Raw genomic sequence first — 144179 nt, 5'->3', positions numbered from 1 at the left:
GCACATGCTGTGGCAGAGCGCGGGAGCCTTCCCGCAGTTACCCTGCAACCGCAGCAAACAATTGCTATTTACCCTGGTAAAATTAATAGCAGAGCGAGGGGAAGCACGCCAGCCGCTTCGCAGCCCCTTGGTCAGGCCAGAACTCATTCTCCAGGTGCACATGGCGCTGTGGGTCCCCGGGGCACTGGGCCAGCTGCTCCCCAAGGGTTCCCCCCAAATATTTAATACGTGAAGCATGACTAGTCCCTGCCTAAGCGATGCTGCCTCGGCAAATGTCTGCCTGAAAGGACAGCCAGGTTTCCCTGTGAGGGCAAGGGTTCAGGTTGGACAGGGATGTTGTGGTTAACGTGCTCCCCAGGGAGGTGGCAGGGACCCCTGCTCAGACCAGCCGGACACAGACCCTCAGCTGGGGCTTGGATCGCAGCCGGGCAGGGTGGAAAGTAAAGGGTGAGAAATGCAGGGTACAGAGGCTGGGCAAGACTTGGTGCGTGTCAGGATCAGACCTTCCCCTGTGTGTTTTACCCAGAGATTCCAGCATCCATCCTGCAGCTCCTGCCATGCTGGTGGGGGCCGTGGTTTACACGGTGGCGGGATCCCCTGCCCTCACAGGCTGCTGGGAAGGCGGCGATGTGCAGTGGGGGAGAATGCCAAGGGCGAGTCACTCCCCAACACCAGGCCAAGCCTTGGGATTTCTGGGCTGTTTTCCATGCGTCTCCATACACTGGAGCCATTGGCTTGCAGCAGGACGGTGCGGGCTGCACCCCCAGTCCCGGCACCTGGCTGCAGCCTGGAGCGCTCGGCAGCCAAGAGCAATCCCCGTCCCTCACTGCGCGCCACCACTAAGCCCCAAAATATGCTGATAACAGCCACTTGTGCAAGACGCCGCTTGCATTAGCCTGCCCGGAGATTAGGTAACCTCATCCCGAGACCTTGGAGCAGGTGCTCTGGCAGAGCCGGCGGGCAGGACTCCCCGCTCCCCCCGGGCACGCCAGCCCCGGGCTGTGACTTGCAGCCCCTTCCCCTGCACACAGCGTGCCCTGAGGCGAGCGGTGGGGCTGAGCTCGCTCCCCGCGCTGCTGGGCCTCAGAAGCATTCTGTGGCAGGGAGTCCCCCCCATTACGCGTGTGACCGGCTCTAAATGGGACTCTCGAGTGTTACCAAGCATCTCCTTTTGTGCAGCGAGAGGTATGAAGTAAGTGCTGCTACCGGAGCCAGCTGAGAATGGTTTAAAGAAATGCTGTTAACTGGAAACTATCAATGGTCTGCAATCAATACAGTGGAAAAGGGCTGATTTTGATCAGCTTCTCTACTTGAAGATATGCCCCCACTGTTGTAGCTCTGTCAAAAAAAATCTCATTTTTTCCAAGCCCAAGTGATTTTATTTTTTTCCCTCCATGAAATATGAGCTAATTAAAAGCACTTAAAAACATTCTGTGTGTTCAAAGTGAAAAACGACATATTTCAGAAGTGTCTGCAGGAGGATGGAAGAACTGACTGAAGCTGATCTAATTCAAGACCTTCTGTTGGGAATGAGCCTTGAAATTTCTCTTTTTTTTTTTTTTTTTTTTTTTTTTTTCCCCCACCCCCCCTCCCCTCACCCTTTTGGAGGGGAGGTTTCCAAAACCTTGGCTGCTCTTCTGTGTTGTCAACTGACCCAGGCACCATGGTGGGTGTTTGCTGTCACTTTTTCTGCTCTGGAGGTGCTGGGTTGTGCAGAGGAGAGGCAGCCAGGGACCCTTGGGATGCAGTGGTGTGGGGACGTGGTACTTAGGGCCACCTCTGCAGCCCTGGGGTCGGGGCAGCGGCTGCCTGGGGGTGGTGGAGGAGTTGCGGGTGGGAGACGGGGGCATGTTGGGGTGCCGTGGGGCAGCTGGGATGTTCAGGGACTGCAGACCCCCTGGTGCCTGCTGGTGCAGGTGAGGCAGCCCAGGGCCAGGCCTGGCAGGGGACTTGCCTGGATCTGCTGTTGGGTACGTGCTGCTGACTCGTGTGTTGCCAGCAGAGATGCCCTGCTGGCGGGTGTTTTGAAGGCAAGTCTGGATAAAAGATGACTGTAAGCACAGCTCAGACTTGACGGTGTTTATTAACAGACTCGTTTTCATTGCAACATCTCGGGCCCTCTCTAGGCTGCTGCAGCACAGCAGAAAGCTCTGTACAACGGGTTCCAGAGAGACCAGCGGTCCCTGCCCTCCCTCCAGCGCTGGAACCGCGGAGCCACTCGGCAGCAGTTCTGTGGTGAGATGTGGCGTGCAGCACCCGGGGACAGGGCTGACCCAGCTGTTACTGGTGTCACCGATGCGCCACAGCGCGACCGGTGCTGCATGGTGAAGCTCCTTTCTGCAATTTCAGAGTTGCAGTGAGCTGAAGCAAAGCCCCCTGTAACCTGGTGCCTGTCCCCCCCTCCAGCCCCCTTCATGCGGTGACAGCCCATCGGGAAGCTGGGTGCTCCAGTGCTGGTCCCAGCCAGGCTGCGATGCCTGCGTGGGCTCCACTCCCCAGACCAGGTGGGTGACACCTGCTTCAATATACATTTCACCAGGTCAAAATAAAGCAAATTTGGGGCTTTTCAGGCCTTTCCTGCCCCCCTTTCCTGAATGTGTGTATCCGCCAGGTCAGAAGGAAGGCATGGGAACCCAGTGCTGTTCCGGGCTGTGCTGAAAGCACAGGTCAAAATGAGCTAATTCCTGTGGGGAAGGGATGGATCCGACCTATGAGGACCCTCCCATCATCGCTAGTCTAGATAAACATCCCAATAAACATGGACTGATGCAATTAGCACGTGCCGGGGGGGACACCAGCCTGTCTCCCTCCTGCCTGGAGGGGGGGGAGCGGCAGTGGCTGGGGAGGACGGTGGGGTGCGGGGAGGGCCAGGGGCCTTGGGGACCTCCAGATCACCCTCCCCGCTGGCCTGTTAATATCCAAAGTGGCTGTGATAAGAAGCAGTTGCTGGGGCCGCAGGTGGGAAGGTGTCAAGTCGTACGCACGGAGCTATAAACAGTGCGTGCCCATAAACCAGATCAAAGCAGAAAGAGTTTATTTTCAGAAGGTCTGCTTCCTCCGCGGAGCCCCGGAGACAAAGAGCTTTTGGGGGAAGGGGGGAAGGAGAGGGAGGAAAAAAGGGGGAGAGCTAGAGGAGGGGAAAGGATCACATCGGCTCTGCTTGTATCTGCTGGGTGGATGGCAAACTCCCCAGTGCCGTAAGCAGCTGCCCCATGGATGCTGAGCCGCTCTTGGCTGTGGTTGGATCCAGCAGGTCCAGTGTACGCAGGCAGCTGGTGCCGAGGGGGACAGTGGTGGCTCCCTGAGCCCTCCCGCAGCATCTCCGGTGCAGCTGTGCCCCAAGGGGGATGCAGGGATCTGAACCCCCCCCGGGCAGCGTGAGCTGGGCTCCTGCGGGCAGCCAGGGCAGGGCTGCTCCCTGCCTGCCCAGATGGAGCACCTGAGCACGAGCCTGTAAGTCACAAGCCCTTAAGCAAACTATTGTGAAACCCGTGTTGGTTTGCAGAGTCTGTCCCCACCCTCCAGCCCCCAAATCACAGGGCTCATCTACCGGAGTGCTGTGGGGGAGAAGTGGGTGCCCGTGGCTCCCACCTGCCTCTCGGCCGGGGAGCTCGTGGTTGCCACAGGCAGGAGGAGGAGGAAACCCAAGAGGGGGGAGGCAGCCGCGGCAGGTTTGTTGGCAACCAGAGCTCAAGAGGTCAGAGAGCAGATGTCGGGGTTGTAATGAGTGCGCGTTAGCTCAGGGACGCCTGTATCCTGTGCTGCCCAGGCTCCCCTTGCCCACTTATTTAGGTAGAAAATTCCCACTCCTTTCCCCCTGCCTGGCTGTGGAATGAGCCGGATGAAGCTGTTTGAGATCTCAACCTTGTTCGATTTTAATTCTCATCGAAGACAGCCCTGTGAATCTACCCACACACTGCTGGAAATGGGTGCCACAGCTGCAGGCTCCCACTGTAGCCTATTTTAGGGAAGAAGCAGAAGCATTGCTGCAGTGTGGTGTGTGTGTGGTTTTGTTTTTTTTTTTTTCCCCCCCCACCCCCTGCTCTCCCTCTCATTGATACTGGCAGGCTTGGAGGGTGAAATCCTGACCACTGTTTTCCAAGGGGAGAACAAGAGCTTCTGAATCAGCCCCGACCCCACCAGTGCATCCTTTCCAGTGACACCTTGGTGGCAGAGGGAACCAGACCCCGGTCCCCTCCCGGCAGGCAGGGGTACATCCGCAGGGGAACAGCCCACACCAGGAAATAGGTAACATCTGGCCCCAAATCACCAGCACCTGCTTCTGTAAGCACAGCCCACTGCCAACTGGCCCCAGTGTGCTGTCACCGTGTCCCCGGCTCATGCCAAGTGGTGGGCACCGGCTGCACCCCCGGGCCTGTGCCTGTGGTACTGCAGGGGGATGTGGCCCTCAGTGCTTTTTCTTAACCAGCCTTGCAAAGGGGAGGCACAGCTCTTTAGAAATATCATGCTGGGACCGTAACAGCTTTTGCTCTGTCCCAGCACCATGGTGTCTGATGTACTGGTCCCACAGCCTCTGGCTTTACTGGGGTGGGGTGTGCTGGCCCCTACCCTGCAGGGCTCCCATGGGCCTTGGGTTTGAGCCACGGCAATTAAATGCCTAGATTTTTGCAGGATCGCTTTTCCTGCAGCCCCCAGCAGCTTTCTGAGCCTGCCACATTTGGTGAAGTAAGAGTAACGGGCTCACTTTCCCGGGGAAGGCGGCAGCACCGGTCCCACACCACGCTGGCAGCACCTGCTGTTGCGCCGGCCGTTACCTTCCCATTCATAACCACCGCGAGGGAAACACATTGCGCGGCCTTCAAGGGAAATTTCACTCTGGTTTGCACAAATATTTATCCCACCTGTTTCCTGCCTGGGCCAGCTCCGGGCCTGGAGGACGCGGTGGGTCACAGGCAGCGGGGCAGAGGAAGCAGCGGGGGACCGGCTGCTTCTCACACAGAGAGCTTTGGTCTGCAGGGCTGCGTGGGTTGCAGTGGCCCCTCTTTCTCTCTGGTGCGATTTCACACGTGGCTGGCTATGGGTGTCATACCTGGTGTGGCATCCCCGTGTTTGTAAGGGAAGGGCAGGGTGTGGGCAAGGGCATGGGGGGCTGCGCCGCTCAGCTGGAGAAGTAAAAGCCACGTACAACTTGTCTTTAGTTTGCTTTCACCCACCCTGGCGCACCTCTGGAGGGGAGCGAACTGGTTAGAAAACCAGCACATGTTCCTGACAGGGTATTTCTCACGGCTGTCACCAGCCTGGTTTTAAATATCCCCATTCCTTCACCCCCTAAGGTGTCCTTCTCTGACCTGAAATGGCTCAGAGCTGGAATGGTCCTATGGCAGCTCAGGCTGGCTTCTGTTCCCCGTTGCACTCCCTGGCTATCCCCTGAACAGGGGTGGCATTGCCACCTGGAACTCCTGCAGCTGGTCACCACCAGCTCTTGCTTTTTGAGAGGGACAGGAGGAGAAGCCATTCCCTGGTGTGGAGCTGCTGGGGGTGGCGCGGGTGCCAGGAGACGGCCAGGGCGTGACCAGGCACGGCCACGGCGCCGCATCCACTGCCAGCCACGGGGACACCGCCCTGCTCAGGAAATCCCTGGCCCACGGGGTCGGGGCGCTGGGAAGGACAGCCATGCTATTCTTACTCTCGCCTCCCTCCCTCCCGGCTGGCTGCGGGAGACAGGATACGGGCTGGGTGGATCCGGATCAGCGCACCATGCTACCTGGGGCAGTGAAAGCGTGAAGAGCTTGGCTCCGGGCTGTCCGCCTGATCCCACCCCTAAAATGAGCCCTAACCATCCCACAGGCAGGTGTTCCCAGCGCAGGCACTTTTCAGCTCCCTCTGGGGGTCTGCTGCAGCCCCCCCAGCCTCCCCCACCATCGCTGCGGTTCTCCCCCATTCCCAGTCACCCTGTGATTCATGCACGCAGCTCGTCAGGGCCTCTCTGGAAAGCCCCTGCAGAGACACTGCTCAGGGACGCATCCGTGCGGGCGGTACAGTCACCGGCGGCACGGCGGGCCGGTCAGCACCTGTGCCGGGGGCTGCATTGTTCTGCCTTCCTGCGCCCACCCCATCGCGCCGCTTCCACCGGCCAGGAGAGAAGTGTCTGCAAAGCAGCCGTGCCAGCCGGAGGCGCCGCGCCGGGCACAGCGCTGGCAGGAAGGGTTTGACTCAGGCTGGAGTTAATGAAAACAAAACTCTGCAAATAAATAGCGTTCGCACCCTTTCCTCGCCGGAATGGGCTCCTGTTTCCTATGCAGGGTGTCTTCTCCGCCCTGTGCGCCAGTGCTCCTCATGGTGTTTCACCTGCGGGGACTGATCCTGCTGCCAGCGAACCTCCTCCCCTTCCTGTGCAGCAGTGCCCCACTAACCAAAACCCTTTCCAAGTTCATCCTTGGGTGAAGGCGAGTGGAGGCAGCAGTGGTGGAGTTCCTGCGCTCAGTTGCTGTGAGCAGCCCCCAGACCCACAGGTTTCATCACAAACCTGAACCTCTGCCTGGCTTGAACTTCTGGCAACCTCCAGCCACACTCAGCGGAAACCTGGATCCCATTAGGGACTCACCTGGGCTGAGTTTCAAGTGAGCACAGGCTGTCCCTGGAGCAAGCATTTTATTTTGTAGTTGGAGGGGAGCACACAGATTTTACAGCGTGGTTCCCATCCCTGCGCCACGCCATCCAGCACAGCTGGGGCTGAGCTTTGCTCCGCAGGGTTCGAGCTCAGGATCTCCCCCTGCCCGTCCTGGGCTCTGCCAGCTGAGCCGGGCTCTCCGTCCTCCTGGCAATCCTGTATTTCATTCCTACCGCTAACTCAGGAGCAGGCAGGGGCTGGGGGACGCAGGGCTGCCCAGGTGCCTGCAGCGGGGGCGGCAGCTCCGCACCCTGAGCAGGGCGCTGCTTTTCCCCAGAAATGCGTCGTGGTGTGGATGGAGAACAGAAACCAGGAGTTGATGTCAGCTTTTCCCATCCTTTTCCCCAATTTCCCACATAGTTTCCTTACCACTTGAAACAGGCTAAATGTTAGTTACCGGGACTGAGAAGCCAAAAAACCCTGCTGTGGGCTGTGAGAGCTGGCCTGACCCATGTGGTGGGTTGTTCTGCACAGAGACTTGCTCCAGATCCCTTTTCTTTTGCCCACGTGAGAAATCAAATGACTCAGTGTGTGGTTGCTGCAGCCGCTGCGGGTGAGCTGCTGTGCAGCGAAGTCATCCCTCCCCTCCCAGGCTCCTGCAAAGGATGGCCTTGGCCAGGGCATCTCCAAACCTCTTCCCTGGAGCTCCCGCAGCCCCCAGCCGTCGTGGGGAGCAGCAGCCCATGGACCAGCAGAGCCCCGGTGTTTCCTGCTGAGGCAGCACATTCCCAGAGGGAGGAAAGGTCGCAGCGCTGGGGCTGCCCCGGTTTCCTCTCCCCGCTTCCAGGGATGCTGTTGGCCGCCGCTGTTTCCTCCAGTTCCTGCCCAGCCTTTGCAAGGTGCAACCCAAAACTTGGCATCAACAGTGGTCCTGCTCAGCGGCTCCCCTCGCCGGAGAGCTTCCCACCCACCCGTACCGAAGTGGCATCTATTCATTTAGCTCATGGGTGTCTTGGTTTTGTTTTGCTTGGCAGAAACGTGGTGCTGTGTCGGGTGCAGCTGGAAAGGGTGAGTGCGGACATTCACTGGGCCGGAGGTGGATGGCTTCCCGGCTTTCCCGGTGACACACAGCCCAGTGGTGACAGAGGCGAGTCACTTCCCTTCTCCTCTGGGCTTCCCTTCTCCTCCAGGCTCCATCCTTAATGAAGCACCACAACTGTCTTCATTTGCCTTTGGCCCCCAGGGTGGGGGAAGCAGGGCTGGGGCTGGCCAGCAATGGGGACGGTGGAGGGGACGGTGGAGGGGATGGTGGAGGGGACGAGGTCTCCGTGTGGCACTGCAGGGATGCATTCTGATACCTGGGTTCCGATTTGTACAAAATTGAATTTTGTACCATCCAAATGACCGTGTCCATATATTATATTGCATTCACAATGTATTTAGCACACCGTTTAATAGAAAATTTGAAGCAAAACCAGCTAGCACAGTGCTCGATATAAAAATTGAAGCAAGATCAACCAAGACAATCATGTGGAAATGAAACTTCGAAACTTATTCAAAAAAATCAGGCACAGACATCATCATACCAAAAACCCCCAACAGCATGAGTCATTTCGCCTCCCTCCCAGGGAAAAAGCACCAAAATGCTCATGTCCTGGTGAAGTGTTTTGCTTCTGACTGCCCAGGCAGGTGGGTCCCAGCACCCCAGAAATGCCCCCCAAGACGGGGTGATGCTCATTTAGTACCAAGGGAGGATAAACGCCAGTCGGTCCCACTGCCGTGGCCAAGCTGCTTATTGTCCATGGCCAGTAATTGAATCAGCCACAGGTATCTTCTGCATTTTCAAGTATTTAACTTCCCTGATGCACAATTTACTTCCATAAGCTATTTGTTTAATAGGTTATAATTGTAATTTCATAAGAGGTTATAGTCTAGTAGGGGGCTCATAAACCCTTGGGGTAGCTGCGGTGCGCAGAGGGAGGTGGCGGCCGCAGGGGAGTGCGTGCGGGGTGCCGAGGGGCAGGGAAGGGTTTATCTGTGGTGCTACCTGCTGTTATCGTCCGTCCTTTCACGTGGGTTTATCAGCCAGCGGCCCTTCCTTTTACAAACTCGGGGAGGGGGGGTAATTTAATAATCTCGACAAGCGGAGGGGGCTGATGGCGGGAGGGATGGTGTGCTCCCATGGCACACGTCCCCCGGTGCAGACAAGCGATGGCAGCCAGAAGGCTCTGGGGTGCAGGCTGGACCCCTCCCGGGATGAACCCACGGCAGAGGGTCCCATCCCCTCCCCAGGGCAGGGGAAACTGAGGCACACATAGCCACACACCTCAGGCGAGCCGCGCCAGAAACTGGTCTGGGACCACTTGTCCCCCGCCTCTACCCAGGGCTTCAGCTCCAGCTTCCCGGGGGGAGAAAAGGACTTATCTGAACTTCTTCAACACTCAGAATATGTTTGCTTTGGCTCTGGGTTAATATGTATCGGTTTACTCATCTGATAGAGAGATCAATGAGCAGAGCTGGCCCCGGACAAAAGACATGACAGGTCTATTTTCTGGCCGTTTCAAAGCCTTGGGCCCCAGCAGCAGCGCGGGGCTCCCCTTTGTTATCAGCAGCTGATTAAAGCATCTGAAATTCAGGCTGAAAATTTTTGCATGCTTTTCCTCAAAAATCGTGCCTGCAAAGGGAGGGGGGAGGGCATGGGAGCTGTGCCTTCCTCAGCATCCCTGCCCAGGCGATGGGAGCAGGACAAACATTGCTGTGGGGCGGGTTGGAGGAGTGAAGGGAGCTGCCACCGTCACAGCCAGGTCCTGGCTGGACCTGGAGGGAGGGAGAAGTGCGGTGCCGGGAAGCCTTGCCCGAAGCATCCTGCCCAGCTGTGCCCAGCGGCGGTGCCAAGTTCAAGCTCCTGGCTGTCCCCGGCCAGGCTCTCTGCAGCCCAGCCAGCCCCTCCTGCTCCCGTCCCTGTCCCCGTCATCCTCCCCTGATAACGCCGGGAACAATAGCGGCGGCAGCAAACTCAGGGCCAGAGCTTAGTGCGGCCGCGCAGGTAAACCAGAGGAGGGACAAAGACAAACACAGCAAAAAGGGCTCCTCCAGGCCCAAGGCCAGGGCCCTTCCAGGGATTAAATCCGCTTGTGCCGAGGTGAAGCAAGCATTTACTGAATCTGTCACTATGAATCCCACCAGCCCCATTTGCAAGAAAGGTTTGGGTCCACCCTATGTGTGCTGCGGGGCTGTGGACGGGGCCCCTCCCTGCCCCCGCTCCCCGTCTGTTTTGGGGTGCCAGCAGTGCCAGCAGGACCCATGGAGGGGACGAGAGCCGGCTTTCCCCCTGTGCCAGCCCCAGTGCTTCACCTGCTCCCGTGGGAGCTGGAGGGAACCCAAGGTGTGGGACCCAGTATGGAAGGACCCGCCATCCCCACCAGCTGCTGGCCATGGCTGCACTCACCACCGCTGCCCACCCAGCCGCTCGCCTGCCAGTGGGGAGCGAGGAGGCAGTGGCAGCACCCACCGTGCCAGCCCAGCTCATGCGCCGAGGGGCCAAGCATCCCTTTTCCCCACACCCCGGCGAGCCAGGGCTGCACCAGGCAGCACCACCTCCACCCCACCTTCAGCCCCCACCAAGACGCAGTCTGACTTTTCGTTCTCCCCCTGCTTCCTCTTGGCAGATAGTTCGCTGACGTCTCTTAAACTAAAAGCAGGTTGATTTGAATTTTCCATGGATGGCTCGGAGTCACGGATAATTCATTATTCACACCTCCCTAATTAAACTGCTGCCCAGCAGGCAAGGCAAGGCTAAAACCAGCCAAATGTCCCCTGGCCAGTGTGGGTCAGCAAGGTCCAATGTGGCTTGAATTTTGGCCATGGTGTCACTTACCCTTTGCTACACGGAGGACACAGAGATGCTTTGATAAGCGATGTCCCGGAGGTGGGAGGTTTGAGAGCAGTGCAGAGGGGAGGGCAGCCCTTTGGGGAGGGTTTTTCCAAACATGGGGCCCCTCCAGAGCCTTTCTGCTCCCGGGGAAGGGCTGGAGGCGGCTCCGGTCCTGCAGCAGCGACTTGGAGCTGTGCAGTGCATTCGTCTCACTGTACGCCCACAGAAGGAGCTCACCGGAGCTCGCAGCCAGCTCGTCAGAGTTCGCACTCGCCGCCTTTGGCGCTGAGGCTCGCTTTCTAATTCCCGCTGAAATCAGACTTACCGATACTATTTCACTTTTTAATTCCAGCTAGCTATAAAAATAGAGGACCGCTGCAGACGGAGGGATTGATGCTTACTGCTGCCGGAGCCAGGGCAGGGAGGGACTGGTGGGCTGCCCCAGCCTGGGGGTGGGTGCCCATCACCCAGACCGGCATGCGGGCTCCGGGGCCTGTAGGATGATCCGGATCGGCACGTTTTGCTGCGGCAGCCCTCGCGGTCCCCAGAGCATCTCCCGGCGCCACCTGCCCGCGAGGGGCTGCGGGCCGGGCGGCAGCGGGGCGGGCAGGGCGCCGGGAGGAGGGTGCGCGTTCCCAGCCCCGCTGATGAGAACTCCAAATGCAGTCGGTGGGCTGCTCTCCGCAGGCAGCTCTCCGCCGCGAAGGCAGCCAGGGCCATTTTAATCATTTCCAGATTTGTGTGGGAGGTCAGGGCCCTGGGGTGCTGCTCCATGTCAGTTTTATAAACACGGCAGTTTTTCCAGATGGTCTCTGGCTCCAGCCTGGCTAGCAGGTTGATTGGGCCAGACCAAAATAACAACAGGTGGAGAACAGGCCATGACTGCCTGACGCTATCTCCTTTTTCCATCTATTCCCCAAATGATTTTTTTTTTTCTTTGCAGAAAACAATTAAGTTTTGCTGGAGCAGGGATAGGTGCAGACGCTGGGCTGTGAGCTGAGGCCCCACACCTTCACTACACGCATGACAGCAGCATCTGTCTCGGCGTGCCGAGCCAGGACAGGGCCGCAGCCAGGCTGGTCCCCCCCACTCACTGCCAGCAGGGCCACCGCCGGGGCTTCCAAGCGTTCGGCAGCTCCGTAGACGGAGGATTATTCTCCATCCTCCAGAGGGATGGCTGAGTCAGCAGATCAATTGCACACCAGCAGCCTCTTTTCATCCGGCCCCCTCTTTATTCTTCTGAATTTTACAGCAGAAGAAAAGTTTTACTTTTTTATCTTTTTCATTAACTCCCAAGGACATTTCATGCCAAACTGGCGGGGCAGCAGCCTGCCGCCTGCCCCCACATTTCCAGGGCCAAGAGGGAGCCCAGCATCCTAAGGGCTCCCTGGATGGTCGGGGTCCAGCAGGGGCTGCCAGGGTCCAGCTGGGGCTGCTGGATCTGGTGCTTTCCCAACACACTCCACCAGGACCGCTCAGCTCCGGGCCAGCTCCATCCCCTCCAGTCACGGAATGTGGCAGCGCTCCTGGAAGGATGCTCAGCGCCCCAGGGCTGAAAAGCCAAAGAGCCCAGATACCAGCTTTGCCTTCACACAAGGGCACATCCGCGGCTCCCATGCACCCTGTGCCTCCCGCGCCACAAGCCCCAAGGAGCGAGCGGAGCGCTGGCGGGAGCACGGCTCGGCAGCACTGGCATCGGATCGCCCCGGTCGTGGCTGCCCAACCACCGGCAGTGCTTGCTGCAGCCCAGGCAGAGCTCACGGCGCAGAGACGTCTCCAAGCTGAAATCCGGAGGGACGGAAAAACCACGGTTGTGTACTGGAGACGAGCTGAATCTCTCTCCACATAGACAGCCCTTTCATATTTCCCACTCGCCTTCGAGTTAACGTCTCTCCGCAGGCCAAATCTTCCCATACAGGAGATGAAGCTTTGGCCAGAGATTGTAAACTGATTGTGGGTGTAAATAAAATAAAATTGCATACGTAGCACTGCTGCAAGCCAAGCCCAGCACGTGTGCTGCCATGCATCTGCTCCCGCAGCTCAGCAAGCGCCTCGCTCTGCGCACCCCGGCGTCGGTGCGTGTGCTCGGGGACTGAGCCGAGGACAAACAGAACGAGGGGGAGAAAGAGGGAGGTTTCTGAGGCCCCCGCTCAGAGGGAGGTTTCCAAGGACCAAGGGGAGGTGGCCCAGGGTCCCCTCTGTCCCCACGGTGCAGCCCCCTCTCTCCACCTCCAGCATCCAAACTCCTCGGCAGCATCCCCTCCTTGCTCCGCAGCGGCAATCTGGCATTATGCATCTTTATTTCCTAAACTTGGGCCAAAGCTTAATTACCCAGCCCTGTCACTGTTCGCAGAGCAAACACTGACACCTTTCTTCAGCCTGCCCTGATTTCTTCCATAGGAAACGGCCCGCTCTTGCTCCCGCGCACTGGCGCTCAGAGAATTGCACGTCCCCCGCTGCTAATTACACAATCCTGAAGTAAATCTATATAAGTGACACTTTAGCATTCAAGTCCGATTTATTTTTTTGTCATTTAATGGAGAAGAGGCTTCCTCTCGCGACCAACAAAAAAGGCACGTCTGCCAGGGGGTGCGGCTGGTGCACGTGCTGGATTTTTGGCCAGTGTGGCCACCACAGAGGTGCTCGAGGTGGAGGGGGGCGGTCCTTGCACCAAAGCCAGCAGCCGGGTTCGTTAGCGCACATGGCAATGGATGTGCACCCAGAAGCGGTGGGGGCACCCAGAGGCTCCTAGCCCTCCCCCCCCAGCCCACCTCGTCCGCTCGGGTGAGAAAGCGGGGGGTTAGCAATGCCTAACCCTGCTTCCACTGTCTCCTAAAATGGAAGTGGCGAGCGCCGGGCGGCGGGTCTGGACAGCTTTACTCCGCAGGCAGGTAGGCAGCGAATCTGGAAACCCTCTGCCGAGTGGGAACGGGCGGCAACGGCGCAGGGGCCAGCCTCCCCCAGCCCTTTGTTTAGGAATCCCGTTTCTGCCATGTCTAAATATGCCCTAATCCTACAAACACTTCCCCTCCGAGAGAAGGAACAGGCCTTTCTCTGATTTTTCTCTGCAGCCCTTTGCACACACCTGAAACCTCGGGATAATAAGGAATGGCTTGGCTCTGGTACAGCTCCTTTTCCCCTCGAATCCTACCATCCCTTCCATAGCTTGAAAGTGTTGCTGGCCACGCTCACAGGTGGAGTAACTGGAGTTGTGGTGCAGCAGCCGAGGAAATCTGCTTCCAGCGCTTCATTCTGAAGCTGATCCAGTGCAAACGCATTCTGCCCGAGCCATATATGTTCAAAACGTCTTGACAGGTTAATTTTGTTCCGGCTGGCTTTTTGCCAGCTGACATCTCACCAATCTGTGCCACGCCAGCTACGGGCCAGACCGGCTCTCCCCTGGCCTCCACCGCCCGCAGAAAGCAACAATCCCCCCACACACACCCCCAGCAGCAGCAGGACCAGCCCGATACTCATCTCTGCAGCTCAAGAAAGGGTGAGCTGTAGCATATGCGTATGCCTGGGCCATACCTCTGCAGCGCACAAAGTGTTTGCCCCAGATTTCAGGACCCCATAACAATTTCTTCTCCTATTGGCACTGACAACTTTCTGGATCCTAACACCCAGAAAGTGCTCTAGCAAATGCTGTATTTTCAGGCATGTGGGAATTGTTCATATAAAATCATCGAGTTTCTTTGGAGGGTTTGGGAGTTCAATAAATCAAGTAACTAGGCAGGCTACAGCCAACACTGCAGGAGTTAAAATCGGAAGCGACACGCTGTAGATCTTTCTCCAGAGCAGTGCTGGGTGGAAACTGAATTACTTGGGAAAAAGAAATGGATGGGGAGGGGGGGCAAGTGCATTTTTAATAGGGCCATTGGACAGAAAATGGCCATGCCGAGCCAGGAGCATCTCGGGTGTCTTCATCTGCAGCAGTTCTGGTGCCTGGCAGCACTGCGCCCACAGTCTGGTCTGGGGACAGGGACCGGGGCCCACTGCGTGCCGCAGCACTGCTGTGTCCTGACCCAGAATCGGGCCCATGCGGTTCATTTTTATGCCTTCAGCAGCACTCACGCCTGTGCCCCGTGCTTTCAGGGACAGGTTACGCTCCAGAAGAGCAATTTCTTTAAGTTGGTAGTTTCTGGACAGTCTCTCACCCTGGCATCCACTTTTTATTATTGTCTACGGAGGCAGTACGTTTCTAAAATTAATGCAGGAAAACTGTGCGCATACATATACCGGGGGATGGAAATGGGCTTGGAGACCAGCAGACGCGTTTGGAAGTGCCAGGATGGAAAAATGTCTCCGGGCGCCACGTGACGGCCTTGCTGCGGGAGCGCTGGGGGAGCTCCTGCAGCCTTGGCTGAGTCCGAGGGCGGGTTATTTCAGCTGCTGATGGGACCGTGTTTATAGACACGCACACGCATTAGTGCACACGCGTGTGCAATGTGCACGTTACTGGCCCGAGGGCATTAACACACGCACGTGCCCACGCTTCCGCCTGCACCCCGGCACAAGGAGCGCTGCCTTCGCGTGCACACACGCGTGCGGGCGTAAGGATGCACATGTGTGCATCTCCCGCGCCCGCTCAGCGCCGAGGGGAGGAAACAAAGGCTGGGATCCCCGCCGATGAAAGGGGAGGCAGAGGAAGGGCAGGAGCAGCCCACACACCGAGCCGCCCGTGGGCTGCCCCACCGCCCCGCGTTCCCAGGCTGCTTCCAGAGGCGCGGGCGAGCGTCCCTTATTGCTTGCACCTGGCTGCTATTAAGTATTCAATCAAAAAGGGATCACAAGCCAGATATAACTAATTCGGAGGAACTTTTTTACACAACAAGCCCCTTTCAGTTTGCTTGTTTGGTTTTATATCTAAAGCTAACTCCGGCGGGTTTGAAAATGAGCAGGGCTCTTGGCTGCCACAGATAGCGGGGGGGGACACGCCACGTTTCCAGCAGACGGAGGTGGGAGTTCTCCTTTGGTGTTTTAAAAATAGCACTACAAAGAGAGGGGGGGGCTGGGATCCTGGCAGTGTTCAGAGGGGGGTGATGCATCAGGGCCGTGCCCCGGGCCGATGCTGGGGACAGGCCAGGCCCCGCAGAGCCGGAGGGTGTCCCCCAGAGCTGGTCTTCAGGTCCTCTGCACTCGTCTTCCACCGCAGTGAGGATCTGGGGCTGCCTGGGTCTCCCCAGGATGCTGAAGAAGAGATGTGCCATTGCACGGTCGTGTCCCCGGCAAGGCTCATCCGTGACCTGCTCTCAGACACTCCCCAAAATCGCATCCACATAGGGCAGACCATGATGTGGGTCTTAGCACCGGGCACTCGTGGTGGAAGCTCTCCCAGCCCTGGGAAAGCAGCTGACGTGCAGGTCCCACAGCGCATGGCTGGCTGGAGGTACGAGGCCATCGCAGACTGACAAACGTTCCCTGTGCTGAGCTGTGGCAAAGCAGGCGGAATCCTGGAAGACATGTGGGGACAAGCTCTGACCCCCCCAGCAGCCTGTGCCAGCCCTGGGTCCCCAGCAAACAGCAGGCAGGTAGCAGAACCGGCCCCATCCGATGGCTTTGACCATATTTCACCAAGAAGCTCAAAATGCCATCAATCATTTGTGACGCTTCCTTCCTCTATGGCTAAAGAGTCCTGTCATCTGTTTTTTTTATTAACTATGAAAAATCCACATTAAAAAGTTCCTTTTCTTCCACCTTCACAGAAGCCCAGCAGCAAACGCTGCCGGCTTCTCCACAGCCTCCTCTAAATCCCCGTCCTAAGGGCAGCTACTTTTGTGAAATGCAAAAAATGAAGGGAATGACAATAATAATCACACATGTCCTGTGGCTGCTGCCTGCGAAGCCTCCAGAGGTGCAAGTGCCTTAACCCTTGCATGCCCACATGGGGAGCGAGCACCGATGTCCCCACACCAGCCCACCTCCAGCTCCACTTGGCGCCAGGGACATGTCACGACCGGTCTGTCCTGGTCACCTACCCTGAGATCAGAGTGTGGTCAGGCCACTCTGGATGTGGCAGAGCCATTCCCTCAACTTCCTACCATCTACGTGCAGTAATTCACCTGTTTCCTCCTCGTTTCCCCCCTCCCAGAAGAGACCAGCACGAGAAACTCACCCAGTGTGTGGGTGTCCGGGGATTTATGCAAGACATGGGCAGAAACCAAAGGCTTCTCGCAGCTCGGAGGCTTCCCATCCCGCCAGCCCCCGGGAATCCTGTCCAATGCGCGCTTATAGGGACCATACGCAAGGCATTCCCGAAGGCGCCCCTCCACACATGGGCACACTCAGATGTCGGCTGGGACACGCTGGCTTTTAGGGGAAGGTTCCAAGGAGGTTTTAATTTAATGCTGGCGCTTACCCTGGGAAGAATTTCCCAAGTAGGTGGAAATTCATGATCAACATCAACATAGGGAGAAAGGAAGAGCAGGGAAGGCATCGCCCTTCCACACTAATATTCCTCCTTTTGGGGACGGTTTTGGGTATTTTTTCCGCAGACACTGATATTCCTCTTTCCTGGGAATTCTAGCTGGTTTTAAAACTTTGCCAGTGTTTGCATATTTACACCAGCTTTTGGGTTCCCGTGCTGCCTGCCTCCTGTTGGTAAGGGGTCCCGAAGGATCGCAGGGGCTTTTCAGGCTCGGGCTCAGCTCCGGGGCAGGAGGGGGCTCTCTGGCCAGCTGGTTTGTTTTCACTCGGGGTTGCGCTTGCTGCTTGTCTCGGTGGCTCCTGACAGCTCATCCTCCCACAGCCACCACTCCTCCGGGAGGGCACAGGCCGTGCCTTTGCTGGAGGCATCCCTGGGAAGCTTGGCATCACCATGGCCGGCAGCTGAGGGACCCCCCCAGCCCCACGGCACCCCTCGCTTGGCGGCCCCGCAGGGGAACGGGGCTTCCTGGCTCATCGGGATGATGCCGGCAGCATCCCTCTCGCTGGCCCCAGCCTCCAATGGAGGGAATTAAGGAGCGGATTTGGCTGGGAACAGCCCCCAGGTTGCTCTCACAGGGAAACGAGGAGAAGGCAGATGCAAAGCTTTGTCCCAGGAAGGACATTAAAGACCTTGCCCTGGAGAAGCACCACGGCGTTGGGTTATGGCCAACAGGCCTAAGCCGCCTCTTCCTCTCTCCTCACCCCTCTGTCTGTGATGTCAGGACTTTTTAAAAAGCACCTTTAGTTTTGCAATGCTTTAGCTCAGAGCCCCATTACTCAGGCTGAGCTGGCCCCGTTTCCTCACCGAGCGCTGCATCCCCGGCCTGATAAGATTAAACTCCCCAAAGAAAGGTTTTTGGGACCCTGACTCACTGGAGAAACTTTTTCTGCGGGGCATTTGTACAGCCTCTAAAACACTTAACTATTTGATGGGCTTATCACTGAAATTCAGATGTTCATCTGTGTTCGCTGGAGGACAGCCCCTTATCCAGGAGCAAGGTCACCCCAATCAGGTGTTAAGCGTGGAGACTCGCCCTATCTGCACGCCGCCAGCCTCCGTACATATTCACAGCCCTGTCCCCAAACCCCTCCTGCCCAGGCCTCCCGCGGGGACTCTCCCAGTACCACTGGTACTGGGGAGCCCGGTTCAGCTGGGGCTCTGGATGGAGGGTTAAACCCCCCCTGGCCAGAGCCCCGCGCCCGCTGCCAGCTCCCAACCCTCCCCCAGCAGTGCTGAGGGTGTCTGTGCCATGGGCTGCAGACGGAGCTGCTCCAGGCTGCGATTCCCTGTTTCCGGGCAGGATCTGGCCCCAGGTTATCACTCCTGCTGCTTCTGGCAGCCCACGTCTGGCTTTGCCGCTGGGCAATAAATCCGTAAAGAGAAGCAGCTATAAGGTCTCAATCCAACTGACCGTGGACCCCACCCCCATGAGAAAGCAGCTCCAGACCCCAAATATTTGCTCTGGTCGGCTCCCTTGAGAAGGCACCGGTGGTTTCCTTTTCCAGGTACTGTAAGCTCTCACCCCGAACGATGCCAGCCCTGGGAGCTGTGATTGCATCAGCAGGGCTGCAGACACAGCTGATACGGGGCAGGAGGGGGCAGAAATCCTCAGTCATGGGCAATAAACCCACGGCAGGTTTGGGAGCGGTTTCGGGGCGTGCTTGGCTCTCAGCGGTTCAATTCGCTGGGCGCTTGCTAAGACAGAAGGAGCTTCAGGGTTGCTTTCCACCAGCATCCCAAACCAACACCCCAGGGTCCCCCGGGGCTGGCCCAAAGCACCCCATCACTGCGGGGCTGCCTGGGCACCGGCAGTGGCCCCGCTGGGGTGATGAGTGCGCAAGGGCTCTGCGCACCCAGCTGCACCTCTGCTGCAGCGGGACCCAGCAGGTTAACAGGCGGCTCTGGAAGCCCCCAGCAACTGCAAATGATCAACCCCGGGGGGACTTTTTTTCCTCCCCTCGGCTCTGGAGTCAATTGTCAGCCCTGCTTTTAAAGACACCCTTGTCGGCAGCCCGGCTATGCTTTTCTGCTTCGGAGGAATTCCTCTAAAACAATAATAGTGACATTGTTCCTCACTTTGCTGGCGGTTTTATAGGGCTCACGTTGGAGAAAGGTGACCATGGCTGCCTTTTGGCCACATGTGTTTACACAAGGAAATGCATGTGGGTTTTGGGGTGGCGCCTGGAGTCAGCAGCCGTTCTCTGTACTCCTGACCCTTACAGAGCTGCTTTCTTGCTTCTGGGTACGTTTACTGCACTCCAGATGTGAGCTGGCTCCAGCAAGGCTGCGGAGCGCCAGGGATCTGGCATCCCCAGACTCATCAGTCCGTGGGGTAGAATGCCATGGTGGTTGTTTTAAAAGCTGTAATGCGTCTTGGTAACACATCATGATTTATTCAGCCCTTGTTTGACAGGGCGCCTTTATCAAAAGCCGATGCGAAGCCCGGCTGCACCGCGCACTCATGCTCGGCGTGGCTGGCTGGCGAGGGGCGGCTGGGAGCCGGCCCTTCCCCAGGGATGGGCTTTCTGGGAATCTTTTGGCGTGGGGCTCCCGGCCAGGTGGGTCCCCGCTGTGCCACCCACCCCAAGGGGCTGCATTTGGGGACACCCGTGCTGCGGGTGCACCTCCGCAGTGGGGCTGATGGAGCTGTGGTAGGGACGAGCCCTGAAGGGTGTTCTGAGAACAGCAATGCCCCTGTTGCCGGCACCAGGGAGCCAGGGGGCTGCAGGACGATGGGGTGGCCTGGGGGGTGACGATCCCACGTGCCACCGTTTCGCCTGGCAGAACCCGGGCTCGCGGCTGGCCTCACTCTCCAGCACACGAGAAAAATTGTTGAAAGGAGGGGAAAGAAGTGAAAATGGAGTTTGGGGAAAACCAGGGCCAACTGGGAACGGAGCGTGGGCAGCAGGGAAGCCCCGGGGGAAGCAGAGCCATGGCAGGACTGGGGACTCCCCCTGCCCTGCGGCTCCCATCACCCCACCAGCTGCCCTTTTGCTAAAACCCATGCTTTGTTTCATTTTTCTGCCCTTTAACCAAAGAAACCACAAAACAGGGTTACAGGGGAAAAAGGGCAGGGGGGAATGGGGAAGGGTTTACCACCTGAAAGCGGCTTGCTGCTGGCCCCGGCTGGCAGCAGAGAGGAGCCCAGGGCTGGGACAGGGCCAGGAGGGTGTCACGGCGGCTGGCAGGCACCCGGCAAGGTTTGGGGTGAGCAGGCAGGACGGGGTGTCCAGCCCCGGCACAGCATGGCTCCCCCAGCCCGCATCCCTGCCCCAGCCCCAGCATCCTCACCCCGTGCCTCCAAGGTGCCGTTCTCATGGGCACGGACGGACGCGGGACACTTTAGCTCCGGATTAGGAATGAGCCTTTGGTTTTGAGATATTTATTTGCTTTTTATCATAATGGAAAAAAAAAAAAAAAAAAAGAAACAGCAGATAGAAGAGGAAGGGAAAAAAACCCCAATCTGGGTCAGGATCTCACACTGGCTAGTTCACTTCACAGTTTAAGTAAATAGTTCTCATCCCAAAACCCTTCAGGGTCATATAAATGTGCCTCTTCGCATGGAAGAGAGTATTTTGATAGTAGCTGGGTGCCTGATGAATTTGCAACTTTCCCAAACTGTCGGTGTCTAGAATGTGACTCGGTTTTTCACAGTGAGATATAAAATCCTATCAATTAATCTAACTTTTATTGCACCTCTGGGGCATGAACGTGATGTTATTTAAACAAATGGTTCCCATTACCTTCAATTATTTTATAAATGCTTTTCAGTGATTTATAGGCTTCTATTAAATGGACAATATACTTCTGTGCTCCTCGAGGGGGTAAACAGTAATCTAAGGGCTAGGGCTTGCTGATCTTTTTTTTCTTTTTCTCCTTCCTTTTCCACATGCATAAGAGGTTGCCGTTTAATTAACGGGGAGGTGGGGAAGAGCCCGGCCAGACGCCCTGCTGACGGCTGCCTTCACCAAGGCCCGCTTCCCCCGCGGCGAGGCGGCAGCCCCCTGCACCGACACCCCATTTGCAGCACACCCCGAGGGTGCTGCCCCCCACCGTTACCCGGCCGGGCCCCCATCCGCCCTCCCTGGGCAGCCTCCTGCCTCCCAAAACCCCCCGCACTGTGACAGGCCTAAGCAGGGGGATGGTGATCCTTGATTTTTTTTTTTTTTTTCCCAGCGCCTTTGCCCACCAGCTGCGCTCGCATCGACTCCAGCAGCATGCGAAAGGGATGGAGCCGGCTCCAGCGGGGCTGGGCGTCTGCCTGGGGCTGTCGGGATTGTTCTGCAACGCACGATACAGCGATACAATGCACGATACAGCGATACAATGCACGATACAGCGATACAATGCACGATACAGTGATATGGCTCTGCCCCTCCTCGGCAAGGGACAGGGGGGATTAATATTTCATTCCTCTTATATATGCCTGAAGGAATTTCTCCTGCCTGGGGTATCTCCACAACCGATGGAGAAAGCGCCCGTCCAGCTGCTCCATGATGCTCCATGCTTCGGGGACACATGGCGCTGCCATCAGCAGCCACTACATCCCCGTTGCCCTCTGCAGCCATGGGGAGCAGCAGCTCTGAGCCCCAACAAGGCCAAATTCCCCCCCAGCTGGCGCAGGGAAGGGACAAAAGATCATTTTTTTTTTGCAAACTCAGGCCCTTCTCCCAGTGTTTTCATTCCGGGCTGGATTTCGGGGGAGGCCAGGGAGGGTCAGAGCAGCAGGACGAGCCAGCAACGGGAATGGCGCAGAAACCGCTTATCTCAGCGGGGGTCACGCCGGGACGTGGTTTCTGGAGCAGTGACCCCGGCTGCCACCCCGGCGCAGGACCCCATCCATCTCCCTGCCACCGCGCTCCCCTGCGAACCCTCAGCGCCGCACGCTGACAGACAGGACGGCAATTAAGTCCTCGCTGAACTAATTCACTTGAGCCTGTCTACATTTCAAACAGCTTTGGAGATAGGCTCTGTTTACAGAGCCTGCCGCCGTTTATTATTTTTCGGGGGGGTGTTGCATGGAGCGGGGAGGGGAGATGTCACTTGGGGAAGATAAATAGGGCAGAAGACCCTGTAAAGACAAAGGGCCGAGCGTGGCCCTGCTTGGCCTTGGGACAGGGCGGCTCTCTGCAGAGGGAGCAAGGGGAGGATTTCCCGGCTCCCGGCTCTAGCTGAGGACACACAAAGCTCAGTGCATGCACTGGGGGGCTGCTCCCAGCCGTGCCACCCGAGCCTGGGCCACCCCAGTGCTAGCGGAGGCAGGAACCGCTCCAGTGCAAGGGAGCTTGGACGGGCTCCACCTCTTCTCACGAGGACGATGATAATTTATAGGTGATCCCCTGGCACAGCAGGGCCCCGGCTCCACGCACATCCCTTTCCTCCTGACGCTCCGGCGGGGCCGTGGCATACCGGGCACGCAGGAGGGAGACACAGAAGTTGCGGGGTGCCCTGCGCTTTCCTCCCTGCCGGGATCCGGCGTCTCTTTGCCAGCCACGGCGCTGGGAACACCACTCACCATCACCACCCTCTCTCCCCTACGTCCTGTCAGGCGCAAGATGTGACCCCCCCCCTCCCCAAACTGGCCCGGAAAGCACGGCTGGATGCCAAGGCAGAAGATATCATGGTGTGACAACAGCTCCCCTCTACGCGCATCCCCGGGAGGGATGCCAGGGAGGCGGGAGGGCAGAAGCAGGGGAAACCCCTATGTGAGAGTCACCAGGTTCATGGAAAGGAGCCATTCCTGCAAAGGAAGGTTTGGGGAGCCCTGCAAGGGCACAGCCAAGGAGGTTTCACCCCCCCGGCATCTCTTTGCAGGGGAGTCACTGGGAGGAGGAGATCTGGGCAGGCCTCTGCCCCGTGGGTATGGGGATGCAGCAGCACCACGAGGGAGCAGGGAAGCCCAGCCTTGCCCCCGCACGGGCAGGGAAACCACGGCACGTGCCCTACAGACACAGGAGAGGGAGATGGGACAAGCTGCTGGGGCTGTGGCCATGTGTAAGGTGCCCATCCAACCCCCCCAGGTCTCCCGGCACGACCCTGAGTCCCAGGACCCGGGTACCACTCGTGCTCAGCCCCTCCGCTGCCCCAGGAGCCCCGCGCCCTCCGCCACCCCCTCACAGCCCTGCCAGGCTCCCACCGGCCGCGGGGGCCTGGCCCCCTCCCCAGGGGGTGCGTTACCATCCTCTGGTTCTCCAAAAATAAATCCTCATTTTCCCAAAAGGCAGATACTCGCCCCCGACCCAGGGTAGCATTTTTCCAGCAGCCGGCCCCAGATTTCTGCCTCCAACTACAGGCACGAGGAGCCTGCCTCCGCCGCCGCATTATTGTTCTTGGCAAACGACGACTCCCTCGAAGTTGTTAAACCATTGAAAAGAGCTAATAAGGTTTTGCTTAATTAAACAGCGCGAGGCCTCACAATGCCGATCGTCACTTTTTCCCTTCGCCTCGCGCCACTGCAACATCCCAGATGGGAATTACCCAGCTCCTGCTCGGGACCGGGCGTGCGCTGAGGAGGGCTGCAGAGGCAGGGATAAATAATAATAATAACAACAACAAAAAAAAATCTTTACCCACCCCCTTGTCTTTCCTTTGCTTAAATCGGGTCATGTCTGGAAGACAAAAACACTGCCTGGAAGTCAGGGTTTGGAGCGATACAAAGGGGAGTCTTGTCTAAAAAGCCTGGCCAGGAGTCAAAGCGCGAAGCGATGGCTGTCCGGGGCTGTTTGCACAGCAGCGGCTCCGAAATCGTATTTCACTGCAGCAGCAGAGAGTCTTCATCGGGTTTTTCCAGATTTCGTCTCGGGTCTATTTCTCGCTGCAAGGTTATTAAAAACACTTGAACCTGAAACAATCTCATTGTGTCCACACGTTTGCTATTTATTATTATAAACAAGGGTGTCGGGGCCATTAAAAATAAATCGAAACGGGTAAAAAATGAGCAAGAAATACAAGGAAACGGAATGATTGAAAACACCCATCCCAGCATCCAGGGCTGACAATTCCCGCTCGCAGGAATGCTTTCTGTGCTAGAGAGAGGGAAAATAACTCCTCATTTTTCTTTTCAACCAAACTGCATCCCTTCCCCAGCCGGGGATGCTGAGCTGCAGGGAATGGAAAGAAGAACGGATCCAGCCCCCAGCCCCAGATCCGACCGCTCCTGGACTCCGACCAGGATTAGTGCCGGCACACGATCGCTCCCACCAAGGGATGTGAGTGGGGCATCTCACAGGCACATCACCCGCTGCAAACCCACCAGCCACCGAGCAAAAACCAGCACATTTTGTGTGCCTACGGGGGTGTTAAAGAACCCCAAGGGCTCACGAGAGCCGGGTGAGCAGTTTCTGCAGCAAAGCTCCACAGCGGGGGCTTGGCCGAGCAAGACGTGGTGGGTGAAAGCTCCACCAGAAGCCGCTGTCACCCTGCAAAGGGTCCCTGGGGCAGGACCCCCGTGCCCCCACAGGAGCCGGTCCCGAGGTGCGGGTTTTGCTTCTCCTCCCGGCGGGAGGCAGGGCCGGGAGGCACAGACGGGGCAGCACAGGGTGCGGGATTGCAGAGGATGCGCGGGGAGTGATGGTAAAGAACAAGGGCCCCAAAAATCTGTGATTACGACTGAACCGTGGGAGCTGCAGACACGAATCTTGGTCCTGCCGGGGCAGCAGCAGGCACACACGGGGGTTAAATGGTTGGGAACCGGCTGCTTCATTACACCACTCTGTTCAGAGCATCTCAATTACTCAACATTCTTAAAAATCTTTAAAAAAAACAGAGAAGCTGCATTCTGCTCTTGTTCACACCAGGACACATCAAAAATATAGGTGTTATTGCACACAAATGCTAAAAAATGCTCGTGGAATTAAAAGTCAGAATTGCTCCCAAAAGCAAGACCTCTGGGCTCCTACACGGGAAGGCACAAAGTACAAGTTACAGGGAAGCATCTGGTCAGTTTGGGATCACCTGCACACAGGGACAGGCAAATTCTCACCTGCACCAGACGGGGTGGGCTGCCCGGAGCACCCCTTCTCTCCGGCACCCCGCACTGCCCCTCGCACCCACGTCCTCTTGGCGTCCCTGCAGCCAGGTTTCAGTCCGGTGCCTTCCGACGGTGGGACAGCCGAGACCCTCAGGCAAGAAACCACACAAACCGGGGCACGTTATAGAATCACAGAATGGTTCAGGTTGGAAGGGACCTTAAAGATCATCTAGTTCCAACCCATGGGCAGGGACACCTCCCACCAGACCAGGCTGCTCCAAGCCCCATCCAGCCTGGCCTTGAACACTTACAGGGATGGGGCAGCCACAGCTTCCCTGGGAAACCTGTTCCAGTGCCTCACCGCCCTCACAGGAAAGAATTTCATAGAATCACAGAATGCGTTGGGTTGGAAGGAACCTCTAAAGGCCATCTAGTCCAACCCCCCTGCAGTGAGCAGGGACATTTTCAACTAGATCAGGTTGCTCAGAGCCTCATCAAGCCTGGCCTTGAACGTCTCCAGGGATGGGGCCTCCACCCCCTCTCTGGGCAACCTGTTCCAGTGTCTCACCACCCTCATTGTAAAGAACTTCTTCCTAATGTCTAATCTAAACCTGCCCTGCTCTAGTTTAAAGCCATTGCCCCTCGTCCTATGGCTACATGCCCTTGCAAACAGCCCCTCCCCAGCTTTCCTGTAGGACCCCTTCAGGTACTGGAAGGGGCTATAATGTCTCCCCGGAGCCTTCTCAGCACTGCTGCTCCTACCAGCTGACCTGATAATCTCATTAAAAACATTGCTTGACGATTTCTCCCTTCCACAAACCCAAGACAACGCACACCCACTGCAACAGCCGTATGCATCCTCTATTAATGAACTCCTGCAGCCGCTCTCCTGTCCCCAGACCGACACCAGAATGGCACTACTCCATGCTGCGGAGCCCACGTCCAACACAGGCGTACTCAAGCGTTGGACTTTTACTGATGCCAACGAGAAACGATGCGGCCAGACGGCAGGTATGTCAGCGGGAACACAGTGCCTGGTGCGGGAGCTCTCTGCCCCGCTGAACATCACTGCTGGAAAGCAACTTGAGGATGTTTGTAGAAGCAGCGGGTCCATTTGTCTGGATCATGCATCCTCCAGGTGGCCTCCACGAAGAAAACAGGAATGGTCTTGTCAGGGAGTAACAAATCCACACTTTGACGTTAGCTGAATACTTGTTAATAAGAAAGACTGTGCTGAGAAACCATTCCCGCACTGCTGCTTCTCAGGGTGCAGGAGAAACCCATGCTTTCACCAAGGAATCTTCGCTTTGCCAACACTGATCTCATTATTACGCAGGTTTCACCCAAAACATAACTCTGCAGTCCCTCTTGTTTCCTCTCCCTTCTGACCGGCACACACAACTCTCACAGCTGCATCGCGTGAAGCCAGTGGAGACGTGTGGCACAGCAACCCTGCAAGCCGTGCTCCGAAGGGGATGGGGCGAGGCGTGCACCAGCAGGTGGGGGGACCACCGCCGGGACCCCCGGGAGCAGGGCCCAGCCGGCACCCGCGGCCCCGCCGGGGCACCGCAGCTCACACCGGCATCATGTCGTGAACATGGGAAGTGTAGAACAACCTCCTGGGGCACAAACGCCCCCCGTCCCCTCTGCTGTGTGTCCGCACGGTCCTCGTACCCCCGGCGCCAGGATGCTGCCCGGCTCGGGGCTGTAGTGTCTGGCGTGTAACACGGGGCACAGAGGGGGCTGGCTCGCCAGCAGGGCACCAACAACGCGGGCAGAAAGAGCAATCTCTGGTCTTAGATTCTCACTTACGAGCAGGGCGGCTGTGGATCGTACAATACAAACCACAGACGGGGCTTAGCAGAGTCACTCCAGCCCCGAACCTGAGGAACTGTGGGTTATAATAGCACATTTCTGCCTTACAAAATGTCATTGCTTGCAAACAGAGATAACTGATCTAAACCACAGCACGCGAACTGATCAGACACCACCTCCCTCTGAGAAGCTGGTTTAAAAGTCTTATTTCCCAAACTCTTTTACCGTTGTTGTCACAGGTAATTATGCACCCCAGGCAGGAACACCACGAGGCCATCAGACGGACGGGCTCAGCCTGCACAGCATGCACAGGCTGGAAAACACCCCAAAAACCTGGCAGGCAGAGGCAGGACCGTGCCTCCCGGAGCAGCCGATGGGAGCAACGCCTTCCCGAGGGGAACACAATTCCTTAGTTAAGAGCCCCTTTCCCCACTGCAGCAGCAGGGGGAGGATTTTGACAAGCGAGAAGCAAAGGCTGCTCTGGCCCACGTGGGTCTGGATGTTTTGGCTTTCAATAAATTAAATTATGGCTCCCAATTTCAGGAGCCCCTGTTCAGAGCCCAACCAATATAGCAAACATCTCCCATGGTGATATTTTTGGATTTTTCAACCACAGCTATAAATAAGCTCTGTGTTTTGGGGGGGTCCGTTATTTCAGCGAGCGTTTGGCCAGGCTGACTGTCCCCAGTGAGGATGCCAGGTGCTGGATGAAGGCACCTTACATGAACCTTTCCACCCTAAATGCCAGAATTATTTTTGTTAAATCCTCCCTTTCCGCCCATGCCCTTCACACCCCTGGCTTTCAAACCTTTCCTAAGAAAAAGCTCCTCCATAAGGTGAACGCCCCCACCGCATCTCGCCCTGAGCAGCTCCAATAATGAGCAATTGGGAGCAGGGTCTATGCGGGGAAGCAGAGCCCCCATAACAAGGACCAGCACATCGCAGCAGCAGCTCACACCGACAATAACCCCGGCAGATCCACGGTGTCTTCTCAGGTTGTGGCAGAGACACTCGGAGGGAAGGAGACGTGCTGCAGGTGCCGGCCCCGAGGGGCAAACCCATCCCCTGGGACGCGGCCCCGGCACACTCACACCTGTGGAACAGCATCTGCCTCTGCAAATAAATATCCCTCACCTCCAGCGGGACCTGGCTTTGGTGTAAAATGCTATTCAGTTTAGGGCTAGAGCAGGCCCGGTCTTGAAGAACTGGAGCATTAAAACCCAGTGAAAATGATGGAGAGCATCGGAAGGGTCTCGTTTCACGCCAGTGGGAGACCAGAGAGGGCCATTTCCCATCGCTCATGTTCGAACACCGAAGCTCACGGGTGACGCTAAGAATATTTCAGGAGAAGAACCATGCATTAAAAACTCATTCTGCTTTTTTTTTAAAACACATGTAATAATTAAAAACATGGCTCTACATGCTGGATTTAATAATATCCTCCCCTTCTGGCAGGCCTGCACAAGCCAAAACCAAGCTCAAAATGAGTGGGCAGTCACCCCTCAGAAGAAGGGACGCTGAAAGCGTTTCTGTTGTACTGGCGGGGCGAGGGGAGGGGAAGGGACACAGGACCCGGGACTGTGTTTTGCTGGGAAGCATGACGACATCCAGGGAAGGAAGGGAACACTCTCAGCCTTCTGGCCTGAATTATCTGCTAACACAAATAATCAAATTCCAGGGACCACACTGCTCTGGCGCCACTAAAACGGGGAGGGGGGGGGCCCAGCCCCAGCGCTGCGTGAGCAGGTGGCAGCCCGTGTCTGACCCGCGCAGGATACTCCAGCGCGATACACAAAATACTGACGCTCTCTAAGGAAGCCAGCATCGCTCACGGTATCGTGGGAAGTTTTTAATGGCTCGCTCAAGGCAAGGCCTCTAAAATGTTTATATTAATACTTACATGTTGGATAGCCGCTCATTTGGTCTCAGCTGGAAACCAGGCCAAACAGCTGAGAAACATCTGGCCGCTAACCTTGGACAACATCTAATCTGGTAGCCCAGGGATTTAAGAGGTCTCTTCGGAGGGACAGAAGTTTGGCAGATACCTTACCGAGATCTCTGTTCTGCGGCGGTCGTTTCCCAAGTCCCGCTCAGTTCTCCAGGATGACACATGCAGCCGGTGTACATCCCGATCCCGTTTACACAGCATCCCAGTCTCAATGATTACAAAAAGCTGTAATTACATATTACTCCTAATTTCCAGGGATACTGCTGAAGGTGTGTGACTGCCCCGAGGGCAGAGGAAGCCGTTTGCCAGCTCACGACCCCACACCTCCCTCCATCACCCTGCCCCAGTGCCGCCAGCCCTCCAGCCTCCCCTCCGCTCCATCCTCCATCTGCCCACACTGAGTCCCAACAAAAAAGCACAAACCTGCCCCAAAAAGCCTCCACCATGAGGCAAAGAAAAATCCTGTTCTCTGTAGATCTGGAGACCATTATCAGGCCAATTATGAACACATGGTTTTAAAGCAGCTCTATAAAAAGAGCGAGTAGAGGGGAAAACGGACTCATTATTTCTGATGAAGATGGCTCAAAAGTTTGCTTCCTTTTTCCTTCCAAAACTCCTGCTTTTCTTCCAAGAGAAACTTCAGCTTTGGCTATCCTGAAACATTCTTTGGTAAGTGGAGTGAAATAATACAACACAGAAGAATAAATGTTGAGCAACGGAGAAGGGAAAGGGACTTTTAGACAGACCATTTAACATTTATTCTCCCCTTCCATTGCCCATCAAGCTACCGCAGGGCTTTCTAGACACGTCAGGGCTAAGCTACCAACAACCTGGCTCGAGAGGCAGAAAATTAGGACAGGACCAACATTTCTGAAAACCCTTTGTAGGCTTTATTTGAAAGGAGATAAGGATGAAAAAGGTGACAAGATGCTTGACAGATATAAAATGATGAGAATCTAGCTTATCTCCTTATCCTCCACGTCGTCTTCTGCTCTTTGCTTTTTTGTTACAACAAATGTGGAAGATGTTGGGGGGGGACGACGCGAAATGTAAAGGCACAAGCACCAAGGACGTAGCACCAAGAGAGGAGGGCTAGGAAGAAGATGCTCAATAAAAGCTCAAAAAGTCTCTTTTCCTAGCAGAGGCTGAGCGCTCTGGCTCCGGTCCAACAAAGCACTTAAGCATGCGCCTAACTTAAATTTTACTTCACTGGGGCTCTTCACAGGCTTGAAAGTTAAGCACGTTCTCCAGCAATCTGCTACAGCAAGACCAGAGAAAAGAAGAAGCTATTAAGGGACCTGAATTCTAGTCAACAGCAAGGTTAGCATGCCTTTGGAAAGCACCCTAGCCAAAGATTAATGCAGTATGGCAATTTCCACTGACTTCAGAAAACTCTAAGCCATCAGAAAATGCTTCTTAAATATAAAATAATATGTAAAAAAAATTTAGATATTAAGACTATCACTATCAAATTCTCTTCACCTTCTTTCAGCTCAAGGTAAGCAGCGCTTGAAGCAGACACATTTACAGGTACGTGCAGAACTGGAACTCCCTTGTTTCAGCATAAGCTGGTGCCAGCTTGGAAAAAAATACTGAATTCACTACGCTGTTTCTTGCTGTAGGAAACACTGTCCTGTAGGTAAAGCACTGACCTCAAACGCCTAACGGCCCATTCCCACAAACAGCGAGGGAAGCCTCAAACTGCTCCTACAACCCTGGCAAGACACTACAAAGGCTGGTATTTGGCAAAGGAGTAGGAGCGTGTCCCACTGCGTATCTCTGCTGGGTTTTGTTTCCCTTGTTAAAACTGGCGTAACTTCACACTGCTCCTCTCCATCGCATCTGCCCGGCGCTGCCACAGGGCACTCGGCGCTGCTGCTCCAGCTCTGCTCCCCGTACGGCCCTCGGGTGAACCACAGACTGCTCTGGCCTCTCGCACAGCAGCCGATGACACTTTTTCACTTAGAAATTATTCCTCTAATGACAGTGGAAGAAACTTAAATTTTAAATCCACTGCCAGAAGTTGAAAGAGTATAGAAAAGGCATATTTAAGCATATACTCCCTACACACACACACAGAGCTTAATTACAACAAAGCAAGAAGCAAACAACAATTAGTCTTTATTAACTATTAAAATCTCGCTGCAGCGCTGGTTTTCTCCCTAGCAAGTTAATGCCTGTACGGTGAGAAAGTCATGATAAACAGGCTTTTAAAATTGAAATCGATTCAGGGCAAAGATGAAAAGTGGCTCCCACAAGAGGAATTAACATCCACACCGAGCAGCATCCGCACCTTCCTCAGGGCCGAGCGCTGGGAAGCTCGCTCACTCCCTCTACCGTCCTCCTGCCTCCAGAGGAGTGAAGAGCGGGCTCCGCATCCCCTGGCAGCTGAGGGGATTCTTGGAAATGCCCGGTCCATTTGGGACAGGATGGCTCGCAGACCCTCCGCAGGAAGAGGACAGGGCAGCCCCATGGCCACCTCCTGCTCACACCAGTCTCCTGCTCCAGCCACCCCCAGCAGCACCCGCTCCAAGGAACAGCATTTATTTTACGGCCAATACACTTCTTTTATTTATTATCCCTTTGTATCTTTCTCTTAAGAGACATCGGTTCAGGACGGTTAGTGGGGATCAACTAAAGACCTTGCCTTTCCACTGCTAGAGGTAGGATAAATACAGGCAAGGCACGGTTCTGTTTCCCCACCTCGTTTCTGAAACATAAAGGAGGAACCAGGCTGCGGGATGACTGGTCTCTTCCACTGCGTAGCTTGTCGGTCGCATGCACTGACAAAGCTACAACACGTAGATTCAACAGCAGCTGACTCTTAGGGCATTATTTTTCCGTACTGCTCCTGCTTGGTTGAGTGGAACAGCAGTGCACCGGAGCACTGACGTGTTCAAAGAGTGCAACTCCTAGGTGACAAAATTTACAGTGAACCCCTTTTTTTTTTATTTAAAGCACCACCCAGCCTTGTATGGCAAATGCTGTTAACACACGGCTCTTGCCAGCAGAGCTCCTGGCGCAGCACGGCCCAGGTCGGGGTGGAATGCTCTAACCTGTACAACTTGCAAAGCAAAACAGACAGTTTCAAGGTTTTAAAACCATTACTTGAAGTACGACAGCTGGGGGAGGCCCCAAACATGCACCAGCCGTATCCTCCCGAAGAGGGGAAGGGCACTCTTACAACAACTCTAAAAAACAGAGATAATCAAGCAGCCCGCTATAATTATCAAACGTTGTTCCGATTCCCATTTAACATCTTTAGATACCAAGTTATTTTAAATAAACACGCACACAATGCCGACAAAGTATTAGTCCCATTGTCTTCACAGATACCCTCTGATCAACCAAAGGATTGAGTAGTATTCCAGGAAGCCAGCAGCAAGTTTCACAAAGTTTCACCAAAGGTCATTCCCTTTTTCATTCCTAGCCCAGGAAGAACCTTGTTCCACCACCAGGCTGAAGTGAATGCACAACGAGCACCTTCTGAAGCAGAGACACTCTTACACTTGGAAACGGCCAAAATTTCACAGCCCCGTTTTTATCCAGATTTGAAGAGAAGGTCAGCTTTTTACACTTTGCTATTTGAGGGAAAACAGGTAAAATATCAGGTTGTGAAGTTCCCCTTGAACTTGCCAGACAGCGTAACATGCAACTGTACGGGGATTTGATTCCCTCAGGACTACAGCACATAAAGGTCACTGCAACGACAGAGCACCTTCAGACAGCACATGCATCTAGAAATTCCTTTCAGCTGTTCCTTCGCATCACGTAGCGTTACCGACTGCCAGATGTGAGTCTGAGGTTTAAAATAAAACTAAAGATTCTCCTTGGCACAGCAGCAGCAGCTGGATAAAGACAATTGCCTTTCACCACCAGTTTACATAATGTTAGCTAAATGTGATCTGTAGGAAGATACTTCCAACAGATCAAGAATTCCATAAGGGATCAAAATTCTAAACATAAATACAATTAAAGCCTTCTAATATTAATGCACACTTTTTATTATATTAAAATCAGGCAATGGTCTGATACAATAAAAAGGCTGCTTATGGAATACTGTTATGTTAAACTTTAATTACAGAGGATGTTAAATCCTTACAACTAATATTTTCCTCCAAAGAGTTAATGGAAACATCAATTGTTCATTGACTTGATAGCTGCTGCTTTAAAATGTGTTTATTTTTACTTTTTTCTCCTCCTCTTTTTTTTTTTTTTTTTTTTTTTTTTTTTTTTTTTTTTTTACACAAACACTGAATTTGTCATAAAACTTAGGACACACTAGGTTGGTTGTATGTAAGCTTGCATCCACATTTCAGCAGTTAGTGGTCCAAAACAGTAAACCAGAAAAGGCAGTGATTTGCCAGGATGCAAAGCCAATTAAGGTCCTTAATCTGCTGTATGCACCACTTCCCCAAAATCTTCACTGAAGAGATTTCTCTTTCAAGACTTACAGAATTCTAATAAAATCTACTACGCTGATTTGATTTGTCTGTAGTCGTCATGTCTTTAGAAGGGCCAAACAAAAGTGCAACATTTCATTCGTTAACATTCTTGGGTCAATCCACAGCACCAAAATACAACTATTAGAGCTGGAGTGTGTGTTCAGAATCTCTACATGCGGCGTTTCCCCATTAAAGTTTGGCAGCAGAAGATTTCGGCAATCCTGGTAAATTACTGCTCTTTTCACCACGTCAAAAGCCTATCTAATAACATCAGCCGTGGCCAGCTTGGCGGTGTGGCAGCAGTGCTGGAGGGACAGGGAAAATCCAAGTTTGCGAGCAGAATAGATACTCTTGTTTCCCAGGCTGGTGAAGACTAAATTTGTCGCAAAACCAAAATGATAAGCAGGAGGGAAAAGGTCAAGTTATTGCCCCAACACTCACCCCTGCTGGCCAGGGGTGAGAAGAGTCACAAAGAGGGGCAAAACGAAAGCAGCACCCCCACTAAAAAGAGGGGAAGAGGGAAGAGATTAAAAGAACCCCGAATCCCTCACCCAAAGCCCACGCCACTGGTGAGGGGGACCAGGAAGAGAAATACAATCTATGCCTTGGCCAAAGGGAAGAAGGAAAGCTTGCCCCAGATTATCAGGGCATTTAAAAACAAATAATAAAAAACCAAAAACGACCACAGTCACATTCAGCCTTTACTAGAGATAGCACAAAGGGAGGGATGACTGAGGTTAGCACGCATCCCCATTAGTAGTCCATAAAGCCCAGTGTAATACTGGAAGCAAAAACCTTTGTGTCTACTCTAATAAATAGCCCTGAGCTTCGACTCTATTGCAAAAGACAGAAAAAGAAAAAAAAAAAAATAACAACCCAGGCCAGACAAACAGCAAGGTGATTGTGGGATGTATGCTTTCACAGTTAAGTTAGATGTGCCACACTGGTCTTGACAGTAATAAATTTAAATAGACTTTTCCTGATACCAGAAGTTCAGCTATGTGGACAGTGGTTACACGACAGGATTATTTGTTATAGCACAACTTATATTTCAAATGAAAAAAAAATTAGTATCATTTACAGTATCTCAAGAAAAACTTCCTTTGAATGGGAACTTCCTTTCCAGTATTTTGAGGTCTACAAGATGCATCTAGAAAATTTACTACTGTGGAAAATGAAGACAGCTTAAATTGAATAAGGGGGGCATGTTTGTTTTGTTTGTTTTGTTTTGTTTTTTAATTAATTGCTGTAACATTGTCCTTCAGGTGGCTGAGGAAGTTTCATATTTTCTTTAGACATCATTAGACGCCGAAGCTCTTGCAGAACAACTTTGATACTATAAGAATTCTGCCATTTTGCTAGGACTGATATGGCTCTGGGGTCCACCTAAAATAGACAAAAAGACCATTCCTGTCAGAATTGGTACGTTCGATACACTTAACTCCCCCACACACCCTCCAACTAAAGATCCTATGAGGAATCCGAGTGGGAGAAACCAAAGAAAACAAAAGCAAGCAAGTGGTTTCCCAAAAGCATAATAAATCCCCATGTGATGCAACTACCTGTGAGTTGTGAAAGAGCAGGAAAAGTAAATTCCACATTTTGATTTCAGAACATGCTTGGCTCGTATACTTCCCTTTTACCCCCCTTTCCTTCTACTCAAAAAAACAGCACCAGCAAGAAATAAGTAGTTAAGCAAGTTGCAAGTATAAACAAAGCATTAATTCGAAGCTGCACATGAAAACCATGTTAAAATGAATAAAAACCAAAAACTTACCACTCCATTAGAACTATTTACTCCATTCATATTAATTTTTGTTACAAATCTTACAAATGGAGGTGCTTCTGGATACTTAGGCCCACATTCTATTTTAAGGCTGTATATTCTGTTTTCATAAATTGTCTGAGGGGAAAAGAAAGGGGGGAACAATTACATCAGGCAGTTCAATAAGCATTTGGTTAAAACAGTGGTTACTTTAGGGACACGCGAACTACTAAACATAAGGGCAGCCACTTATATACCATGCTGGCTACCTCTGTTTTGATATTCATTTTATAATACTCAGAGTATCAAACGTTACCTCTTCAGGGTAATAAATTCTACTGTTCTTTTAAGCATCACATTTTCATATAAGGAATGAAACTAGCATTGCTTCCCATTCACCAACTGAAATGATTTTTTTAAATCATCATACAGCTCAGATACCTACTTTTCAACCAATCTTCATACAGCAGCTTTGCTTTATCAGTTTACTAATCAGACACACTACCTTGAAATTGAAGCCACAGCTTTAGCTTAGGCAACTATCTGAAGTCAGCCTGTCCTAGAACTGCACTTGAAAAATATTCTTTGGTCATAAACCAACGTGCCAGTTCTCAGAAAGGGGAACGCTCCAAGATTCAACACATCGCAAAGTACATCCTGATCCCAAAAAGCATTATCACTTTGTCTCCACAGCAGTCACTCTGTTGTATGTAACAGCTAATAACGAGAAATCCTGGATCACGAATTTTTAACCTGCCACTCAATGGGTATAGAATAGAGACAAATATAACAAGGCTACATTGATTCTTCAATATTTAAAATTAATTTAAAGAAACAACAGTTAATGTTATTCTGCAACCTGAGAATAACTATTTTTGATGTGCTGGTCTGGTGCAGCCTGGCAGAGAGCTCTCGCTCAGCTGGGCAACGCAGGCAGCCAGCAGAACTATTCATCAGGGACAGGATCATCAGGGGGAAGTTCAGACAGACAAGCTCTCCAGATTTAGAGCTTCTGACACAATTTCCTGCACCTTCAACATTGCAATAAACATTATAGCGACCATGAGCAAAAATCCAGCGAACAGGTGAGGGCAGACGCCCAGAAGAAGCCAGCAGCTCCAGATGACCTGGAGCACCACGGCTCCACCAGAACAGTTGCCCAACATACAAAATCTTCTCAATCTAGAACCCCATGCAATCCTTTTCAAGGGCCTGTTATGCCCCTGAACATCTTAATATTTCTCTTAATGAGCGTTTTGATGCAAACCACTACCAAAAATATAAGAACAGACTTCCTGATTCAGGGGCTTCTCATCTGTGCAAATGAAATGGCTTTAAACCAGCTTGCAGCGGGACCAGCACCTGGCCAGCCCTGGTGGCCTCTGGGTCACTCCTCCAGCACCTCAGTCAGACAGCCTTTCAGATGGCCAGCCAGGGCGGTGACAAACTGAATGCTGTTGCAAAGTTTTTTGGGGAAAAAAAAAAGTCATCTGTCAGCTCTGCTCAGACTGCACAGGTCTCCTGACTGAGCCCCTGAGCATGCCCTGTGCACAGGGCAATTAACAGCTCACAGGGTCGTGCAGGTTTTTAGGGTCTTTGCAAACAACCGCACCACATTAAGACTAGTGAATGGAAAGCCTTAACCGTGCACATGTCTATAGCCAATATAATCTATGTGCAGATAAAGCTGAAGTTTTGACAGTGCCACTGTTTTTAAATAGCTTGTATAAACAAGCTGAATCACTGGCTGTGAAACCATCCGCAAAAGTCTGAGAAGAAGCACGCTTCCATGTATGGTAGCAGGGGCACTCGGAGCAGCAGCACGTATCTAACTCTGCACCACGGCTCATTTTTCGCTCTGGGATGCCCAAGAAAAGATTCTTCCACCTGCTACAAGCATGACTGCTTTCTACCCAGAAGAAAACAGGATTTTTTTTTTTTTTCCAGAGCCAGTATTCCCACATCCTTTTTAGGAAAAAAACCTGGTAATAATATAACTGAGTATGAACATTGCTAAAAGCAGGACAGCCACTCAGCAAACAAGAATGACTGAAAGTTCCCAGAATCTCTCTCAATACAGCCTGTTGCTTTCAAGCAATAAGCTCAAAAGAACTCGAGACACTTTTGGAAAAAATCTATATTCATAATTGTGTCAGAAAGACAAAAGAGGCACAGCTGAATCATCTTCAGTGATAGTCCTCTAGGCTTGATTAGCAGTACAACATGAACTACAAATTTCTATCACTGCTGACAAGTCAGCATATGCCTGTTTGCACATTTCAGTTTCTATTTAATTTTCTAAATCAGATTTCAAGGTTGCTTAGATTTTCCATAAAGTGTATGCACACAGTAAGCTTTCTTCACAGTCTTAATGCAAGCTCATTAACACTCTCCTAATGTGCTAAAATCAAATGCTGTTCTAGAAAATTATTTGGGCATATCATAAACAAATTAAATGATCACGAACGGGGAGATGTTAACAATGGCAGACAAAAAATAAACAACGCTTCTGGGTGAGATAAAAAATACTGCATGTGTAATGCCATTACAGATTCTTGTACAACCTCAACATGTGTCAGAAAAGGCAACAGATAAAAGGGAAACACACAGGGCAATGGCACGATTGATTAAAGGTCTGTAGAGGTTTCCATATAATAGATGAAGAGCACTGGAATTACAGAGAAGTGATACTGGGGCCAGCTACAGAAGATAACACCTACTAATGCAGGATGGGGAATCAGTTACTTGCACTTCATGGTAAGGATAATAAGGAAACAGAACAGGGATGCACAGTGAAACTAGAGACAAGTTTTGTTTTTGGAATTCATGCATACATACAATGCACAATCAAGTCCTCAAGTTCACTACCAGAGAGTAGAGACCCACAGTTTAGTAGGGTTTGGGGATGATGGGAGAAGAGAGAGAGAACACGACAATCCTACCACAAAGACTAGTAGCATTATAAGAAGCTACTTTGCGAGAGAACATTCAGAGAAGAAACTGAATTCATTAAAATTTGAGTTTCCTGAGTTAGCTGAAACTCTACAAAAGCAAGTCAGTACTGCTGCAATAAAAACAAACCCATAAACTCAACAAGAAACAGCAGAAAGACTAGCAGTACTGAACAAAACATCCACATTTTACCTACATTAGCTCCATATGTAATCTCACTAGCCGAAGGATTTTAAACCTTGCTGTATTCAAGAGTACAGGATACTAGAATCCTGGAATCTCAAAAGTTATGTCTTAATGAATCTGTAAATATAAAGCAGACATGTAACAGAACTAACCAGATAAAGGCACTAAAAATTCCAAATCATAATCAAAAAGACATATAGATACATGAAACCCATTATTATATGGAACTTGACCCTTCAACATAAATCACTGGCTAAAGTGTTTTTTCACTCACTTATATTTTGTTTTCTACTTCATTGGTTAGATTAAGAGAAGAAAAGTGTGTGTGTGTGGCGGGGGGGGTGGTGTTAGAAATTAAAAGTACGATTTTAAGTGGATACTTACTCTTGGAGGCCCAATAATCATTCCTGTCCATCTTGTAAGTGTCATATCTTCATCATCTTCAAGGCCCCAGCTAACTGTTCCATCACCTACTCCTTTCTGACCTTCTTCAAGTTCTTCCAACAGACGAAAATTACGAGGAACTTTTACTCCTGAAAATAATCAGAAAGATATTTTGAGTTGAGAAATCTAGTACAGAAATAAAGCTAGAGTAATTTCACTAATGCGTTTGGTCATTCTACAGAAAACATTTTGGGTAAAAACACCACTGTTTTTTGAATAGTATTTCAACACTATGAAGAGGATATCCCCGTATTTAGCTTGGATTTTTCAAGTACAACCAAGGTACCCACAATTAAACATGCTAGAGGACTGACAGGCCAGATATTAGGGCAGGCAGTAAAATGAAAGGAAATCTCTGTCCATTCAGAGATACACAGGGTACTACAGAGCTCTAATTAGCACTTGTCTATATGATCTATAGTATAAAAATTTAGACGATTCTGCAAAATGTCACCATGAGTGGCTTGACATCACTCAACTTACTCAGAGCTTTTAAAAATACCATTCAAAGCAAATAAAACCCTTTCATAACGTTAGTAGGTTAATCTGAAGTTAATTTAAGTGGGCTTTGTCAGCAGCAATAGCATCCTTTGTACTTATGACCTCTATCATCAAGAAATTTTCAGCACTTCTTAATTGCTGGCACATTTATCGTCAAAACACACAGCAAAACAAGGAAATTTTCTTATCTGCATTACATTAATGGAAAACAATGGCATAGAGAGCTTAGGTGACATAAACAAGGTCACACACTAAGTCCGTGGTGAAGGAGGATCTTGAACCCAGGCCACAGGGGACTTAATTACTCATTCTTCTCCTCAGCCACCACAGAACATAAATGCACTCTAGGCCACCACTTCTCCTTCAAGGTACCTATGTGAAGCACGTCTCTCCCTCCAGCTGCAACAAAATTACTGCCAGGATATATTTAACAAAGTTATTTTCACCTGACATACAAAAAGGTTGGATTTGGGGATTAGAGGTTTTTCCCCCCCCCCCAATAATATGAAGTTAACTATTCACCAGCATGTAATAACAGAAAACCATAATTAATCCCCTTCTTCACTGTCACTTATTTATTAAAGCAGAAAGAGAATGGGAAATCAGCCTTTCAGTGTATAAAGTGAACTCAGCAAACTTCTCGGTCAGAAGCCAACATTTCCGCATGCCCGGGGCACCACAAGCGCAGGACGTCCGGAAGGGACTGAGTGAGGGCTTGGAAATGTGGAAAATACTGAGGATCTAAAGCTTTGTGAAACATAGCAGTGCTTAAGATCTATTAACTCTGCTAACTTTAGAATCCCTTTTATATATATTAATCACCTAAAGAAACTAAACGTCAGTGATGATTTGGGTGCGGAATCAGAGTTACTCAAATTTCATTCACTACAAAGCAAGCATAAAAGAAACCAAAAAAAGCAAATTACTAAAGGAATTGGCTTGTTGGCCAGTTTGACACACATCTAATATAATCAGATTCAAGAATATTCTGGAGAAGCAGGATTCAGTAATGCAGCTGTAGCGACACTATGAAGAGAAACTCAGGAAGAGAAAAAGCAGCGTCAGAAGAGGCCAGAGCTGCACAGGCTACACCAGACCGCAGGGACAGGGGCTGCCGAGCACGACTCAACTGCAAACCGTGGCAAACCGACATCTCTACCTCCCGGCGAGACCGCGCTGTTACCATGGCTGCTGAGTAACACAAATCTTTGGCTGCAAAAGGAAATGAGTCAGTTGGGGCTGGTGAAGCCATTGCCATAAGATTAACCGAGCCCCAAACCCTCGGTGGTTAACAGGACCTCCCGGGAACCGCTGTCACTTCCCCTGCACGAAGAACTCCAGTGCTTCCCCTCCTGGTAAGTCTTAAAAGTAAGCGGTATGTATCCTGTGTACCTCAGGCAGATGAAGGTTCAAGTATGCAGTTCATACATGAATCATGACAGATTAGCCGCATCATTTTTTATTATATTCCCAATGCTCTCCATGCTGTTGTTAGGGGAGGCAGAGAGGAGAGCAGTCTAGCTCCAACACAGGGGATAAGAGAGTCGGGGAACAAGAGGAACGGAGGGAGTACAAGTTGAAGGACAAGGTGCCACCTTTACTTACACACACTCCCTATTTCACAATTTCTGCTGCAGCAGATGCACGGCATTGCTGGCGATGGGGAATGACTCACAGCTGTGCGATGCCTGAAGCTTGCTGCCTGGCTTCAGCCTTGCCTGCTGGCGCCTAGGAAAGACACGGCCAGGGAAGAAGGACAAACAATAGACAAACAAAAGGTCCTTCTGGAGGGTGAACTCCACCCTTGGGTCTGACACAGCAGCTCTTCCACAAAGCAGGTGACAGGTGACGCCACAAAGGAAACCATCCATGGCTATTGTTAGAAACCCAACCCGCGCCTCTCCCCGCTCACAGAAGTGATAAGGCGTAGCCAGCGGAAGACCTGCCTCGAATGCGTCCTGTTCCCAAAAAATACCCTCTCTTCTGGACCACAACATCACTATGCTTAACACGCATCATCTCAGTCTCTGCACTTGATAATACCACTTCACATTTATCAGTGGTGTGAAGATAAGCTACTGATACTTATTTACTTAGACCAAAACAAGTAACTTAGGAGAAATCAGCTTTATGGTAAGCAGACACAGGCCACACACCAAAGGAGGAAACCAAAAATATTGCCTGTCTACCCTTCCTCTGAGCATCATGCACCCTGTTCACCAAGTGAGGCAGAAATCCTGTGTGAAGAAAATTATGTGATCACGTAATTGAAAATTACATCATCACATATATATTCAACCAAGGCTGAAAGACAGCTTTAATTCTGACATTTGCTAACCAGAGCTAGGCTTTGCAACCTTACAGGAAGAGAGTATTTCCGAGCTCTCCCAAGATACAGCTGCTCTGATTCAGCATGAATCAGAGCCATAAAAGAGTCACACAGGATTTGAGAGTTCTCTGACAAGTCCAAGACCTACCGAGAGCCAGCTACTCATATCGTGCACTGGCTTCTATCACACAGAAAAAGTTAACATAAAAGATTGTTCATTCCACAGTATCTTCTCACTTATGAGCACTACAGGAGCATCAGTGGCAAAGGGAGATGGGAAAAGTAAACTACATGTAATCGAGGTTTTATGCACTTCACAGAAAATAAAACAATCATGGGAGATAGTTGGTCACTTCACAACACATCACTGTCCAACAGCATCGTTGCCTTCTAAAAATGTTTTATCCCTGTGCTGAAGCTCAGAGGTGTAACATGGAAGACCAGCACCCCAGTGTGGCTACACAATACAAGTTCAGAGTCACATCAAAGATGGTAATTCAGCTCCCTCCCTGACAGGTTCTCAGGAGATTCTGCAGGAAGAAAAACACATATATACATACAAAAGACTACAGCCATACGATCATAAATGCTTTAAATCTTTTCTAAACAACCTTCCCTTCAGCAAGGCAGAATAAAAGACCAGATTCACCCTTCTGGTCAGCCTGGAAAGATGCACGAAGCCATTAAGCCAACCCCATCTCCTCTTCATTCGCAATGGCCAGGAGCACTCATGGTCAGCTACCGCATGCTGCTGGGACTCAAACCTCAGAAACCACACAAGCTTTATCACTTGTGGCCATACACAAACAGATCATCATCATGTTTGCTGTCCACCAAGATTCCTAGAAAGTGATCTGTTCTAGGCATACATAGTATATGCCAAGTAACTTCCATGGCAGGTTCAGAGTTAGGAGACGTCCCGTGCCAGCTGACACAACCATGAGTCAACTGTACATTGTCCTCACACCCCCCAATAAATACCTTGCATAATCTTTTTAGTGTAGACTTTCAAGGCAGTAACCAAACAAACCTGTTTTTCTAAGTGTCCTTCACTTAACACAAGAAAACCTAAATAAAGTATGAGGCAATTAAAAAGTAATCAGGTTGTTGAAAGTACTTTCAGTTATGCATTTTTGTTTAGCCTTTGCTATGGCTCAGGAATACTCTCAAACAGCAGCTTCATTTGGTACAAAAATACAATAATATCTAGATAATTGCTTCACGCATAGCTTGCCTGGCCACATAGAAATACTCCCAGAAATCAAAGTGAAAAAAATATTTCAGAGCAGGAGGAGATATTTACTATTAATCACAACAGCAAACCTATGAAAGGTAAATTATAACTGTACTGATAAGGTAAGATCTCTGACAATGCAGGTTCGCACAGCTTTTCTAAAAAGTTCACCTTTTAGTAAACATGCATTTGTGAAGCCTCAATCCTGGACAGTAGTTCACCAGTTACAAGAAGTTCATGAAGTATTTTATGGCAACCTAGAGAACAAAACTAAACTACAGACTGAGTTTTCTAGAAAGTCAGGGCATGCACTTTACAGAGTTTAAAGTCGCAGTTAAGAAGCAGCCAGGTTTTGGGTGACATCCTCTTCAGCCTTCAAACAGAATCAGGCCCTTCTGTTTGCCTTGTCAAAAATTCCCCCTAATCCCAGCGCTGCCGGGTGGAGCGGCACTGATGAGCCTGTGCCACCCCCGCACCTCACAACCTGCCGCTTGCTAAGCAAGACTGACAGACAGCACGCTGAAAGGAGACAAAAGGAGTTTGACCGTGTCTGTCAGAATCCCACCAAGAAAAGTTCCACACTAAGAAAGAACAGAATTATTCCTGGAAGACAATTAAATGCCAACTTGGGCTTTTAAAGACCTTAAAGCACTCTCAGATTTACTTTGTATCACGGCACCACTGAAGATACACAGATACACAACTGAATGTATCTTAGATAGTTTCAAGAGTGATCTTACCAGTCTGAGATTTTTCTCATCTTCAAGTTACATTTATGTGAAGTACATAGTATGTTCATAACAAGTTAAAACCAAAACTTTCTGACAGACTATACTTTTTAATCTTTTAATTTTTCCCAGTTATATAGTGGATGCAATTCGAAATTCAGAAACCTTATCAAGCTGAACACACCAGTGAAACAAGGTGGACAATATGCCTTTGAGAGTAAATCCTCTTCTTGAACCTTTTTCAGTGTCGGTAGAACAAAATACACACCTCTCAGAAACTTCAATCTTTTTCTGAGAAGATTGAAGAGAAAATTTCTCTTTCCTTTCTGAAGTGAAATCAAACTACAAGCATTTCTCTTCAGGATTAAAGCCTAACTATACTGCGCAGGACACCTCAGCAAAGCACACAGAAAACACTTCACTCGTTCGGGGCTCTAAAAAGAGGAACTGCCTTTTTGCTGAAGGTTTCTTGACATCTTCACCGGTAACATGCGACTTATCAAACTGGTCTTTCAGGCCGATTTTAACTCTGCTTTCTGTACTAGTTCCTGATTTACAGAAACTCAAGTGAACTGAAATTCAATAGCTTTAAACACCTCTGTTGCTTACATACGTTAAAGCCCCTTCTGTTGCTTGTTTCTGCGTATTTGATGTTTAGCCTTAATTACATCCAATATACTTCTCATCTCTCTGCAGATCGCAACCATTGAAAATTTGATAGCTGACCTTTGCAGCACTGCAATTGTAAAATATAAATAAATCATTCTTCGTCACAATGGTATACAGAGTTCTGAAGTGATGGAATATTTAAAACTGAATAAAAGGCTTTCAGCAACTGTCACAAAAACTTTCAGGAGAGAGGAAATTAAGATTTCTTGCATCATCTTTATAGTGATGATTTCCACTCCGATAATGCAGGCAGGTACTGGGATATTTTGCAGATCCAAAATAACTTCCTGAGCACTTGAAACAATCTGAAGTGTTTTCTGTTGCGTGTAAAGCCACAGCACTGGCTCTGTCTTGCAATACTTTAAGCACGTTACTTGGAAAGAGATCACTTTAAAACATCTGTCTGAGGCAGACTGGCAGTACCATTGAGGTCTGCAGCCAAATAAAGCTTTCCAGCAGCAGAAGAGTTAAGATCAGATGCAGTCTGTGGCTTGTACAGCAGCTGAAAAGCAAAACATTATCAGCTCAGCTAGAAATTACTCTAGAAAATAAGTCACCCTGAACTAGCATCCTGGACAAAATCTTTACACTAAATCTCACCAGGGAAAAACCCACCATTTCCTCTTTGCATTGTGAAAAGAAACGGTTGTTCTGATCGAGAGCTGAGCGCTCTCCTCCAGCTGCCTCTCCTACCCACAAAGTATCACTAGGTTTTCTTAAATTCACACCGCCCACCAAAAGGTGAATGCACAAGCAGGTTCACCAATTTTAAGATAAGCTTTGAAGAGCAAGATGCCGCACAGACAGACTAAGGCAAAATTATCTGTTGGGTAGGGGACTCCAGTTTTACACCGGAGCTGTTGAGTGCAGGCGGGGAGCGGAGGAGGCAGGATGCGTGCTGCCCCGGTCTTGGCTTCTGGGCCAGGTCCAGGTCAGACTTGGGAGGAATGTGCAGAAACTAATCAGTAGGTGGAAACTGAGTAACTTCTTCTTGACTTGCAATAGTTAAAAAACACCCTTACAACCTGAAAATCACAGCCTTCATACAGCTTACAAAATTTGTGTTACATCTTCTATGAGCCTCACCTACTTACATATTTAATACTCTAATGAATCATTTTAAGTTCTCAGCCAGAATGGCATTTTTCAAATATATTATGTAATTTATATCATTATACATGAAGAGATTCAACTGAGAATCTTTTTGAAAGAGTTTTGAACTATTCACCTTTTTATTTAATCTACCGCATCCTTCCATTACAATACACAAAGAAGCTCTGCAATCAACTCTTTTAGCACCTGCTATTTCATGTGCTTTTATAGTCTACCTTATTTAAGAAGGCATAATTTATCTTCCCAGTTTCTCTCCAATTACTTTTTCCCTACCCATGAGTATTTTACTTACAGACTTAGTACTTGGTGGCTGGCAATATTTATTTTGAGATAACAGTGACTATTGTATGCAGTTGCACTCCAAAGGAGACATCACGGTCCATTTGCAGAGGCAGGGTATACCTTCTATATCCTTCAACACGCCATTTCCCCTGCCTTCAGTCTCATTTGCTTTTCCCAAGCATAACTTTGAGTTTAGAGTGATGTTATGGGTCCTCCAACAATTACAAATATATACTTTTAATACACTGTACTAAAACCGATCTGGGCTATTTTCTCTGCTAGCAATATTAAGTCACATATATCAGTACCATTGTGCCTGTTCGCCTAATGAATTGTCCTTCTGGAGTTCTTCACATTCCTCTGACTTTGAATAACTTAAATCTGGGCAGATCATTTTATTACTCAGTTCTTCCAGGCTGTTGGTAAATGCAGCATCTACCACAGCCCTACAACAGACGCCCTAGACGGACCTATGAGAGAAAAGTGGGTTAAATGAGATTGTTAAACTTTTCCCAGGAGGAGAGTGAGAAAAACAGAATTCCATAGGCCAACATGGTCAGGTTTTGACCTATTATAATACTGGAGTCTGCAGGACCGCTCCTGCGTGGCATTTCAGTCTGAATAATGGACAGACATACACTCACAGGTTGAGTGTTTGCAGTCTTCTATGAAGAGACATATTAGAATGATTAAAGTAAATCCTTTCTTTTTATTCATGTATTAATTGTGTGCATGGGAAACCAACGTTATCAGCAACACAGAATTCTCCTCTATGTAAGGGATACTGAAGGACCTCACATCATAACATTTTTTCCAGGTAAGGGTTTGGGTTTTTTTTCCCCCTGTTATTTATTTCTACCTGTTTAGTAGACACAAATCTAAGGCTTACCTGTCTAATTCCCAGGACCAGCCCTATGACTTTTTTAAGTTACAGGGACGTTTGCTACCATTTCTTACTCTGGATCAGTAGCTGCTTTTAAAGAAATACTCAGTATTTTTCATCCTCCACCTCTGTTTAAGCTCCTTTGCTGAACGACTATAAACTTAGGATATCAAATATATTCAAGTGTTTTATAAACGAATATGAATACATTAAGATTCCATGAACCAAGAATTAGCAAAACCTGTTTCACCTATGAGTAAAGACACTACTAAGCTACTTGCCCAAAGCCTCACAGCAAATCCATCGGCAGTGGAGAACGAGAAGGTGTCACTTCCAGGCTCTATTTGTATGTGCTAGGCAATGCCTTCAGTGCAGTGTCAAGAAGGAACAACACAAACTGCATTGCAGTGCCACCACCACTATCAGTAACTGGACAGTATCAGAAGAGGACAATCCTCATCCTGTACTAACACAACAAGAGAACGCAGAGCACTGCTGGTGGGGCAGCCTATGAATTACAGCTGGACAAAGCTCTAAGGCTCCCATCAACGTAAACTGTCAGTCTGTACCTGACGGCTCTCCCATACTGAATTTAGCGTTTACCGCAAAAGTTCAGTGTTACTGCAACACATTTATATGTCACACACTGGTTTTTATATTCCCCCCCAACTCTGAAGTAGTTAAACACACAGGATCTCACGAGCAGCTGAAGTGCAGCACTGAAGTGAAGTCAAAAGCCCACACTGTAGACACAAGAAACTGATGCCCCTATTCACATCTACCTGGCTGCATATCGCTTCACGCTTCCAGCACGGCAGACACAAAACAGCTTTCAGAAATCCATGAAATAATAGGAAGCAGTCCAAAGGACACAATGTGGCTAGCAGATGATGGTTAACGACAGCTTATCACAAAGACTGTTTGCTGTAAAAGGAAAGCTGTGCAGTAGGACTAGCTTTGGACTTCATCACCGTAGTCCAAGTCCCTTTCCACACATACCCCTCCGTGACCACCCAGACAATTAATTCATGAAGCCGCGCTGGCTTAAAAAGAAAAATATTTGCCTTGTTCTTCCAGCCAAATATGAAATGAAAAGTCAGCAGCTTGAAAGGATTATTAAGAAAGTATGGTAGCCAGAATAATGCGACATAAGAGGGGGGAAAAAGGCTCCACTACATTTTTTGTGTATTTTAATCAAGTGTTCCAACACCTCACAATCATGTACATTCAAACACGGATCTGTACAACATGATTCTCAGGACAGCATCCACTGCATTTTAAATGCAATTTTATAAACTGGATTATTATGAATTATCAGCATTGTGATGGCTATTCTTAAAAGCTGAAAGTGGTCATCAATAGAGACCTGTCTGTAAAAAAAGAATTACAAAATATTTTTGCTGCATTTTCAAGAGCAGTCTTCTGGTAATCTCATATTTAAACTTCAAAGGAAGCAACCTGAAAACAAGTATTACAGTCCCTATATGGAGTTATGAAAACAGGAAAATTAAACCGGCTAAACAGAAGTGAAACTAATTTATTTGAACTGTCGAAGTTCATTAGAGGATGTCAGCAGAAAAAAAAACACTCAAAATGTAGTTGCAGTATTTTTGTTTCATGTGTAATGACAAATGCAAGGATAGAATTTGTTTAACTACTCAAAGCAGGCGAGGAGCACATTTTAAAGGAAAGAAATACACCAACTTCTTGAAGCATACACATCCTGATAAGGAAGTTACATCCTTCTGATGTAACAGGAAGATGTGATTAGTGAAAAAAAATTTTTAAAGCATCTAATTTCACCCACGTAGCTGTAGCCATGGCTCGGTGACTACGAAGACCGGAGAACCGCGGGTCAGCCCTGACCACACGGAGCTTGCCAGAAGAGAAGCAGGTTAACAAAAACGCCCGCACGGCGGCTCTGGGGGTCTCGGGCGGCGGCCAGCGGCCGGGCGCTGCTCCCCCAGGCCCGCACCTCAGGCCCGCACCTCGCCGCAGGCTCGTACCGACGGCTGCGGGCCCGGCCGGCCCCGGCAGTGGGTCCTGGCCGCGACACCCCGGCCGGCCCAGTTGCGCCTGGACAGCGCCGCGTCCCAGTGCCGGCCCGCAGAGAGCGGCGGCGGCCTTCCCGCAGAGCCCGGCCGGGCCCGGCGCACCCCTCCCGGCCCCGCACCGCGCTCGCCCCACCGGGGCCGCTCCCACCGCCAGGCCCCGTCAGCCCCCGGGGGAGGCGCCGGCCGCGCCCGCCAGGGAACCTCGGCGAAGCGGCGAGGACCTGCTCCACCACCGCCCTCACAGCCCCGGCCGGCCGCAGAGCCCCCCTGCGGGCCGCGCCCCTCGGCCCGGCCCCGCCGCCGCCCCCTCCCCCGCCCGGCGCCTCCCGGCCTAGCGCCCGCCGCCGCCCCTCCAGCCCCGACACACCCAGCCGGGCCGCCCAGCAGCCCGCCGCGCCGCCGCCCGCGGGGGCCGTGGGTGCCCCGCGCCGAGGAGCGGCCCGGTCCGGCCCTCCCCGTCCCGGCACCCCGCCGGCCCACCGCCCGCTCACCCGCACCCGTGGTGGCCGCCATCTTGCGCCGCTGCCGCCGGAGCCCCACCCCTTCGCACCACGTCAACGCAACGCGGGAAGTGCGGCTGTGAGGGCGTGGCGCGGGCGGGCGCGCTAAAAGGGAGGCGGGAGGGAGAGCTCTGTGGTGCACGCAGCGTGGCCCCCGAGCTGCGTCGCGCGGGCGGGCTCGCCCCCCGGAGGTTAGGGGGCAGAGTCCCGGGGGGTTGGACGGGGGCTGCCAGAGAGGGGACGATCCGCTGCTCCGTGGGGCTGCCCCTGCTCCGCTCCGGCAGGCAGCCCCGGGGAAATCTACCCCAGCGAGCTCCCCGGGGAGCTCTGAAACACCAGCACGCTCTCAAGCATTTAACAGCCCATAAAACTCAAATGCAATTAATATTAATAATTGGCGAAGTACGTTCGCTATAGCCAGAAGACGAGCAGCATTAGCTCTCCTGCTGCTTTATGAATAGCCATAGTCACTTTGTAATAACCTGACACTGTTTATGCCTTTGCATCCCCTCAACCTCTTCTGCAATGCTCAGTGTGGGCAGCGCTGGGGCCGAGCTGGGCGATTTCCTGCCACCTCTTGCCTGTCCCCCTCCAAAACTGCCAGACGTACAGAAATCACCGCCCCAGCATTGCACGGCCCGCCATGGTGTGCAGGGACACGCAAACAGGCAGCATAAGGGACCTCAGGCTGGTGGGGTGACAGACCAGGACACAGAGGGGCTGAGGGGTTGGGGACACCCTCCCTTGGCAGCAGAGGGCTTGAAGCGCCTCCACATGGCACTTACTGTGTTTCAGGAGGTTGCTGCTGGCTGCTACGTGGCAATAAAATATATTTTCAGGCCTAAAGTAGCTGATATGAATCCAGAAGAGACACAGGAACACCGGGAAGATGGACAATGGCGTGTTTTAACCAACAGCACATCTTCCCTTGTCCCTCTCCAGTTAATACAGGAACAACAAAGGATAAAAAATAAGGAGGGATTGGACTGTCTTTGGATGGATTCTGCTTTGTCTTGCAACACAAATTCTAAAAAACCTGTGCCCCAAGCCATCATACGAAAATTTGCAGGAACGATTACACAGCAAAACGTTTTGGAGACCCATCGCGTTTTTACTCAGTTCAGCCAACTCATCTTTTAGCAGCAAACAGAGCCAAGGCACTGGGTCTATCAGCAATTCTTTGAGGCGACGTTAAAATAGCAACGTTTTTGTTACTGGCTGGATTTTGTTTAATTGCAAGAGCGCGTTTCGGCCACGACGGCTGGAGAGCCCGCGGAGCAGCTAGGTGGCACACGAGCTCCGCAAACCTGCACCCTGCGGGAGCGGCCCGGGATAACCATGGCATAACCAGGGCTGGCACCGAGCAGCCTCTCGCCCCGGCAGGGTAAGCGGTAGCTTTGGGGGGCGAGGTAGGCGATCAGCTAAAGCCCCCGCCAACCTTCCGCTTTTTAGCCCCGCTGCTAGTCACTGCAGACGGAGAGACAGGCGCCGCACCTGAGCCACAACCTCCTACCTTGGCCCTATCTCATGGAGGCAAGTCTGCTGGCGCTGGCCCTGCTGGCTTGCGCAAACAGCCGTGGGTCAAACCAGTCCTTGAGCTTTTTTTTTTTTCTTTTTTAAATAGCGTAGAACAGAAACGTGCCAGAAAGACACGCTTCTGTCGATGCACTCGTGGTCTGTAGGCTGGCTTGAAGAGAACTGCCTTTTCTCCTCACGTTTGGTCCAGCAAATGCCAGCTCTGAGCAGGGATCCTCCTCGTTTGTCCCCAGCGTTTCACAGAGGCAACAGAGAGGTCCAGGCTGCAGATGAGCGGAGAGAACACAGATAACTTGATCCAGCAGCAAAACAAAACAAAATTGGAGAAGCTGAGAGACACAGAAAGCTGAGCGGTTTGAAATGCGTCCATGGGAACTTCCAAGCAAACACCAAACCCAAGCCCATCAGGCTGTCCCAAAGACTGCCTCAAGAAAAGGCTGAGCGGGATTTTAAGGCGCTTTGCAGAAATTTTCCTCAGTTTACCACAGTGCAATGCTTCCCCTGGCAGACGAGTCCCCAGACAGCTCTGCTTGTAGGACCTCTGCAACGCACAGACACAGGTAAAGAAATAGATCTGCTCCTGCAAGGCCCCTGCGTGACCATGAGGAGCCGGCTCGTTAGAGGGCAAATACAGACTTGGCAGAAGTCTTGGCCTGAAAGACCTTCTCCTGAAGGTCCAGGGAGCAGGAGACTGACCACGTCTTTCTGTGGATAAGAGAGACTGAACTCAAATAGCTTTTAAAAGCATTTAGTTAAACTGAAATGCAGGCTATCTCTGTGGACTTTAAAAGGAGTGCCTTATTCTGCTTTAGCTCTAATCTGTTCCTAATCAACTTAAGACAAATTTATCTTAAGCCAGATTTACATCTGTTAAGAAGGATTCATGTAGCCTTTTGCTCCAGAATTGCCATATTGATTTTACAGAAGCATCCACTACTTTAAATTGGTGGAACAGTTTCCAGAAACCAACTGAAGACTGAAGTCCAAGCCCATTCATACAGGTATCCATTAACCCACCGCCAAGGAGTAGGAAGCTTTAAGATACTCCTCAACTCACAGTAGGGAGGGAAAAATGAAGGATTACAAAACCAAAACTTGCCCACAGGCTGCACCCCTCGACATTGCCTTATGAACAGTGACACGAATGCGGGACACCAGGAGATGCCGGTCACTTCGGACGCCTTGAGTGACTCTGAGCGAGAGCTGCCTCGGAAGTCGAGCACAGCATCAGCATGTAAAACAGCATCCAGAGATTAACTGCTGTCCCCATTTCACATAATTAAGCAAGATTACCAGACAGATAGCCCCAGCAGCCACCAGTACTAGTAGCTCAGATTTGTTTCCAGTAAGACTACAGATCAAGTGGCCGAGAGGTTTGGGCAACAGCACTTGCCTTTAATGGCACTCATGAAATACAAATTCTAATGATTTATGTGCTTCGAATCCATCTGTTATATACGCTGCACCACTGCTTTCACTTGGCATTTAAATTTGCAGGAGGAGATGAGCTCTCAAAGGACTCCGTGCTTAAGGCTGTTTTACACAGGAGTCCTGAGCATCCACCCAGTTCTGTACTGGACAGATGACCAAGGACGACAAATCTGTTGGACTATGGATTATAGGAGTCCCAAGGTAGAAGCAGGCATGAATCTGAGCTTTTGCCAAGATGGCAGAAATAACTACTACAGTTTGTCGCACTCACAGCAATAAACGCTGTTTCCTAAGTGTTCCTACACCTCTAAAACCACAGGACACTCACATTGGAAGGGGAGAAGAGGAAGGAGAAGCATTCTTTGCTCTGGATACAGGGTAGCTTGCATCCTCACCTCACCCGCATTCAGCATATATTCTGTTCAATACCTGTCACGCCAAAGAAATTTAAGGTAAGTTTCCACCACAAATAGCAACTATTAACAGATCTAACTGCAGTGATTCAGAGTAATGATTGCCACACTGACTTCCACTATAGCAGAAGTTACCTTTCTTCCCACCTAAATTTATATTCACATCCCCATTTTTTAACATAAAGCCAAACAGTCTGTGCCTGGAAATTAAAACAAGTAGAGATAAAACTACATCTAGGAAGAACACTGAGCCAACAGGTTTGGCGCAGAATAACACCTCTTAAACACACAGATCTGGGAGAAGTAGGCAATAATTAACAAAGAACTTGCCAGTTCGCAATGATCTTCCCTAACTAAGCCTGCGACCTCCTGCTGCTCCCCACAGTGCTCTGTGTTATTACACGTGGTGTGTTCTTACACACGGCCTGTTCTTACACGTGGCCTTCTTTGCCCAGGCTTTTGATGGCATGGGTGGGAGAAAGAGGGGAAAAACCTCTCTTTTCACCAGAGATAGTATGAAATCACACACCCATCTTCCACAATAACAGCATTAAAGGAGTATTCCTCCTCCTTCCTCCAATTGCAACTAAAGGCATTTTGAGGCTCCTACTAAAGTGGAAGCATTCTTTACCGTCAAAGCTACACAGAGACCTGATATTATCTGTGACAACTGGAACAGACCATAGTTTCATGTAATAGTATAAAGTTCTCCAAGGGTCTGAATCATTTAAACGCATTAAATATTTCGTAACCAAGGTACCACCTGCGATTTTAAGCTGCAGAACTCAGCTCAGACACATCTACATTCGGCAGTTTCCACTAGAAGAATTGCCAAGTCGCAACCCTTCCAGAAGCCATGGTCCATCATATCTGAAGAAGTTGAGATCAAGGTCAGTCTAAACCTCTGACTTAAAAACACCTTACCGTGGTCTTCAGAAAAAGACAGTTCGAATCCAACACAATGTACAACTAGGGAAGGGAAAACAGTTTTAGATTTGACCATCAGTACACTGGCACTTGGGAAAGAATTAAACAAGACCCAAATCATGTTAACTTGATAAAGGGCCTGTTGGATGTCCTTAGGGAAACTTCACTCCCCCAGTGCAGCAGCATTAAACCTCAGCATCCACAGCAGAACTGCTTGCACTTCCTGAAAGGTGCTGAGGTCTGGCGTGATATAGTGCCACGCTGATACTGGAACAATTGATCACTTCAACCTAAACAAGGCTCAACAGGCTGCAACGTGTTTCAGGTGTCGGGAACAGTGGGAAGCATTTTGCAGCCAGTGACCGAGTTCTTGGACCAAGTGCTGATAATGCACGAATGAAGAACAGCAACAAGACTTAACAAACATGATTAGTATTATCCAACTGCTTTGTTATAAATATATTATATACATTCAAACATCACATTAAAATATTATTCCATTACACCAGAAGAGATTAAGGCTTTATATTATTTACAGAAACAAGCAAGCACCTTAAAAAAAAAAACACAAAACCGAACGTAACACCAGTCATTGACATTTCCCTTCTAACATTACAAGTTTGATACCTTGAGCTCTTGAATACAGCTATTCGCAATGTGCCCAATGCTAGAACTATTTTAAACATTTATTGTCGGGGTAGGAAACACTTAATAGAAGACTCATCAGTGTGCACTCCGCATGAGCAAACGCAAGCATGTGTTGTACTGGGTGCCCTCCCTCTCCTCAGAGGCTTGTTAAGTTGAAGGCTTGTGCAGAAACGGTTTGCTCAATTCCATGTAGAGAGTAGAATAATTTTATTTTAATGGGAAACTGAAGACACTTGAGGATTCATGTCCCACTGCTGGAGTAGGATTCTCGAAGTCTGTTCCACATTACACCAATTAGATTTAACATGATAGAGAAGATAGAGCTGTAAGTTTATCAATCACTAAGTGCATTGAACAGTGATGATTTTATAGGCTTCCATTACTTTGACACTCTGTTTTCATGCCGTGCATTTGGGCTAAAACATGAACTGACAAACCGTTGTCACCATTCTCCCTATAGGTCTTAGGCAACAAGCTATTTTTGAAGTGTTAAATAATGTTGATACAACACGTGTTTACTATGCCACCATGTACCAATGGAGTGACTGTCCTGCCTTCTGGCTTGCCCGATAGCCTTCTGAGATACCGTGATGAAGTATTTTCTAAGATGTAAGCAGACGTAGATGTAAGCTAAACGAAAAGGTGCTCAGTAAGAGTAATCATCTTCATTTCAAGTATTGTTTTAAGAATTAGTTCTTTTCATTACAGTCTGTGTTAGCACTTTTTAGTTTGTGCTTTAGAGTCTGTTATTTCTTTGCAGGTCTTGAATTTGGCTGATGGCTTTTTTCTTTTTTTTTTTTTTTCTTTTTTTGTTTTTGTTTTTAAAAAACCAACATTGGCAACAAGTTAAGGATTGCAGAAGGCTGGCAAAAGTTATTTAATTTTCTGAGCCCATTTCATGTCATCTGCTCTTGGCTTCTCCCCAGTAACTGCTTGGATAATGTTCTCCAAACACCTCCAGAATCTTATCTTCTCTAGTGGATAGTTCAGCCAACCTAAGGGATTGCAAAGGAAAAAATGCATTAGTTTGTCATAGCATCCAAAGTTCAATGTCTTGCAATGTTTATTTAATAACATTCTTTAAATTATACACAAGGCAAATGTAAGGGGAGTTCAGAGGTGGAATACTCTATGGCCATCGCAAAGCTATCAGAAAAGGGAACACCAGGTTCAATGTCTTGTATTAGAAGCAAGACATTTGTATTAGTAGCGCCTTAGATTTAGTATTGGAATTTAAGCAAACAAACAAAAGTGCCAGCCCAACAATTTCAGCTATATTCCCCATCAACAAAGCCCGCTGGGCTTTTCCCTGTGTTTCTCATTAGGTAGTACAGCAGGAAAGTAAATACACACAACATGGCTCTGAAATCTCAGATACATTATTAATGACACAGTTTCTAGAGAAAAAGAAATTTAAAAAAAATAAAAATGAAGATTTCTGTTTGGGATCTAAACACCACTAACTAAGGCTCAGCAAACTACACAAAGTTTTTTCTTAAAGCCTCAAGTTTAGATAGTTCCAACATCAGTTTTCATTTTTAAGGTACTTAAATGTATTATGCTTTCCCTGGGCAAAATTAAAGTTTGCATAGCTGATTGCTAACGAAGCTTGCGATGGAGAAATCTCGTTGTAGTACCATGCTGCATTAACAGCGGCTGACGCTGGAGGCTTCCTGGCTGAAAAGGGCAGCTCGGTCAGCAGCACGCTCCCAAACGCGCAGCAGCAAGCGGAGCACCTCTGCTTCCAAGGAACCAGAAAGGCTGTAACAGGTTGATATGGGACGGGCTTTTACCATTTTATGTAAAAACGGCAACAAGTGCCATCACGTTCTAATGCAACAGGAGTTTAATGCATCTTTCCTAGCCTATGGGTTTAGGGTATTTTGAATGCTTTGTAGAGGTGTTGCACCGTACAGGCTGCTCGGCTGGAGCTCACACAAGCTTAATAGGCCTCACCCTGAATTCAGAAGGGCTTTATGTCTCGCTCTCAGGCTATTAATTAGTACATTAACTTGATTTTCTGTAACTGTATTTCGATGCCAAGCTAACTACATGTAACTGACAGGAGAGTGCACAGGGTTGTATTGCAATGTATTTTATAGTAACTTCAGGCTTCCGTTTTATCAAATATTGTAAAACTAGGAAAACCAAAAGAAATCAGCACCAGGAAATGTTATTTCCCTGTAGAAGTTTTCCTACAAGCAGGAAGAGATGGATGTACAGAGGGTTACACTTGCAGTACTGTTCTGAAGCACACCTGCTACGCTTTACTCCATGGACATTTCTGGAAAAGGGAACCAAGCGTAAGAGAACAAAAGCAAAGGAGAGGCAGGAATGAAGAAGTCGTTACCACAATGGAAACAGTGCGCTAGCAGCAGCAGTTCGTGTTAGAGGAAAGAGCTAAAATGCAGAATAGCTCCAAGTACCGTGCCTACAGCGGTGACACAGCCAGCAGGAGGAACACAACTGTTCTTGCCGGTGATGTCTTAGACTATGTGTATAGCTATTATGGGACAGAAATACTAAAAGGAAAAGAACGTTCGGGATATTCACTGCTGAAAAATACCACATTTCTAGAGAGCTAGATTGTTCCTAATCAGACATAACTACAGCTTTAACGATCTATCAAAACAGACACCGTTTCAGCCACCTTCTGTAGTGGGACATGACCTTTCCTAGCTCACCTGCGATCCTGCAGCTCCACTCAGCTCACTCTATGGTGATGCTCTTTAGGAAGTCAGCCCACGCAATTCTCATTAACACAGCCTTCGCCCCTCAAGGAATGGACAACTCCTTCCTGGTGCTTAAACTGTCAGTGTGAAAGCTTTAACACTGGGAATGCCAGAAAGCGCCATTATCTGACACCTTCCCTGGCAATGAGACAGTGGCAGACCTTTACGTATGCAGGTCAGCTCTGAAACCAAGTATACTCTCTGGACTTGGACTTGACTCTTAAGTCAAGTGACCAACAAGTGCATTACAATAACTAATCCTATTTTACTCAGTAAAGCCCCCTTGTAAATAGCGCATTGATTGCATATTTCTGTCCTCCTCCTCACTTCTAGCCTAGTAGAAAAAGAATTAGGGCTGCAGAAACACTTTGCTCCACTGGAAAATCCATGTATACAATCTACCATGCTGCGTTATGTCAGACCAGTGTGGCAGGAGGACTTACAGAAAGCATGGAGTGAACAGAAGCACATGCTCTTTTTTTTTTTTAAATGAGAAAAAAAAAAAGCAACTAGCTCAAGACTGCTAATAATGGCCAGGTTTAAACTTTCAGGATGTAGTAGGACTCAAAAAAGCTCTTAGAGTGGCAAGACTTTTGCTATCATCTGTCAAGTCAGGCTTCTTAATTGTACTGCGTTTTTACATGACATTCTGGTGTCATGAGAACTAGATCTGTTTCTTGGCAGAGATTTCAAAACCGACATAAACTGTTTGTCAAATCAATGACAGAATGAAGAACCAGAGTGGTTTATTTCCAGCTGATTAACTTGATATCTTATTCAGGATTGTGCAACACTGGTGATGGAGTAGACCCACCTGTACAGTGGGCATAACATTGAATATAGAAATAACGGGAACCTAAGGCCAGTTTTCTGCAAACCTGCCCACTCCTCTGCTCCAAATCTGAATGAGTGTATGCTGAAAATCCAGAAGCCTTGCTTTAGAAATGAGCATTCCAGGTAAGCTGCACTTGCAGACGATGTGCTCTTTTGAGGGAACAGCAGCTCTAAGACTTCAACGAACAAAATCCATTACTAGCATGAGATTACCAAGATACCATGCAACCAGATTTCAGTACCACCGAGTACCCTTGTCAGGCTGAAAGTTATCTTTTAGCCAATCACAAATCTTCCCCCCATGGTGTTTTTTTTTTTTTTTTTTTTTTTTTTTTTTTTTTTTTTTTTACACACAACAAAGTCAACTAAACTATAGTTTTGCAAGAGCTTGTGCAGCTAAGAGCACAGTAACTTCACCGTGTCATTTTCTAGGTATTTAACAGGCTGTCACTAAATTACATCTTGCCAGGTGAATTGCACCAGACTACTCCAGAGAGCTTGCGGTATGAACCAGATGGCAGTACCAGTTGTAATGCAGAAGTACGTCTCGTGTGGAGACACATGATGGATCCTGTGATGCTTCCGTGGCAGGATAACATGCCAGTCCTGTAGAAATATGACCCAGCGTGGAAGACCAAAGTACGTGTGAGACCACTTGTGAATCTGGTTCGTCATGGTTATGAAGATGATAAGGGCAAAGACATAACACTCCCAAGGACATGTTTCATATAATGCCTCTGCAAAACAAGATGCGTATCTTTAAATACCATTTATGAAAAGGTAAATTTCTACTAGGAAAATGATGTCTTGCCCAGACAGAGCTGCCTGGTGCTGCACGAACTAACAATGGCCTCAACGAAGCTGCTTTGGCAGAAGTGTCACAAGAGCCAGCGAGCCATAAGCAATTCCAGAATGTCACAAGACAGGCTGGTAAGTGCCAACGTCTGACAACTTGCCATAAACAGGAAGTTAAAGTCTGAGTTTACCATCCATAAAGTTAAATTAATCCTTTAATTCTTGCACTTCTAGTTTGCAAATAAAGCACGTTTACACAGAGATGAAGCATGTTTATACACTTCAGAACAATGAGTTTCCCTATATGCACACAGTTTGATCCCTCTTATAGAAAGAGTATTTACTGTAACGTCTAATGCTTCCTTGCAAGACTTCAGCCGCAGATTCTCTGTTGAGCTACGGAATACAGCGCTCTCACCTTCTAGTTGCCCAGCCTTCAAGGAAAAAAAGCTTCCCTCCCTCCTCCCAGGAGCATCATGCTTCCAACACCTATTACTGGTCATCTCGCATCCACTGATTTCTCCTAGCTTCACACAGACAAACGTTCTTCAAATACTAAAAAAAATGCTAAATCCACGTAAGTCAGAAGTAACAGCTTACCTGGGGAAAATGAAACAAATTTGTATGCCATGTTTGCCAACGGGACTAGCGTCATAAAGCAGTTGTCTCCATTGGTCTCTATAAAATCATGTCTGGTAATTGCTGTGGGGTCAATATGATGTTCTCTAAAAGGTCTGATGAAAGCCTGAAAAAAGAAATTGATAAACATGATGGCTCAATAATGACCTTGGAAAGAAAAAGATAAAAAACAAAAAAACTTCACATGCATTCAAATCCGATGACTAAGTTTAAGAGAGTTCCATAGTAGAAAGCATGTCAGCAGGATTCAAGCTTTTGTGATGAAAACACTTCAGATAATTTGATTTACATTTGCAAAGCAATTCAATTCCCAAACTCAAATTCAGTTCTTGATTACTTTTCAGTTTTATTCTTCTTAGTTTTCACTTAGGACCTTTAGTCTCTAGGTCTCAAAAACAAAGCATCAGCATCCTGATTTCACAGACAAAACAAGCCTGCAAAATTCACAAACAAACATAAGTCACATAAACAAAGAAAACACTAAAAAATGAAAATTCAGCCTAACACTTTTATGGGCTCTAGATGCCAGTGTTAACAGATTAAATGCAAATTAAATTACCTAGACAAACCCATGTAAGTCAGATAGACTATACAAAAGTCTCCTCTAGGAAAAGAAATTGCATCTGAATACACAATTCCGGAGGAGACAGAGGGACTGGAACAGTAAAACAAGAAAACTTATTTGTCTTTAACACATACATCATGTACAGCCTATGCAAAGGTGTTCTGGTCAGCCTGAACTCTTATTTATTTGGTGCATAATCTCCTGCAGTGCCCTTTTTTTTTTTTTTTTTTTGAACTATGGTCCACAGATAGAGGGATTCAAGGACTACTAAATCTATTGAAGGTAAACAAAAATAAGCCAAAACCCAACAGTCTTAATTCTGCTGTTCTAGTTCATGTATTTCTGGATAATTACAAGGAATATCCAATATACTTTTTTTTTTTTTTCAATAGAGATCCTTCTAATATTGCATTGTGAGGAGTAAGTAATGGTAACTATGAAGAAGTTTTTTTTAAAGATAAACAGATTATTGCTTATTATAGAAGTCAGTAAACCTTCCACTAACCATCTGGCTTTTGTAGCTGCAGATGTATAATAACATCTCAAATCTAAATCTTCAGTCATCACCACTCTAATACTGCTACATTTACAATTGGGGCCAGGAACACAGAGAACCGGGAAGATTTCCTACTGGAGCCTCTTCGTGTTTTACAAGACAGCATTTAGAGAGTTCAGCTGCAGGAACAATTCTGCACATCTCTGCGTTTATTGGCTTTTTGGAAGATCTACACAAGTCTAGCCAGGTTTCTATACTTGCAGTGTCCCAGGCCATTCCCAGAGCAACTTGGGACAGTCTGTGAACACTGGTATTGCAAAACTGTGTGCAAACCTTAGAAGAGTGATAAAATGGGACAGTGTCACCTTGCACATGTCACTTAGGCCAAGCATAAACATGGCACTTTTCCAGCAATATACCGTGCCATTTAGTGGAGGGGGGTTCTGGGGGTGGTTACACTGGCAAGACTGGAAGAAAGGTACAGCTTATACACACTGTCCAACACAGCTGGGAATACTGGAAGTGCTTCAGAAAGCATGCCATAACTTTTTCAAGCTTAAGGATAAGAATCTCAAACCTTTCCAACTATGGGTAGCTCCACAGATCCCCAGGTATCTGCTCCCCAGTGAAATAATCCTGATAGAAAGTCAGCCGTAATAACTCCTGCAACTTGAATGAGGAGACAGACAGTTAGATATACAGAAGCATTTTTACTGACATATTCACATTTCGTACTTGTTTTACAAGGTTACTCGTTTATCTTCCTCTAACTTAGATATTTACAACTACATGAGTCTACCCAATCTGAATAAATGTAAGGTCAGGCAACTAGGAGTAAGAGGTTAACAAGACACCGTTTGGATAGTTACCATCTTCATTAAATCTACAGTTTTTGTGTTTAATCCATTTTCTACAGAAGAGCTTGACAAATCTTCACTATTGCTGGTATGGAAAATACCAAGAAGTTAGAACTGAGTCACTCAGATGTGCCTACTGTCTTTTCCAGTAGTGTTTGAGCAATTACTTGGCTATGAAATAGCTGTTAAAGCCATCCCAACAATACCATCTGCAGACCCTTCCTCTTCTCCCTTGGTTACTTCGGTCTGTAAACAAGCGGCACTGAACTCCAGTAACTACAGATAAACACGAATTAACAAGCCACTCCTGGGTATGGAAATACTATTTACAAAAGAAGACTGGAACATCAAACAACTTTAAGGCTGTGGCACCTGCACCACTATAGGCAAGGCCCAGAAACCATGCTAATGATTCTCTGGAAGGGACACTGTATGCTTGTGACATCTGCATACTAAGTTAGATATACCATTTAACAGAGGTTGTTGCAACAAGCATAAAGATTTTTCTAGCTGCCAACCACAATAACCTCAAAGTTGCGGTCAAGTAAAGATGATTTTCAGTTATTGCACATAAAGTCCTATTTCATAGAATCATAGAATGGTTTGGGTTAGAAGGGACCTTAGAGATCATCTAGTTCCAAACCCCCTGCCATGGGCAGGGACACCTCCCACTAGACTTGTTCTGGATAATCTACCTACCCAAATTTCTGGGTAATCCTTACATTTAAAAGTAAGGACATAAGAGATGCGGTATGATCAAAACAGCTGTATATTTGCCAGTCATTCATAGATCTGTCAGCCGGTGTTTAACAGACACCTATCATTCTTCACCTGCAGAAGTTGTCCTACTCCCAGGTTCCCAATTCCCAATCCCGTCAGCAATGAGGTTTCCAACGCAGTTTGAGCTGCCCTCCTGCATGAGCTCTGCCAGGCTCTTTATGCTTTTGAGGAAGAAAATGCCAAGAAGATTGGAGAAGTTGTTCCCTTGTTTTTAAAAGGGAAGCTGGGAAATACAGCACAGCAATATGGATATAGCATCACAGCAAAGAGCGAGATACTGCCTTGGGACCTCTACACTTGAGGGATTCAGGACAGTTAGATCCTTTCTTTAAAGGGCAGAGACATCAAGAGGTACCAGTTCAAGCCTGCACATCTTGCTCTGAGCAGGTTTCAAGAGAGATTAACGAGGCCTGGATGGAGTCTAAATTTGCTACAGAACGAACCAGAATGAGAACTGGGATTCTCTTTCACCACAGTGCCATCCCTTCAGGTTCATATAAATATCAGAAAGATCTTTCTGTTTGGTGATTCTGCAATCGACCACCTGGTGAACGAGCACACAAGCACACTTGGTGATCCTCTGCAGAGCCAGCGCTGGAGCTCTGAGAGGGGAAGGCAGCACACACTTCTTACCTGCAGGTCTGGTTAAAAATTCAGCAGAAGCACGACCCAGATTTCAAAACAGCTACTGCATACTGGGAAATACCATATATACCTAGGAATTTACAGCGTCTGATCTCAGTGCGAATCCCTCAATCATATACAAAGTTCATGCTAATTAAAGCACTATACACTGATCTTGCAATCTATTGTTAATGAGTCACGGCAACAGAAATATAAAGATTATGTGTTCAAAACGTATGTTTCAAAGCAGCTCAATTAGCAATTCCGTACTGTCCTTTGGTGCTCAGAGTGTAAGGCACAGTCACTTACTGTCGGCACGTCTGGCATTCTCAGAGAAGGCTGCGAGTTCATGTAAACCAGAGAAGTACTCACAGAGCCAGGTCAGAGCGGCTGGAACGTGGTTCTTTAGTTTTCCGCACTGATATTTAGAAAAATGGGGTTGCTTACAGAAGTCACTCATTGTAACAGTCTTTGCACCAGAAATAGCAGGGAGTTGCAAAACCAGAGGTCGATGCAGGAAATTCATTTTTTGCCCTGCCTGCCTCACAAACTCTTCTTCAGGCGTCTGTGAAGCTAGGAGAATTCCTGGCTTTCTCCTCCGCATTTGTTTCTCGATGTGGCTGAAGACTTTCTTCAAGCACAACTTCTCATTTATAATATTGAGGCTTTTGTGATGGGCAGATACTGCTCTCGCTGCTAAGAAGTTAGGCAAGAGAATTCCAACCCACTTGTAATCCAAGCAAAAGTTAAAATTGTTGGTGTACTGGTTCATCTTGCTTTGACTCCAAGGCATCTTGTTACTCCTCCCTCTCTCACAGAAACTCAAAGTGATCTGAGATATGCCAGGAAGAAAAATAACAGATGTGCATCTTTCCCTGTAAATCACACAACACTCATTTACCCTGGTCTTGATCTGGACTGGGGCCAATTTTCCTACTCCAATAAGGACACTTAGGTCAGCTGCCTTGAGAGTCCAGGTTAATGAAGTTCTTGTAAGATTAGCAAGATTACTAAAGAGCAGATATTTTTTAGAACGTGAAGGAGGACTGGGTTGTTCTGTTACTGTTGATCAAATGCTTTTTGTCTTCAGGGCACAGCAGTTACCTACAGTGCATGCAGCACAGCATATTTCAGGTATACCCCTCCTCGTGGTTATCTTTTGCTTAGCTGATCCCTCACCTCTGCAGTCCTTCCCCTCGCCTTTCATTTTCAAAAAGGGAGAAGAAATAAAAATAAGGATTAGTGTGGCACCTACTACCCCAAAAGGCTCTCTTTTTGTATTATAAATCAATCCCCGCTGCTGAATCCATTATCAAGTTGGCCCAAACTCTTAAATACAGCAGGAGACACTTCATCCTTTATGTATCACATTATTGTACTGAAGGCAGCTTATTTTATATAAGCAGTAAATTCTGTACACTTGTTTTTGTGTTAGACCGCACGTGTAAGCTACAGTGAGACAGGGTGGAGCACAATGGCTTTTAGCTCTGCACCTAGCAGCTGAAAGAGCAAACCAGCCTTGATTCAGGGGGAAGATATCCAAACAACACTTCACTTTGCAACAACTAAAATGCCGTTCTTGCTGAGGTAATCACCCTATTAACCCACATCGCCTCCAGCACACCGCATTATCAGAGCTTGAAAGAACAGCAGGAAGAACAACAAAAACAGAGGCAAAATACTGACAGTTCAATAGATATTTTGCCCATTACTTTGATGTCAGCTGGTGGAAAGCTAAGAGGAAAGAATGAAGGGTGCCTGAAGCAGCGCATTATACTAAAGCAATCTGAAAAAAGCTAACTACCAGAAACTGCATTTCAGCCGTATTACAGAAGCGCTTACTCACTCTTCAGCGGCTGTGTATGATGAGATGTAACAAGAGAACAAGAACTGTAGCAGGGGTACACACGACTAGCATCATAGCTCTTGGTTTGCATCCCGTCTCCAGACTCAGAAGGCTCATCAGACAGCAAGGAGTTGAACTCAGTACTCTCATACACCTAGCACTGTCTTTACTTAAAACAGGAAAACCAAGGCACAAGCGTTCAGCCTCTTCTCTAAGGCAGTATAAGACCTTGATGCTCTGTCACCAAGGTCAGGAGGGCAAGGTAAGATTGACAGCCCCAAACATGAATTAAGAGTTAATCATGAAGTCCGAAAAAGCAGGATACCCACAGTATAGATATATATGAACTGCAAACAGTGGATTCACACGCTCATTAAAGGAAGATCAGTAAAGCATTAGAGAAATCCTGCTCTGTACACATTTGTTTTACTGCAGCCTGCCGAATAGTGGGATGGAGGATCAGCCCATCTGTGGCTTATATCTGAGGAGCAGGTGAGCACTCAGAAAACACAGGAGGAGGGGAAGAAAGCACTGCAGTTAAAAAGCGAGCTGCAGAACTTGCTCAAAACACCAGGATTTCTTTGTTTTGGAAGCAGAGTGCTGAATCAGGAGAAAAGAAAAAGGCCTAGCATCCAGGGAGACCAAAGGTGTACAGATGAACTTCAACCAGTAGCAGCTGTTTCGAACTAAATGACTGACACACACATTTGCTCGACTGGCTGTTCTTTTCCAGCCGCCCCGCACTTGTGATCCTTTTCACAGGCACAGCAGCACCCTGGGACACCGCCAAGGGAGCGAGTGCCTCTCCTCTGAGTCAGGGACACGCCAGAGCGTGACTGCTGGCACTCCGACAGCCAAGTCACCTGCCGGGCAGTGGGTCACGGGGCTGGAAGAGCAACTGGCCCAAACATATAACCAACACAAGATGGCTTTGCTCCCTTCAGAAACCAGATAATACATAGGGGTTTGTACACAGAAAAGCCCCCACTTCTCCTCTTCATTGCTTAAGTACCAAATTAAGAGATTACAACTTGCATCCTTAATGAAGGGTTTCTCTTCTGAGCCCTTCACACACCACTTCCTGCAGCCTGGCTGCCGCCCGGCGCGAGCAGAAGGAAGCCAAATGAGAGCGGGACATTTGAGGTTCAAGGTGTTCCAGAGATAAAACTATTTTGCATGTTTGCAACACAAAGTTGTACTTCACTGCACTTTTACAGAGCCTGGCTTTGCATAGATAGAATTCTCAAGTTGTAACCCAGAAGCCTTACGTTAGGGTATAAAGTTTCACATTTACTGTAAAAACTTAGTTAAGAGTCTCTGGAGAGGAAAAAACCAGCATAAGATGTTATTAAATAACTTGACGCTATTGTGTAACATCATTGAGAAGTACAGTCATTTTTAATCAGTGATTATATGAACTAGTTGAATGTTACAGCGCTAAGGAGTTGTGGGAGTGGTTAACTCCACAAAAGAAAAAAATTTCTTTTCTAAAAATCCATATGCTAAAGTAACAGTTGTTTGTTACTCAGACACTTATAAAAATAAGATGTCTTAGTCATCTGCATTTCACATTTAGTGGCTTTCAGTACAGGTAAGGGTTTGATATCATGGCAAATTATAAGACTAAGAAAATAATCCCTGAAGATTTCAACAAGTACAAAGTGTAGCAGTTTAAAAGCAAAAAAGAAGAGTATCATTTTGGGCTATTTAAATCTGAGAAACATTCAGTCAGAACTGGACCTAACAGCGCAAGTAAGCAGAGGACACAGCTGAACTACGAAATAAAAGAAGGGCCTGGATAATATATGTATTTTTATTATATATAGTAGTTCTATTACATTATAACTGGGTTTTCACATAAACCACGTCTATAACACATACACTCCAGAGATGGGAAGAGTCTGTCCTAAGTCACACAAGCTTATATTGCAAGACTGGCACGCCACTCACATAGCAGACATCTCTTGTCCTTCCCATACGCTCCAGTCACTCCCTGCTACGGGAAACCCATATAATCCTCTGTCTCCCAGCAATGCCGCCTGAGGACGGGGCACACCTCGAACTGCCACGGACCTGAACACCAGCCCCAGGGCAGAAACCACAGGGCAGCTGGCGACACTGCCAGAAGCCACCAGGAAAAGGAGATGCCCAAGGAATCAGGATACCTTCTCCACTGGAGTTGAACAGCAGCAGATCTTGAAGCAAATATTCATCTATCAAAAGCATGACTTGGCTAAGAATCACTACCCAATAAATTTAATGATAGCAGCCAACAAATTTTATTTTCATGTCTTTAATCCTAGTCTATTAGCACACAGCAAGCTATTTATTCCTACTATTTCACCAGCTGACGGAGTGCTTGCAAAGCACCCGCCGCTTTTAAATGACAAAATCCTGACTGCTTTACTTAGGCCTCAGATTCTTAAACAAAATGTACTTCTTTTTCCCAAAAATGCAGTTACTAGGAAAAGCAATTAAGCCATCCCAGAAGAAAGTGATTAAAAGAACAGAGAACAATGGATACTAAATGAAAACCAAGAACAAGTTTCCCCTCACTAAATAAAAAAAATAAAATCCAATAATTTCATTTGTATGACTAATCAAACTAATTCTCCAGTTTCACCCACTTACAACACTCCCAGGAATCAAGCAGGGTGAGCTCAGCTCTCGGGAATGCCGGGCAGCTTTGTGCGTGCAGGTTGGCATCCGGAGGAGCCCCCATACCTGAACATCTGCCTGGTGCGGGACATAAGCAGCCGTAATGCTGGTTCTGTTCGAGGCCTACACTCTTTCACCGAAGCAGACCACTGTCACCATTCACTATAATCTACTCCTTCGTTAGGGCAACACTCCAGCGTGCGTTTCAGAGTGAATCGGGGCCACTAAGACCTATAGTTATGAAATCCTTGAGCCAAAGTCCCTTGCAACTTTAAGAAAGCCCCTGACAACTCGGCAAGCACACAGAGCTTTCTTTGTCCCGGATGGAGCAACAGCACGTCCGCTGTGCACACAAGTGGGAATGCAGAGAAGGGGCCGTGCCACCAGCCTCCCTCCACCAGCGGGGCGAGCAGTCTCAGGCAGGGAGGGAGGGTACAGCCGCCACCCGCCCTGCCTGAGATCAGCTGCCCGAGTTCATCCCCTATCCAAGATACACGAAGAAGAGATAATATCAACATAGAATCACAGAATGCTTTGGGTTGGAAGAGACCTTTAAGATCACTTAGTTCCAACCCCCCTGCCATGGGCAGGGACACCCCCCACCAGACCAGGCTGCTCAAAGCCTCATCCAGCCTGGCCTTGAACCCCTCCAGGGATGGGGCAGCCACAGCTTCTCTGGGTAACCTGTTCCAGCGCCTCACCACCCTCACAGTAAACAATTTCTTCCTGATATCCAATCTAAATCTACCCTCCTTCAGTTTGAGACTGTTACCCCTCACCTGCCTGAGCGCAAACCAGCAATTGCACTCCATAACTCCACTGTCAAGCCCAGCAGCCTCCAGGATCCTTTGGTGCTGGAATGGCCCGGAGCTCCTAGGGCAGAACACACACACCCCTACTACTGCGAACACACACACACCTGCTGCTACAAAATGGATCAACAGAAGATGTAATACAGACTGTCTTAGTGTAATGCAATTGTATTTGTGCCATACAAAGTGCAACAAAGTGTAGAATCAAAGTTTTGTCTATTTAATCACAACTTGTGGAGTCTCCGCTTTTCAGAGATGATACATTTCAGGATGGAAAACATAAAGTTACCTACGGCTATGAAGTAACTGATAGTTACTTGAGGTGGGGTGAGACAGCAGATGACAAAGATTTGGCTTATTTGGACCAACACTGAAGTAAAAGATAATTTTCCTTTGTTAACTGAGGTTTCCCTGGTGCAATTTCAGGGGCCTTTTATATCAAAATTTCAAGTGGAAACTCATTTTAACATACAAAGTAAACCGAAAGTGAAGTGACACCGTTACAGTTCTGTCTCTTGCTGTAAGGCAGCAGGACTTTGGAGCCGTGGATCCACGTGCACAGTGGTCCATTTCATAACGTGTTGGGGTCTCCAGAGTGCTTTTACTCCGGCGTGTGCCAAAGCTCTCACACACATTACACACCCCCCGCCCGGCTCTGCAATGCGGCTGACCCAGCGCAGCCCTGCAGAGCTGCTCGAGCTTCAAACAAAAAGGTTTTCTGGGCCTTGATCAGAACAAGTTTCTATTTTGAAAGCGGACAAAGCGATTTCTTTCGGCGCGCTCCCTCTGGCTCACCCACAACTTCTGCAATAATGAAACGCGTACCTCCAAGGGGTTTAAAACAAATTAGTTCCTCATCTCTCAAGACAGCAATGATTAATTGTATCTTGCCTTGTGTCACAAGACGTTTCTACAGACATGTGCGCTACAAGGGACAGTGCTTATGAACAGAGACAGGTTACAACACAAACTTAGCTACATTTTTAAAGACTGCAATAAACAGTATCTATTAAGAACAAGTGTGGCTGCAGATACAAGTCAAATGTCAGTAACAAGTCAACCAATTTGGCAAAAAGGTTTTAAAACCCTACAAAAAGCCATAAGGAGGGAGGGCAAAATGAAAGCCAGAATCTGTGGTGCCAAACTTTTTATCTAGATGCTATTAATATATGCTATATATACACAACTCACACATATTGAATAATAGGCTGGATACCACAAACTCACCTGAAGGTGCAAGAGCTTTCAAGCCTAACCTGACGTGTTCTGGTGAGGCTTTTCTGCTTATCACACAAGGAATACCTATGCCAGCCTAGTCCCCAGCGCTACTGAGCTGCTGTTTCAGCGGCAGAGGCAGCTCTGGTTCTGCAGCACTGCCAGGATGGTGTCCCACTGCAGCTGAAAAAAATGGGTTATTACACCTGCCTCACACCCAGCCGTCCTAACCAAGGCTGCCCCAGAGTTAACCGTGTGCATGTGAGCATGCAAATAAAATACCAAATTCAAATCTTGCACGTCAGCTCGCACGAAGAGGAAAATTTTCATAGCTCCTCAGCAGCTGAAGATACTCAGAATAGGGCATGACTGGATGTAACATAGAAACAACAACAAAATAAATCCACACTCTGCCCACTCTCTGTTTTCTTTTTTTTTTTTTTTTTGACAGTCAGGAAGGGAAGGGAATTGTCTCGTCTCTGCTAAACCAGCCTGGAAGACAGGAGATGCACATGCCCCTTCCTTTCCTGTAAGATCACCTTTAGTCAGCAGAACACAACCCGGTTCAAAAGCTATTCTAAAACAATGCCATGAAGCTCTTGGCTCACAGTTCTTCCCTCGCTCCGCAGCACGTACCCGTAGGTGATTCAGCACAGCGAACGACAGCACGCCACGTGAGCTCACGTCTCAGCAGACTGCCTGCTCACATCATACAAGGAAGTGAGTGCTTTCGGACTGCCAGTAAGGGGAGGATCAGATTTATTTTTTTTCCCCACAAGAGCTTCTAGATTAAGATATTTACAGTATTACCCACATTACAACTATGTGTGCCTTTAAAGGCATGAAAAAAGAAGATATAACACAGCCTTAATTATAGATATAGGACTTAGGCTAGGTGAAATGATGCAGAAAGTTCAATCTACTCCCTATTTCTTAAAAGAAAATACATATTTATGTAAGAGTACATGGGGGGGGCCAAAAATGTATCTTAATGAACAGGTCTGTGCCCTGGATCACTGATCATTTTCAGATTTCCAAAGACCTAATGTGAACTTGATCTACAGCTATGTCTTCATTAGCAGAATGTTTATTTTGTGATCTCAACTCAAAGGTCACTGTTCCAATCCAAGCTTCAAGAAAGCTCTCAAAAGGAACCCATCTAATGATGTCTGTGACTCAACATTCCCTATCTCACCCATTATATCGCATGCGATACTTTGGAATCAGGACGTTTATGGAGATGAGTTTCACAAAACTTAATAAAACCTGTGAATTATAGACATCATTCACACTTTACCTGGAGAAATAATGTATTGAAGGAAGGCAGCAAAACAAGATAGCATGCAGCACTTATTTTATTGCACTCATTTTTGTAACCACTATCAGTTATTTCCGCACTACTTTATTTACACAGAATCCAGATTCTGCTACTTTAATCATTCACTACTACTTAAATAATATTATCAGTGAATTGGCTGCTTTATCAGTTAAACTGGTAACCAGAATATCAGAGAACTCAAGCTTTTATCAATATTAACTTTGAGATGAAAGCCAGTTGCAAACAGATTGCACTGCAGGTTAACCATCATTACTGATTCTCTCGTCTACATCTGTCCTCATCATTACGGAGCAGTACTCAGGCCATGATGTTCTCCATCCCTCCCAATGCCTCCACCTCATCAACTTAGAGTGTAGGCAAGACTAAATTAGGCTGAGTGAGCTGGGCCTAATGTTTCATGGTGGGAGGACACTGCTTTCCCTTAGCCCCCACACAAAGGCAATAACCTTTAAACAGGCATCAGGAATTACCACTTCTCAGTTTTGGCAAAAATTCATAGCACCTATCACATATCACTGTTTGAATCTGCTGTTGTTTTGTTTTGCTTTGTTAAATCATTAGCGATATACAACAGTGATTGCGAACAAGTACCGTTCTCTTCTAAAACATACAACAACTCACACAGTTTATAGAAAAGTTACTTTTACTATAAAGCCTGGAAGCTGAACACCTGTAGGTATCTTATATGATGTCCTTATGAATGACACCATTTGTTCTCCTTTCAGTTAACAAGGCAATTCATATAAAAATACGTAGACATTTATACACACCCAACACAAGAAGTTAATAGTGCATTCAATATGCACTGCAAGTACAGCAGAAGACTGGTGAAATGCTTAGTTACTACTCTCTTCCCTCCCTCATCCCATATTAGAAGTTTACCAGAAAGTTACGAAAGGCATGCACTGCAGAGCTGACTCTTCCGATTTCTAAATTTAATTCTCCCTCCTTTTCCCACGTCCCCTCCCATACGTACATGACCATACAGCTACCACTAAGGTTTGCTGCCCAGATAATGCCGACAGACTGAGTCAGCCACAGATGCCCACCTGCTTCCGCTCAGCCTGCTCCACTGCCCTCTCTTCTGCTCGCTCCCAAGAGTTTCTGTGCAACAGAATTTCAACGCTGTTCTAATAACACAAAGCTCATGTAAACACTGATATTTTCCGCTCTGAGCATTAAGTAACTTGTTGTCGTATGATAAGTTGTACGCAGGTTTAGGCTTTGAATGATGTAATGCATGTTGTGGAGTCTTTTCACACCCAGCTTATGTTGAGACAAGTTTTTTCTTGAGTTAATTCCATGCAATTCCTGATTCTATCAGTAAAGCCGTACAGCATCAACCAGAATCCTTTACTAGTTCTTCCTTTCCTTCACTGAAAAAGTGAAATCACCAACTCACACTGCATCTAGACCAGCTAGCTCTGTACTGCCAACAACTAGCCAACCTAAGCACCTCTAGACATTTAAGGCAAAGATATGAGACAGCTTGTTTGCCTACGCTTCCAATCGAAGTAGTAAGAGAACAAGAGTCACATTTATTACCAGAAGAAAGCTGCAACTTTTCTTATATTGATGGAAATAAAGTCTGATTCAGGATAAAGCACAAACTTCACATCCCGACATGAAAGCACAATACTCCAAAATACTCATTTTCAGTTATCAGTCCTCAGAAATCAAGCTAGTTTGATGCCTGCAACATCTTTTATAAGATTTCTCTTGGGCTTCTGCTTTTTCAAAAGTTCTTGTAAATATTTTTGTCAATCAATGTATTTTGTTTCCAACTCAACAGTCTTGACAGCTGTTTGCCCTCTCAATAACTGTTACACTTGCAATGACTACATAAGAACACCAAACAAACAGCTACATTAAAAATTTCACCCTTGATATATTGAGAAGCCACTGAAATGAAAGACAGAAAGCAGTAGCAATTTTTGCAGATGTCTCTGTTTCAGAGGCACTACAATCGCACCTGCGCAAACGTCCTTCTCCCTTTCCAATAGTAAGTCAAGCCTAAAAGATTACACATTTATGCCCAGCATTACAACAGACAGTCTTGCCTTGTTCACGCCAGTGAACAGTTCCTACTTACATATCCCAAAAATAACAGAGGGGGTGTGTTCCAGTCGCAAGTAGAAGAGAAGATTGTAAAAATTGAAACAGATCAGAGAGAAGCATAAGATGACAGAGATCCATTCTTGTAGTCTCTTTCCTGTTGGAAAAAGAGGAAAAAAAAGCATGTTTTACTTTTATCTGAGAGGACATTTTGAAGTCTGAAATAATACAGACAGACTATTCTACTGCCTGGATGACTCACCGCATTTGTCTGACAGGGAACCGAAACAGAAACTTATTTTTCCATGGGAGGTGTGCATATTTTGTTAAATGACATTCCTCTTCCCCGAGCTACTACTAACCCCTTCCCTCTGCCCTTGCCCAAATAACAGGGACAAATCAGACATCATCTGCCATTGTCCTACTTTCCTTTTCCCTGCGGTTGCTGGCATAACGTTCCTCCGCATCACATCTTTTTTCAAATTTGCATTTCATTCAGCATTCAGTGTTGCTGCTATGGCTGAATCTGGGAACAAATTTCTGGCCTCAGATGCCCTGGAGTTAAATCACCTTATGATCTGTAATATTTAAAATCTCAGAGCTTGTACGTAAAGCTGTTGTACTAACAGGAAAAAGCATCATCCCGTATTTTGATGGTCCTAGAATTGCTTTCCTAACATTGCAAGTACACTTTTTAAGCCAGCTTATTTAACTCTTGCAGTCTTGTCTTTGCCTGTCTGCTCCCTGGCAGAAGGCTGTGACCTCTCAGCCGTTCTGAGATGGCAAGAGACAGAACAAGCGAAGAGAAAGAACTGCACCAATTCTCTCTTGTACCTTGCTGTACTACTTTGTACCTCTACAAAAACCTCATTTATTGCCTATAAAAAGAGAACAGACAGTGTATGGTAACACTTTGACTATTCAGATTAGCAGCAGAAAGTCTGCCACTAATCACTGCTAGATCCTCACACGGCACTGACGTTGCGGGAGAGGAAACGCTCAATGCAAGACCCATAAGGATTAAAGCATCAGAAACAGACTTATAATGCCTAAATCCATGAAGATCTGAGCTGCCACCTTGGCCCAGAAGTGCCCTGGCTGTAGTTAGCTCTCAACATGCTCAGGAGCAGCCAGGTCACTCTGCACCAATTTTAGGGGGCCAGTCAGCACGGCTGCCTCCTGCCTGTGGCTTCCCAGAGCAGGTAACACCACAGTCCATTCCGCACTCCCTCCCGCGGCCTCATAGACTTTGCACCACTCGAGTTTGAGGCAATTCAACATGCAGGGGAGCAATCAGTAACGACTACGTGTGAGGTGCACATCCTCTCACAGCAGCAGAGGCAACACTCCCATGTCTGGCACGTGTTCAGGAGAGGAGCTTCTTGCCTACTGATCCTCTGTGTTGACCTACTGTCTGGTCAAATTTCTCCTCCTAAATGCTGAATCAAGTCCTTCTTCTCAACTATACAACGAAAAAGAAACTAGAAACATCAAAGGAGGCTGAGTATTATCTCCAATGTGCCTACAATGCAATATCTTAAACTGTGAACAAAAACTTTTACAGTTCAGAGTTTTGTTCTAGAAAGGCCACGAGTATATAAATTAATAGAGAAGAAAATTGCAGAATTAAATTAAGACCCAAGAACAAGTATATTTCAAGACAGCATCAGGTCACAGTGTGGGAGATTCTATAAAGAGATCCCTGGAGTAATAAAAGGAAGAGTTAATTAACACTCACTTCCTGCATAAGAAAACCACACCCTGATTAGAGGAGCTAAGTGGGTAGATCCTCATGGAATAATTAGCTGACTGCAGGGAAACACTCGGCTCCTTGCTAGCAAGTCCCATGAGTTCAGTCCAGGCAAACACCACTGCACTCTGAACACAGGGATCCCGAGGTGACTGTCCGGAGACATCAGAGTCCAGAATGCGGCCCTAGCTCTGGACAGACGGGGAAGGTGAATCAGTCGAAGGAGCAGAGTCAGCACCGGTAACTTGTGTTTAAAGAGCACTCAAATTTAAAATTACGCCCCGCATGAAGGAATAAGGTGCCAGAGCCACACAGTATCTGCTTAAAGAAACCATGGAAATACTCCAGAGTCACATTCACTCTGCACAATTATATGTAATCCCTGTTCTTAAGAATTCAGTAGTTCAACATCACATTTCCACTGCAACACATATTCTGACGTTGTTTATATAAGTTATTTATGTAATGCCAGAAAAAAAAGGCACATCTAATACATTATCACAGCTCACTGCTGATAAATACCACTATACATATACTACTTTACAGTCTTTCCAGGAACTTCCATCTACAGCTAAAGATAAGGGTGGCACGTTGTCTGGGGGGAAATTGTTTTCCTATGAGCAAGAGCACAGTGCAGTAAAGTTAGTGATTGTTTTTCTGTGAAGCACAGGAATCGGTCACTGCCTGGATCAGAGATGCATATCTAGGCCAGCTGAAAGACATCACACACCAGTTTCTCTCAAGGCAAGGAAGAGGTGACCAGTACAAGCTGAAATGGGCAGACTTGCCCTGAACAGTCTAGAAGACAGACAAACTAACGAATGCCTGTCTTTTCTTATCATACTTGCCTCTGTGCAAGCAAGAACACCCGCTTTTCCAGTAATTACCTTGAATGTGCAAGCTAAGCTGTTCAGCTGACCTGCTGGAAATTGCAAGATGCTGAAAAGATGTCTTCCCTTTCCTAATCCTTCACCTGTGAACGAATTCCCTGGACATGGCAAGAACACCTAGCATTGCTCACACCGTGAGCTAAAAACAAATTACTTTTTATTATAAGGAGTTTGCAGTTATTTCCATAGCATAATTGAACAGCTGCAGTCACTTCATTGAGCTCTGACAAATAGCAAGCTTCAGGAAGACAAGACCAAAACAAAAATCCAAATATCCCTCCACTCTTTTCTGGGGTATCTCGGAATAGTTCACTGAATAAATATTCTGAAGCGAAAGCTGCTGCTGTTACCTTGCTTAGAACCAAATGTATACATCTGTTTTTGGATGGAAAGGTTAACTTTTTGTTTGATTGTTATTAAAGGGAAGAGGATTCTGGGCAGGTTCTAGTTTGAACACCTCCACCCCAGCAGCCAGAGCACAGGTCTGCAGTTGAGACACTAGCCCCATACTGGCACCTTTTCATAAGCTGACCATCTAACCTAACAGCGCTTTCATAACCTCTCAAAAGTTTGCCTTAAGAGTGGGGTGCTGTGCGTGTTCATCAAGTCCCAGTGTGTGAGAAGTGTCAAACGCAAGGCAGGACTGAACCCACCATCGCTGGGCGGCTGCACCAAGAGCGTCCCCCCCACCGCATGCAGCGAGGGGCAGCCACCGGCTCCACAAACCCTCTCCGGGACACCGGGGGCCACCAGAAGGGCCCTCGACGGTACCACAAACGCAGTGAGCCGCCCAATTGTGGTCTAGGCCCCTTTCTTAGGCCCGCTTTAGCTCGCCACGCTCGCCAGCGCTGCCCAGGCCGAGGTGAGGGCGGCAGCAGGCAGACGCGGGGCCGCCGGCATGTGGCATCCCCCCGCCAACGGACACGGGGCCGCCTCGCCCGGCGCCCAGCAGGGCCCGGCCCAGTCCCTTCCGCTTCCCCGGGGCTCTCTGAGGCCGCACTGCCTCAGGGCGGCCGGTGGCGAGGGGAGCCTGGCCCCGAGGGAAGCCGGGGCCCTTGGGGAATCACACCCACCCCCCCGCCCGGCCCAACGGGGCGCTGCCCGCCGCCGCCCTCACCTGGGGAATAGAGCTCGGCCAGCTCGCGGGCCCCGGCGTGCTGCGCTCCCCACCGCCGGCTGCCGCCCTCCGGTTCTTCCGCGGCCTCCGCCTGCGGCCCCGCCGCCTCCGCCCGCCGCGGGACGCTCTCGGCGCCGCCGCTGGCCATGGCCCGGCCCCGCGGCTCCTCCTCCTCCAGGCCGGCGGGCGGCGGCGAGCGGCGCCCAGGCCCCGCCGAGGAGCCCGGCGCCAGCGCTGCGGCCCGCGGCAGCATCGGGAAATGGGGCCGGGCCGCGAAGCTGCGGCGGCGGCGGCGGTGGGGGAGGGCGGGCGCGGCCGGCCACGCCCTCGGCCACGCCCCTCGCCTATCGCCGCCGCCGCCGCTCTGCCGCCGGGCCAATGGGCAGCGCTGCCCGGCGCAGCGCAGCCAATGGGGTGGCGGCAGCGTCGGAGGCGCAGATGGAGACGCCGCGGCGGGAGCGAGCGGCGGCGCTGGCGGGGCCCGGGGAGGGCGCGGCGCGCGCCGGTGCGGGACCGGGGCCGGGCGGGTCCCGTCAGTGCCGCCCCCGCCGGCCGTGCCTTGCGCGCCCCCTGGCGGCGCGGAGCCGGTGCCGCCGGCCGTCGTTAGGCGAACGGCGCTAATTGGGTGTCGCGAGGCTCCTGTGACACGCCAAGGCCGTAACGGTGCCGATAAAATGATTTTCGGTGCCTTTGTTGGGTAATTCAGCCCCTGTCCCTCAACAGGCGGGGTTGGAGCCACTCGCCGGCGTGCTCCGGGTCCCAAATAAATACAGTTCAGCACGGAAAAAAGATAGAAAAATTAAAACTCCACTCTAGCAATATTTAAGTACTACATCATGTCTATAAAAAAATAATTCCTGCAACAGATTTATTTGAATATCAAAGAAACTAGCTCTAAGATAAGAAGTGTTTCAACCAATTAAATAGATTCCACTTAACATCAAAATCTGACGCATTCGCAGAGGGTGGGACACCAAACCAGACGCCTGTTTAATCCGGAGGTTCGAGTATCACCCGCCCTGGGGAACGAAAGGCCTCCCTGTGCCTCCACGGCACGGACACAGCGACAGCAGCGCCCTGCGGCTGTGCCCACCCCGACAGCTGCCATCGCACCCACCCGGGGGGCAGACCCTCCCCCCCCGACACGGGGGCTGCCTTGCCCCGGGGGACCGGCAGGGAAATCCCATTTGTACCGAACCACCCAGGAATTTCCCCAAACTCGGCCAAGCCGGCAGTCAAGGGCTGCCCGAGGGCTGTCACTTCGCGGTGCCCTTGAAATCACCATGTTTCTGCAGGAGGCCAAAAGGCGAGCTGTGTGCCTCCTGGAGGCTGCCCTGCTTTCTGGGGGATCACAAATTGATTAATAATTAGCTGGAATCGTGTCTCAAATTAGCGGTTCTTAATGAAAAAATGGCTCAGGAATTCAATGAGTCCTGGGCTGAAGAGTTACATATATATCTCTATATATGTCAAAAATTCTGGAAACTATAAACAATAACGATTTGCTGCTGGTGCAGAAGGTGGTATTTATCTGAGGGGGCATTTTTCTGTTTTCTGTTAATTGGGTAATAAGCCACTCAAAAGGCATTACCTTGGGGTGCCTCAGTTTGTTGGACCGTGCTGTGTTTAGACTGAGTGATGGGAACGTTCTGGCATTGTGGGATGCCGATGTTTCCGTCAGACATCTGTGAGGTCAGGCTGCTTTGGTGCTCAGGGCTCTGCTAAGATCCCCTCGGGGTCACAGAGACCTCAATAATGTCAGCACAGAAATGGTGTCAACGCGAATGAATTCACGGCAGTTCAGTAGGACATGGCACCTTTCAATGCGTTTTGAGATACGTGACCAGATGTCCCCATTATGAATGTGTGAGTTAGAGGAAAGATATAAATTGTTTTAACTGAGGTACGGTTCTTGGGAATGTTTCCCAAGATACCTTCAACATCTGTTCATCATTGCGTTTTGTCAAAGCAAAGGGGCTGTCAGCATGAGACCAGCAGCAAATCGCTAACAAGGTTTGGCTTTGGATGGGTTATAAAATTCTCTTGGAAAACAGTTGGTATCAGCTGGAATAAAGCTACATCTTTCTGTAATAACGTCAGTGCAGCTGCCAAAAGACAAACCTTGCAAAAGGAAAAAGGTGCTTTGAAGGCCCTTCTAGTCTCACCTCAATGTGACAAGACAGAAGACCATCGAGGAGGGGGTTTGTCCTTTCCTAGAGATAAATCAACGCTTGGGACACATCTGAAGAACGTTCCTTTTTTTCTCTGTCATGATCTGGGGGAGGAGGGAGAAATGGTAAATTAGTTCATAGACTGGTGAAACTCCCAGAGTTTCGGGTACAGCCATGGTACCACCACATCCCAAGACAGGTGGAGCCATGAGGATTTAGCATGGCATGAGTGAGATGGCTTTTAGAAACACCACCTTAAAAGTGAAGGCAAGCTACTGGTGAGTGAATCAGGCAACCTAGTGGTGAGTGACCTGGTACGGGTAGGACAAGGCTGCTGACACTCTAACAATGATAATAAACAGAGTGATAATGCTGTCCACTAACTTTCCTGAAGTTCTCCATAGTTGTCTGACATTTCCTAGGGAATTATAGTCTCCTACTTTGATGAATTTTTTCCACATCATGTATTAATGCTTTTTTTCTAGCATATCCAAGCTTTTGAAGGCTCCATCAAGGGAATAGGAATCCTATCCTTCCCGGATAGGAAAGGGATACCCTGACAAGTGTCAGAAGTTCCCAGTAACAGATATTATGGGATATTAAGATATTAAGAGGGTAATTCTGCAGGAAAACCTTCTGCTCTTTGAAGAAGACGAGGGCCACACCGGGCTGTGACAGGTCCTATTCCATGGAGGGCCTTGGAAAGCGCGAAACCCCCAGCCAGCGCATTTGGGGGCAGCAGATCGCCACCCCCACGCCGTGTTTGTGACAGGTCCCCGCCGTCCTTGGCTACCCCGGCCGTGAGCCCCCCCCGCCGGTACCGGGCACCCCGTCCGTTCCCCCGGGCGCCGAGAGCTCCCGCCGCCGCGCGGCTCGGGCCCCCCCCCTCCGCCTTCCCCCCGAGGAAACGGACCTTGAGCGGGGCGGCCCGACGCGCCTCCGGGGGTGCCCGGTACCGGGGACGCACCGGCCCCGCTGGCGCCGCTAGGTGGCGCTCCAAGCCCGGTGACGGCGGCGCTGCCCCGGCGGGGCGGGGCGGGGCGGGGCCGGGGGTGCCGGGGCGGGCCGGGCTCCGCGGTCCCGCCGGGCGCTCCGTGCCAAACCTCCCCGGGCCCCCCGGCAGCGCCGAGCTTCGCCTGAGGCGGGGCCGGGGCGCGGGGCGGCGGCGCCCACCGGACAACCCGCCGCGCTTCCAGCTGCGCGGCCCGCTCGCCACCGGGCTGTCACAGCCACCTCCCGAACAACGAGGCGTTCCGCGTTCCTCACAACGCTCATCGCCTGCTCCTTTGTCCCCCCCGCCCCCCTCGGCCGCCGCGGCCCCGGCGGTGTGTGCAAGAGCGGCGGGGGAGGAGGGGGCCGGCCCTCCCTCCGGCGTTACACGGTGACAGCGGTTTCAGCTGGCGCAGCCCCGGCTGCTCTTCCACCCTGCGAACTCTCACCAGCCGGACTCCTCCATCCGCCTCCCCGCACCCCCCCCCGTACCTGAGAGCTGCCCACCGAGGCCGCCCGCCCCCGCAGAGCAGCCCGGGCTCACCGCTCCCCCTGCTGCCCTCCCTTGCGCAACTCCCGTCTCTTCCCGAGCCACGGGGCACGGCGGGAGCAGAAACCGGCTGCAGCTCCCTCGCTGGACTCCCTGGCATGGGAAACTGTCAGTGGGTGGGAGAGCTGGAATAGCCACTCCTACGGCTCCCATCCAAAGCCAGAAATGCAAAGATAGGGAGATGACAGGGACCACGAAGCGAGGTATGCGGAGGACGGTGCACTGTGGCTATCCCCACCTGGTACCCGGGCCACCCAGGCCAGCTGCCAGCTGACACGGACCAGCCCAGGGGCCGTTCTTGGGTGCCAGCACTCACCACCACCAAGTCCTAACTGATTCCCTGGCAGCCCCACTTTCTCCGTGGTGCTCGACACGAGATGATAGCAGATGAAATAAAAGTGTTTGTACCGTCTAGGACACAGACCTTTCATGCTTTTAATGAAGAAAAAGCTTTTAATTCTTCACTTAGGCCCACTCTTCCATCACTCTCCATGAGACTTCCCTCAGGGTATGTTGCTCCTGGCAATGGACGCCATGGGGCTCCAGCTACCTGGCCTGCAGCCTCTGGACCTGAGAACAGTTCTCCTCTTTTAGACATTTCTTAAATGAATCACCAAGTTCTGTTACTGGGAACTTCTGACACTTGGCAGGGTATCCGGGAAGGATAGGATTCCTGTTGCCTCTAAAGGCATCTTTCTAAAGCTTGGACATGCTAGAAAAAAAGCATTAATACGTGATCTGTAACAAAGTAGGAGACTATGATCACCTAGGAAATGTCAGACAACTATGGAGAACTTCTGGAAAGTTAGCGGACAGCAACTTCTCTGCCATTTTTTTTTTTTTTGGAATACAAGGAAACAGGCTATTCATATAACACAAAGTCAACTCTCACTGTCCCTGCTCAGAAAGGCAGCCCACTTTTGCCAAACAAATGGCTTCAGCATGGACTTTCTCTGCAACATAGGCTGTAGCTTCTGCTTTGTCACTGTTCCCTTCCACGGGCATTTGTGTGCACCCTGGCTCTCCCTCCTTTTCTTTCTTTCGTTGAGCCCCAGAGTGGGTGCTCTGACCTCCAATTTGCTCTGGAAAATTTTCAGTCTGGTAGGGGAAGGTATTTCGCTCATGTTGTCCCACCGGCTGGAGGTAGCGGTGCCAATCTCCAGGTGTCGTCTCTGCAGCACTCGGTAGGGCAAAGAGCAACATGTAGATAAAGCCGGGATTGAGCAACGCAGCACTGCAAAGGCCAAGCATGCTAGGTCAGAGGTGAGCAAGAAAAATCAGCAGAAGACCAACAAATACCCAAGCATCACCATGTCACATGGGAACAAGGGGTGAGGGAGCCCTTAGGGAGGGGGAGGACTCTGGTCTGTAACAAAAGAACCAAAGGAGGCCAGGAGACATGGCCTGCCACCGCCTGGGGAGCTCCCTGCCACCGGGGACTGCAAGGCAGGGCACCGCAGCTGCAGTTTCAGAAGAGAGGGAAGCATGTGGCAATCGGTTTTTATGTTAAAATGAGGCAAAGTCTCGAGCCTGGTCTATGAGCTGGGGGGAGATGGAAGGAGAGCCAACCTCTCTCCGAGTTGAGACATTGTCCCTGTCTGACATTTCATAAATCCTGGTTTTTTTCATAGCGGAGAAGGGTAAGTGGAAAGCAGTAGACTGAAATCTGGCCTCCGCCAGGTACAACAGATGAGCTGTTGTTGGCGTAAGGTGTGCGGCTATATAAAGAAGGACCTGGGGTTAGCAAGAAGAAAAAACAGAGCACACAATATGCTCAGAAATAAATTTCAATTTTACTTCTCCTTTTGCAGCCTTTATTGCAACATTGCTCCACTTAAGTCAGTCTTTCAGGCAAGGTCCCCTCCTACCCCCCAGAGACCTTCCCACACCACCCCTGTGCTCTCTCCCAGTCTGCCTGCTTGCATGGATACTGCTCTGCTCTGGAACCCCCCACATTCTCCTCTCGGCTCACCTCCAACATACCACCTACAGCATCTTCTTCATTGATGCAACTGGCAGCTTCTGGCATTAACTTTTTCTTCTTTGCCCCTCTATGTTGCTTTAGACTGCAGGTCGATGGGGGAGTAGCTGTGTTCACACAGGGTTTAGCGTGTTGCAGCTCTGATCTTACTGATCTGCCAAGAGCTACTGCAAGGCAAATAACACATGAGATAAGTCGTCAGCAAGAAACATCAGAAATTACAGACAGCCTTTTCCTAGAGTATGATCCTCAGTCCACAGACCTACTTAGAAACACTTCAGTGTTTGAGCGGTCGCCATTAAACTGACAGCATCTCCCCAAAGCTGGTGTGCTTCCAGGGACAGCTGCTGTAGACCTGGAGCGCATGAACTGAGAGCTTGCAAGAAACCATGGAAAAGAAGACAATCTCCAGGAAGAAAAAGACTCTGCAATGCTTTATTGTAGGTCTGAGCCTGGAGCTGGAAAGTTCTGGCTTCTACAGTACAAAAGGGAAACTGCAGAGCAGAATTTAATTCATGAGAGAAATTAGCAGTGAGGATGGGATTCTTCCCCCCGCCTTTTCACTGCTCTGGTATCTGTCTGTTACCCTCCCAGTACCTATACTGTTTCACATATGAATGTAGAGGAATCGGTACTCTGTTGCATCAGAATTTTTCTTTTTTTTTCTGCTCAAAACTGTTGATGTTCTTACTAAGTAATTTGTGAGTTATGCTGTCTCCTTCATCAGCTGACTAGTTCTGAAAAAAATCATGAAATCACTAGAAAGAAGACGCTTTTCACAGAAGTGCTGCCTTTCTGCTGAAAATTGCTGTTGGGAGACACGCTGCGGAAGAGCTGCTGCCCTCAGGTGTTTCACAGAGTGAGACCAACGCTCGGATCCCTTCACCAGGAATGTCTGCATCTCTTTTCCTGTCTACAGCATCTCTCTAAGGAGGTTTTCCAGGACGATTATTAGCAGCCTCTGCACATCTGTTCAGGCCAAGCCATGGCACTTGCAGGGACAGAGCTCGGTGTGCCCAGACCTCCACCCAGTCCTCTGTGGTGCGAGTCTCGCTCTGCACCTGTTCCCATTTCAAAAACCCCATTTCTGGGGTTATGCATTTGTTATGACAAGTGCCAAAACAATTTAAAAGAGACCAGAGTTAGCTCAAAACCTGCTTGCCAAATGCCGGGGTTTTGGATAAGTGGTTAGTCCCGCCAACAAGATTCCCATGAGAAGGTGAGAACGGACGTCGGCTCCTTGAGAGTGGATCTTGGGATTTGAGGTGAGCTGGAGGAAGTTTAAAGAGATCCAGGTACAGCAGGGAGGTGAGGGGGGAGAAGGGAAGGAGGGGACAAGCTGGGCACCCAACCTCAATTACCACCCTGGCTGACGTGTGATCTCGGTGACTATGGGATTACTCAGCACTGCCCTGGAAAGGAGGTGTGGGCCACACCGTCCCTGATATAATCTCTTTCACATGACAGTTGCACAGGCATTTTATTTTGTTAGGGAAGATCGGCCCAGGCAGAGTACAACTTTCTGCTGCAGAGCAGCAGAGAAGAGGTCAGAAATTTGAAGAGGGCAAATTTAGATCTCCAAAAATATCTTGAAAAATTGCCCAGAAAATTTACCAACCACTTTTAGCGTTTGGTTGTAGCCAACGGCCGTGGCAAGCTGGAGACCCGTCGGGGTAACGCCAAGAAAGACCAGCCATGCATTTTGGGCAGGAAACCTTCTGCTTGTGGGTCTCGGAGATGTTTTGGAGGTAGGAAGAACATGAGACCGATTTTCAAGGGTTCAGTTGCAAGGGCCAGTTAGGGCAGCCGCTGGATGTAACTGCCAGATGAGAATGCAGGATAAAGACGCAGAATGAGGGAGTAAACAGCCAGAAGAACAAGCCCTGGCTCACTGCAACTTGCCAGTATTTGCACCCAATACAGATGTTTGTATTTATGAAGGTATGGGCTCCAACTACAACCTCCAGCCCCAGCTCTCTGGCCAGGCCCAGCTCCAATTTAATCTCTGGTGCATTCACCAAAGATTAACTTGGTAGATAAAGATGGAACTAGAAATATTTGAAGCCTGAAAACCTGTTGGGGTACTTTTGTTATGGAAAGAAAAAATCCTTTTAAAACGTGAAAAGAAAAAGCAAACGAAAAAAAAAAAAGACAGAAAAAGTCCGATGATCCACTGACTGATTCTTGAATTCTTCCTCTTTTCAAAGTTCTGAGGTTTGAACATTATGAACAGTTGACTGTTTGAATCGTATAATGCAATACCTGTTCCTCTGGCTTAACGTTACAATATTTCCCACACCGCAGGATTGCTTCACATTATTCTAAGAGGCAGTGTCATTTTCCCTGCAGTGCTAGGTCTTCTTTACTGAGGTGAAGGACACTCCTACTTCCTTTAATTATATGTTTTGTTTTAAATTAATGTCCTTTATTCTGGAGATGAATCACCAGCTTGTAGACAGGTAAATGTGGGAGTAAGAGAGTGAAAATATAAGTTTGATTCCCAAGGTGGGTGTCTTTAATTAAAACGGACATCAAGATTCAGTCTTCCTTCCCAAACTTAGCCCACAATTCCAAAAACCATTTGGATTCCATGTTTCTATGCACGTATCTCACTTTCCTTCTGAATCTGAATGTTACCCCTTTGGTTTCAGCACACAGATTTCCTATCACTTGTGTACCCTGACAGTTGCACCATATCATGTAAAGTAAATACACCAAGACAAACTTTAAGGCCACCATCCCTGCGTGAAGAGATGGGGAGGGGAGATCTGGGTTTGCTCGACTCCCTGGCTGCTTGCAGCAGCGAGAAGGAAGGCCGGAGCAGCACCATGCCCTGCTCCAGCTCCGCTCGGCTCTCCACTCGCCGCTGCAAAGTCGTTCTGTGCACGTCCGTCCGGACAGTTCTGCCTGCCAGTGGGATTTACTTAGTCAAGCACTGGACGGAGAATAACGGGATCTGTCTTCTATTTGCAGTTTTTCCCCTGCTTTGGCAAAAGGACTTGGAAAAAATCCCTCCTGCCTTGATTTCCCCAAGGCTAAAACGGGGCCCAGGCGGGATCTGCGCCCACCCCCGCAGGGCACCGCCAGCCCCGAGGCCAAGCCCCGCTCTCGGGTGCGAACGACGGAGCCCACGCTGGCTCGGAGGGTCCCGGCACACGCGTGTCCCGCGTCCTCTCCGGAGCCGAGCGGTGCCCGCCGCCATCCCTGCCGGCCCCCGCCGCGGCCAGCCCCGATCCTCCCCGCACCTGCGGGGCCCCGCAGCCCGCTCCCCTCCCTCCTCCCCTCCCTCCCCAGCAAAGCCCGGGTTTTATTGCGGCCGGCTCGGCGGGGCACCGCACCGGCGCACCCGCCCCGGGTGCCTCCTCCGGGGCCGGGGCCAGCAGTTACCGAGCGTGCAGCGTGGCAGGCGGCCAGGCGGTGACGCGCCTGTTGCTATGGGATCCACCGCCCCTATAAATAACTGAGGAAAGGAACTTTCCTAAGTCAGAGACTTTAGGACACGGGACCCAGAACCAGATGGTCCGGAGGAGGAGAGGCGCCAGCTCCCGCCGCAGCAGCCGGAGCGGTGAAGCCCCGCCGCGCCGCAGGACCTGATCCAGCCCAGGTGGGCAGCGCAGCCCCGGGGGCCGTGCCCAGCGCCAGAGACTGAGGCAGGGTCTGGAGCCCCCCCGCCCCCCCAACCCCGACGGCGGCAGCTTGATCCTCTGCCGGGGGGGCCCCCCTGCGTCGTTTTCTCCTCCCCGCATCCCCCTTTGCTTTCATGCAACGCCTGGTGGCCTGGGACGCAGCATGCCTCCCCATCCAGCCGCCCGCCTTTAAATCCATGGAAGTGGCTAATTTCTATTACGAGGCGGACTGTCTGGCTGCTCTCAACAAGCTGCACCCGCGGGCGGCCGGGGGCCGCTCCATGACCGAGCTCACCGTAGGGGACCACGAGAGAGCCATCGACTTCAGCCCCTACCTGGACCCCTTAGCATCCCAGCAGCCGGCGCAGCCGCCTCCTCCCGCAGCAGCAGCAGGGGGCAACTTTGAGCCTCCCTGCAGCAGCGGCGGCGGCCAAGATTTCCTTTCCGATCTCTTCGCCGAGGACTATAAAGGCAGCGGCGGGAGCAAGAAGCCCGACTACACCTACATCAGCCTCGCCCGGCACAGCCACCCCTGCGCCAGCCAGAGCCACAAGCCGGGGGGGCTGCCGGGCTGCTTCCCGCCCCAGATCGTGGAAACCAAAGTGGAGCCGGTCTTCGAGACCCTGGACTCTTGCAAAGGGCCCCGTAAGGAAGAAGGGGGAGCCGGGCCGGGACCGGGGGGCATGTCCTCACCCTACGGCAGCACCGTGCGCTCCTACCTGGGTTACCAGTCGGTGCCGAGCGGCAGCAGCGGGAACCTGTCCACCTCGTCCTCCTCCAGCCCCCCCGGCACCCCCAACCCCTCCGAGTCCTCCAAGTCCGCCGCCGGCGGCGGGGGCTACTCCGCCCCCGCGGCGGGCAAGAACAAGCCCAAGAAGTGCGTGGACAAGCACAGCGACGAGTACAAGCTCCGCCGGGAGAGGAACAACATCGCGGTGCGCAAGAGCCGCGACAAAGCGAAAATGCGCAACCTGGAGACGCAGCACAAAGTCTTGGAACTGACGGCCGAGAACGAGCGGCTGCAGAAGAAGGTGGAGCAGCTCTCCCGGGAGCTGAGCACCCTCAGGAACTTGTTCAAACAGCTGCCCGAGCCCCTGCTCGCCTCCTCGCCTCGCTGCTGACCCCCGGCCGGGCGGCGGGGCTAGCGGAGCCCCCGGCTCCTTGCCCTGCTCTGCGCCCCCCCCCCGCCCCGACCCCGGCCCGGGCCGAGGCGAAGGGAGAGCCCGGGGGGCCGCGGGGGGAGAGTTGGTTGGTCGGGTTGGTTTTGTTTTGAAAAAAAATTTTTTTTTCTTTATTTACGTGTTGGCGGAAGGTCCCGCCGCGGCGCGGGGACCTCAGCGGGGGCCGGGGGCTGTCGGTGGCCGGCGCGGTGGGGCTCCGGCCCCGGGCGGGCTCCGCAGGCTGCTGGGCGCTGGGGTTATTTAAAAGAGCGAGAGGAGAGCAAGGGCAAAGTGATGCAATCCTTTAAGCATGGCTGGGAATGCTGTGTACATGATGCAATCTCGTGTAACTGTCAGTCATGAATTGAGTAATCTGTTAAAGATGTTCCTACAGTTTTTTTTATTATAAAGAATAATCTATTTCTATAAGAAAATACATATGTATATTTTGGGATCTATGCATTCTTGCTACATTTGAAGCATTAATGAACAATTTTAATAAACTTTATGACTAGGTTAAAAAAAAAGTAGCTTGTTTTATTTTGAAGGCACGTTTAAAGTTAGATTAAATGCAGGGTTGAAGTTCTAGCTGAATCTGGCTCAATGCTGTGATCAGGGATCAGGATTTTTGTTGGCTTTCTCTGTGACTCAGAGAAAGGGAAAAAAACCCACCCAAATCGAAAAACAAAAACCCCAAGAGAAACCCAGCAAAGAGCAGAGCTGGAAGCTTCAGCCAGTTCTTGTTGCCTCATTTTGTTTCCTCTAATCACTTGCTTTAGCCGCCGCTTGGGTGTTGTTTGGGGAGGAGGTGTTTGTGTTGGGTTTTTTTCCTGCAATTCTTGCTGTTCTGAGCGTGTACAGCGAGATGTGCTATCCAAACCATGACCAATCTTTGGCAAAGTAACACCAAGTCTGAAGCGGGAGGGAGGAAGAAAAAGTAAGGGAGGAAGCTTGAAACGAGGTTTTGGTTGTTTTGTCTGTTGTTGTTTTTTGGGGTTTTTTTTGTTTTTTCTTTACAGAGTTTCTATTTTCTAACTTATGATTCAGCATTTCTTATGTTTGTAGTTTACAGGAATAAACATGAGAAAGTAGCATTTCTGTTGGATGTCAGTAATTTCGGTCATTGCTCAGGAAGCTCTCATGAAACCCAGCCAGGTGAGAGGCGTATGAACAACTCACTCATCTTTTCTCTTGAGACATCTTCTAAAAACTGTAGATAGAGTTTCTCTGATGAGGGGTGTTTGTTTCTGTGTGCACGTGTGTTTGCTGGGGGCAAGCAACGGATAAGTGGAGGGGGGTGGCAGAGGAGGAAGTTTTTAGCAGGCCATAACTTTGTTTTAGGTAGAACTAAGGCTCTGCCTGCTGATGGAACAAACCAGCCTTGCCAGGGCCCCCAGGTTGTGTTACTGCCCCCGCTGTATGCTGCTGTGTCGAGGTCTATAAGAAGTTAACAGTCTCAAGCTGGTTACGTGGAGGGAGTTGGGCAAATGATCGGGTCTTACTCAGCATTTTCCATTTTCCTGTTAGGCCAAATTTAAGCGTTAAGTTTCCAGATCCAGATTCCCAGTGCCCCAGAAAAGAAACTCCTTAATCGTCTGTGCTCTGTTGGACAGCTGAACGCGGAAGGGGGTTTCTGTATAAAGACAGTGAACTTGAATTTACTGCTATACATTCCAATACAAATAGCAGTGGATTGCAGAAGGACAAATCTTCAATTTGTTGCTTCTTTCTGGTGTTTCTTTAAGCAAAGCATGTTTTCTCCTGAAAGAACTGTTCTGCTTTTTTTGACACTTGCGATGATGGCCTCCTGCGGGTGAATCTCCCAGAGCTCTTACTGAAATGTGTGACACATTCCCGGCTCCCCCAGTGCCTCCATGGCTCCTGCTCGGAGCTGTGCAGTGGTAAGCAGTGGAGTGTTAGTCCTGATGCAGATTTCCCTTGTTTGCTTTTTAATTTGTACAGTGCAGTTAAGTTGTTTTTCTGAGACCCTAAGAATAGATTTTCTAGGGTGAGCTAGCTCCTGCACCAGCATGACTCAAGTTCTTGCAGGCAAGATAGACGTTAGATCTTGTCTTGACTGTCCCTCGTGACGATGATTACTCCAGCCTCCTGTGGCTGTTTATTCTACTATTCTTCTAGTTACGAAACTTATCCACATCGTTAGATCCTATTTTCTTGTTGTGCTGTAGGCCATGTAATGTTACCCAAACCTACAAGCAGTCAGAACCGAGTGCTGCTGAGGGTGGAATTGCTGGAGGACTGAAGATGTTCTCGGATACATTTATTTATTTCTTTCTAAATGACAAAGCTTCCAACAAAAGTTCAGTTTGTGGGGGCTGGAGGCACGGTAGATTGAAAGATAAGATGTACTAAAGGTATTTATATTTGTTTAAATAATAGTCTGGTTTTGGAGATAGAGCTCTACCAGGTATGAATGAGCTAATCCCTGTTCTTAAACTTTGCCTGCCACAGTTCAGAAAAGCCAGGGCAGTGTTGCTGCCATGTAAAGAATGATGTTTAAATTACTGCTGTATTCCAATGTATCTCTTAATTAGGATTACAGAATTCTCGTTCAGGAGGAAACCTGTGCAGCAATGAGTTTTTGTCAGAAAGATGCAGTTACAGACAGGAAAACTGATGACATAAATGCACCAATTTCACACTAGTCTCAGAAGGAATCCGTGAAAGAGTCGGAAAGAGAATTCCCGAATCCTTCATTCTTAACCTTGTATTACCCACATAACTTACATTTTAGTTTTGTAGCACTATTAAATGCATAGAGGTCACGAAATACCCTGCTTTATAAACAAGCATATGAAAAAGCCCCTGTAATTAAAACATTTCCTAGAAAAAAATAGTCTGGAAAAAAATAGTTGGAAATCAATCTGAGAAAACTCCCAAGCACTAAAGTAGACAAAAGACTCCAAATACCTTTTCTAATCACAGGGGGAGAACTGGAAAATCCCTGTCCAAACAGTGGCTCAGCTCCAAATATTGATATAGTTTCCCATTACAAACAAGATTCTGTTGACTGAAAGCAGAACTTGGTCCATCTCGGTTGTCTTCTGACAGGGTCTCTGCAGCTTCTTTTCCTAAAGCGACTCAGTACAGCCCATGGTAAGACTTTGCAGTCTATATGCAGGCAAACCAGACAGGGAAATTAAGGCACAAATTCAAAACAGTAGTCTCTTGAATTTTATGGAAGTTTATAAACAGTATTTTGTTTGGGCTTTTTTTTTTCCCTTCAAATTATTTATTACCTTGACTGATTCATACAGGTCTTTCTCATTACCACTAAAATAACAGTTTTTTCCTACGTAGAAATAAGTAAGATCCAATCCCTAGCACTGGCATCCCCTTTCCAAAGCCTCTAGCACTGTTTTATCATTTGCTATTTGAATTCGGTTGTGCTCAGTTCTGCAAAAGCAATTGTATGTATTATTTTAAAACAAAATATTTAAAAATAGAATTATAATTTTGTTAGCAGTTCTTCTATCTATTAATAGTAATTGTTACTCTCTGCTTATCTGCCCAAAGTATGTATAGCCCCGTGCAGCTCTGACACTGTGGTGTTGCTTCCACACTTTTCCTGATGCCTTCCCTTACTGACTCTTGGAAGATGCAGGAAAATTTATCCTTGTTTCTCTACTAATTGTTTCTCCACTAATTGTTTCTCCCTATAAAATAAAATCACCCAAATTGCACACATGCGCCAAAGGGTTATTGGGAGGGAGACTTGATCACATTTGATAACAGTATGGTCTTTTCCTCATTGAAATTCTGCAATAGCTTTCAGATATCAAAATTACAACCTGAAAAAAGCTTTGCGCACAATGTTTATCTTTACAATTTCATTGCTAGAACAGCAGTCGTTGATGTGGATGTGTATAAAAATATGAAGTTACTCTCATACTAGCTAGTTTTCAAGCAATGTTTCATTTGCTGTGACCAGAATAAAAGTCAATGCAACTCAATATCTGCTTTAATAAAGAGAAAAAATTTATGAGGCCAAATTACACTTCTTCTTTTGTTATTTGTAGTGATAGAGCTTAAGATGCAATAAGCATTGCCTTGCATTTTCCTGTCATTCATACTGACAAAGTGAGTCTAAAGCACCCCCAAACTGGAACATCAGGGTGCTGCATGCAGTTTGCACTGGATACAGATGATTATACGATGGATGGGGGGTAATGATGAATTTGGTTCTAACTCTTTTTGCTGCCAATTGCTAATGCAACAAAGATTTTATTACCGCTCTCCCAAGTGTTAGCCTTTTTTGAGTTTAAGTCCACACAAATGCTTAACAGTCAGAATTTTAGGGCAAACCTCATACACGAATGTGAAGTGTGAAGAAAAATTTAAACCTATGCATGTGTGTTGGAATACATTAATCAGGAAATCCAAACAAAACTAGGAATATAGTTAACTACTCCCAAGGAAACAATTCAGTTCAAATTCTGAATGCTTTTTTTTTAATCAATCAATAAAGTCAAAATAAAACCCTGTGGCCAAACCTGTACATGAAATATGTGAGGGAATTAGTTTTCTGTTGAGAGATACTCACTGAACAGACAAGTGAAATCATTAAAAGAATGAAGTTCTGTTTAGCTATTTGGTAGGACCCAAAACATCGTCTGAGAGTTTAGTCTTTGCAACATAAAGCTAAACCTTGGTAGAAACTCTACACTTGGATAATATCCTGAGGTTTTCTGAGGTTCCCGATTCTTTCACGTGAACTGAGGCTGTTTTGTGCCAGGCTGGGCAGATGAGGAGCACAATCTATGGTCAGTATGTAAACACCTAAAAAGATTAGATACAGCCTTGGGTTGACATCAGGATCATGTGAAATTTATGGTGTGGTGTTAGCCTGATGCAAAACTACGTGAAATTTCAAGAGAGTTTCTCTTTGAGATGATCCTGGCAGCGGCCGCCTGGGGCACCACCCCTGGGGTTTGACGCCAGCACACCTGGCCTCGGAGCCCTACTCAGGCAGAGCTCTCACGTTCCGCACAGCCCTGATTCTCATTTGCTCACTTCGATCTATTGGAGACTCTATTGGAAACCAAAATGCCTTTCGTGATCATTTCCCCACCTGCTAAATTGTTCCAATGTTTTGTTTGAATAAAAGGCTTTCCTCCCCTCCTAGAAATGTTGGTGGTTAGATTTGAAAAACACTAGGGCTGGAATTCAAAACAAGGATAAACGGGTTAATAGCTGCTGAAGCTAATTGATTTGCATTTACGATAGGGACACATTTAGTTCCAAACCTTCCCAGTAGTTGTCACAATTTCATAGAGCAGCACCAACTTTAATCCTCATTTGTTTTAAAATTTTCACGAATTGATATAGTCACTATTAAAATTATTTGTATAACAAATAATAATTGATTCCATTAATATTTTCTAGCTAATTAACAGCTAAGGAAGACTTTGATCTATATCCAGTTTTCTCCTTGCCCCGTCCTATCTTCTCTTGCCTCTGGGATTCCTGTACCGCATATTACATAGCTGTCAAAGCACTTTCTCAGAATTCAGGGTATTTAAATCAGAGGTTTTAGTTAGGTCTCATAATTTTGTACAATTTGCAGAGTAAATCCTCTAAGAACTCACACTATAGAAGCGCTGGCTCGGTCAGCAGACCTTGTTTTGATGGGCTTGAACGCAGGCACCTCTGTACATCATGCCAGTCAACGTGAGAAACTGAATTTTTGATAGGGGCTACAAGATGCTATGGTCCCTATCCCCACACAAACAAAGCGCAAGAGCTTGTTTGTTTTCTATAAATACCTTGGGTTTGCTAGTATATTGCAACAGCAGTTCATTAAGCCTGTGGTAAGTAGCTCATTGATGTTGTCTAGAAATTACAGTAATAGGAATCAGCGTCTCCTTCACACAAAGCAAAAATCCCTCTAACACCTCATCTGCTGCATTCCCCTCCTCCGTTAGCTCACCTGCGATCTGGGTCCACAACAGTTTTGCGACATATTTTCTACAAGCGAGCGGAGGAGCTTTGTTTTTAGAAATGAATGTCATGGTGACATGATGGGAAAATATTTCTGTGCAACATGATGAAACAATTACTTGGCTGAAGTAATTCAGGAAGAGAATCACAAGAACAAGAGAAAGTGCCTGGAGCCGGTTGGAGAAGCAGAAGGAGAGCAGCGGTGGTTCTCGCGCAGAAACATTGTTCTGCTCATTTCCCCAGCCTCTGCCATCTAGACAATAACTCAGGGGTGGATGTTTCTCACAGTGATTTGCCACACTCCTCTGAGCCTAGGTGTCTTATTTGAAACAGTGAAATAGAGACTCTGTCTGTATTGTTTTTTGAAATACAAAAGGGCAGAAAATGAACCTAGAATATAATTTATTAAGACACTTCAGCATACCCAACATTTAAATGTACAAGGAGCAGAATAAAATCTGTGGGGTTACTTGACACAATGAGGTGAGTAGAATTACAAAAAAAAAAGGAGTAATTATCAAGGAGTTTGGTTGCTTAAAGGAATGCAAGCTGGACCAAAGCCACTCACGCTTAACTTCAGCACACAAGCCAGATTTTGTGCCAGCTCAGTGAAGAAAGATAACTTCCGAGCAGCACTGCTTACTTGCTGCTGAGTTATTGATGACCACTCACGGTGGCAGCAAATATTTCTGTGCTTAAAGTTAAGAATAGCGCTGATTGTGGGCTTGAGTCCCCAAATCTGAAGGAGTAGAAGAGAAGGCAGAAGGCCTTTATGTTTGACTTCAGCTATTGGGTGTGCAGTATCCTTAACCACTTTCAAAGCAAATTACATAGCTGCAGAGTTAATGAGTACAGAACGCTGACAGAAATTAAGATGCAAGGGATAAATACTGAGCTTTGAAACAAAAGAGACAGTTTCTGGTCCTTGCTCTTTCACCAGCTTATCATGTATCTTTAGATTATCAGTTAGCCCCTACATGTAATAGAAGCTATATGCACTTATATGTGCATCTCTAGTTATGAGTGCAATTGCCATAGTTGCAGGTATATTTGCCTATTATATTTAGATCCTGATCTCACCTATGTGCTTCATTTTATACATGTAGCTGTAGTGATTTCAGTGGAACTATTATTACTCGCATGAGTAATGACAAATGCATAGATCTGTATTTACATGGATGCATTTACATGCATCTGTATATACATGGATCTGAGATCACAGTGTCTCTGGGAAAATTTTTGAGCCTTGCTCAGTTTTACAGCACATGCTCTTGTAAATTTTGAGCACTTTCATTTCGTGTGTTTTCAAATTCGAAAGTTCTAGCCATGCACATGGGCTGATTTGTCTGTCTCTTCCTGTACAAAAGGAGATGACAGTGGCTTCAGCGTTTTTGCGTTTCCCAGGAAAAAAAACCCCACAACACATCTGACAAGTGGGATACTGCCTATGCTCCCACAGCTGTTGTTGGGTCCAATTCAACAAAGTACCTGAGTGTATGTTCTACCTGAGCAGAATCAAAACAATGCTGAACACAAGCTTTAAAGTTTCAGATGTGCCAAATTCTCTGCTGAAACACATCCTTCCAGAGCCTCAGCTGCAGCTGTCTGGCCTCTGGATTACTGCTGTGAAGCAGCTGTGGCACGGGCATAAGTCCTGGGAAAGAAAACGTGATAGAAAATCTGGATGTCCAGAAAGACGGTGAATGAGATGCACTCAAACAGGCCAAAAGGAGTCCTGATTTCCTCCTACTGTACTGAAGGAGCCCATCCAGTTTGTACGCTGGCCAGGTTCTGGAAAGCCACTGTTTCAGAGCATGGTGTTAGAACCTGGCTGCTGATCAAAGGATTCTTAAGCAATAACCTGCTCCACATCAGCAAGAGCTGCTGCCAAGAACCATGGACTTCTACAGGCTGGAAGACAACTGATAAAGCAGATGCTGAGAAAAGCAATGATGCCTGCATTGGGCAATCTGAGTACTACTAATGGCTACTGGAAAATGTTATTTTTATTTTAGTTGTACAATTGCATAAGCTAAAGGCTAAGGCTCACAGAGACGTGGCATTCGTACAGGGATTGCCTTTTTTTTTTCCCTCAAAACATTTTACTTAGATGAACAGATGCTCTCACTTTACAGGGGAAAACCACTACTCCTTGGTAGTTCTTCCTCTGTCAATAACAAATATTGGCCAATTGCACCTTTCTCCAGAATTAGCTCCTGTGGATTTCAGCTTGTGGAGGACGGGGCACTCAGAATAGGTGGGAACGATGCACTCACACCTCTTTTACTACAGTCCTGTGCCTGGTTGTAGGGGATACAGTTCTCGAGCAAGGTTGAGGGATTGGAAAGGGTTTGGCAGCGGATCTCCATGTGGTGAAGAGGCCTGAAAAGAAGGAAGTGATACCAAACAGTACATATTTCTGGGAAGGGTATTGCAAGCTGTGACAGTGATGGGAACTGTTTCCAACAGACAGGCTAGGGGCAATGAACTATTTTCCCACTGACCTCATGGTAACATGAAGTGAAAATTCCACTGTAGTGTTTTCTGCCAAGTCCTTAAAGGCAAAACCTTAGCAAATGCCTCCTGCTTTTTCATTAATTCACTAGCAGGTGCTCTTCAGCACGAGGCCTGCAAGAGCTTTATTACCAGAGGTACACTAACTATTAAACAGCCATAAGCTTAACCTGGTATTTACTACAGGACTGTGCCTTTTTATTGCGCAGAGGGAGGGAACTCCCTTCTCAGCCCTCCAGGTGGTCCCTTCAGGGCAGGGTTGAGGCACATTGGTGAGAAGGGGTGGGGTTGGGTAGGAGAGGCTTTCATTGCTGCCCTACCTGTTCTGGGCATAAATTGAAATGATCAGTCTCTAAATCCTGCCAATTAGGCATGCTTTACTGGCATTAGAGTCAGTTTACTATGATAGGTAAAGCTAAAATGTTTCTCTTTTAAAAAGCAAGAGACAAAATCCTGCTTTAACACGTTTAACTCCCAGAACAGCGGTAGCGGGGGGGCAGCAGCGCACTCTGAAGGGTACCAGCCCTGGCCGAGATGGGCAGGAGCAGGGCAGCATTCTGCAACACGGAACGGCTCAGGGACAAACACCTGAACACGTTTGCGTACCCTCTTCCAGCAGCGACTGTCTGTCCGTGGAGTAGGGCTGGGGGATGCAGTCTGCAGTCCCCTGCAGCACCCTCTGCTCTGCAATTAACTCCACTTTAACACTCAGGGCAGCATTAGATGGGGAGAATAAAATAGTGGTAATCTTTTCCTAGGCTCCACCTGCCAACAAAGCTCCACCTACTTGGGAGCGCAAAATTAGATGCTTTTTACAAGACTATGAAACTGCTAATCAAGGCAGTACCTGTGTTCTCAAGTTAGTACCTTCCTAATCTTCTGATCAACAGATTCCTATAATGACGAAGGCAATATGGACCTCTCGGGTCTATTACTTCTTGGTTCCTGCAGACTGAGGCAGACATTGTTGTATTTTTCGCACACTGCTCCCACTCTGAGGGTTATCTTGGTTACTATAAAGGCCAGAAATGATAGGGTTGGTTTTCTTCCTCAAAGACAAGTTATCTTTGCAGCATGTGCTTCTGTCTGTGAAAATATGGGTATGCTGTGCTGCCATGCTGCCATGAAGCATGAGGCCTCAGCCTTATCTGTATTCAGAGGGTGAGAACCATCTCCCAACAGCTCCATATTCCTTTCTTATGAACCATTCTCACCACTTAAACATTTAGTCTCTGCTGGTCCAGAATAAGCATTTCTGATATCAGCATTTCAGACCTTTGCAACCCTCACCTCCTTCAAAACAGGCTTGATTCTGAGAAGAGTTGGTCACTGGCACTTGGGTATGTGGAAGGTCTTTTAGGAAGCGGACAAATGGGAAAATTAATTATACTTGTCAAAAACATTTCATACTGCATAAAGCTCGCCTGTGAGGAATGCTGCCTTTTACTGTCCTGTGTCCTGGGAACTCTGACCGACTCAGCCTCCTGCATCCACAGCATGTCAAGATCCACCCTTGGGTACAAAGCTAGGGCAGAAAAGCCCATTTATTATAAGTTGCTTTACAAATGCAGTACCAGATTCTTCCCTCCACTACCTACCACCTTGTCTTGAGGGGAAAAGGGAGGTGAATGTGACCTCCAAATAAACACCTCTCTCAGCTAATTTGTGCTCTCTCCAGCCTCCCCCCATGGATTAAACATTAGCTAGGGATCTCAGGAGGGCTTTGGCCACACTACAGAGCCGAGTACGCTGGTAAGACATGGCAGGGTGCAGGAGGGCCCTGCACTGGTCCGGTGCTAAACATTAAGCCCAGGTGGTCCCTTTTCAGCATCTGCTGCAGAGACTCTGCCCTGCATTAATTAGGCAGGAGTGAGGACCTAGTGATTCTGGAGTAAGGAAAGCTAAATCCTGTGTCCAGCATAGCATAGCTGCAAACTTGTTTTGGGATCTCGGGCAAGTTACTTCACCTTTCTTTGCTTCAGTTCTTTTATCTGCAGAAGGATACTTCCCAGATTTGGGAAAACAGAGAAGGGTATGTCAGGTATTATTTGTCTAAAGAACTGTGAAATATGACTCAAGAGACCTTGACAGTTTATATGAAAAGATAAATATATGAATGAATTCAGCAGGGAAAGTTTTCTGGTGAAAATGACTGGAAGCACAACTGTCCCTCACTCCAAACACTTCCTAGGCAATAACATGACCACACAGAGTTTGGCTCATTATATATGTAAAATAGGCAGATGCTATTAGAAAGTAATTTTTTTTACCCAGTGAGTAGAGAAGCCTACCCCTCATGATGAAATCCTCTGCGGGGGCCATATTTTTATCATGCCTCATACTTCTCAAGGTAATTGAAGTCACCCTCAAAGTTGGATACTATCTTCTCCTTTCTCCCCTGGAATCTGAGCTCTGTGTTCCCAGAAGTTCACTGTGTCCTCAGCATTTTCCTTTCAAATTCCCTTCCCTTTGGCAGTATGTAATTCCTGATGTTGGTGGGTATCGTCGCAGTTTTATAAGTATGTAATAACACACTGCTCAGGGACAACATGCCATGATAATAAACTGTCCACGTAATTAGTCCTGACTCGTCAATCAACATGGAAAAGGACTGAATGGAGTTCATAAAGGCACCTTTAAGAGGCTGATGGAAATGTTTAATGAAAAAATAAATTAGCAGTGTTTTGTATTGTTAAGTATTTTGCAGAGCAGAAAATTAATTAGCACGGGAGAGAACACACTCTTCTGGAATGCCCATGTGTGGCCCATTACATCCCATTTTACCCTCTGAGTCATCCCGTCGCAGGCACTGATTCTGTGTGAACAGGAGCAGCCCCAGTGGGATCAGGTTTAGTGACTTACTTGTGTGAGTAAGCAGCCATAGAGGGAAATTTCCCCTTCAGCAATGGCCTGGGTACCATTGGCAAAAGCTGCTGAAATAGCTTTTATAGGAAAAAAAATTTACCTGTTTGTATATTACTACTTTTTTACTTTTCACTTTAGGAATTTTATTATTTTAGATGAAATGCTAAAAACGTGTCTCCAGTAAGCTATATAAACTAGAATTCTGTATGTATCCCAGACTGATGATCTGAGACATCTGGCACTTACGCTTAGGGCCTTCCTGCGTGGGAGAAATTGCCCCCATGAAGAGAACGCACATTTCCAAGATCGAAGTGAAACAGAAATAACAAAATAGTTCCTGGTGCACTTAAGCCCTGAAACTGCACAAGCAAGTTACCACGGCCAAATCCAGCTCTGTCCAAGTCTAGGTGAAAGGTCGTCCACGAATTAGGAAGCAAACTATTGAGTTACCAGGATTGCAGCAACAGAATAAACTCTCACCACCTGATTGACTAAGACAGTGGGATGTCACCCCTAGCTATTGGCAACTGGCCTCTCATCATTAACCCTCATTATGGTGGTCATCTCCAAACCAAACAAATACACAGTTCAGTTACTAATACAAAAGACATCAATTAGATTTATATAAGAGCATTGCAAAATATTAAACAATAAAAGCTGCTACCAACAAACAGCAGGAAGATTCACCGCCCTGCAACGTTTGCTTCTCAAACAGACAAGGCCTGGCTATTTTTGTGAAATTACTCCTTGACTGGTGACAACACTTGCTCTGTGCGTTTAGTGTGGGGGAGAGGGGTACTGCTGGCGTACTCTGTCTGTCTAAATCTGACAGCAAGGCTAAGGTTTGCACTTAACTGCATGAATCACCAATTACTGAAATTTAAAAGCTTGCATATGCAAATCACTAATTAAGTGTATTAGCATAGTCAGTTACCCAAACTGTAATCTTAATCGTATCTCCAAGTTAGGCATGCAATCACACACCCATTTTGCAGATTTGCATTTGTGAGCATGGTTTCCCGAGAGCTAGGTCCAGAAACTAGTCTAATAACCAATTTTTCCTCATGTAGTTCCAGGAAGGAAAAAGAAGACTGAAATTATGCTGAGTGGCTTCTTCTTCTGAAAAAGTAATGGGGAATTGTACAAAATCCGGAACTGATGTGGACAGCTGAATGACAACTGGCAGTGCTCTCATTTAATCTAATGCCCATCTTTGTGACTCCTTTGACCCAAACAATGTGGATTTCCCTCTATTAGGAAATATTCAGGCGCAGGAAAAGACTATGTGCCAGATTTTGACTTTATTTACATTGAATTACCTGAGATTAGAATCTGAAACTTGAAACTTTCTTTATACAGTTACAAATAGCTATATTATGCAGTTTTAAGGGGTTAAGAAAAGGAGGAAATCATAACCACAGAAGTCATAAAGGCAACTTATCCCAAGCCAAATAGTTTTGTTTCTAACGCAGGGCTTTAATTATAACATGTCATATAATGATGACATAGTGCTATAATAGGCAAATATAATGCATTAATCTGATATTATATTTTGGCTTTAACAATAGGTGCAGCGAACCAGCCTTAGTGGATAACTCATTCAGAACCTATCTGCACACTCCACCTAGATACTTATCTGCCTCTTTAATTAAGTGGAGGGAAACTTCTTGAGGCCATACCCATAAAGCCAGTCTCTGATGATAGCAGAGTTACTGGAAGCCTTTGGTAATCGCTTACACCCACGTATTGTGGTTAGCTTCCAACTTTGGCTCTTTCCTTCTCGCTTTGGAACCACCTATTTTTTCCCGAGTGTAAATCCCCTAGTGTTTTTGTACCAAAAGGAGTACAAAAGACCTCCGGGGGTTTGAGCAACATGTCAGCATACTGTCATTGGCCTCCTCAGGACCGAACCAGGTTCCTAATTGCAGCAGTGAAAAAAAGAGCTTTGGTAAATTTTTCACTTACCAGTATACTTCTTGAAACAGTAGCAACAGACTGTGTCAGTGAACACAGTATGGCCAGTGCCACCTTTCCATAATGCAAGTTTCCCAGGCTGCCCTCAGCTCGTGCTTATGGCAATCAGAGACACTACAGCAACAGACTTCAGTGGGAGCTGGATTGGGCCTCATGGGATAAAATCATCTTCCCTGATTCCGTAGGTCCTGTGTAACTTTGGGTACTTTGAAAAACACCCTTTTTTTACTTCTTCAAACACAAAGAGTTTGTAGGATTTGCACATTAAGCTAAAAATAAAATTTTGACTAATATATTAGCTTGGAGAAGGTGTTTCCCTGAGTTGCAGTGCTTACTCTCTACTAGAAATTTGTGAGAGAAAGGTCCTGCTCTGAGGCAGGAATACACAGAAATCATGAAGACCAAGCACGTAAACAGCATCTGGAGAAAGCACAGGCACAGATGACGCTCTGAGGTGACAATAGTGTGCAAGTACTCTAGTCCCTGTAGCAGAATAAAGGCAGCTGACAGGAGGCTGCTATACTTCTGTAGCAGCTAAGCAAGCCACACAGGCTGCGCACAACCAAAATGGCTCCAACAGCTTACCGCCACCTTTTCCTTTTTCTCTCCTTCTGCAGCTCGCTTCCATACTCTCCTCCAATCTTTTCCAGTATGAAAGGCTCTGCTAATGACCTTTGAACAGACCATGTTGAGAATGTCACTGCAGAGCTTCTTAATCTTATGGTGGCGCCTAGATAATACGGTGATGGGTACTGAAATGCTGAAAAACAGACAGACAGATAGCTAGATAAGATTAGATATATAAGTAATTTAGTCAGTCATCATACAGAGCAGCTGACATAAGTTCATTTGTAAAGCCAACTGCTAAAATTGCTTTAGAAGTCCTTGCATTTTAATTCTGTTGAAAGACAGACCTTTGATCTGAATTGTTTTGGTGGCATGTACATTATTTGAATGGAACCTCACCTGACCAGGTAATACCAGACCGGTCATTCCTGGCATACTATTGTCATAGGAGAACAGTGTACATGCAAATCCATACCTACCGATAGCTCAAGGGCAGACAGATAACTGAGCATCATGGAACAGATATAGACCGAAAGCATGAGCACCACTTTATGCTGATATGCAGAATGAATCATGGGTAATAAAAGGCTCAAACAACCACATATATGACTAAATGTAACACCAAAACACTTTTGAATTAAGCATGATCAGAAAATAAAAGGAGAAAAATTAATAGATAAGTGTTATTGCTTCTCTTTTTCATTAATATTTATTAATTTACACTGGGGGGAGATGGAGGAGGAAGAGAAATTAAACAGACCTGTCAGATTTGCTATTGTTTGTAGACCGTTTTATATTCCAGCTCTCAGGTACTAGCAAAACACTGGGATGTTTGTACTGCACTCATTGCAGGGAAAATTATTTACATTCACATACGTTTTTTTAATTTGGCATTAAAAAAAATTTCAAAGACACTTCCTAGGGCAGTTTATTTTTGAAGTGGGTTATTTGTTTTCACTCTAAATCTGAGGCCACAGTAGTATTCCCAACTATGGAAGGGGTATGAGAGTTAATATAAAAGTGTAGGAGTTCGTTAGTCCATGTGTTTCTCTGAGTGGCATTCACCCCAGCGCAGATGCTTTGCACCACTAAGTCTCGCTAACGCGAAAACTGCTAAGCGCATGGATGAACCACAGATAAATGGTTGCATGTCTTAATTAGTGATGGCTGAAGCTCTCAGAAGATTCTGTGGTTGAATTAGAATAAGCATTCAGAAAGTTCAAATGTTAATCCAGGCCTCTTTAGTTTATAATGATGGAAGTCACTCTCTAGAGCTGGCTTACTCATTCCATTTTTAATATATCCTGACCGAAGTTGGGTTTGAACCGCTGCACAAACAGCAGCTGTCATGAAAAGTAGCTTCCACCTTCATACCCACTCAAAATCAGTAATTGCAGGTGTACAGAAAAATCAACCAACTGAACAGCAGTCTCCAGACAGCACTTGCCACAGTCTTGTGTCCTTCTGTGACACTTTACTTTTGCATATACTCAGCTCTAAGGTTTGAAGTCTTGAATTAATCTTACTGAACTGTTAGAATCCCCGTTTCCTTAAGGTTTGGGAAACTCAACCTCTTTTTGAAGGTACCCGCCTCTTGCCAGTGACTGCAGCGAAGGAGCTATGCTCCTGATTTGAGCATCTCATTTATTTGCCTGTACTTTGGAAGGACCAAGGTCCAGCTGTCTTGTGAAATGCCTGATGTTACGGTATCTCCCTGGCCAGTAACCTGTCCCCCATAGCTAGTCCACTATGGACTAGCTTTCCTGCACACTGGTGTATTATAATGGACTGTAACATATGAGACTTGATTCTCTAAACAGAAGTGTTCACATACAATACACCTAGAGCCTGATTCCCCACTCTCTTATGACTGTGCAGTCAAACCCATGGACTCACAGCAAGTCCACGGGGTGTGTAAAATGCTGTCTAGCACATCTGGAAGTGCCAGACTCTCAGTCTGCATAACTTAAATGCAATGGAGGATGAGGCCAGTTGTTAGAACAATTGTATGTACCTGTCTAATGTTTGCATGACCAAGTATAAGGCTCGTTATGCATGTATTTGACACCTGCAAAGAGTTGTCCAACTTGTGCATACATCATGTGAACCTCATGAAGTTCAAGAAGGCCCAGTGCAAGGTTCCACACATGGGTAAGGGCAATCCCAAGCACAAATACAGGCTGGGTGGAGAATGGCTTGAGAGCAGCCCTGAGGAGACGGACTTGGGGGTGTTGGTTGATAAGAAGCTCAACATGAGCCAGCAATGTGCGCTCACAGCCCAGAAAGCTAACTGCATCCTGGGCTGCATCAAAAGCAGTGTGGCCAGCTGGGGAAGGGAGGTGATTCTGCCTCTCTACTCTGCTCTGGTGAGACTCCAGCTGGAGTACTGCATCCAGCTCTGGGGCCCCCAGCATAAGAAGGACATGGACCTGTTGGAGCGAGTCCAGAGGAGGCTGCGAAGACGATCAGAGGGCTGGAGCACCTCTGTTGTGAGGACAGGCTGAGAGAGCTGGGGTGGTTCAGCCTGGAGAAAAGAAGGCTCCGGGGAGACCTTAGAGCCCCTTCCAGTACCTAAAGGGGGTCTACAGGAAAGATGGGAGGGACTCTCTATAAGGGAGTAAAGTGACAGGACGAGGGGTAATGGTTTTAAACTGAAAGAGGGTAGATTTATATCAGATAGTAGGAAGAAATTCTTTACTCTGAGGGTGGTGAGACACTGGCCCAGGTTGCCCAGAGAAGCTGTGGATGCCCCATCCCTGGAAGTGTTCAAGGCCAGGTTGGACAGGGCTTTGAGCAACCTGGTCTGGTGGGAGGTGTCCCTGCCCAGGACAGGGGGGTTGGAACGAGATGATCTTTAAGGTCCCTTCCAACCTAAACCATTCTATGATTCTATGATAAATGGAGTAGGTTCGTATTTCCCTTGTGCACCGCCTGCCAAATATGTGCAAATGAAGCACAAAAGTATGCTACCAGCTGAGACAACCATTTAAAAATAGGTATCTAAAAGTATTACATAGCGAAGTGCTAAGGAATATAGTTTTAATTTTCAAAATTGCCAAGCAGCAAGTAGCTCTTGGTTTTTTTCTGAGAATCAGGCCACTCACACATTTCCGTTTAGGTTTTGGAACATGATTTTTATATATCTATTGTTTGAGAAACATTGGCCAAATTGCCAGCTGTCGGATGGAGTCTTTATCAGGAAATCTGTAATTGAATATTTCAGGCCAAGATGCATGGGAAACAAAACTGGGCAGAAACTTACACTGGAAGCAGTAAAAAGGATTAAAGAACCTAGTTCCATTAAAAAAACCTAGTTCAGGAAAAGGGACAGAAATGTACGTTTGTGAACTTGAAATGTGTACTTTTGATTTTGCAGTGATAACAGCAGTTCTTCTTACAGCATTGTGCACTTTCAAAGCTTTGAATGAATAACTGTAGCTAATGAATAATAATACCTTCAAATAAAATCTTAATTGCAAAACAAAGGAATAATAAAGAAAAGTTAATACTTTTGTTATTTTATTCAAAGCTTAGAAAAGTTTATGCTGGAGTTTTGGGTGAAGGTTTGGTTGCTGCCTTTTCCCCTTTTATCTGAACCAGCTCACTCAGACCTAATCTTCATCATCTAAACCACATGATTAACACACAAAATAACTTTGGAGCAAGCCAGGTCCAAGCAGGAAGCTGCAAGTACTATCATGTCTTCACGATATTAGCCAGAAAAATAACTGTGGTTTCTTCAGTTTTGTGTGTTTTTTAAGTCTCTACATTTATGTTTTCCTTGAAAGGGGCTTGCGTTTTTGTTTCCTCTTTGTGTTGGGAAGTTTCAGATTTACAATCTCACTTCCGAAGGAAATGCTAATTCTCCTAGACAATCCCCACGAGACTGGGGCAGGCCTGGACCCTTACGCAAAATGGCTGAGGACGTCTCTCCCTCTGCTCGTGTTTGTCAATCAAAACCAAACTGTCCAGCTAGATATAGATAGCACATCTTCTACCTGGTCAAGTTTAAAGGAAAGTAGCTATGACTGTATTGAGTGAGGGGACTGGTCCTGCTGCTGTGTATTAGGCTTGTTCAGCCACCTGAATTGGCTGTCCTGAGAAAATAAGACGCTCCTTTACTTCTTTCAGTATCCCAGTGGGGTTTAGGTGGGAACTATGTACTAAGCTGCTCAGATCACAGCAGTTCTGGGCATGTCTAGACATAAAGTTGCTGGTACTGGAAGAAATGTTATCCCTAGCAGGGAGGAACCTACTAAGTTGTAGGTGCTGAAGTCCTCTTTTGCATCTGGCCCTAACTTGCAAGAGAGGAAAAGCCAAATGCTCAAAGGCAGCTTCCATTTTATGGCTCTAAATTATGCAAAAAAATTATAGACTCGATAATTTTGCACCTGCATTTGTACCGGAGGTGAGGGAGAGCCTCGACCAGGCAGGGAGAGGCTCCGATTCTCTGCCCTTTCTCTGCTCTGTGAATTTAGAAGGGAAAAGAGGACTCATGCCAGCAGAAATCATAGTCCCCATGTGTGTCATACACTCCTGTGCAAAGCTCCGTGGTTGGTACACTGGGTGCTTGTTGGGCAATGGCACGGAGAAGGCTGGTTTCCTTGGAACATTTTCTGTTCATTGTACTGTTCCTTCCCAACATTTCACAAACCACCACAAAGACGACAACAAAAAGGGGGGGAAAAACCTTCTTAAAATGAATTGTGTGTCTTTTCCCTCACTATCCCAACAGCCTTGGCAACCTCATAGGAGCCAGGCAGAGCTGGTCTCTGCTGGATATTACTCTTTGCACAATTTTATGATGATTTGGGGGAGTTTGCATGATTGAATGGTGAAAGCACAAGGAGGGAAATCAGAACTCTCAGCCTTCATTCCTGGTTCTGCCATCAAGATCCTGTTTGTATTGGGATGACACATATAAACTCTTTTGTTTGACCCATTGGCATGAACCTTGTTTTATGTATTTGCTACTACTGATATTTCTAGGGCTAGCTGAGGCTCAAATCAAAACAATAGCAAAATGTCCCAATTTATCTGCAAAACAAATTAAAAACCTATGGCCTCTCTGCTCTGATTCAAAGCCTAATAAAGACAATGCAAAGACATCTGTTGACTCCAGTATACTTCAGATTACAGTGCAGGCTCTTCATCAGATGGAAAAGACAAGGAAGACTGCTAGAACTCAAGGAAGGGATAGGAGAACTACGATATATGTTAATGAGAAGTAATAACACCCTCAAGGGATGCTGGAAGCAAGACTTCTGCCAAGTCTTGTCTAGAATACACAAGCTAGGGATCCAGCTTTTGCAGCTTCTTGGCTCATCCTAGGAAGAAAACAGCTTCCTCTCTTAACCTCTTAATAAGAGCTCTATATTTGTAATTTGCAGTACTTTTTATACCTGAAAGAACAACTCAGTTCTGCTTTCATGTCAAAATTCCCAGTGATTTCATTGAGAGCACAGCATGGCTCACATCCTCTTATTCTCTGCTGTTGGGCCTCTTTCACGTCTTTCCACGCCGTGAGGCTTTACTGGTCCTCTCCCCACTCATGCTCATTCTTGGTCTCTTTGATACAGGTAGCAGTTGTTAATTCCGTCTGAAGATCATATTTGTTTCTGTAGCGACCAAAACAGAAAAAGAGGAAATTGATTCAAACACTGTCTTTCTGCATCCATTCAAGACATCTCCTTATAGTGGCAATGTGTTTTCTCCTTGCTTTTCATCATAAGCCTTACAATCAAGTTCAGCTGTTCTGAGATGGGGCTGATGGAGGAGAATGGGGAAGCTGGACAGTCCTAGCTGCCAAACTTGCAGAAGTAGTCTGTAAATGTAGTGTCCATGACCATCCCAAAGCACAAATAAAGCACAAATAAAAAAAGGAAGAAAAGAATGAAACAAAAATGTCTTACTGTTTTTGAAAATGAAATCTCATTATTTCACTACGTAGCACTGCTATTTCAGTATTGTGGTTTTCAAAACACTACTAACTTTGTGGTCCTTCTTTAAGTACCTACTTCCCTGGGGTTGGTACCTACAACTGCCCTCTCTGCCTTTCAAAATCTTTTTTTTAAATTAACAAAGTGGTTCCAAAAAAGTGGCAGGCTACACATAAAACCTGGAAAATTTATCTAAGAACAGATTTTTCCTACATTATTTCGAAGTCTATCAAAATAAAAACTGCAAAGATGCATAACCATGATCCCCTAATAACCATGTCATCTCTAGTCCACCAGCTATCATGGTGGAAAATGAGGGAGGTGCAAATTGAAGAATATGAACACTGATTATATAAGGAAATGCTTTGGGTTGTAATCAGAGATGGCTTTCTTCTAAAAATATCTCAAATTTGATTCACTAGCAGCATTGACAAAAAAAAAAAATTTGGTTCATAAGGAAAGGGTTTGATTCAAATATTTAATTTTGCTTTAAGGGTTTCTAAAAATATAATTAAGCATTAAACTACAATGGAAACTCTGAATCCCAAAGATAAAGTGTTTCACTAGAAAATGATAAAATTGCATAATTTGTTTGGAATTTCAGGGTGATATAACTAAAGCAGTCAGTTGAAACTGGTTCTAGTTCATAAAGCATTTCAATTTTCCTAGTTTTGGACATTTTGGATAAGACTATCCAATGATAAATAATGGGAGGATGTTACCGTGAAGAATGTTACTGCTGTCAGAATCAGGATTTTGGTATTACCGAATATGTCTAAAATGGCAGTTTACTGGACTATTTTATCAATGATATTTACAGACCTCTCATCTGACAGGTGGAGTGGGTACAGCGAGGAGTAAGTCATGGTCCACTTTTAGTACATTATTAGCTATGGCAAAGTTACATCTCAACAAATCTGTAAGCTACCCTTGACAGAAAAATGCGATGCACATTTGTGATGCCTCAGAAATAAAGTATAATAACATTGGTTCTTTTCCCTCAAGATTTTCTTTAGGCCTGTCCTCAAAATGAATCCTAGGCAGGTAACGTATTGTTTATACATATGACAGTTAAGTGGCATATTTAATACAGTTGCAGTTCATACTTTAAATTAAAACAAAACATCAATCCAACAATTTTTGGCAAATAAAAGGCAGCAATGGAGTGTCAAGAATTCAAGGAGACTCCAACCTAATTTAAATGGTGCTGCTCTCAAAAGCTGGCAGCAAGGAGTGCATCTTTTTAAAATGTTTCTATTAGAAGCTGATGTTTATGACTGCTCACAGCTTGGCAAGAAAAACACTTTTCTAAACATTTACATTTCACATTCTTTAGGACAGTTGAAAAATGTTGGCTTGCAGTTCTCCACACTGCAGAGAGGTTGAGGAATGTTATAGTAGAACGTTAACAGTCATGTACTTTTCTTGTTCTTTGATTTACTGTGTTGTAGTTTTTATACTAGTTGTGTTCTTCGTGTTGTCTGTCCTAATTTAAGTTTCAGTCAAACCACATGAGCCTAGGTTTATTTTTCTAGCTAACAAAAACAAAGTCCATTTATTAATAATACTTTGTACTAATGTTATAGTCACCATTTGGAGACTTTCCTATTTGAATATATTCACTAGATACTGTTGCAAAACTCCTCAGCAGAGTCAGAAAATGAGCATTTTCTCAAGAAATGCAGTCCGTGAAGGAGGGGCTGTCGCTGTTCTGTTTGTCTGCCCAAACAATTCAGCTGTGTTCTGGTTTGCCTACGACTCTGATTGCAATGTACAGACATCAGCAACAAAAATAATAATAATAATAATGATAATAATATAATGTAGAACCCCTGGTCAGTCCCTTTGGCTCCGAGGTAACTACTTCCATGAGTAACTGCCACGTCTGAGTAAGACATTTGTGTTCTGGCTGCGGTGTGTCACACAGCACGGGCCCCAGTGCACAGCTCTGGTGAGCTCTCACAAATACTGCCATTAAAGCCAGCTGCACTGACTACTTGTACCTGCCTACTCGCTCCTTTGCACACAGATCTCCCAATCTGACCCAGCCTAATAGCACCAAGAGGAAAAAAAAATAATTAGCATTGGCTTTATTCTTCACCGACAGCACTGTTTTCAAAGCGATGTTTTGAAAGTACAATTAAATTGCAGATTAGAGGTGCATGAATGCATTCAACGTGTTCCCCATCCCACAAATCACTTAAGGATATGTATGAATCTTACTGACAGAGTTAAATGAATCTCTGAATTAGGACTAATGCATGGGATACGATGGAGTCCTAAACATTGCCAGAAGGTCACTGAAAGTTGATGGCACCTAGGAACTACAGGACTGAATAAATACAAGAATGTATCCACGGGAATTATCTTCTGTATGCAAATCATCTCACTGCAGTGTTGCAATCAGTGGGAGTCCCCAGACTGGACCGCTCCTGTGGGTAAGCTCACTCATGGTCTGAGGATCTGCAGAATCAGGCTTGGTGGTATGTGCTGGATGCCTCTGCACTATCATTTTAATTCAGTTTGCTAAGGTGTGTACTATCTCTGCTAAGGTACACGTAAGCCACAATCACAGTGGCAGCGAGTCAGCTGCTTCAGGTCTGGGCCATTTTGCTGTCAGCTGAAGACACGAGGCTGATGGAAGCGGTCTATTCTATGGCACTGGGATAAAGAATAAAATTTACTGTATTCTTTGCTGGTAGTAGTAGCAGAGAACTCAAGGCAAGGGAATTTTATAAATTGGGAATACAAATTGTAGGTGTGAAGTCTTAATTGCTGTTCATAATTAGGCAACAATACACAAACTGTACACATATAATGCCCTTCACAAGAGGAAGGCAGGTAACCTATAAGAAAGTTTAATAAAGTCTCACCAAAACATGATGTTGCGACTTATACAGAGACACCCTGAAGCAGCCATAAACTACCTTGTCTGGGCCATGGCAAAAAGCCTGGGCCTTATGGCTACTGGCCCCGTGAGGTCAGGCGTGCACTACACTCTGGCAGCTCCCTGTGCTCTGAGTTAGCTGAGGGCTTATGTTCTTCAGGGAGGTGCTTTTATTCACCAGGATAAAAGCTGGGTCTTGCTGGCTTACATCAAACTTTTTTGGGAATATTTGCAAACTCATGGAAACAAAAGACAATGTCTCTTGACAAAACTTCTTAGTGTAATTCTGTGCAAGAACACTCTCATTCCAGAATAAAAATGACCACACAAAGACTGACTCAAAACTAACTCCCTGCCAGCCTTTAGAAACTGAAAGTCCCATTTTAAAGTTGAAGGCACTTACAAAAGCCCCAGATTTTTATTTAGTTTGTTGTTTCCGGTGTGTACATCCCCCAGAGCAAGCACCCAGAACCCAAATAGTCAGGGGAATCTTGAGGTACCCAGTGACAGTTGCCTCACTTCACGACAAGCACGAAAAAGCAAGTAAGGTCAACTGAACCTCGAAGCGCTCAATCACTCATTTCAAGGCAGACATTAAAAATGAAGTATATTTGAAGGGTTTTGAAAATTTTAGCCTAAGTGACTGGGACAGAGGATGAAGCTGATGAATTCCTGTTCTCACAGACAAGTCCCCTCAGAGCAACTTGTTACCAATAACTCATTCATCTGCATATAGACTAGCATATACAGGTCTCTATAGGAAATCTGTAACACATCACAAATCATAACTTAATAGAATCTGCATATAACCAGTGTCTTGAATAACACTAATAACTCTGTATAAAGAAATAAGGGGAGCAGCTCAGAGTGGGTGGGAAGCAGTAGCCAGCAGGCTGGCTAGGAGGAAGAAAGAAATAATAAGGCACCTGGTTCCCAGGAAGGGCCATCAGGTGTACTTATAGAGGTCGCACACCTTCTGGTCAATTTGGTCTAAACCCAGAGGAACCACTGGCAAAACATCCATTGCTGCTGGCTTTGGTAAAAGCCAATTAGAGAAGCATTTATATTATAAAACCTAATTTCTAGGAAGTAAAAGTGTGGAGAACTTCAAAGAGTTGCCCAAAGAAGGATGGAGCATGGTGTATGTTCAGGACTGAGACTAATGGATCTCAGTGCCCGAGCGTGTGGATATTCCTCGAGATTCTAGGGACAACAGCCTAAAACACTGGCCTCAGGTTGTAAAATTTAAGCCATAATTTAAATAATATTTACTTGTTTATTTCACATTTTACTTGCTTACTTCCTCCCAGTGTAGTATCTAAATGTTCAATTTTAATTGTTTCTAAATAAGCACTTGCTTTACCATAAGGTTTGTCTGATGTTGGGGGTAAGGTAGATGAAAACAAAGCTGTGGTGTTACTATTCCATGGAGATCATAGATTGACCTGAAGAAGCACATGTGGGTACCCCTGGGAACCTGTACCTCTGCACATCTTCATGAGGCTCTGCAAGAGGGAGCATTTTCTGCCAGGCTGCAAAGAACCAGTGCAGGAGCTGGGACTGCCAAGTGCCAAGTTTACAAAGGCGGTCCCTTTAGCAGACAGAACCCTTTCTGAGGCACAGAGAGACTCCCCATTGCTTCGCTAAGCCACGGTGCTGTACAATGAGTAGACCAAAGCCATACCACGGGTTAGTGACAAAGCTGAAAAGAATCCAGATTGCCAGCTCCCTGTCCTAAATACCACATGTAGTCCTGCCTTCTCCTCTAGGATAAAAGCATAAGGAAAAATATTCTAAAAGCTTTCAAGAAGCAGTGTGGATTTTGCTGTTAAAAGGAGGAAACATTATCAAAGGATTATAAAATTCCACAAAGTAACACAACTGTTACTATTGCAAAACTCTGGGATTCTCTTCTGTGGTATAGAGTTATTCAGCAGCTCAGATTCATAGCAGTATTTCTTTGTCCTCCACAGTCATAAATTCTTTTTCCTGTTATGGATAAGTTCAGTAAGCTCAACTCTTTTGGCTTTAGTGAGAGCCAGACCTTGCCTAAAATTTAACATTTTTATTGTCCTTTCCTTAGAACATTTATGCTGTGTTTATCAGGTTCATTTCTTTTTTCATTAGAAGTTAATCACAATGCCATTAGCACTGCTTTAATGTCATGAGAATCACACTCTGTAGGGTGCATCCTATGACTGCCTGAAAAATCTCTCCCTGTGGATGTTTTGTCTCTGTGAAATAGTCTGGTTCCAACTATTCATCTTTGCCAAGAAGAACAATGTTACCAATTATTCCTACAGTGGAAAATAAATCAGAACAATCATTTGTTTTCTTGCAGTTGGTTGTACATATCCTTCATCAGTAGAAATTTAGCTATGAATTAGAAAAATTTCCTTTCACCTTCCCAGCCGCTCCAGTTTGTGCAGGATTCACGGTATGCCTATGCATCGGATGAGTTATTTTACCTGGGAGGTAGGAATTGTTCCAAGTTCATACCTGCTCAAGATGTAATTCAGTTTTATAAAGGAGACTGGCATAATGCCTATCTACAAAAAATCTCCAGCATTATTACGTAGAGCATAGAAGAGCTAACAGTGACCCAGTAAAAGAAATCAAGAATTTTAAGGTGGTTTTGCAGCGAAAAAAGATCTGTCATTAGTGAAAAGAATGAGGTGAAATTACTGTAAGAGCATTTTTGATCATGCAATGAAGGAAACGTAGAACAAAACTCCAGGGCACAGAGGCATCTGTGAGTACTGCCTTGGGGAGAAGGTACTACAGATACTTCTTCAGATCAGGGCATATCAAAATTCAGTGCCTGAGCTCAGAAACCCAAACATTCATAATAAAAATACAAGCAGTTCATGTTCATGTATTGGGACGCGAGTAGCTTTAGGACTTGGCTCTCATATTCTGCTTAAACACGCAATGCATAAGAATAATTCAGATGTGCCATTACCTCGAAGGTATCGGAAATATGAGCAAATGCACGCTCAGGTTATACAAACAGTTACCCTTCTGTGCTCACAGTTGTGAAAATCTGGTCCGAGAGATTTTTTGGATTTATTTTCGCTTTGCAGATGAATCGCAGAGGTGTTGTCCGAGGTGCTGAGTCCTCCTCAGGTCACTCTGAAGCTGAAGGAAGCTGCAGGTGCTCCATGCCACTGAAAATCATGTCATTGGCTTAATCATCAACAAAGTCTTATTACCAAGACTTGCAGCTGGCATCCAATGAAATCTGAGATAGCAGTTGGAGTCCTAAGCAACTAGTAATACCAGTTTTTCTAGAAAATTAATAAATGCAAATGTTAACTGTTCTAAATTCACTTAATAAACAAGTCACCTGGAAAGATTTGTGGTTTTCATTAATACAGAGAATATAAATAGAAAAGGAAATGGAAGACCCGATACTTGATGTCCAATAAACCCCATAATGTGGCCAAGCTTTTGCAGGGCTCTCTGGGTATGCAATGAGATAATTAGCAACATGTCATTGTAGCCTTTCAATCACTATGAAGTACATTTAAATGCTTTCTAAGTGTGCAGCCCATCAGTGACTAACGAAGCAACTGCAGCTGATAGGCTGGATCCTACACTAAATGAGGCAGAGCAAAGATAAACAGTGCTAAACTGCACGGTGGGCATAAGAGGCTGGGAAGCTCCATGGAAGCAATTCTGTTCTCAGCTAGAGAAAGAGACTGGCAAGGGATGAACATTGCCAAGTGCCTCATTAACATAGAGGCAGTGCGTCTTGACACATGTCGAGTGTCCATTCACACTCATTGGTTTTGAGGTTAAGTGAGCAGAGGAACTTGAGATTCATCCCCATTCAGTGTAAGAAACTGTGTGTTGCGCTGAGTCTTGGTACTGTTTCCATTTTTGCCTTATCCCCAGCACAATAGCTTGCTGTCCTCTCATAGGCAGACCAAACCCCATGCAAAAGTTCTGTGTGACTGCTCAGTGCTGAAAGAACTATGCTCCTCCTGAAGTCCTGGCTCTAGGAGACAAATGTGGATCCCCCTGGAAATCTGCCCAGATCTAAATGTGAGAGTGGAAATGGGCGTTATTGCCTGCGCTCTCTGTTTGTGTTCAAACTCTCCCTTGCCTGCACTTTCCGGATTTTTCCTATTGAAACGTGTGTGATTATAAATTTAGAAGATCTATCAAATAATTAGGTATCAGCTTGATAATGAATTATGGATTGAAAACAAGTCTCATAGGCTGAGAAACTTTGAAAAATCATGCACTTGCCCCCAAAGAAAAAGGAAAAAGAAAAAGGACATATAAGGAGAATAAAACTACTGTACCATAGGTATAATGTCTTAGCAAAACTAACTCAAAGGCTAGATTGCATTCTGAATCTGGACCATGAATAAGATCTGCCCAGCTTCTGCAGTGGCCGAGACATGTGCCACCTTCTACATTCCTCACCAGTCTCTCAGGGAGCAGCTGTAATGTGCAACCACAGTTCCCAGCCGTGAAGCCATCATGTGCTACCTGCCAAGCCTGGCAGAGTCCAAGCGATGACACTGCTTCGCACTACTGTGTGGACTGCAGTAAAAATTACCCAGCTGACCTCCATAAAAATTAGTCGAGTGGCCCTGCTCGAAGCATCCTGCGTCTTCCTGGAGTTATGCATTGGAAAGGACTCTCTGAGTCATCCCCCTAATTTGCACATCCCTTTGCATCTTGGCATTAAGAGTCAAGAGCCATCGGAGCCAGCTAGAAAAGCCTCATGTTTGTACTCTCCCATGCAAATACCTCTTCTCCCTATATATTAGTTACTGTGTGTGGGTTTTCTCTCTCACTCTCTCTTGCCATATGTGTGGGAGTTGATGGCATCAACTTTATGAAATCTCAACACATGCCAAGAACAGCTGGAGAAGTTGAAACAAGTTCTGGGTGAGGTGAGTTTCATGGGCAGGGACTGAAATTAGCAAAGGTACCGTGGCTGCTTGCCATCCTGGGAGTCTCACATGGATCATGTGGGCTTTGCTTGCTCCAAAAGCAGATTCCTGATGGAAAAAAGGATTTGATTTAGATAATGACGATGGCAGAGATAGCTGAATTAGAAGAATCTGTTCACCAGGAGAGACCATCTCTGCACCTCTTCCGTGACTGGTTCATTATGTAAATAAAAAATTTCATCATGAGTCTGTAGTAATTAATATCTTTAGCCAGCATGTAGCACTCTTCATCTTCAAAACGCTTTACTAACATTAATAATTAATCACCACAACACTCTGGGAAGGTTATCACCTTAATCAATTGGTAAACTGAGGCACAAAGATTTAAAGTATCACAACCTGCCAGTGGCAGTACTCTTGTGTTTCACCCTGGTGCTCAGTGTGTTACAGTGCGTGGCCAAGCCACCTGATATGCTTTATGATAAGAAGGAACAAACCAAGAGGGCATTCCAGGATGAATGAAATAAAACTCCCTCCAGACTGCACACAGAGCAGAACCTGTTAATCACTGGCTGCTTCCTACAGGTCTCTGTGTTCCCAAATCCAGGACGTCTGTCCTCCCCTTGAAACGTCTACACGATTCTGCTTATCTTTCTGCACGTTCCCTTCAGCAGTTCAACAGTATTCCTGGTGTGACAGATACACTCTGGCCTCAGCCTTAGCTATGACTCAGGTATTTACATCTTATTTTCTGGATAATTTTAGAATATAGAGAACAAATTATATGTCTGATGAATTTTAGTGTTATAAATTGCTCAGTAACTAGCATTTGCTTTTGAAGCACTTTACACATCTATCTCAGAAGAATTTCCAGCTTTTGCCTCCATCTCTTACACTGGAACATTTGAGTCTGGTTCAAAGTTTGGTCTTAAGTTGTTAATTTTCTATAATCAGGTCTTGTTTAGGCTAGTAAACGCAGCTTTTACCTTATCAATTTCTGCCATTAATTCCACCTGGAATCTCCAGTAGGTCATACATTATTGCTGGGGGAGAACTGTAAAAGAAGTGACCTCCCTGCCCAACTCAGAAAACAAAACTTCAGCACAGCCTACTAAATACTGAAATATGCACAGTACATCTGAAAGAAAAGTTTGCTTGTCTTGAGGCTGCATAAGAGGGATCTGTGAAATGTGGCAGGCTCTCATTAAAAACAATTAACCTAATCAAAAATCCCTTTTCTCTTATTTCTGCTTAGTCAGGTGAATATTAAATACTAGATTTTCCAGGGGCACAGAGAAGAAGAGGAAATCAGCATCTATGTTTTCATTCAAACATGCGTATGAAGGAGCAAGTACAGATTCGCCTTCGTACACCTAAAGTATGCATGTAATTAGTATGACTGCACAGGGAGTCATGAGACTTGTATACACGACTGGCCACCTGCATGTCGTTTGGGCGGTTGTCTTAACAGTGACAATGCCTGTGCACGCAGCCCTAGCATTTAGACATACGGAAACACACATTTTTCTGGCAAAGCAGACTTGTGAGGGCTTCTGTTCTCCCAACCCCACACTCCCCAAGACTTCTGGTACCTGTCAGGACAATACTTCTCATTGAACATGTAGATTTTTGTACCTATTTGGTTTAGAGTAAACTGGTTGCTTATGATGTCTTAACTCCTAGCATCACCACCACGAGTACAATTCTCTCCTCAGCACTCCCAAACCTCTTTTGTGTTTTCCAGAAGTGGAGGAGGCAAAGAAAAACCCTAGTTCCTTTGAGGTGGGAGCTCACCCCAAGAGGGAGGAGAGGGAAGCTGACCTCCTGTGCATTTCTGATCATATTTATTTTTAAAGGCACTTAGCCATAGGTCTCAGCCTATGGCTCTGCTTCCTGCAGGCACACCCTGCTTGTGGCTGTGAAGGTACTCACTAAGCACTAGTAACACCCAGCATTTATATAGCGCTTTTCATCTTCAAAGCACTTCCCGAACATCGTTTAATTAATGAATCCTCACAGCCCTCTGTGAGGTATGCACAGTTATTACCCCCACATTTTACAAGTGAGGAAAACTGAGGCAGCGATTAGCTGAGGCAACACTGTGGGAATCGGGATTAGAGCTCAGGAGAACTCAGGAGTGCCTGGACCCCCATCCCACGCAACGATTGCCAGGCTGCCTCGTTGGGAAATGCACGTGGTACCTCAGTTCAGCACAGTATCTTGAGCTTGATCAAGTGCTGACCCTTTGGTGCGTCAGCAACACTTTTTCCTTCTAGGTCCACACAGGTTTTCTGTGTGGAGATCTTGAAAAATTTTCTTTCTCTTCTTTTAGTATCAGTTCCAGATCCTGCCGTCACCCAGGCAGGAGATCCAAAGAAAGACACCGGGCTTGAGGTTCCAGAGGAGGACGGCTTCTATTACCTACAGCGCTACCTAACACATTCAGCTTTAGTGCCTTCATGACGTTTTTAAAATGACACAGAAGGGGGACTTTCACCCAGAGATCTCAGAGCGCCCTATGGACAAAGGACAGTGTTGCAATCCCAAATCACAGTATGGCTCTGTGCAGACTGTCAGGCCCACTCAGGCTTGGCCTCGGTTGAAGATCTGATGATTCACGACCCTCAGCCCACATTCATGAAAGTTCAGTGAGTTTCACTCACATCCTCCTCAGTAACTGCGGGTTCCTCCCTCGAGAAGCCCCAGGGTATCCCGGTTTCCAGCTGACATGTGGAGGACAGGAGCAGACTTCCTGGTCGCAATGGTAGCCGGTAGGGTGAGAGAGGGCACAAAGGATGGGGGTTAAACCTGGATGGTTCAACCTTGTCAAACTTGAACATCCGAGAGAACCTGCAGGGCTTGGTTCCTTTCCAGCCCTCCAGGGCTCTCACAGCCCTAATTATTATTGTTGTTGTTGTTATTATAACAAAACATTCATATACTGCCATAAAACACAAACTAGATAATACACGTTCCTTGCCTGAAGAGCTCAGGCTTTAAACAGGCTGGACATTCTAAACTGGATCCCTCAGGAGAGACAGAGAAGGCCCAACCCTTTTACTGCAATTTCCCCTCTCAATTCCTTTCAAGTGGGGCTGGACACTGTGAAAGGAGACAGGACGTGGCAATAGCAGCTGACGGGGCAGCATCAGAGATACAGCACAGCAGCTGTGGGACAAAGACTTGCGGCTGGCAGTCACACTTACAAGGCAGGGGACCGCGGGGAATGGCATTTTGTTGTGGGTGCGCTTCTCAAATCAGCTCCAGCTCAAAGCTGGTACCTACCACTTGGAAAGCAATGTCCAGCCCACTGTTCCTGGTGGGGCAGCAGCTCCCAGCTCCTGCCGAGTTCTCACAGGCCCTATCAGGGAACTGCCGTCAGTCAGTTGATCAGCAATGCTGCCTGTGTCTGAGCCAGGCAGTGCGGTACCACCTGCAGAAATGCAGCAGGAGCTGCTCCATCCTGCTCCTGTACAAGACAACCACCCCACAGGCATTCTTTCAAATGCACCGTTCTACCAAACTGTGGTGGTGGAATTGTAATACTCAAAAGAAAACAGGAGCATGGTAGTGTGTAGCGTGCTGATGCCTTTGCAGAGCTGACTGCTGGGAAGCACTGGGGACTCTGTGTTCGTAAATGCTCTTCTGACTGAGACTGATGCCTTCTCTCGCATGTGAGGTCTTTTCTGTTCCCTCCTGACAGTGCTTCCCAGTCTAATCTGAAATGCCATGAGATACCAAGCCAATGGAGAAGTGGAAAATGTTGCAATTCCTAAGCTGCACTTTGAAATGAAATAGTAATACTTGTAATTAATAATAATCTTTAATGAAAAAAAAATCCCTTCTTATTCCAATATAGACACTGTAGGTAGTACTAGGGCGTCAGGCAGCTTATTCAGCCTCTGGACAGACTCGCCCACAAGGCCTAGCATCAACATGCCCTGTGTATACCTCGCATCATTTTGAACAACTGCAACTAAACAAGACAAAGACAAGGAGCACTTTAGGGCCTTTGTGTGTCTAAGCACAAGAGAGGGATCCCTGGCCAGTTTTTGCCTACTGAAGGCTCTGAGCCAGAAACTGTCCCTGCATCTATATTCATAACTCATAGAACAAACCAAAACAAACCCCCAACAAAATACATTTACAATGAAGGAAACATTTCTCAGAAATGTTCCTGTTTTCGTTCCCCCCGCTGCTCTATGTTCCAATGTTCTAATGTTCTCTGACCATTTGGTCACCAAGACATTAAGCAGACACTGCTGAAGTTTTTGGATGCTTAATCTGACCTATTTTAGACCTGGCACAAACCCAAGAAAATACTAAGAATGGGGCACACGTAATATATTGTTAAGGAATATAATGTTAATGTTCTGATTATTACTGAACTCCGAAGCAAGTCTCGTCACAGAACCTACAAGGCAGTGCGGAAAACCTCGCTGGACACCAAGCGTGAAGGTTCACATCACCCACTGCCCACCCCTGAACCACCGCTGCTACTTCTTCCATTTCTTCTCTCCAGGCTCTTAGTCTAGCCCCCCGCCAGGCTCTACTCTCTCCCTTGGGGATTTTGTTCATACACACAGATATGTTGATGACTCAAGTCTTAATTTTTCCCCAATAGATCTGCCTCTTTCTGGCCAGTCCCTCCCAGCCAGCCATATTCTCCCTGACTGCTCTCTGGCTACACCAGCTGAACTCCCCGCCTTTTTCGCCATGCCCTCCCTTCTCTACCCCTGCCAACATTCTCTGCCTATTTCTTGGCTGTCAACAAAGGAGCCCTTTTTCTTAACTGCCTCTTTGTAGCACAACCCCAACAGCTACTTACTGTTAATCATGACAACACTTTCTGTGCAGCGGGCATCTGTTTACAGCCCTGACGCGCACTGTGTTGCTTTTCAACAGAACGGTGCAGCATTTCTTTTTTTCCCATCTGCAGAAGGTGATCCAGACAAAATGGCTAATTTCTAACTTAGCTCCTCATGGTTTGTGCTTCCTGACATAGCAATAGTTGTCAATCAAGCAGAGCTTAATCTTAATTCAGGCATTAACTTGAACACAATTAATTCTTGGCAGCAGACATAGAATGCTACGAGCCCCATCTCTCCTGATGGCGATAAGGCTGACTGTCAGGACAGGCTTTGCATTCACTCCTTGACTTTAGCAAGAGTTAGATCAAGCCCATACAGACTAATAAAACAAATTACATTGTTGGCATTAGCAAATGCAACTCTAAAAGAGTCAATTGATTTCTGTCTCACTATGCCAACCAGGACCTTGCCTCCACTTACAGAGGTGGCTGTGATTTTCCTATTAGTTTTCAGGATAACAATTCAAATTACAACTGTGTGAGAATAAATAGCACAAATTTGAGGATATGGCCTAGCCCTAAGGGAAGGTGTTTGACAGGCTGCAGTGTTAACGTTACCCCTGTGGCCAGACACATGACAGACAGTCACAAATGTGACCTGCTGCCATCTGGGTCAGCATGATATCGCACTGCCTTCCTCTGCCTTGTTTCTGCTGCCTCACTGCACTTTCCATGTGGCATTTTCAGTCTTGTTTTATTTCATTCCACTTATGGAGCTGACTTGTGTGGCTCAAATGAAACCTTGTTAACTTTGCTGGGATTCATGGTGATTCAGGCTGTGAGATGAGATGGCCCAGAACAGACTGTCACCAGTTCAATTCTGATCCAGGTTATCTTCATCTTGAGGATAAGGAGCCATCTGGGCCATCTGTCTTGCACCACTTGCAAGTCTGACACTCGCTGTCCCACTCCCCGTCCCTCATTTTTCTGGCTATCTATTTTTCTGTTATTACTCTTATCAAGAGAAGAGCTTAACCAACCTGGCATACCAGCCTGATGTACTTAGCAGATTGCGCTGTGACTCAGTACAGAACTCTTCCTACGTTTTCACATATAAAAACAGTCAGTGGACAAGAAGGCAGTGAAAAGAGCATGCATCATGGAAATTGCAAAACCTTAAGGAGTCAAGAGATTGGAAGGTCCCTCACAAAACAGGCCCTCATTCCCCACCAAAATGCCCTATTCCTTTTTTGATTTGAACAGTCTTAAGTTCGCAAAACATCTGAGATTCATTAGGTTATGCACAGGAATACCCATACGATTAAACATGTATTCTATTAGCAATATTCTGGCAGCCATCCTGAAGGGTCTTTAGGAGTTATCCATTCACAAAGCCATGTATTTGACGACCAGTGTAAATTACACCACTAATTAAACCGGGGCAAATATTTTGAAAGTGATCTGTAGGCAGAAACACATTCATATTAACCATCCAGTGAAGAGTATCATACACAGATACATCTGACTCGGGATGAAATGACAAAAACCACCCAGGTGCTAAAACTATGATATTTAAGACTGATTGTTATATTTCACCAGAATTACAACTTCAGGTAGAATTTTTGGTCAAAAGGCCATCTCTTCCCATGGAAAACCAGGAAGAATTTTGCTCTGCCTTATGTTGAACAAAATCTTTACCTAAAATTTCATATGATTTGTTCTGCAAACACGCCTCCAGTTTGCACTGTTTTATAGTGCTTTTATGGAAACCCTGGGAGCTAAGGTGGTTGGTGCATTGTATACGGCATTGTGTAAGGTGTTGCCTACTTATAGTTTGCATATTACTACAAATATCTTATTCAACTGACTAAAAAAAACATCACCATGCATAGAGTCTTAATGATAAGAAAGCTTTAGAATGTACACAGAGAAAAATGTCTAGTTATGATTTTACTGCAAATAGTCTTGATGACATTTATTCTAAATAGCTCTGTCTTGCTAAGATTGATATGGATAAAACCCTCACATTCAGTTTCTGAATTAATTTTTACAAGGTCCAAATGTAGCATACGCTTGCAATGAAACTGTCAAGTTCTTGGCTTATAGTAAGTAAAATTCTGCAAGTTGCAGTATGGCTGTTTCAGTCACTTCACTTCTGCCGATACAACTGAAGTAAAAATTAACTTATGAGAAAACTGTTAGGATTAGTCAGGTTTTCCTTTGGTGAAGTTATGCAGGATTGGCCTCAAAAGTTGACTTGTTTGTAAAATTCCAAATATATGCAAATAAGTAATTTATCTTTTTCAAGAAAATAATTCAGTTATGAATATTTACATGATCATAAAGATGTCTGGAAGACAGTTAATCCTCAAAAATAGTCTCTATACTTAACACATCATATATTATTTCAATGTATGAACTAGATGTATGCAATACATCGTGTTAAATATCTCCTCTGAATAAAGAAATACCAAAGGATATCCTATACTCATTTAATTAAAAAATATCTTCCATATCTCTCAAAAAAATCAGTCTCTAAGAGTTACTTTCATAGTTCTTCCATGCTGAAGTAGTATCACAAAATAACTTTCTATGCTTAAACATGGGTTAACACTCATTGTTTCAACATGTTGAACCTGTCCTTGGTCTGCAATGCTTCACAAGGCTTCACTAGCTCTCTTCCCTCTTCTGCTTGAGCCCATGACCCGAGATCAGGCACGCAAAGGGCTTCCCAGTGTTTATAGATGAAGAATTTAGTTGGGGGTGGTTGCATCCCAGGTCTCAGTGGAATGGGTTGAGTCCTATCCCACACCACAAGATGACGGGGGCAAGCTCCACATTGTACTGTGTGACAGGCACAGGCCTCAGGCACAGCGCTGCAGACAGGGACAATCACACGCATCTTGCCCTGCACAATGCTGCAGGCTTTCTCCAGCTCCCCGTATCTGGCATGTTGGACCACAGAATTGGAGAGACCCTGAAGTGCTGGGGTTTGTGGTCCAGTCCAAGAGTGTGGAAAAAACTCCCCGGGAACTAAGAATCCTCACAATTCTCACTACGGTCCGTTCTCTTCCACTTTGATGTTGCTGTCTCTTACATGAAAGTTGTTATGTATTGCATGTATATTAAAAACAAATAAACATGAAACAGGACACTCCACTGCTCACAGTTTTCTGTGTTAAAAGGGAAGGAGAATAACACCCTACAACACATTACTCATGCAATTAAGTCTCCAATAGTTAGGGTACATCCATCAGTTCAACTAACAACTAGGAGAGATAAGCATGTTATATTTTCTGTTTTGCAACCGTTATCTCCAGCAAACCAACCATCAGGAACAAATACAGTCTAACTGACTAAATTTTTCATAGGTCTACTACCCTTCCACAGAGTAATGTTTAAATGCAATATTCCAATATTATAAGATATATGTCCAAGAATGTATTCTGAAATAGCACCTGTAATGGGTTCTGTCAAGGGCTTGACATGACCAGTGGTAATTGTCCCCCTGAACTGGGCTCAAGGTGAAAGTGCTGGGACAACTGTACTTGTCTTCCATCTGTTGAGGAACAAGCTCCATTGTATTAAGTATCACAGAACTTTCACTGCCTCCTTAAGAAGCGAATTGTGGAGTAGCATGAGGAACTAGAGTGTTGAGATCTCATGTACTGTATTTGCACCTGGGAATCGCTAGGTGTATGTTCATAAATAGCTAATGTGGCAGAGCAAGCAGCCCAACGTGGTCTTACTTTTACTACTGAATTGCTCTGAGATCTTGTTCATCTTTCAGTATCTCATTTGGTCCTTCTATAGCTTGGGGAATAAGACTTATCAGCTCCACTGAGGCACTGAGGTCTGTAACAATAACTATGAACTGTTTGATAAGAGATGCTAGTGAAAGACAAAGGTGTATTATTGCAAAATTTTGTGGGTTGGCAATTTAGCTAGTGGCACTGTATTGCATCCAGAGCCCATTTGGCTCCTCGCAATGAAATGAGAGTGGGGGGAGAGGAAATCAGGTCAGAGTTTTTGGCAGACCTATTCAAGGTAAGCATAATCCAGCTGATTCATTATGTGCTGCAATCCTTGCTGGCAAAGACTCTGAAGTAAAGTAGCCTCCAGCCCTATTGCAACTCAGCCTCTGTGTGTGGGTGTTGATGCTGCGCATTAGGGAAGGGTGTCACTGGTGGATAAACTTAAGGGGGTGAGGGCTGGATAAAGGACGCAAAGGACTTCACACTGCACAAAGTGTGCAATAGCACCTCAGTTTTCCCTACTGAGCAGCCCCCTCTAAAAATTTTGTTCCTACTTCCTACAAGGAGGAAACCTTTGAGAAGACCCTTCTGATGACTAACGCAATCTCTGTTTCATGAATCATTGGCATTGGGATGTCCTTGTGGCATAATCAGAGCTCTGGTTATTATACTCATTGATGATAAAACAAGTAAATCTTAATAAGTTGTGGGAAAGGAGACAATAGGGCCCTCTGCCAGGTCTCATTTACCTTGACAACACGCCTACAGCCCAAGCACAAAGATCGCTATTGTTTATCCTCCGTATCTGTGAAGGGGCCAGACAGTTCTTCTCATTTCACTCAATCTGATGGTACTCTTTATCTCTGCCTTAGCATTTCTAAGGTACCTACCATGGTGGTATCTAAGCATCTCAGCTTTAGTCCAAGGTTAAATTTATGGTAAATAAACCACTTGGACAGCCTTTGAAGGTGAGAAACTGATATATAGTTAAATAGTGGTAAATTATTAAATTTACATAGTGCCTCTTCTTTGACTAAAAGGACAAGCAAAGACTTTGTTGTTCATATTGTAAACAAATCCTCTGTGTATGAATCAGACATCAAGTAACTGGGTCTGTTACCTCACTAATACAGCTAAGCCAATCTACCATGCCAGTAACACATGCCCAGCATGAACTCAGCTTCTGTCCCGGCTGGACTGTATTTACACTAGGGACTCTTGTCAGCCTAGCTGTTTTGGTCAGGGTTACAACCCCTCACACTACTGACCAGAAGAGCTACAGCAGTAGGATTATATAGAAAAGAAAACAGATAGGAGAAAAATGGACCCATTCCACCCGGCAATCTTGTGCCCTGTGGGTACTCACTGTCAGAGCTGCTGGCCTCATTGCAGCTCCTGCCCTTCTGTTGCTGGCTATTCTTGCAAAGCCAAAAACCAGCTGTGAATAGACCAGGAGAGCTTTCACCTGGTGCATGCCTTATCTACGGCTTTGTCACTTACAGCTGCTTCGGAATTTTCAATGAAAAGGATTTTTTAACTGAAGAAGGAGATCTCTATCAAGCTATGCTTTTGTACATATTTTTTAGGGAAGTGTTTAAGAAAGGCTTCCCAGATCCCAGCTGGATTAGGAAGAGCAGTCCCTGAGTAGTCAGCATTCCTGCAGCCAGACACCTGCTAGGGGTAGGGGAGAACCGAGATCGGCCCCTAGCACTTCCTTATCCCAAATAAGGATAAGCTGCCAGAATCACCAAGCTACTACTTGTACTGGCACGGGCGTCTTCTTTGGGTTTTGTGCAGAAAGCATGAAAAGATGTGAGTTTCAACTCGGTGTGAACACAGGAACATTCTCGAATTTCTGAGAAGTTTGTCAGGATGGCAAAACACTTCCCATTCAGATCAGGAGATAAAGGCAGATTTCAAGCAAGAAACAAAAGACAGACTCTGACATTTAGATCTCAGAGTGAGTTCCTTGGGACAGCAACAAGAGAAAAACATCTTTCTACTTGTGCTATAACTAAATCAGATCAGTTGCTGATTTATGATGCTGAGCTGGGAGAACATTAAAAATAGTGCCTTTTTTTCCTCTCCATTTTACCAGCCACAGGGAATTGCAGCTAAGTTAGGGATTGTCTACTGCTTGCCTCGTTTAAACAACTTTTTCTGTTCTCACATGTTCTCGCCCTGTTGTCTTTTTTTGCTACTGTCAGCTGGAGTGCTGCTCCGTGAGTCACCGTGCAGAAAGATGAACGACAAACCTTCCCCTTAGGACAGAGACAATGTCACCTCCGCAACACATCTGCATCTGCTGGATTCACACCCTGAGTCTCCAGTTCACACTGCCCCCCTACAGGGACTTGATGCGAGTTTTTAATGTGATGTTTCTGCTGTTCTGCTGTACAGAGGCAAGTGAGGAGCAGGGAAGAATGACAATGTAAGGCATATACAGTAAGACCGCAGCAATAATCATATAGCAAAGGTCTCAGTTGGGCATATAGAACTGTGCTTGGGTAGGGAAGGTTGCATAATCAACCAGATGCTCTTCCATCACATGGGAACGGTCTAACGTGGGAGGAGGGCTATAGTCCTGCAATTTCCTTCCTCTTTCCCTTAAAAAGTCCATCACTAGGCCAGACTGCTTAAGGTCATTTCATAAATGAGAGGACTTTCTTCCTACCATATCCTTCTGCAAAGAATCATCTCAATCATGGTCTTTTCACATATTGAAAGCAATTATTTACTGATAGAAGACGCTCAAGAAGTAAGAGCTTAACAAAAGGTCTGAGTAAAAGGAACAAGGCTAACACGGAGACGAATGCCTATTGCTCCTGCTAGCTCACTTCTTATAGAAGCAATATCCTGAACTCTCTTTTCACTTGCATTCAAGTAAATTAAGCAGCTCAGATAAGATTACATAGCTACAAAGCTTTAATATGTGATGGGAGAATCAGATCCATTGTGTAAGCCAGAAAAATAATTTTAGTGCACTCCCATAGACCAAAATGACTTTTTGGCTCCTGCCTAGCTCCCTTCAGCCACAGGCAGCAAATGAACACACACAGTTTAACCCATAGAAAGCTTTCAACCCTCTGAAAGCTTCCTTACTCACTCATTACTTACACAGGATTCCCTTTGAAATCAGTCACCAAAAGTCAGTGAGTTCTACCTTAGCAAGAGATGAGTAATTAATAATGATGCTTCCCCGCCTCATCTCCTTCAATACGCTGAAGGGACAGAGGCAATTTCTATAGGAATTCCCCCCCAGGTTACTCATTTGCTACCAATCTCCAGTTTGACCTGCAGGGTGAAGAAAAGCTGCAGCTTCATCCATAACCCAGTCCATCTCCTGCCAGCTTGTGCCAGATAGACTTAGTAAAAAGTTTTGTGGACATTCAGGCTGTCACTCAGTATTTTTTACCTTCTGGAAGAAAAGTAGCATGAATTTAAACATTTTGAGGACTTCATTCAGCTTTCCAAGAAGCTGCTGAGCCCTTGGAAAAATCCAGCTGTTAGCATCCCACAAAGAGCTGCATGACACTGGTCATTTTGATGCTTAACTCCAAAAGTCTCAGAATGAGAGGGGAGCTGCTTTGAAAATATGATCTCTAATTGCAAGTGTTGAATGCTGGAAATCTGGATCTGGCCTGTTTTGAAATTTGGACTATCAGTACTTAACTACACCTGTCAGCTGGGCAAGAACTGCAGAGCATTAGCAACAGGGCTTTTCTGGTCAAAGTAAAAAAATGTCCTGACTAAGCCAGAGTAAAAGACCAGCAAAGAACAGGTGGACCCTGAAAAACACCATGAGCTAGTGAAACCATGCAAACAGCTTAAATAACACTCCCAGAGCATATAGCAAAGATCAGAACAGATCTAGGTTGTTTCTGCTAATGAAGGATGCAGTCTTCAGCAGGGAACTCACATGTAATGGGGTCATTTAGAGTGTGATGTTGTTTGCTCCACAGGGACAGATGAGCGTATCATGAAGTTCAAAACTCATCACTGCTTTCCAGGGAAAAGGTCAATGTCTGAACAGGCAATGGGGATGGAATTCAATTCTCACTTCTGAGGAAAGCTAGGATAGAGGCATATCCTACAGAAAGATTAGCTTGTTGTGCCCACAGATCGAGACATCATTCCTGAAGTCTCCTCATGCCAAATAAATTCACCAGACTACATAAAAATCCTGAGTTGAGTGCTTGCCAATTTGTGCATGCAGCTGTAGATACATAGTGTGCAATTGCATTCGCCACCAGGGTAATTGTGCATGCAAAATTGTGCAATAAGTATTTTGTACACATGCTCATGCTTTTAACTTTCCTTTCTTGTTTTTAAAAAATCAGGCACTCTTTGAACACATACTCAGGTAAAATAGTTAAAATTATTAAACATTATTTTGACTTGCTTTAATTATAAAGTCACACGTGAACTGCAATACTGTGCGCTTAAATGACATAACAGAGAGACACACCACACCACTGCTATGTCATTAGCATCTGTTTGTACAGTTTTTAAATTTGCCTGCAGAAAGATGGATTCCTTAGACTGAAGCTAATTTGTTACATGTTGTCTGGAATCTAAAGTGAATTAAACACTGGTCGTATTTACTATGCAGTCCTTGGCAATTAACTTGCTATTTTTGAGGATTCTTTTAATTTTATAGTTACAGAAACCAAGGAAGAAACCCTTCTGACAGAGAAATCACAGCTATTTCGCAAAAAGCCCAAAACCATATGGATCTATACTTAGATAAAATACAGTACAATACAGCCAGATTCAACAGATCAAATGAAGTTCCATGATTAATTTCTCAAATAGAGAATTCCCAGCTCCAATAAGAAATTGCAAGACCGGACAGGGATATCATTACATGGCAAACCTGGAGTCTCAACATATGTTCCATAATCTGATCCTATGAGCTAAACAGTAAAATTGTGTAAGCTCTGTTACCTGCACTGGCCCTAAATGATACCACCGCTAAAAGCAAACGTCGTCAGGAAACAATATCCCGTGGTACTGCATCTGAGAACAGAAGCCAGCACTGAGTACCCACAACAAGGCAGCGTCATCATACAAGAGCAACCAACGCCATGAAATGCAACACTGCTGAGCATAGCACCTATTAGATGTGGCCAGGACATAATAACTGGATACTGCAGTATACAGCATAGTGCAGATAATAATCAGTATTATTTCATAAATACACATACATCTATATACACATACATCTATATACACACACAGAGTACTGTCTGAAGGGAAGAACAGTTTTGCTAGGCACAGAGAAGTGTTTTTCTTTGAAAATGAAATGTTGTAATATAAGACTCTTAGAGATGTTAAAACAGCCAGATACCTTAATGGGGAAATGTCAACAACAAGAAGAGGGGGAAATAAATTTAAGCATCCCAGTTAGGCATCTATCAGTTCTATCACTAAGATGGGCTAGGTGAATTACAGGCCTGTTTAAAATCATAACTTCAAATATCCCTATCAACTCCCTTCAGAGCTCAATCACTGTAACGACTATGCCCAAGGAGTCTGAGATCTTTCCATACACACATCCTGTTTGTCACAGACTAGATTAAGAGGCACTCTGGACAAATGTCTGCTTGTCTGATGCTAGGGGGCTCCCGGTTGCTTTCAGCTCTTGGGCTGCTACTGGACCTCTATGTTTAAGCCAATATAATCGAATAAAATGATCATAAGTGATGCAGAAAAGATACAGCTTTATCTCGACATCTGAGGTATAACTGTATCCAAAGGCCATGTTGCATTTAAAGCAGATTAAAGAATCCCAGTGCAGCTGGAATCAAAACTGACACCTTCCACCCACCTTCCACTTTTGCAAAGAGTTTGATGTAAATGCAGGTAAGGTTTCAACAAAGCAAGTGAGGCAAAACCTCACTGCTGCATTAGAGAACTGCAGTTATCCTGCTCCAATCAGTAGCTCAGATTTGCATAAGCTTTTGACTTGGCATTATTATTTTGCTACTGGCCTGTAGAAAATGAAACAGCATTCCCTGTTATGGAAAAGCCCCATCCACAGATGGGCAAGCACCTACATAAACGCAGGAAGCACATATACACAAAACCAGCTTCCTGCATACTCACATGTACAACACACAACTTCCACCTAACACTGACTTACGAAGTGTCACACATAAATGTACAGATACACCCATATTTATTCAGCGTGTACGCACACAAACGTATGCATCACACATGTTTATGCACGCACCTGTATAAACACTTGCATGCAAGCTTAGGCATGCAGCGTTCTCAGAAACGTACATGGGTGCTCACACATATGTGCTTACATGGATACGGGTACACACCCATCACTTGCTCAAGGCAGCCCCATCAGCCTACGGCAGAGCCAAAAAAAAAAAAAAGATTACAAGAGCAGGAGTTGTCTCCCACAGCTGAAATGACAAGGCCTGTCCTGCAGTCCTTCCCTTCAGAGAGGGTGGGTATCTCCTGTAGGCAGTCACGCTCAGTTAGACACATATGTGAGCACAGGCTTGAGCCCAGACAAACACACAGTCTCACTTATCCCATTATGTACTTTTCGGTGGTAACATGTACATGCCCTGCCGCCACTCCTCCCTTCCCCTAATCCTTTATTTGCACACAGCTCTTCATATCAATCTGTTTCATTTTCCAAATAATGCATATTCACTTTTGTTTACAGCTGGGACACGGGGCTGCTTTGAGTCAGTCCCTGTAACAGTCTTGGCAAAGCCAGTCCTGTCTTGTTTGTTTGTTTTTGCAGTGACTGAGTGTGTAAGGAGTATGGAGGGTGTAGGCGGCTCTACATGTCCCTTCACCTCTTTGTGGGTTTTGACGCATTCCTTTCATAAACACTCTCTCTCAAATGCAGGGGACAGGATGCTTTGTTTATACAACCACTGCTTTTTGCTGAGGCTCAGACCAGCCCAAGCCATCTCTCTCCTGGAGGCTGTTTTGAGGGGGCCCATGTTTCTAAGTTACCTGTGACATGGGCACAGCTTGGAGAGTTTCTGGAAAAGGACCTAACTTCAGTCAGAGATAACTTCAGAAAGACCTACTTTAAGCTGGAATGTGATAATTTAGCACCTAATTTTCTCAAACTTTCTCTTCACCTCAGCAGGCCCTAAGTCTCAGCGAATGCTTTAGGAAATGAAGGCTTCCCAGAACCAGCTCTGACCCCAATGATTCTCACGACCAGCAGTTTCTGTGAAATCATGCTGCTCTGACTGGTGGGAGTCTATCCAAGCTGTAAGGAGCAAGAAGTAAGAATAAGGAAGGATGTGTTACACACAGAATACTGCATTAATTAAATAGGCTTTATCTAAGCAAAGAAGTTGAAATGCTTCAGCTAACCCCTGCAATGATATCGCTTTTCCTCTTCTCTTCTTTTCATCCTCCAAGACATGGATATAATCCCAGCCCTTGCCCTGAAAGAGCTGGTTCTGATACCATTAGCTGTATGAGTAATTTTAGTATCACCATTTCACTTTGCATTTTCACACCTATACAACCATCTCTACGTAAAGACTCTTATCCAAACCAATAAACATTGCTGAATTAGAGCAGGTGCTCCGCAAAGACCAGGCCTAAATTAACTTGCCTGGTTGTTACACTGATGGTAAATTACACTGATAAAGGCACCTTTACACGAGTGTAATGAGAGTTATCCTTGCTTTAGTGTATAAATTTTAAATTAAAGTGATACAAATAACCCCTTTTTTAATTCCTTTCCTCCCTCTTTATGTCTTCTAGGTGTTCCTCTAGCTAAAGTAGTGGGCTGAATGAGCAAAACCAATCACAGTAAATAGGAAGACCAAGGTGCCAGAGCAAGGTGCCACCCCATTGTGTCACCCACAGCAGGCGGTTCTCTTATTTGCTCTTGTTATAGACCTATATGATATAAAAAGCATATATCGGTATTCTTATGCACACATGATCATAACACAGCATTTGTTAGCATTCAGTAATTTATCATGAATGTTTCATCATACTGAGTGGGAAGAAAAAAACATGAAATAGTTCTAGGGATGCTTCTAGTACCACACTGCTAGGAAGATCTGTTTCCCATAGCTAAATTATAGACACAAAATAACCACTAACTTAACCACTTGAAGGGAAGTGAGTACACAGCTAGCCAGGCCAAGGAGATGGCACCAGTAACACAGGTTGAGCTCTGCCTGTCAAACACAGCAACAGACAACAAGACAATTTTCATAGGTTTCAGTGATTGCAAAACTTAAGTCTATCCAGCATAGACTCAGGGCATTTCTGCAAACAGCCTGTGGAGGTTTTGATTTAAAAAAAAAAAGAGAGAGAAATGGGAAAACAATTATGCAATTAAAGGAACAGCAAGACAAAACAAAAGGCCAAAATTCTAGAAAGACACATAAATTTAAAGCTAAAAGTTAACCTTTTAATTTCAATATGCTTTTATGTCCATTCTGGGATTATATACATCATACACCCCTAGAACGCCTATACTCTTGTTCCTGCAGAGCTTATCAACTTCTCAAAGGTGCATCATCTCCATTTGCAGTCAGAGAGAAAAAGGAAAAGGTGGCGGTAAGCTGTTGGAGCCATTTTGGTTGTGCTCAGCCCGTGTGGCTTGCTTAGCTGCTATGGAAGTATAGCAACCTCATGTCTGCTATCCAAATAAATATGAGGACCACTTAATGTTCATCATCAGATGAGTTCAGCTCATAGACTTCATCTAAGAAGAAAAAGCACCAATTCTCTGTGTGCACAATTCTTCTTTACTGGGAATGGCAGACAAACTCCGTGAGAAGTGATTTCCACTGTGTACTCATACTGTGACTGTGACACTGGCAGAGTTGAAAGCAGCGGCACCACGATGATGTGAAGTGCAGCATCTTCGAATCTCTGCGCCAGACCAATCTTTAATGTTTAAGATGTCTCCTTCTAATTTCAACAGCATATTTTACTGAAATAACTACTGAAATACGGATAACATACTAAGAAGTCCCTCAGCCAGAAAAAAAAAAGTAAAAATCAGTCTTTCCAGGTAGGAGAGAGACAGGTGGGTTAAAGTCCTTCAGACGGTGTGATTGCTGCTTTCGCAATAACAGATTTTCCTAGTGAGGTCTGCTAAACCCCTAGACCAGTTAAGGAAATTTTCCCATTTATTACTTTTCCTGAATAAAAACTTCCCAGGTCTTTACACACTTAAGACCTATTCCCACTTCCTTTATTCACACCTTAAGTGCAGCAGGATTATGTACACGACCCCACTGAGTCACACTTGGACTTGGCCTCTTTTGTTATCAGGAGTTCCCTACCAGTTGCAAGAAAAGGGTCCCAGAACCAGGAATTAGTTAATTCCATAATCTGTGAAAGAAAATGCTAGGAAACTGCTTGACTCTGAATTCTCATTCTCAATCTTCCCACTTCGATTGCTGCTCGCTCTCTTTCTAAATGTATTGTTGACATGCACCCATGTGCACTTTCATTAACGTACTTAATCTGCCAGCCTCACATATATTCCAGCTAACCATACCTGTATAGTCTTTAAATCATATACTTAGTGCAATAACACAATCCGATTAAAACCAATAATTGGATTGCAGAGGTTTTAGGCAACCTTGGGGTCAGTGGGAAGGGATGACAAGATTGTTGTGCCATCGGTTTCAGCTGGTCAAAGTTGCCTTGGTGTGTAATCTGTTACTCTTTTTGCACCTCTTTCTGGAGGGCAGGAGAGGGAGATTATCTGCTCTTTTGAGTTTTCCTTTTTGCCAGCACTGCACATGACATAAGGGCCTTGTTTCAACTGCTGTAGCTGGCATTTGGTCTCTGGTGAGCACAACCTCAACGGAAAAGAAGCACCAGAGGTAGTCTGAACCTCTTCTAATCAAAGTAATTCTATAGCATCTTCCAGGTGCCGAGAGCAGTTTACTGCAGTTACATACATTAACAATTACCAATTGTAGCAACTGTAAACCTATATATCATTTTATCTCTTTTTTTTTTCCTTAAGAGCTTTTAGCTAAGTCTTATATCCCCATACAACTGTAACAGCCGAACACTTCAGGAACTGACTTTAGCACTCCAACAAAGTCTCTTTTACAATAAGTGAAACCACTTTCTTCCATATCTGCAAAGTACAGGTACATGGTTTAAGGCAAAACCCTATGTCCATCCTTCTTTCCGTGCTCGTAATACTCTTGTCATATCTCTGATAGTGACAACATTCCAATGAGTACAAAACAGAGGCGCTATGACCACAAGAAAAAGGCTGATTTGTACAATGAGACATTTTGATTACTAAGCAGCTTTAAAAATCTGCTTTAGCTTTGGATTCTCTGAGTCCCAACTGCTTATTTGTACTGTTGTCCCCTGCCTCTATTCTTTGACCTTCTGACATACAGTTACTGCAGTCTGTTGCATGTGTCTCCATGCAGAAAGCAGATTGGATAGAGATTAGATAACATCGTGGTGTATGGGTTGGGTACTTCTCTTTTTCTTACCAGTTTCCTGTTGATAGAATCACACTGATAAGGAGTTTAGTTGGTAGTTGAAGTATGAAGCTGCAAAAGGCTGCCTTTTAAAAGACATGTTCCAACTGGGATGTAGATGCAGCCAAAAGATAGTTTGGTGCGTAGCTGTGCTCTGGTGCCCATCAGGAGCAATAAGGAGCTAAGGGGGATCAATGTGGGTGCACAACACAAGGTTAAGCATTTTCAAACCTGTTTCTGAACATGGTTAGAGAACCACTGCAGAAACAGAGGAAGCTATTTGAGATATTACTTCACTGTGGCTACATCTTACCACTTTGTTTCTGAAAGGTATTGCTCCACAGTGCTTTAAGGGAAGATGAGTTAGCAGAATAGTGTGCATTTGTCTCATCTGCTTCAGTACAAAGTCATCCAGGTGTCTCCAACTACCACAAACAGCTTAAGGTAAGGCAGCTGACTTTGCCCAAGTGATGTGCAGCAATGCCACCATCAGTCCTGCCAGCTGAGTTCCAGATGCATGAGCTTTGGCAGCAATGTGGGAATAAACAGCGCATGGGCAGTGATGTTTTACATTTACACAGTTATATCTGCTGTGATCATGCACAGATCCAAGGGCTCCAAGGCCCATAATGCTAACATGAGACCCTAGTGAGAGCTGGGTTGGAATAACTCTTGGAACAAACCAACCGACCACCTGTACTTCAGTATGGAGGCTTTTTCTTTTAAATATCTGGACCTACTGGGTTGAAGAGCTCCTGGCTCTACAGGATCTGAAGGCCCATCTTTATCTTCCACTACCTGCAAGAAAAATGAAGAACTAGCCAATGCCTTTGCCGTTAGTGGTTTGTTGGCATCACAGCATTTTTCAGTTGTAACGATGGAGGCTGTGGTTTCGCATTCAGTGGCACAGGCAACCCCCGCCCTCCACACTCCCCATGCTGCTGGCACAGCTGGTTGTGCAGCTGTGCAGTCGACCAGAACAGCTGAAAAATTCCTTTCAGCTGACAGCTCAGTTTACCTCATAACCATGGAAAAAGGTGTACTGATTCAAAACAGGGGCAGTGCAACTGGGACAGCTAGCTGCGGGGAGAGAACTGGTCACTGAAAAAACTGACATGAATTCACAGCCTGAGAACCAGAGGTTGTCCTGGAAGATCTTGATAGGAAAGCTCAGCAAAGAAAGGGTCAGTCTACACATGCAGCTCCCTCTAAGGCAGAAGGGAGTTGCAGATATGAACTGGGGACTGTGAGAGCAGCAGTACATGGCCTCTAATCTCTCCTGTTGCCCCCCTGCAGCGAATTCCAGAGTTCAACAGCCCCCACTGGACTTTCCTGTTAAGGCTCCAATCATTAAAAGTATTTGTTTAGTAAAGGCTAAAGCACTCAGGTCCCTGTGCCTGAGAGCTCTGTGAGGTTGTCAACCTTTTGAATGCAAGCCATATTCCATGCGGTCTCGGTGATTCACTGGTAGAGCTATATGGAAATTGTATTTCTAGCTTCACCCTTCACCCCAGCTCATTCAGTCTCAAAAGAAACTGCTTGGACAAAACAAGCTCGCATAGTCCCAAACACAATTCTGAGTATGTGGAAAACCCTCTGCCAGAGCTTGCATGCTCAGTGGAGATGTCACAAGCCGGCCTTCTCTGACACCCAAAAAGGGACCTTCAGTTGGCTGAAAGCTGATGAGCTTCATGGCAATGTAGTGTGCAGTTCTGTTGAGCAAAATAGGTGTAACAAAGACAGAAAAAAACCCTGACCTACCAGGCTCTCCATCAGATAACTTCGTCAAATTTAAAATTTCACATGTCTGAAATCAAGGATTTACACCGCCCTAGGACCAGGTTTCTTTATCCTAACATTTTTTACTGATGATGATGTATTCCACACAAACCAACAAACATCGTTTGAGTATCACGAGTCTGACCCACATCAGCTTTGACTCAACACTGTTGCTTAGGGCAGAAGGTATTCAAAGATGGGAAGGATCAGTTCCCAGAGTGATCCAGGATTCAGTTTGTCTGTAACTTCCAAAAGGATGAATATCCAAAAGGATATTCCTCAACTGACCTCATTTCAATTTCCAAAGTTACTTCAGTGAAATTGCCATGAACTAGTGGACAAATTCACATTCCTGAAAAAAATATTCATGCTTCGAATTGAGGCTGAACACGATACGGGGCAGCTGGAGAGTCTGCATACCTGCCCTCCAGGGGAAATAGCTGCCTGACCCTTGGCGGAGACAACAGGTGGGAACAGCAACGAAGCCTCCAGAGCTCAGAGCCCTCGAGGAGCGCTGGTCCCATCCAGAGGGGTCAATGATAAAGACTGCTAAAGAGCCCAAGCCTGGCAGGCTGCCCAGGAGCCAGAGATCCTGAAGATCCCAGCAGGTTATGGGAGATCCGTTAGCCTGGAAGACCTAGTTTGAAATTTTCCAGTGATGGTATGCATAGACCTATAGCAGTCAACCCTATTAGACCTCCAGAAGAGGACAGGTGACAGCCCACAGATTTCAAGAGCTACAGAGATGGGTTTCGGGCTTTCAGCTCTCTGTTCGTTTGTCAGCAGACTCCCTAGGAGCTGGGCGGGTGAGCTGGAAGGAAATCAAGCAGGTTTTCAAACCTGCCTGGCAGGCAGTGAAAATCCTACCTGGTTTCTGTCAGTTTTGCAGAAAATGTCATACTCCCCCAAGCATCCAAGCTGAGATCAGCAGGAAATGCTTTTCCTTTCCTGTGAATATTTCTGAGATTTCAAAACCTTTCCTGGTACCTATTTGGAAAAAACGTTGATGACTTTCACAAAGCAAAAATTGAGAAAAAAAAAAGGGGGGGATGGGTCAATTAAAAATTTTGTTTCAAAAACATTTTCGTAATTATTTTTTTCCAAGACAAAACATTCACTGAAACCAATTCTGTACCTCTGAATACTTCCATTTTAAAAATCTGACATATTCAGATGAATAAGACGTCCTGTTAAATAACAATTGTACTCTTATTTTGGATGTCTGTCTGCGTCATTTAGCTATTACTGAGCATACAGAAAGTTGTAAAAACTGGGGGTTTAGTTCTTAAGCCTATTTGTACCAGTGTTTATGTACAATGTCTATGACATTTCCAAGTAAACAACCTTGAAAGCCTAGACCTCACAGAAGTATCAGACCCTGCAGAACATTTTGCTGGCACTTGGACTTAACTTGCTTATAACAAGCAATCCCTTACTAAGAATTTCACACTGGCTATTACCTTGAAAAACAGTTAAGAATAATCCACTGAAGGTCTCTTTCACCCCAGTGAAGTAGGAAGGATTTGGTAGTCACAACCAGTTTCTTCTTTCTGTCACTTCGCCAGGTACCTAAAGAGAAGCTGCTCAATTCAAAACCCACACTGCAACACAGATTAACCTTCCAGTCTCCAGCCAAAATCCTCCTGCCTGGCTCCTTGTATCCCAGATAAGGCAGGGGTCTGAGATTGGAAAGTGCTTGCTACAAAACACGCCTCACTGAAGTTTACAGCAGTTTGGCGCTCCTGAAAAATCAGGTCAGAAACAGAAATTTTTATTAGATTTAAACACAAATCCAGGTGGTTCCATTTAGACACGAAGACTCCAGAGAATGTGGTATTAAAGGAAGGCAATGTGGCCTCATGGGGAGACATGATCAACCTCCACTTCAAGCATGTATTTGATGAGGGAAATTACCAAAGAAATATCATGCTTTTGAACAAGAACAACTTTTTCACTTCCTCTCCAGCTTAGCCCTGTGAAAGACTGCAGTACAAGTTAACTTTTACCTCCAAAAAATATCATTATGACTTTGACCTTTACAAACAAAACAAGAAAACAAACCGCAGAGTCACAGGCCACTCTTAAACAATGCTTGGGTCTGATCCAGTCATTGCTTTCTGTTTGAAAAGGGAGAGTAATCTCTGCAAATGCACAAATTAGTCATGTGTGTAACTATGGAGGCACATGCAGAGCGCTGCCATCAAAACCACCACCTAGCCCAGGTATCAAAGAGCAGCTTGTGTCTATTACTTGTGATGGTCACCTGCACAAAGCAATCAAACAGTTATTTGTTTTTCTAAAGGACAAAAACAAGGGTCATGATGTGGTACCCAAAGAGGTGTTATCTGTTCTTCCTGGTCTCATAATTCTTCTGGTTTCTATCTGGTAACAATTTGGTATGAGGACCATCTGAGAAACAGAGCACCACAGAGCTGGTTGTTCCATTTAGGAGCTGAAAAAGAATGACTTTGCTGATGTGTGGACAGAACTGGACTCTTCTATTGTACACTTTAGGGTGGGGTTTTTTGCTTTAAGCACTTGGGGAAAGAGAGGAGGAATTACCTTCCAGAGGGAAATTCAAAATAAATGTATTTCTCTCCATATGGGGAACCTAACCTTTAGTTCCCAATCTGGGCACATAAATTTGGGCAGTTTCACATGACCACCTCTTCTCTAGTCATCCCCTGCTGATTTTTGTAGTTTCCATTTATAGTTTTCTGGATGTCATGGACATCTTGTTTGACGCTGCATAACACAAGGCCATGGAACTTCACCCAGTTTTCACTGCAATAAGCTCAACTTGACAACAACATGGTGGGTGCTGCATAATATTAAACAGTAACATATTTAGAAACGCACGGCTAAGGCCCCACATGCCAGAGAAGGAATGGGCTGTACAGAAGCAAGAAATGCCCACAGATAGTGTTTAAGATGATCAAAGCAGACACAGCTAAAAGAGTCATTACGGAGTCCTGTACAACACCCACCGTAGTCCTTGGAAGTGGCTGCTGAAATGCGGTCGTAGCAATCCTAACATGGGTCGTCATGGGGAAGCACAAAAAGATTCTCTCAGTCAACAGGACTATGCATATAGCCCTGGGAGAGGCACACTGAACTCACTATCCAGACCAGGGTAACTGTCTGTACAAAAAAACCCAGGGAAGCCTTCCAGAACAAGTGGGGCCCCAGGCATACAGAACACCTGGTGGTTTGGCATACCATTAGAGAGCTTAGATAAACAGTTCTAAAAGTCTTCTGGGACCAGGGAGAGGATTCCCAGAATCTCATGTGGCATTTAGAGTGGATCTCGTGCCATACGTTTGTGTCCAAGGAGATAAAAGTCCCACTTTTAGAGGGGGAAACGGGCACACTTTTCATAGTGAGTACAGCAGGCTCACTATGTTTTACCTACCATTCTAAGTCAAAAAAAACCAAAACAGCCAAAACCCAAAATGAATATGACAAAGCCAAAGTAATTTGTAGCCTATTTTATGGTGCTTTTATGATTACCATTACTGTTAAACATTTATAGTGTAGTAGTGATAACAAACAGATCTGAAAACTTACTGTCCAAACTAGCTACTGTGCAAATATGCATACAATCAGGATGTCTTTGGAATCATATTCACTGGTACATACCTGAATTGCAAAAAAAACCCAACACACCAGCTCAAAATTACCTCCTGAAACTTTCTTTCAAGATGCATATTAATGTCAGTGGACTTTCCAGGACCTGTGGTGCAATCAGGTATTGGAGAGTGGTTGGATTTTGAAGTGGTCAGCTTTTCAAAGGGGACAAAGTGCTCATCCACTAGCAAACAAAATAAATAAGGCAAAAGCTAAGGCCAGTCTTAGACCATCCATGCCATCTGCCAGCTCACAGGGCTGAGCTGGTTTCACCGCAGTGGAACTTTGCCAGGCTAAAACAAAGAAACCACAGAGCTTATGGGCAGCCACTGCAGGAGGCGGGGGCCGTTCAAGCGGTGTTGGGTATATACCCCCTGCCCCGGATCCGCAGGCTACGTGCTCCCAGAATGCCCCTGTGTTTGAACTGCGTAGTGCAAATGAAAGTGCAGGGAAACGAGTTACAAGAAATCAGCAGGCTGTGAACAGAACAAGAAAGCAAAAGGCTAGAGCAGCTGCTAAATGCCTCAAGTGCAAGGGGTTGATTCATACAAACAAGACCAAATCTAAGGATTTTCAAAGAGAAGGAAAAAGGAGGAAAAGGACAACAGAGTTAAGTTCCAGTTAATATCCTTGCTGTATTTAAACTAGACATTATATACTAGACAATATAAACTAGATATATAAACTAGACAATATATACTGAAGACATTATAAACTGAAGAAAAGAGATGAGAAGAACTTCCTTGCCCGACTTTGAAAACTTTACCTCTTCCTAAGATCTCAAAATTCAGTAATATTCCAGAAAGGAATGTATTTCCTTTATAATAAATATTATCAAATGATTCTCATGTGAGACTGAACTCTGTATCCCCAGCGGCAAGTGATACTGGACAAATAACTGAGCTGAACTGTGCCTCAGTTCCTCTTTCCACAAAATGGGAGCATCACCTTTTATAAAGCACTTAGAGCTGTTTGGATGAAGTGCAAGTTAAGTGTGTAAGTTTAAGACACAGTTACTTGTATTAAACAATCCATTAAGCCAGCCTGTGTGTTGCTATTTTCTTCCCAGCCCGAGCTCACAGAGGAGCATTCTCAGAAAATGTTGTCTTGAACAATCAATAACCAAGTTACATGTAAAATCTGTATTTCATAAAAGATCATTCCTCTTACTGCTAGTGGGGGATGGAAAGCAGAGTTTGTCAGGGAAGAACATGTTGGGGTACAAAATTTCCCTCCCCTGTACTAAGTTCAGGCTTCCCTGAATTTTGTAGCTGAGAAAGAGGCCTGTCATGAACCGTGTCCCTTTGGGGCTGCAGAGAAAATGCTCATCCAAACCTAGATGGTGAGCACAGACAAATAAAACCTCTTTATACCTGTTTTACTAATAGAGGGACCTGTTGACTGTCTTAGCACGTGGAAGGAATTTAGAAACCACAGAACATACTCATCAAAACGAACGCGAGCAGCAAAGCCACTGGTTTTTGCGTTGTCCCCTGTCCTCCCAGCAGGTATGTGGACAAACGCATGTTTTATACAGTTGATCTGCACTGGTGAAACTCTGGGGAAAATACAGACCATACTCTGGGTTCTGAAGGTCAACATACTAGGATCACAACGTAGCCAAGAAGAAAGAATAGGTAGGCGTTTCTTAGACTAGTTGGTATCGGGCCTCTTCTTTTTACATCGGGGAAAAATCTAGACTCAAAGGGAAAGCACAGTCATTTACACAGGGCGCCTTGCAAATATGGATCCTCACAGCAAAACCAAAATGAAATACCCTCCCCTTCTCAGGAGATGGCTTCACGTCTCTGAGCAGAGCTGAGAAATTCTCTTTACTGAACAGAAATCTTGTCCTAATGGGACCATGTCACACTTCAACGTCATGACAAAGGGGGGGATACATCACTATTTTGCCAGATGTAGCTGCCATTTCCATGTGCAGAGCTGATTTGGAATGGGACACAACCGATGCTGTTGCCTTCTCATTCTGATTCTGTGCAACCCCAGCACATTAGGATGGAGACCTAACCTTCACCAGTGCTGTTCAGAATATATCAAAACGCTCCTCCCTGAACAGTATTCATTTCTTCACCAAGACTCCCGAGCTCTTTACACGTTAAAAAATTATACTGAAACAGTGGGTTGGGAATTCTGTTCCCTCTGTGTTGTGGGTTAACCAGCAGTGCCCACAACTATGTGCCCAAGGTAGATTGTCATCAGTGACACGTCCTTGTGATAAGGCTTTGGGGGTCTACTTTACTAAGGAGAACCGAACTCTAATTTTGCTGTTGTAGTCTGCCTCCCCTGGTCTACTGGATCTGAACCAGAAAGCACTTTCACCAAAAATGACCTTGGAAAAAGCATTCTTCCTTTCTCCGGTCAAGAGAAAAGCCAGAAAACCAATAAAATTTTTGGAATGAACCATCACTAGGACACTTTCCAGAGGCCAATGTGCACAGATGTTACACATCTGCACAACCCAGTTAGCCAGCCCTTCCAGCAATATCTATTTGTTGATAAAGTACTACAATTACAAAACCAGCTTAAATAATGGAGTTTGTTCTCTTTGATCAGGTTTCACTGCTTTGTTCTAGCTGGTTGTTCAGAAGTCTTCCACATGTATGGACGTTTCTGTGGGATTATTTTCTACTGCTCTGAAAGACTCAGTTTTCTGACAGGACACCTTTTCTTTCTACTGTGCATTATTCCCAAAGCAAGCAGTGATCTCAATGAACAAACAAACAATATAATTTTTTCTGGGAGGAGACCAAAGAACTAGTGGCTGTACACTGAAAGGTTTCTACAAGCAGAACTGAAAGTAGCATTATCACTGGACACAAGATCAGAACAGCGGTGATTCACGCCTCCATGCTCTAATCTAGGCCTCCCTGTCTCAGATGAACACAGTAATTGCCGTTCTGCAACAGAATCCCATGAAGGGATGTGCTCCTCCACCTACGCATCTAGCAAGCACTCAAACAGTGCCACAGCCCTGCGGCCTGTGGGATATGAGGCTGAAGATGCAGGATGGCAAGAACAAGCCTGGCAATTTGCTAGAACGGGACTTAATTTCATTCTTTGCAGAAAGGCACATGCTAATCACAGAGCATAGTATTGTACTTTAAAAGTTGATGTGATTCTCATCATAGGCAGGTTTATCTTCTACATGAAGGGCTTTTCTGACTTCGTAGAGATTGATTCTAATTGGAAAATGTAAGATTTTATATCCTTTGCAAAATCCATTTGTTAATGTTAACTCTGATAATCCGGGCCCACCTTAGCGTGTCAGCACACTTTTGGAACTCACAGAGCTCTTGTCACAGTGAGATCCAAGCTTAATTACTCATTGAGGAAGTATAACATTTTTGTGCCCAAACTTTGGAAGTGATGTTTTGTACATGTGTAGGAGTTCCTAGAGGAATTCACTGGGATAGAATACCTTAGGCACTTTGGAAAATTCTGTTCTGCTTCAGTCTAGTCCAAAAAAAATAGGCACATAAATTTGTTAAGTTCAGAGGTTGGGTTTGAGACCTGATGAACCGTTTGAATGACAGTCTGAAAAATGTCAGTGTTCAAAGGGTAGGAACTACCTGAAAAACAAGTTTAAAAAGGCAGTATCAAGGGTTTCATCCCATGGTAGAGCAGAGTTATGTGTTGGAAAGTGGCCCACACGGGTCTTAGGCTGGGTTTCCGATAAAGCAGTGGGGCGGAGAATGGGGGAGACTTGTACTGATGTTCCAGAAGTAGAACGACTGGCTGGAAAGAAGAAGCTGCACAGATAAATTGGACCAGCAACCCCTCACTCTGCTAACATGCCTGAAGCCAAGGTTGCCTGAAAGGGGGAAACTATGGCCCCACTTCAGAACAAAGAAGCGAAAAGGCCTCCGGCTGGGTCATGCCTTGTGCAAATGACAACAATGTATTTCTAAGCTAAACAAAAAAAAAGGGTGGGAAAGAAAAAGGAACAAGGAAAAGTCAGTCCACCCACTCAGCCATCCTTTCACACAAAATACCAACAGCATGGAGATGGGGGCAAAACACTTATTTTCACTGCTGCTGTTTGCTAACAAACTGCAGCTCTCACAAATACAGGGTCGCTAAGGTGAGAGACAGGTTACATTTTTTCAGCAAAGTCCCCATCCACGTGAAACTTGCTTCCCTTCTAGGTCCTGACATGAGCACAATTTCAGAGATTTGGAAAGACTGACTGAAATTATCTCCTTTCTCTAAAGGACCTAACCTCAGAGTCCAGAGGATCTGATAGAAATTCCCATCTAAACAGAAGTGAGCAGAACTGCAGTTCCGGATTTACTGGAGCCTTTAACACAAAATGGATAGCAGAGAGCTAAGGGAAAAATGGAAGGATTAAATCCAGATGGACAATGAAACTTAAGGATGCAAAATGAAAAATCTCCCCTCAAGTATCTTTCAGTGTTGAGGTTAGACCGTCTGGAGAGGGACTCACTGCAGAACTGAGATGAGAGGGTCTTCAGTTCCAAGAACATCCGGCATCCTTGGAGGGAAGAGGAGGTTCCTCAAACAGTTACCACAGAGGAGGTTCTGCCTGAATTCCAGAATCATAATAATGCCATGAGGGATGTGGAAAGAAGCAAGCGGAACTGTAACAGGTCCTAGACCTGAGTATTAGGAGCAGATGACACTCAGACCAGTGCTGGCAAATCTCTTTGCTCTTAGGTGCAGGAATGAATGGGAAAGACATAAAAGGAGGGAGGCCATAGCTGTCCTAACAATTAGGGCTGTGCCCAAAGAAGCGGATGTGAGCATGGGGAAAAGATTATTTAAGACCCTTACCAACACTAGCGTGTGTACAAACAGGGTGCGCTCTGAACGTTCCCCACCCGCTGTAACGCATATTTTCAGCCAAGAAAATCAGATGCATGTGTGACAGCATTCACCAAGTCACAGGCTGTGCACAGTTGCTCTTCCTTCTCCTTTTCATTTGCCGGAGGCCCCTGCCTTCGCTGAGAAGCCTTCTCCTCCCCTGATTTTTTGAGTTGCTGACCTAACAGTTTCCTTCTTTTTTTCCCCCAGTGAGAATATAGCAAAGAGGAGTGGCCCAGGCCTGACCATGGGGAAGAGGGGTGGGTACATTACCAGAATCCTCTGTAAGACTCAGACAGTTCCCCCATGACCATGATTCTCCCATGTGATGGTTTCTAAGGGAAAAAAACATCCAGGCAATATGGAGGGGGGATTAGTAATGAAAATTGGGTTAACAGGGTCTGTGTGACTTCAATGTCTGGTTTTGTTTGAATCTCAAACCAAAGGGAAGGGATAAGGACTGATAGGGAAGAAGTACTGCAGCCTGCTACCATCTGCCAAGGAAAAAGGTTCTGCCTGGAGCAGAAGCAGGAAGAATTCTCCTAAGGATGAAGAAAGCAGCCTACCTTCATGAGATTCCAAACCCATTTAATGGGTGCTCACCTCACTGCTACCACCTCTCAATGCTTCAGATACATAAAAGGGAAGGGGAAAAGGCAAGGTGTGTCTGACAAAACTGCTAGTGCTATGCCCAGCAGAATGGAATTGAGCACAAAGAACAGAGGACTGGAAAGTTTTCCCATGTCACTGAGTCAGGCTCCTGCTATTACCAGCAGGCACAACATAAGCGAGCTAGCTGAAGACTAGTCCTTTACGTCCAAGCATACTTTAGTCATGTTTACGTGTTCTTCCTATACACTCATAGGTGGTCAATTAGTGACCAGGTACAATGACACCACTGCCTTTCCTTTGAGCCCCCAACACGAGTAAGAAGTAGCTAACCTGCAGGGCAAGGAGGAAGGCTAAGGGGGAAACGCCAGGCATGAGAGTTGGTCCACAAAATTTGGAAATCATATCCAGCTTAATTTCTAATTTTAGTCACTTTCTGAGGCCATCAAACACAATATATTATTCTGCTCACCAAACCACAAATTTAGGAAGTGGCTAAATTCTGAGGAGAATATGATACTGCTCTTGTCTGTGCATAC

At 46.6% G+C, this 144179-nt stretch overlaps 3 protein-coding genes across 7 annotated transcripts; 1 reads left to right on the top strand and 2 right to left on the bottom strand.

The window, feature by feature from the left end:
• Positions 1-32782: 32782 nt before the first annotated feature.
• Positions 32783-48782, bottom strand: UBE2V1 (ubiquitin conjugating enzyme E2 V1). 4 transcript variants are annotated; one of them, XM_054218391.1, is made up of 4 exons: positions 48681-48782; positions 38337-38485; positions 34827-34952; positions 32783-34435 (listed from the first exon to the last, which is right to left on the bottom strand). In XM_054218391.1, the coding sequence occupies exons 1-4, from the start codon at positions 48700-48702 to the stop codon at positions 34289-34291; spliced, it is 444 nt and encodes a 147-aa protein (XP_054074366.1). In that variant the 5' UTR covers positions 48703-48782; the 3' UTR covers positions 32783-34288. The 4 variants fall into 4 exon arrangements, with proteins under 4 accessions (XP_054074366.1, XP_054074367.1, XP_054074368.1 ...); XM_054218392.1 differs by having other exon boundaries at positions 48687-48755; XM_054218393.1 differs by lacking the exon at positions 48681-48782 and adding an exon at positions 41876-42002.
• Positions 48783-53412: 4630 nt separating this feature from the next.
• On the bottom strand, positions 53413-79527 carry PEDS1 (plasmanylethanolamine desaturase 1). 2 transcript variants are annotated; one of them, XM_054218390.1, is made up of 6 exons: positions 79302-79527; positions 71929-72048; positions 60283-60374; positions 58606-58750; positions 57735-57947; positions 53413-54639 (listed from the first exon to the last, which is right to left on the bottom strand). In XM_054218390.1, the coding sequence occupies exons 1-6, from the start codon at positions 79510-79512 to the stop codon at positions 54518-54520; spliced, it is 903 nt and encodes a 300-aa protein (XP_054074365.1). In that variant the 5' UTR covers positions 79513-79527; the 3' UTR covers positions 53413-54517. The 2 variants fall into 2 exon arrangements, with proteins under 2 accessions (XP_054074365.1, XP_054074364.1); XM_054218389.1 differs by lacking the exon at positions 79302-79527 and adding an exon at positions 75649-75922.
• A 5284-nt stretch (positions 79528-84811) lies between these two features.
• CEBPB (CCAAT enhancer binding protein beta) lies at positions 84812-91139 on the top strand. The gene has a single exon (XM_054218388.1). The coding sequence runs from the start codon at positions 85101-85103 to the stop codon at positions 86085-86087; it is 987 nt and encodes a 328-aa protein (XP_054074363.1). The 5' UTR covers positions 84812-85100; the 3' UTR covers positions 86088-91139.
• The last annotated feature ends 53040 nt before the right edge of the window (positions 91140-144179 follow it).

The sequence above is a fragment of the Rissa tridactyla genome, chromosome 12, assembly GCF_028500815.1.
Source record: "Rissa tridactyla isolate bRisTri1 chromosome 12, bRisTri1.patW.cur.20221130, whole genome shotgun sequence".
Taxonomy (NCBI): domain Eukaryota; kingdom Metazoa; phylum Chordata; class Aves; order Charadriiformes; family Laridae; genus Rissa; species Rissa tridactyla.
This window is presented reverse-complemented; position numbering and strand designations above follow the sequence as displayed.

Coding starts and splice junctions, on each gene's coding strand:
- UBE2V1 (XM_054218391.1), bottom strand. CDS start 48,702: ATGGCGGCCACCACGGGTGCGG. Junction 34,953..38,336: donor TGATTATTGGGCCTCCAAGA/GTAAGTATCCAC, acceptor TTTTCCCCTCAG/ACAATTTATGAAAACAGAAT. Junction 34,436..34,826: donor TAAATAGTTCTAATGGAGTG/GTAAGTTTTTGG, acceptor TGTCTATTTTAG/GTGGACCCCAGAGCCATATC.
- PEDS1 (XM_054218389.1), bottom strand. CDS start 75,901: ATGCTGCCGCGGGCCGCAGCGCTGGCGCCGGGCTCCTCGGCGGGGCCT. Junction 72,049..75,648: donor GGCCGAGCTCTATTCCCCAG/GTGAGGGCGGCG, acceptor TTTTTCCAACAG/GAAAGAGACTACAAGAATGG. Junction 60,375..71,928: donor CTCTGTTATTTTTGGGATAT/GTAAGTAGGAAC, acceptor TCCTCATTCAAG/TTGCAGGAGTTATTACGGCT.
- CEBPB (XM_054218388.1), top strand. CDS start 85,101: ATGCAACGCCTGGTGGCCTGGGACGCAGCATGCCTCCCCATCCAGCCG.